At 41.5% G+C, this 144,179-nt stretch overlaps 2 protein-coding genes and 2 non-coding genes across 10 annotated transcripts; 2 read left to right on the forward strand and 2 right to left on the reverse strand.

The window, feature by feature from the left end:
* Positions 1 to 2,823: 2,823 nt before the first annotated feature.
* Positions 2,824 to 44,731, reverse strand: GPALPP1 (GPALPP motifs containing 1). Of its 5 annotated transcripts, none has more exons than XM_059684683.1 (9): positions 44,529 to 44,731; positions 39,368 to 39,500; positions 38,531 to 38,626; positions 34,044 to 34,152; positions 27,760 to 27,891; positions 26,737 to 26,901; positions 22,673 to 22,771; positions 10,452 to 10,670; positions 2,824 to 3,073 (listed from the first exon to the last, which is right to left on the reverse strand). In XM_059684683.1, the coding sequence occupies exons 1-8, from the start codon at positions 44,614 to 44,616 to the stop codon at positions 10,452 to 10,454; spliced, it is 1,041 nt and encodes a 346-aa protein (XP_059540666.1). In that variant the 5' UTR covers positions 44,617 to 44,731; the 3' UTR covers positions 2,824 to 3,073. The 5 variants fall into 5 exon arrangements, with proteins under 5 accessions (XP_059540666.1, XP_059540668.1, XP_059540669.1 ...); XM_059684685.1 differs by lacking the exon at positions 2,824 to 3,073 and adding an exon at positions 3,088 to 3,107; XM_059684686.1 differs by lacking the exon at positions 2,824 to 3,073 and adding an exon at positions 3,213 to 3,234.
* LOC132229044 (small nucleolar RNA SNORA17) lies at positions 37,481 to 37,610 on the reverse strand. The gene has a single exon (XR_009451614.1). It is a non-coding gene; the product is annotated as a small nucleolar RNA SNORA17 (small nucleolar RNA).
* A 54-nt stretch (positions 44,732 to 44,785) lies between the features above and the next one.
* On the forward strand, positions 44,786 to 95,834 carry NUFIP1 (nuclear FMR1 interacting protein 1). Of its 3 annotated transcripts, XM_059684681.1 has the most exons (11): positions 44,786 to 45,245; positions 47,216 to 47,298; positions 48,612 to 48,710; positions 49,840 to 49,902; positions 50,929 to 51,005; positions 60,370 to 60,462; positions 73,102 to 73,295; positions 80,941 to 81,057; positions 81,223 to 81,287; positions 93,430 to 93,656; positions 95,537 to 95,834. In XM_059684681.1, the coding sequence occupies exons 1-11, from the start codon at positions 44,834 to 44,836 to the stop codon at positions 95,541 to 95,543; spliced, it is 1,437 nt and encodes a 478-aa protein (XP_059540664.1). In that variant the 5' UTR covers positions 44,786 to 44,833; the 3' UTR covers positions 95,544 to 95,834. The 3 variants fall into 3 exon arrangements, 2 of the variants coding, with proteins under 2 accessions (XP_059540664.1, XP_059540663.1); XR_009451339.1 differs by lacking the exon at positions 95,537 to 95,834 and having other exon boundaries at positions 81,223 to 81,360; positions 93,430 to 93,562; XM_059684680.1 differs by lacking the exon at positions 81,223 to 81,287 and having other exon boundaries at positions 44,789 to 45,245.
* Positions 95,835 to 123,865: 28,031 nt separating this feature from the next.
* On the forward strand, positions 123,866 to 123,937 carry TRNAE-UUC (transfer RNA glutamic acid (anticodon UUC)). The gene has a single exon. It is a non-coding gene; the product is annotated as a tRNA-Glu (tRNA).
* Positions 123,938 to 144,179: the final 20,242 nt, after the last annotated feature.

Raw genomic sequence — 144,179 nt, forward strand, 5'->3', positions numbered from 1 at the left:
TCATGTGGTATTTTTCCTTTATTGACCGCACAGTCCTCTTTACAAACATCTCTCATGGCTCATTTTGGTTCAGCCAAGCATCTGTTCTGAGGCATCAGCCCAGGTCAAGACACTTCTGGGAGCTGGCTTTCCTTGGCAGAGGGAACCCAGGTGGAATTCTAGTGCCGCCTTGTGGTGGCTAACATTTACAGCTCTACCTCACCCTCTAGGAAAAAGTGTTTTCTACTAGTGTTTAGGAACCAACAACAGACTTTGCCCATCCACCCCTCTCTCCCTTCCTCCCACAAATTTTACTGAGTATCTATAATATTCCATCTAGGCCCTAGAAATGACACTAGTAGAAAAAGATGAGAGATTGCCTTCACAGAGTTCACAATCTGGGTATGGGGAGAGAACAAAACAAGTGAACAGTTCCCACTAGTACGAAGAGTTAACAGAAGGATAGCAGGAGGGGCCACTGGCTGCGGAAGCTGTGGAAGCCACCCCAAGGAATTAATTTTCTGGAAGATAAAACATTTTAAAATTTCAATACACAGCTGTAGCACTCATCTATCCTGGCTGGGGACAGAATGGGGTGTCCTTAGTTTGTCTTGTCTTCAGGGAGGGGGTGAATAGCTAAGTCACCTTTCACTCACAGCATAGACCAGGGTGGGCAACCTTTTTGTGAGTGCGTGCCAAAACCAGCAAAATCTCTGACGCAAAATTCTTCTGCGTGCCAACCCTAATTTTTTGAGAACATGTTACGCCTATTTGATATCTGTTAAGGTGTACGTATGTGAAGAACCTTGAAGAAATAAAATTCATTCGAGCCACAAAAACACAGTATATGATGATGAAAAATACATTTTTTTAATGTATACATGTACACTGATAGTCCGACAGAAAACTTTATGACTCCGTTTGACATTATCAGTGGGACTTTTGCTGCTGCATCACTGATGACAGAGATTTCACATCAGGTTTATATTTCGTGACCTTCAGAGATGTGCACGAGCTACTACTTTCATCTGCCAGGCTACTCCTATTACGAGACTTAGAAATTGCTCTTCCCCTCTCTCGTCAATCCATGTCTATGGTCTTTAAGGTAACTTGTTATGTAAAATTATTTATTCATCTAAGATGCACCTACACTGAATTTATCTGAAAAATAAAAAAGTCGATATTAAGAAGAAAATTGTAAGTGGAAGATTATAAGAGAGGGTTTCGCGTGCCAGCAAAGGTTACTGGCGTGTCATGTTTGGCACGCGTGCCAGGGGTTTCCCACCCCTGGCATCGACCCTTAGAAGGCTCAGATTCGAGCTCCCAACATCAGGATCCAGATATCAGAGTTCACTCTGCGCCAAAGAAGTGCGAGCAACCTGCTCCCAGATGGGCAGCCTTCTCCTCCTTTGTCTCCTTCCCACCCTTAGCACAGGAAGCCCGTCTGTCTGGCCAGGCAATATGTCCATCGGCGAACTCAGGAGAATGCATCGGTCTCTGCATGTGTGGCCCTATACTGGGTCTTCAACACTCCATTTTGGAGCACCTGGAGGTGTTCCTGATGCACAGGGGCTAACTGGGGACTACAGCTCAACGCCCTGGGAGGGCAGAATCGGGAAGCTTGCAGTAGAGAAAGTACTGCTGGGATCCCCTCTGCAACCTGAGCAGGCCCTGTGCCTGCCGCACTGCACTGTCCGCACGCATTCAGGAACCTGTGTCTCCATAGCCTGTGGAGTAGGGGACCACAACTTTGCTAGCTCGGTATCCCTCAACCAGTGTCCTGCACGTCATGGTAACTGGATAAATATTCGTAGAGAGGAGCTAATCAATTTAGTTGCTCTTCTCTAGACCTCTTCTATAATGTCTTTTCTTGAGGCATAGGAACTAAAACAGGAAACAATTTTCTAGGTAGACATACCATAGGTCTGTCCAAACGTAGCACATTTGTTTCTTGTATTTTTTTCTCAAATACTTAAAGTATACCAAATACTTTACTAGCTTATTTATTATTATTTTTGGCTATAGCTACATACTGAGTTGATCTAAATGACTCCTGAATGCTTTTATGTATCACAATTGAGAACTCAAAGCTCATACCCTAATAAGTATAATTTTTTAATGACTAAATTAATGCCATTACTGCCCACACTGAAGCTCAATTGCTTGCAAGGCAGCGCACACAAAGCTCATTTAGCAAGTTTCCTATGAAAGGGAACCTCCCCACCCCCACCTTTTATTCTCTTTAGAGTGATACATTTACAGATTATCTAATTGTCACAAATTGAAGGCCAGCAGGACCATAGCAACATTTGGTTGCTAATTATAAGCATCTATTTATTGAAGAACTACCTCCACTTGACAACACTTTAAAAAATCTATTTTTAACTGCTCCATGTCGGGCTTTTTTGCTGATTGTAGTTTTTTTGTTTTCAAATTTTTTTCTGATCAGAATATATTACCTCTTTTGGTAACAATACCTCCAGTTTCCTTTACAGAACCATTGCAGGGGTCCTCAAACTAGGGCCTGCGGGCCACATGTGGCCCGCCAAAAACATTTATCGGCCCACCAGGTGTTTTTGCCCCTGCTGTGTGCACAGAAATTTGTTCATAGTTTTTTTTAAACTATAGTCCGGTCCTCCAACGGTCTGAGGGACAGTGAACTGGCCCCCTGTTTAAAAAGTTTGAGGACCCCTGCATTATGGCATAGAGACTAGAAACCTGCAGAGCTGACGAATGTAGTGGCCCACCTGTGCCCTTCATAACAATGGTTAACTAGAAGTTGCTAACACCAGGCCCTATCTTGGGCTTGAAGAAACGAAGGCGAATTTGCCTGCTGCAAAAAACAACCATAAACTTGGTAGCTTAAAACACAGAATTTATTTCTCACAGCTCTGAAGGTAAGTCTGAAATCAAGGTGTCAGCAGGGCCGCACTGCCTCTGAAGGCTCTTGGGGAGAATCCTTCTCGCCTCTTCCAGCTGCTGGTGGCTGCAGTTCTCTGGCTTGCGGCAACAGAACTCCAGTCTCTGCCTCCATCTTCACATGACCTTCTTCCTGGTGTGCTTTTACATCTCAAATCTTCCTTTTCTTTCTCTTCTAAGGATACCAATCATTGGATGTAAGGTCCACCCTAAATCAAGGATGATCTCATCTTAAGAGCTATAATTTACTTACATCTGCAAAGACCTTTATTCCAAATAAGGTCACATTCTGAGGTGCCAGGTGGACACGCCTTTTGAAGGCCGCTCCTCCAGACCCTGAGAGGCAGGCTGAGAGACAGAATCCTGATGACATGATTTGGGCATCTAGAGCCGCTTGTACCTGTGCTCTAGCAGCAAGGGAGACTGGGAAATGTTTGCCTTCTATCCTTTGAATCAAAAGGCTCAATGTCCACGCCTGACATGACAGTAATTTGACTTTTTTGATTCTAGAAATCTTAATACGCCATGTTTAAACCAAACCAAGCTTGCTTCTCATATTTTGGAATGCATTAGAATTACCTGGGGAACTTTACAAGAAAAAGTGCGTGGGTCCAAACTCAAACCTAAGATAGAATCAAAATCTGATAATAAGGCTAGGTCATCTATATATTTAGTAAGCTCATAGGGGAGTCTGCTGAACTCCAACGTTTAAAAAACAATGACTTAGAGGTTTTGTTGACTAAATTGGTCCACATCTCTAAACCTAGGTATTACTCAGTTTTGGTAAATGCTGAACTAAAGATGCAGTCCTTCTGGTTGTTGCTATGTGCTCATTGTAAGGGATATGTGACTTTTAAAAAAGCTCTTTATGATTGGTTGGTAAAAGGCAATCTCTGAATACATCTTTTCATGTTATTTTCTTAGGAGCATCATAGTATGATGAGTCAACTAACATCTTAAAAATTGACTGGTGAGATCTAATCTTGTCTTTATTGATAAATGATTTGACTGGCAAACATTTTTAACTCTAAAAACCTCAGTTTTCTAATGACAATTTAATTAACCAGTATACAAGGCTGTTGGGGGGCGGGGTGGGGAGGAAAGACCAACTTAAAAGACCACAAAATATCCAGTTCAAATGAAAACTGAAGAATAGCCACAATTTTTAGATTTATTTTCTGGCCAATATCAAATTAATCATATCTATCTATATATAAAAAGCCAGCGTCTGTAACGACCGGAATGACTGATTACTGGTCGCTATGATGCCCACTGTGGCCAGCGAACTGGCCTGATCAGGGGGTGGGGCCAGCTGGTCAACCTCCTGCGGCCCCCTCGCCGCAGCCAGCCAGCCTCTGATCCGCCTGCCCCTCCCCCAGGCTGGCCCCGTCCAATAGGGGGCAGAGCTGGCTGGCCAACCTCCCACAGCCCCGCCCCCTGGCTGTCCCTGCTCCTGATCACACCCTCCACCCTAATTGGCTGACCAACCACCCATGTCTCCTCCCCCAGGCCACTGGCCCCCAGTTGGCACCCCACGCCATTTGGGGGTGGGGCCAGCTGGCCTACTGCCCACAGCCCCTCCCCATGTCCGGCCCCGCCCCCAATCAGCCCCCAACCCCAATTCGGGGTGGAGCCTACAGGTCAATAGCCTGTGGCCTCTCCCCACAACCAGTCCGGCCCTGATCAGGCCCCAATCGGGGTGGGTCGACTGGCCAACCTCCTGCCATCTCCTCCTCCCAACAGGCCCAGCCCTGATCAGCCCCGATTGGGGCTGGGCTGGCCGGACCCCACCCATGCATGAATTCGTGCACTGGGCCTCTAGTCTGTTATAAAAGAGTAGCAACCTTAGGTTAATAAATTACTTTCTTTAAGTGAGTAGTGTGAATGAGGTATAGCAGTATGTATTCTTAGTTGAGTTCAGCAAAATGTGTTGCTTTCAGCCATTATCTCAAAAGATAAAAACCATCAAAACAGGATTCCAAAATGGCGGAGGATGCTACACTGACACTCTCCCAGTACCAAACTGGAAATACAACTAATACAGAAAAACCACCCTGAAAAATCTGTCGTCACTTCTTCAGTAGTCCCCTTCATAGTTCAGTTTCTAACTCTGACCCTATATAACAAAAAATTAGGACTTAAGAAAAGGGTTAATGCCCACCCCCCACTCCCAATTACAGAAAAACACATGAAAGAATTTAGGAAGTACAGAGAGAAAAAAAGCTCGTAATCAACCGATCTAGTAAACCCGCCAACGGCTAGGTAACCCTATGACATGTACAACAATGGACCTTGGTTATTACCCAGTGCAGCCCCTTGTGCCATGGTGCTTTTCAGAGCATTTGTCTGTCTTGTCTTGTATTTCTAAATAAATAGTTATGCAGTTATATTGGGATAAAGAAAACCTGGCAAGTAAGTTGGGGTGAAATACTTTTTTTCACAGCCCACAGTGACCTGGTTGAACAGAATGATCTTTACAGGATATTCTCTTTACCAATATTGCCTGTTTGAGATAAGCTAATAATAAACAAAACAAAAATAAAAGACCGAAACCTCTCAGATACAGATAAACTTTATTTATACATAAAAATTACACCTCAGGAATTCTTTTCTAAAAAGTCTCTTAATTGTAAAGTTCAAAATGAACAAAATTGAAAGGAGCAGTACATATAGCTTTTTAATTTTGTACACACTCCAGTCACAATTAATTTTTTAAGCTGCAAAAAAATATAGCTCTCCTATAACAGGAAAAGCATGACCTTTTGTAACTGCAGACTAAGATCACATTATGGCATCAAAAGTCAAAGTGAAATAAATTAATATTCTGAAATAGAAGACCAGGCTTTGATGCTACATAGGTATGCCCTCTAACCACTTCCCTCCATGTTCACTCTTTCTCTTAGGAATATAACTCCACAGAAAATTTTTTCACTAACATTATCATAAAAAAAAGTGAAAAGAGAAGTGATAAGGGCTTTTGTAAAATTATCTCCCATGATCATACATATCTGAGTAGTAACATTAACATTATCCACCCTATATAAGAAACAAATAATTTATATAATAATCATTTATCTATTCTGGGGCAGGTAAGCCTCAATACCATGTAAATTTCAACCTCACTTTTCAAAAAAAAAATTAATTCAAAGAATCATTAAATGTTCAAGTGATTAAATGTCCAGTGGCTCCTACATCCAAACAAGATTAAAAACGCTTAGTAAGACATGGCCATTTTTTTTTTTTTACAGCCGGGCTTAATATATTACATTTTACCCAATATAAAAAGGATTTAAGTCTTATTATGGATTTAACCACCATCTCTCATCTTTTGCCCCTCCACCAATTCACCCAATTGTAAAAGCCACCATTTATCAGTAATATGGTTACTCTTTGAAACGTCTACATTTATTTCAGATGACAATTTAGAGAAGTGGACAAAATCATATAATTTCAGGTACAATGAACTTAAATGTCACCTTCAACAGTAAAGAATGTCAAGTAGCTGCTTCACTTTTTAACTTAGTGTTGCTCTTTATCTTCTTCATTTTTAAGTTTCAAAAGAGGTCACAGTTCTCTAAGACTTGGCCAAGAAGTGTAGGACATGGAAAAGTTCTTATTAGAAAATGTCAACAGTCTCAATTTTCTACCAGATGGACAGGAGACTCAATATAATAATGCCATGTACAGCCTGAAGAGGAGATGAAATGACTACCTTTCCATTCTGTGCAAACAGTTACTCTGCTCTTCTAATGTCAGTGTTGCTATACTGGGTTTAGTCTCTCCAGGAGGCAAACGACCTCTGGACTGACATTTTATTAAAACTGGACTCAGGGTGGCATGAAGGGGCACTGGATCTGAGGCAGCAGTGAGGTGGTAGGTCATGGGAAGAAGCAGCTTCTCCCCCTTTTGCGAAGGTCATGGACACTCCAAGGGTGAGAGAACAGATAAATAGTAAATATGTAATATAGAAATGCCTCTATCCCCGTTAGGGTGACAGCAAAGCAAAAATAAGTATCCAAAGATGACATTTTTACTGGAAATACCAGATTTCCCAAAAATATGTTAGGAATTCATAGAAGGATGAGGAAATAGGTACCATTTCTTCCTCTCATTGAGAAAAAAAATCATAAAAAAATTAAATGAAAGCAACGGATGCACTTGCACAAGCTTTGTATTTAGACAATACCACCCACTAAAATGACATCTTAAGTCAAAAAGTAGCTCTGTTCAATTCTGTATAGACAAGAAGCCTTTTCATAAATTTGCTTAGGAGAATAATTCATTTTTCAAAAGAGCTTGAGTAAGCTACAGTTTACACAGAAAATATCACTGGAAAATATTGTACTACTATGATTAAAATAATAATGTGTAGCCTTTTTTGAGTGGTTTACATACTTTTTCAATAAAGCCTAAATGAAGTAGGAATCAGAAGCTTTTCCCATTAAAACCTTGTGCTTTATCAAGAAAAGAACACAGAACTAGCAGAACAGTTAGGACTAATCTATAAAAAAATATAACTTACAGAACTATTTAGAATTTTCTATTTAACACTTAAAGAGGCAGTACTTAAAGCATAGAAATATATAATGCTTCCTTAGGGTGGTTATGATTAGAGTTTCATTTTTTTAAAGGGCTATCTGTGATTGATATAAAAGATCTGTCCCCAATAAATCAGATAAAAATCTGTTAATTATAAATGGGTAACGTGAGATCATCTCAAAGCAGAGTTTGTAGACTTAGAAAGCTTTGATTGAGATCGAAGAGCTGAGTTTTAGACTTCACACTGCTCGTGGTTAATGACATGTCTTTTATATTTTATTTTATTCATTTTAGAAAGATTGAGAAGGGGGGAAGGGAGAAAGGAGGGAGGGAGGAGGGGGAGAGAAAGAGAGAGGAGAGGAGAGGAGAGGAGAGGAGAGGAGAGGAGAGGAGAGGAGAGGAGAGGAGAGGAGAGAAAAGATCAATTAGTTGTTCCATTTGTTGAGGCTTTCATTGGTTGATCCTTCTGTCCTGACCAGGGATCGAACCGAAACCTTGGCATATTGGGACAACACTCTACCCAACTGAGCTACCCAGCCAGGGCCAACGGCATGTCCTGTTCCTCAGATTGCCTCCCCTAGAAATACTTACTAAGTTTAAGAAAATTTTTCCTTAGCACGTGAGATAACACAGATATTCTTCTTTCTGACTTAAAAACAAACACACCAAAACCCCCCAAACAAATAAAAAGCCCAGAGTGCCCAAACAAGCAAACTGTTAACGAAGCAGTCAAACCTCCATATCTTCTATTTTCAAGTAAATGTGTATTCACTGGCTGCAGCTGAAAGGGAATATCCAAACAATTTCAAATTCCTGGATTAACTGTAAGGACCCAGAACACCTGCTCCAGGGCTGGTTAGTGATACCCGATGAAGACGTCCAGGCTATGGTAGAGATTCAGTGGACAGTCCTGAGCAGGTCTGAGAGGATACTTGTGGGCCATCACAAAAATTAGGGCATGGTGGGGAGGATCCCCAGAATAATTAATTGAAGAAAAGCCCATACTTTCTCAGAAGCCAAAGACACACAAAATTCCATTCTACATAAGAAACACCAATTTTATGTTTCCTCTAGACTCTAAAAGGATGCACAGAACAAAGTGAGTTTGTATGGTTTTTAAAGTAATCTCTAATCTTAAGAAACTTAAAATGAAAGAACAAAGGTGGACAGACAATAAAAAGGTATTCTTCAACTTTTCTTCATTGTACAGGGAAATCCCCCTGAAGTAAGAATAAGAAAATTCAGTAAGTTGGAAAATATTTCTAACTTTATTTTCTCTTAAAGCACATGTTAATATCAATGTAGGTTTCATACAATTGAAAAAACCAATGGATGTACTGGAAACAGAAAAGTATTTCCTCCACACTGTAAGTTGTAGTTATTTGGAAATGTGTCACATATTGTTTAAACTGAATCTTCCCCTCTTTTAACATCATGTGTTAACATGTTTAGAAAGACAGACCTTAGTAGTTTGCAGGCTGGACCTTAATTGGATTTGTTTTCTTTGAAATACTTTCCAGTCACTAATAATTTATATAAATCCTTTTTTCTCTTTTTTTTACAGCACAGAAAACAAGATAGTTAACTGACGGTAGGGACAATACTTTATTTTCTTAGTTTGATTTTTGGAAAATCAACTGAAAATAGTTTTGGCCATCTTTTAAAAAAATAAATTAAAAAACCCCCAACAAAAACCGTAAAGGTTTTTAAGGAGCAACATTAGTTTTTATGTAATTTTTAATCACCTTTATGAACTCTTGTCAGTTTGGACTATAAATGAGTGATGTAATGGTTTTGGACCTTACTTTATTGAGATCCTTTAAAAGCAATGAACATTTTTCTAATTGTGATCTTATTTGACATCAAAGATTACTAGCGCCCAGCCAGTGTTGCTCAGTGGTTTGAGCACAGACCTATGAACTAGGAAGTCAGTTTGATTCCTGGTCAGGGCACATGCCTGGGTTGTGAGCTCAATCCCCAGTAGGGGCGTGCAGGAGGCAACCAACCAATGATCCTCTCTCATCATTGATGTTTCTATCTCTCCCTCTCTTTTCCTCCACGAAATCAATAAAGACATGTATTAAAAAAAAATACTACTAATAAACCTTTTTTCATCCTTTATACCAGCGGTTCTCAACCTGTGGGTCGCGACCCCTTTGGGGGTCGAATGACCCTTTCACAGGGGTCGCCTAAGACCATCGGAAAACACATATGTAATTACATATTGTTTTTGTGATCAATCACTATGCTTTAATTATGTTCAATTTGTAACAATGAAAATACATCCTTCATATCAGATATTTACATTACGATTCATAACAGTAGCAAAATTACAGTTATGAAGTAGCAACAAAATAATTTTATGGTTGGGGGTCACCACAACATGAGGAACTGTATTAAAGGGTCGCGGCATTAGGAAGGTTGAGAACCACTGCTTTACACCCTCCTTTCCATTTTTCATAAACTAAACTTTTATTACAGAATTTAAGTAGCAATGCCCTGTTAGTGATTATGAGAACAAGGCTACTTTTCCATGAACATTTATAAGCCCACAAAGGCTGAATTGTTTTAAAAACCATGTTTACTTATACAAAAAGATTTGCAGATTTACAATCTATTATACTATAAAAGGATATAGATTTTTACACATAATTATTTATGCCACATAATTATTTATAAACAAAATTTATTTTTAGCCCTGGCCAGTTTGACTCAGTGGACAGATCGAGGGCCTGCAGACTGAAGGGTCCCAGGTTCGATTCCAGTCAAGGGCATGTAACCTGGTTGTAGGCTTGGTCCCCAGCCCTGGTTGGAGTGCATATGGGAGGCAACTGATTGATGTGTCTCTCTCACATCAATAATCCTCTCTTTCTGTCTCTTCCCCTCCATTCCACTCTCTCTAAAAATCAATAGAAAAATATTCTTGGGTGAGGATTAAAAACATTTTTTTCTTTAAATTTTTAAGAAGCTCAAATTTACTGGTATAAAAATACACTTCACTGAAATATACTTACTTATAAAAACATACTGCCTTTGCCATGTGAAAATCTGGTGTTTAGTTCTCTAGATTTTCTTATTAGGGCTTTTTTCTGAGCTTCATCAAACCGATGCACCTTGAGATCCTTATCACGGTCAAATGGTATTCTTTCTTGAGGCTTATTTTTATCTTCAGCAGCCTTATTCTTCAATTTTTTTTGATGAATGTCCATAAGAGATTCTGATCTTTTCGATTCCTGGAGAAAGTCAGAAGAGTAGAAATAAAAATCTTAGTTTGTATAGATTATTGACAGAATATGAAAGTGAAACAAAACATTCAAGTAGTAATGGTGAACATTAAGAGGGCTGTTTACAAACCCCAACAGGTTTTTCCAAAGCCAAGACAGCATCTATGAAGAAAATATGTAGCAGAGGCTAATTCAATTAAACCAAAATGAAGACATCTACTAACTACATGCCATACACACATAAAGAGCAAGACAGAAAGGAAACAAATGTTTAAATAATAGAAAAGCATTGTGTGATGTATCAAAATTGGAGTCCAAATAAGTACAAGGGCGAGAAAGAAAGAGCAATTATATCCTCACTTGGCAGCCTGGTGAAAGCTTTATGGATGTGCTGGTCCGTGAAACCTACAGGAGTGCCTAGGAAGGGAAGGGCACTGCCAGGCTGAAGCAAAAACAAGGGCGAACCAGAAAAATAACAGTGCGGAGGTGCCGCAATCCAAGGCCCATTCCCTACGCAAGAGAATGTTTGTTCCTTTTAGTTTTGTTCTTTCTCTTACCTCCCTCATGTTCTTCCTTCTTAGGTGGGGCAGGTGTTCACATTTTAAGATATATATAGTGAGATGAGGTCTGAGCAAAGTCAATTGGTTTCACAAGTTAGAGATTTATTACAAATCTTACAGCAGTGATTAAAGTAAAAGACAGAATGGCCTGGATGGAAGAAGCAGAGAGTGGGATGCAGGAATAGATACAAGTAATACAGACTAGAAGCTTTCAAAGTGGGGTACATGTGTCTCTGGGGGCTACACAGAGTGGATTCCATGGGTAGGAAGGCATGGATAATTTTACGGTTATCTACCCATGACTCTCAACTTCTTCTTGCAGGCTTACTTAAAATTAATTTGCCCAATAATGCATCTTGTGAGAATGTCTCCCCTTTTGGTATAGCCTCTTCCCACTTAACAAAGGTGAGGCCTTTCAGAATCTTATTACAGAATACTGTGTAAGAGAGCAAGTCTTTAGGGCATCAAACAAAAAAATCTGAAATACTAGTATGAGTGAAACTTCCTCTAACCAAGGAAGGGCTTTGAGTCCTTTTTGTCTTAAACATATTTCTCTCAGGAGTGTAATATCCTTTTGAAATGGGTGTTTTGGCTCTTATTGGAATGTTCTGAGTTTAGATATACTGAAGAGAAGGGCCATGAAAGATAAGGCACTTTTTGCTTAACACACCATCTCTTCCAGGCCCTGCACTATCAAAGAACGTACTTGAGAGCAAAGATTCACATGAAGACAGCCCAGTGAAAGCAAAATAACAAGGCACTGGTAAGAAATTTTAAAGGTGGCAGCATCTTATTTCATGCAGAAGACAAACTCATGGTACCTACCTACCTACTTTAGAATTCAGAAGTGTTACAGGAATGATCATAAACACATCTATTTGAGTGGAAAAATGAAGTCAGACTTTCTGGCAGAAAGTAAGTCTGACTTGGCTGATTTGACAACCAGAACTGACTTTATCAATTAGGTTATGTGGTAGTTATTTCCTATAAATAAATGAGCCCAATTTGAAGCTATAAGTCTTTAGCAGAATATACAAAAAATGCTGTATTAATAAATATTTAAGTTAGCACTATTTCCATTCTCCCAATCCTTTTTATTCATAAATAAATCTTGGTCAAGTCTTTAGAAACAAATTGATTTGTAATTCAAGTACTTTCCAGTCCTCCCTCCCTCCCTTCCATTTCAGAGAGAAAGGGAAAAAGAGAGAGAGATACATCAATGATGAGAGAGAATCATTGATTGGCTGTCTTCTACATGCCCCACACTGGGGATCGAGCCCCCAACCTGGGCATGTGCCCTGACCTGGAATCGAACTGTGACTTCCTGGTTCATAGGTCAATGCTCAACCACGGAGTTTTTCATTTTTAATAAAATAGGTAAAAAATTCAAATGATGCTAAAAAAAAAAAAAAAAGGCATGGAGAAACAGCTAACAACTTAAGGTCCAAATTCAGAAAACCTGGGTTGCAATGATGGTCCTGCAGTTTTCAACACTGGTGACCTCAGGCAAGTAATTTCAGCCCTCAGTGTCTCAGCTGGAAAATGGCAGTAATCCTATAAGGCAGTCCTAGGGTTACGCTGGACTCGACCTACATCGTTTCGTGGTTACATCACCATCTCCCATTTATTTATATTAAAAAAAAAGTCCCATCATTTCGACGTATGTACATATGTGCTTTATGTTTTTTATTATTTATTTCCCACAAGTAAAGGTCAGGAATTGTTATCTTTTAATTTTTTTTTTACTGTTTCACTTCATTACTGCTGTGTATGTGGTCCATGTGAGTGATGTAGGTGCTTATGTAGATGGGTTCTGACTTACGGCGAAAATCACCTTACGTCGCACCGTAGGAACGGATCTCTGACAAACCCGCGGACCTACTGTATAATAAAAGGTTAATATGCAAATAGACCAAATGGCAGAAGGACCAGTCGCTATGACGTGCACTGACCACCAGGGGGCAGACGCTCAATGCAGGAGCTGTCCCCTGGTGGTCAGTGCGCCCCTGCCACTCAGCCAGAAGCCAGGCTCACAGCTGGCAAGCACAGATGCGGTGGTGGGAGCCTCTCCCGCCTCCACTGCAGGTGGGCAGTAAGGAGTGAGGGGTCCCGGACTGTGACATGGCACCCGCTGGGCTGAGGGGACCGCCCCCCACCCCCCAGTGCACGAGTGTCATGCACCGGGCCTCTAGTAATAATAATGATTTTAAAATACTTGGATGAGAGAGGAGTTAAATCATCTAAAGAATACAAAGGATTTAGTACAGTGTTGGGCACATAAGAATCTCCCAATAAATATTAAGTGCTACACTTACTGAGAATTTACTATATTGTAATCCTCACAATATCTCTGTAAATTAAATGTTATTATTCCCATTATACAGATTTGGAAAGAGAGAATGAGAAAATAAACTAATGGAATCAATGTGAAAAAAAACTGAAGTTGGCCTGGCTGGTGTGGCACAATGGTTGAGCATTGACGTATGAATCAGGAGGTCACAGTTCCATTCTAGGTCAGAGCATTTGCCAGGTTGTGGGCTTGTTCCCCAGTGTGGGGTGTGCAGGAGGCAGCCGATCAATGATTCTCTCTCATCATTGATATCTCTATCTTTCTCTCCCTCTTCCTTCCTCTCTGAAGTCAATAAAAATATATTTTAAAAAATAATAAATAAAGCCCCCCCACCCCCCTAAAAAACCCCAAAACAAATGAATAGCTCTGGCTGACGTGGCTTAGTTACTTGAGCTTTGTCGCATGCATTAAAAGATAGTGGGTTCGATTCCTGGTCATGGTACATACCCAGGCTGTAGGATTGATTCCTGGTTGGGGCATGCAGGAGGCAACCAATCAATGTTTCTCTCTCACTTTGATGGCTCTCTGACTTCAATGTTTTTCTCTCTTTCTCTCTCTCTTCCTCCATCTCTTTCCTTAATAAACAAAACAAAACAAAATAAAAAAGACAAATAAAAAAAACATTTGATGCTGAAACCTGTGTTTTTCTAGTAGTAAGTAACTTTCATCTAAAGACCAGAAACTAACTGGGAAAAAAGTCTTTCATTAAGAGATTAAATTTACATTTTACTTTTTTTACATTTAATAATTATTCATCAAAATTTGCAATATGTTTACATTGTTTTGATTAACTGAAATTATAACTTACTCCAGAAGTAAAAAAGTGCAAACATTTAAAGAGATACAGAAAATTAAAAAAACCCCACAACTTTCAATTTCAATTTATGTGTATATATATTTGTTGCAGTAAAATAGGACTTATTAGATATAATTATAAAGCTAAATTAGGATAAAATTCTGTGGCAGGAGAAAAATAAAATTATGAATTCAAGGAGAAAAAAGGATGAAATAAAATTTCCAACTGTTAGGAATTTTTTTTTTTTTTTTGAATTTCTTGTTTATATATATACTAGGGGCCCGGTGCACGAAATTCGTGCACTGGGTGTGTGTGTGTGTGTGTGTGTGTGGGGGGGGGGGGGAGTGTCCCTCAGCCCAGCCTGCCCCCTCTCACATACTGGGAGCCCTCAGGCGTTGACCCCCATCACCCTCCAATCGCAGGATCAGCCCCTTGTCCAGGCCTGACGCCTCCGCCAGAGGTGTCAGGCTTGGACAGGGGACCCCCATCTCCCCACGATCACTGGCTCTGGCCCCCGCCCAGGCCTGAGGCCTCTGGCCCAGGCTTCATGCCTGGGCAGGGGACCCCCATCTCCCTCTGATCGCTTGCTCCACCCCCCGCCCAAGCCTGACGCCTCTGACCCAGGCTTCAGGCCTGGGCAAGGGGACCATCATATCCCCCCAATCCCCGGCTCCGCCCCCCCTGCCCAGGCCTGATGCCTTGGCCAGAGGAGTTGACCCTCATCACCCTCCGATCACCAATCACCGGATCGGCCCCTTGACCAGGCCTGAGGCCTCTGGCAGAGGTGTCAGGCCTGGGCAGGGGACCCCCAGCTCCCCGCGGTTGCTGGCTCTGCCCCTGCCCAGGTCTAACACCTCTGGCCTAGGTGTCCGGCCCGGGTAGCGGGGACCCGCAGCTGCAGCGGCCCCGCGATCGTGGGCTCCGCTTTAGGCCCAGGCAAGGGACCCCTAGCTCCCGGGACTGCCAGCTTCGACCGTGCCCAGCTCCCATCGCTGGCTCCACCCCTACTTCCTGCTATCACTGGCCAGGGCGGAAAAGGCACCTGATTCTCCGATCATGGCTGGAGGGCAGGGCAAAGGCGGCCCCAGGGCCGCCTTTGCCCTGCCCCCCAGCTCTTAGCTCCCCCCTGGGTTTCCGATCACTGTCAGTGGCAGGGGGCTTCTTCCTGCTTTCCCTTTTGCCTCCCTGCATTGTGCCTACATATGCAAATTAGCCACCATCTTGTTGGCAGTTAACTTGACAATCTTAGTTGGCAGTTAATTTGCATATAGCCCTGATTAGCCAATGAAAAGGGTATCGTCGTACGCCAATTACCATTTTTCTCTTTTATTAGATAGGATTTTAATAGATAATGATAAATATTGAATTGCAATGGTATGTAGATTCCACTTTAAACATTTAATAGAGCAATATAATATGCTATAAATTCATGGTAACTATTGAAACTTAGTTAATGAAAAATTTTAGATGTCAAGTAAAAAGTTTCTTTTAGGAGATACCAAGCAGAAACACCTGAAGACCTGATTAATTGAACAGAAATTAGATTCCTGCCCTGGCCAGTGTGGCTCAGTTGGTTGAGGGTCCTCCTGTGCACTGAAAGGTTACTGGTTTGATTCACAGCCAGGGCACATGTCCAAGTTGCAGACTCCATCCCCAGTGGGGGTGGAGGGGCATGCAGCAGGCAGCTGATTTTTCTTCCACTCTCACATTTATATTTCTCTCTCTCTAAAAAAAAATCAATCAATATATATATATTTTAAAATAAATAGATTCCTGAGCCCCACCATAATAATTTAGTGAATGATAATTGTCAACTGTAGGTCACAGCAACCTGTGCTTTTAAAACCCACCCAGGTTCTTATTCAGGATAACCATCAGATGTGCAACCCACTGTGTAGAGTAGATCATTCTTTCTGGCAGAGAATGACAACATAAAAGAGAAGTGGAGTAGGGTTAATTCTAGGATGGGGAACTATAATGTCGTATAAATATAATTGTATGTAAAAAAATATATTTTATTGATTTTTTACAGAGAAGAAGGGAGAGGGATAGAGAGTTAGAAACATCGATGAGGGACATCAATCAGCTGCTTTCTGCACACCCCCTACAGGGGATGTGCCTGCAACCAAGGTACATGCCCTTGACCGGAATCAAACCTGGGACCCTTGAGTCCGCAAGCCGACGCTCTATCCACTGAGCCAAACCGGTTCGGCTAATTGTATGTAAATGCAAAGAAATTATACTATAAAAATTTGAACTTTCAGCACTATTTCTCCACATTTTCCTCTTTCCCCATTAATGAGAAAATAATAATTCATTAATTATACAACAATGATGGAGGTGTCGATTTAGGCTATCAAGAGTTGGAAGGGGAAGGCCTGAGATATTTTTTAAACAGCTGGAGAAAAGAGAGAACAAAGTTTGGAGGAGATGAGAGAAAAATGAAGTTATAGAGGCCCTACTTTACCTAGAGCAGTGGTTCTCAACCTGTGGGTCGCGGCCCCTTTGGCGGTCGACCGACCCTTTCACAGGGGTCGCCAAAGACCATCCTGCATATCAGATATTTACAGTACGATTCATAACAGTAGCAACATTACAGTGATGAAGTAGCAACGAAAATAATTTTATGGTTGGGTCACAACATGAGGAACTGTATTTAAAGGGCCAGTAGAGCCCCTACTGAGAAACAGGATGCGCAAAACTGTACAAAAGGTAACAAAAAGCCAACAAAAATGGGGAAATAAAGATGGCAGATTTTAATTAACTGATCTACTAGACATTTCCCAACATACGATGTTACAATTTATGATTTTTCGACTTTACGGTGCGAAAGTGATATGCATAATTAATTATGCGAGATATTGAACACTAAATTATAAAACAAGCTTTGTGTTAGATGATTTTGCCCAATTATATGTGAATGTAAGTGTTCAGAGCACGTTTAAGGTATGGTAGGCTAAGCTGTGATGCTTAATAGGTTAGGTATATTAAATGCATTTTTGACTTAATGATATTTTCAACCTATGATGGGTTTATTGTGATGTAACCCCATCGAAAGTCAAGGAGCATCTGCTTTAGTAAATTTAGTAAATTAAGTATCAATGAAGACAGGGAATAGATCAAACCACTGGACTATTATAGCTAATTCAAACAATTCAAGGTCTCAAATTTGTCATATCAATTGTTTCGGGTGTACTGTCTGGGTTAGCATCATCTGTACACTGTGACACACATTGACCAAACTACTGCTAGAATCATAAAAAAACAATGAAAAACACCTAGAAGAGTCAATTCACTAAAAATCACATTGAAAGCCAGTTCATGTAGAGACTAATTTGCTGATTTACCTGATTTAATCATTTAACAAAAATGCATGTTTTGCTCAAGGTCACTAATCATCCGAGAGATGCAAATCAAAACAGCAATGAGGTACCATCTCACACCTGTCAGACTGGCTATCATCAACAAATCAACAAACGACAAGTGCTGGAGAGGATGTGGAGAAAAAGGAACACTTGTGCATGGCTGGTGGGAATGCAGACTGGTGCAGCCACTATGGAAGACAGTATGGAGTTTCCTTAAAAAACTGAAAATGGAACTCCCATTTGACCCTGTGATCCCACTTCTAGGAATATATCCCAAGAAACCAGGAACACCAATCAGAAGGGATATATGCACCCCTATGTTCATAGCAGCACAATTCACCATAGCTAAGATCTGGAAACAGCCTAAGTGCCCATCAGTAGATGAATGGATTAGAAAACTGTGGTACATCTACACGATGGAATACTATGCTGCTGTAAAAAGGAAGGAACTCTTACCATTTGCAACGGCATGGATGGAACTGGAGAGCATTATGCTAAGTGAAATAAGCCAGTCAGTGAAGGAAAAATACCACATGATCTCACTCATTCATGGACAATAGAGACCATTATAAACTTTTGAACAATAATAGATACAGAGGCAGAGCTGCCTCAAACAGATTGTCAAACTGCAGCGGGAAGGCCGGGGAGGGTTGGGGGGCAGGAGGTAGGGGGGTAGGAGATCAACTAAAGGACTTGTATGCATGCATATAAGCATAACCAATGGACATAAGACACTGGGGGATAGGGGAGGCTAGGGGACTGTCTAGGGTGGGGGGATAAAATGGATACATATGTAATAACCTTTGTAATACTTTAAGCAATAAAAAAATAAATAAAAAAAATGCATGTTTTATAAAGCTTTATAAAAGCCAGGGCAATCTGTGTTAAATGGGACAGTGTTATAGTAGCTTTAAAAAATTCATGCTAAGATCCTAGTTTGTTTTTTATTTTGTCTGTTTAATGGTAATATTTTAAATAGTGCTTTGCCGGGGTCCAGCCCCAGCGGGTCCAGGGGTTCCCCAAGGCGTAGACGGAGTCGGCGAAGAAGGAATGACACGGAGACAGCGTTCAGTTGATCAGCAGCCTAGCCAGGATCTCCAGCCAGGATCTCCAGCCAAGTTCTGGTCTGGATCTCCAGAGAGGTTCTGCTTCGGATCTCCAGCCAGGTTCTGTGGCCATGTTCCCTCGCTAGGTTCTCCAGCCAGGTTCTGTCTGAGATCTCCAGCCAGGTTCGGTCACCAGGTTCTAGTCAGGTTCTCTTGCCATATTTCTGTAGTCAGGTTCAGTCCAGGATCTTTTGCCATGTTCTCTCCAGCGAAGTTCTTCTGTCTGTAGGTTCTGTGTAGGTTCTGTCTTCTTGGCTCTCTTCTAAGTTCTGTCTCTTTCTGTCCTGTCTTGTTACATCTGTATTTATACCAGTTGATTCAATCCTATCAATCTCTATTACAAAGGTTAGGGCATTTCTTATCTCCATTCCAGGGAGTAAAGATTATGTAGCTTAAGCATGATTGTTTGTAGTTAAAGTGATTAATTACCCACCTGGCACTTAGTTGAGGGGTTTTATTCCCTCCCTAACTTCAGGGGAAAATCCCTACCTGGGGAAACAACCTTTCTCGGAGAGGAGACCTTGGTTAAAACACATAGTGCCAAGAAGGTGAGCAAACATTTTAAGAACCGTATGCTATATATGCCAGGTCCTTTGAAACAGCAAGGATGGACCGGCTCCCGGCAAATTCCCCCTTTTTTATTTTTTAAAAGCAGGCATTAAAAAGAAAAACCCGAAATGCTCTCTTGTATCCATTTTAAGAGTAGGATTGGCGTTTTCCGCTATTACCTGAGTCCTGATCTATCACCCCAGGGAGAGCTTGCCAATCCTGCACTTTCCCGGGGTGGGAAGGCTGCAGTGGGGTTAAGGATAAGGCTCCTTGGGCCTACCTTCTCCCATGCCTCTACATTTACCTTTCCGGCACCTTTCCTTCCTCAGAAAAGCATGGACATATTTCTTGTATAAAATGTTCCATCTGACTGGGAGTAACATTAACTCCTCTGCTAGCAAGCATATGTGTTAAAAGATCAATACGGAGTCTTTTTTCTTTAGACTCAGTATAGCACATCTTCTTAATGTAAAGATCAATACAGAGTCTTCTTTCTTTGGACTCAGTATGGCACATCTTCTCAATCTAAGTTCTGTACTATCCACCTTCTTACCCTACTTATCCTCTGTAGGGGGGTTTGCAGCACCCTGGTGGAGTCCTATCCGTCCTGAATGTGGGGGTTCTCAATGGGGGGGGGGGGCTTACCTATGGGAATCCTGTTCCAGGGGTTCCCAAAGGTGTGGACAGAGTCAGCGAAGACTATCCACCCTCTTCCTACGGTGGAGTCCTATCTGTCCCAAGTGCGGGGAGCTTACCTAGGGGTCCCTGTTCGGGCGCCATATGCCGGGGTCCAGCCCCAGTGTGTCCAAGGGTCCCCAAAGGCGTAGACGGAGTCGGCGAAGAAGGAATGACATGGAGACAGCGTTCAGTTGATCAGCAGCCTAGCCAGGATCTCCAGCCAGGATCTCCAGCCAAGTTCTGGTCTGGATCTCCAGAGAGGTTCTGCTTCGGATCTCCAGCCAGGTTCTGTGGCCATGTTCCCTCGCTAGGTTCTCCAGCCAGGTTCTGTCTGAGATCTCCAGCCAGGTTCGGTCACCAGGTTCTAGTCAGGTTCTCTTGCCATATTTCTGTAGTCAGGTTCAGTCCAGGATCTTTTGCCATGTTCTCTCCAGCGAAGTTCTTCTGTCTGTAGGTTCTGTCTTCTTGGCTCTCTTCTAAGTTCTGTCTCTTTCTGTCCTGTCTTGTTACATCTGTATTTATACCAGTTGATTCAATCCTATCAATCTCTATTACAAAGGTTAGGGCATTTCTTATCTCCATTCCAGGGAGTAAAGATTATGTAGCTTAAGCATGATTGTTTGTAGTTAAAGTGATTAATTACCCACCTGGCACTTAGTTGAGGGGTTTTATTCCCTCCCTAACTTCGGGGGAAAATCCCTACCTGGGGAAACAACCTTTCTCGGAGAGGAGACCTTGGTTAAAACACATAGTGCCAAGAAGGTGAGCAAACATTTTAAGAACCGTATGCTATATATGCCAGGTCCTTTGAAACAGCAAGGATGGACCGGCTCCCGGCAGTGCTTGATTTATCAAAACTAAGAATTATAAGGTGGTTTAGTCTTAAGACTATTACTATTTTGAACAACACATCTCACAAGTAACCAAAATTTCAGTATGAGATTAAAACCCTAATTTTCTGATGCATTTTAAAGTTAATTGCACACATCACTACATGTACCCTAAGTACTTCACCAATCATTTCATTAGCTAGAGTTCAATATTTGTTTACAAGCTTTTCTTTTAAGGTAAGTTTATACACAATGCAATGCACAAATCTTAAATTACATTTACTAAGTTTTAGAATTTAAACTTCTATCAAGATCTGGAACAATCCCATCATCCCAGAAAGCTCCGTATGCTCCTTTTTACTCAGTCACACATTTTCACTCCAACAACCATTATTGTGATTTTTTTTTTCCCCACCATAGATTCATTTTGCTTGCTCTAGAGCTTCACTTTAATAGAATCATGGAAGATGGACTTGTGTAGGAAGTCATTTTTCACTAAGCACGAGGACTTTGAGATTTAACCACATTGTCATTTATAATTTGTTCCTTTTTTTGTATTTCATTGTATACAGTTTGGTTTTTCTTTCTCTTTGATGGGCACCTGGGATACTCACAAATTTAGCTATTATGAATAACATGTCTATGAATATTCTGTATAAGTCTTTTCTTGAAGCTACTATGAATAATGCATGTTCAAGTCTTCATGTGGACATGTTTTCATCTGTCTTAGATGCCTAGGATGGAGTTGCAGGATCATAAGGTAGGTGTATGCTTAGTTCTATAAAAATGCCCATTTGGAAAAAGGCACGGGTTGTGGATTTTCAGTTATTCTTCTTTTCTAACATATCTCAATATGGCTATAAATTTTGGCCAAAAGTACCACTTTATATTGCATCCCACATATTTGTTTTTTTGTATCATTCAGGTTTAGATATTTTCTAAATTCCATTAATCATGTCTTCTTTGATGCAAAGTTTAAATTTTGAATTTTTCTAATTTCTTGTTGTATAAGACTTTTAAGTTATTTGAATTTTAACTTAAATTCTGTGTGGTCAGAGAAGATGGCTTGAATGATTGTGACTTTCAATTTTCTTGAGACAATGACTTTTGAGTTCATCGGTTTTCATAAATGTTCCATGGCAGTTGAGTTTTTGGTCAGTTTCCAAAAATGTTTCCTGTGTGCTTAAGCTTCACTGTCTACATATGTCCACTAAATCATTCTCATTATATTTTTAATGTTTATGGGACTTTTTGTTAACTAATATCTTAGAAACAGAAGGTAATTTTCCTGAACACCTGAACACCTTCCAGGGGCCAATGGGTTAAGTGACTGACATTTATTCTTTGAGCTGGAACATCATTTTTCTTTCTTCTCTTGACTAAGAGAATGTAACAAAATGATGATATGCCAAATGAATACTGACCATTCAGTTTACAAATTTAGATTGAACCATATTTTAAAAACACCTTTCTCCCATATTTAAATCTTCACATAAAATATTCCAAATCTGCTTATAATTAAAAAATATATGAATTGAGGTTCTCTAAGAGTTAGTAGGGCTCTTACTTCCTGATCACGTGCTACTGAACTCTAGGAATTGAATTTCTTATATATGACTTAAGTAAAAAAATTAACTAAGAATATTCCAAAAAGGATTTTACATAAATATATATACAACAGAGTTCAGACATGTAAAAGAAAAACGAGCAAAAGAAAAAACAAGGAGCATTAAAAGATAGAAAAAAGTTAAAGGGTATATATTTTATTCTGACTTACATTGTATGAGGACACCTGCTCAGCCAATCTCTTTTCCCTTCCTGACAATATATGTTCTTCATCTTTCTTATTGAATGACTTCTTTGCTTCTTTTGTCTCCTGAGGAATGAACACAGATAACACATTACTGAACCATATAATTAAGAGAAGGTAAAAAAGAAATACTACTATTTTCACTCAGATTGAATGATCAGAGACTAAACTAAACCAGGCTTGTTGAACCTCTGTCCATTAGAAATGTTAATATACTCGGTAAGATTTCTATTAGTATTCTAAGATTTTCTTGAAAACAAGAAAAAACACAAAACACCACAACTCTTAGCAACTAACTGGAAGAATCACCTATTTCCTGAACTCAGACATGAGTCTGACAAACAATGATGAAATGTAAAAGATAAAATAAGGCTTAAAAAGAAATCTTGTATTATATTTTCAAAACTTGGAAAATCACTCTTGAGGAAACAAATTAAAAAAATAAAAATAAAAGGTGTACAGACTGGAAAAGAAAAATAAAACCATATTCACAGATGACAAACCGTGTAGGTAGAAAACCCCAAGGAATCAACAGAAAAACTGGAACTAGTAAGCAAGTACAGCAAAGCTGTAGGACACAAGGCCAATATACAAAATACACCAGCAATGAATAACTGGAATTCAAAACTAAGATAATCATTTATCATAGCACACACACAAAAATAAAGTTTGTACTTAGATACATTTCCAACAAATTTTAGTTAGAAAAAAACACACAATTAACAACCATTTTTCAAAGCATACTTTTATACTCTTGCTATTTGCTTATGAAAACTAATGAGGCTCTTATACAATTTTTATCTTATTAATGGACTAAAACAATATTTTATTTAATAAAGTACGTTAAAAACACAGAAATAGTTCAATTCTTACTTTTCCATAAAACATTTCCCAGAAAACATATATTTCAAAGTGTAAATATTCAGAAAAAAATGATGTTACGGTAGATGGATATAAAAACCTGACCATTTAAGAGTTAATAGATATAGTCAAGACTGGGAGGTGAGAATATAACAGATCTTATTTAATTAACTTATGCATCACCCTTACACTTCTGCCTAAGGGGCAATTTTACTTCTTTTAGGTAATGTGAATGTGATAGGGGAGATGTGATAGGGGAGATGGCATGCTGCGGAATCAAATATAAAAAAGTAAGACGAAGTGAAGTGTACTTATTAAAAAGGAAGTTAAAAAAAGGGAAAGGACTAAGATCTGTTACAAAAATAAAAAATTGGTCATGAACTTTACACATGATCAAAAATATCAGGAAACAAATAGCTTTGTGATAATATATAGTTTGTTCCACAAATACATATAATTCTGTGGTACTATCTGCTATAATATAGTACCACATAAAGTTTAAAGGGTATTATATTCCTTTAATAGTCCACTGTAAACATAGAACAACACATCTTCAGCCCTGAAAAGAATGACCAGATCTAAACAACTCAAGTCACTGAGCCTATAATCACTTATGTTCAGATTGTATTGCCTAGTCCAGGGGTGGGCAACCTTTTTGTGAGTGCGTGCCAAAACCAGCAAAATCTCTGACTCAAAATTCTTCTGCGTGCCAACCCTAATTTTTTGAGAACATGTTATGCCTACTTGATATCTGTTAAGGTGTACGTATGTGAAGAACCTTGAAGAAATAATAAAATTCATTCGAGCGACAAAAACACAGTATATGATGATGAAAAATACATTTATTTTTTAATGTATACATGTACACTGATAGTCTGACAGAAAACTTTATGACTCCATTTGATATTATCAGTGGGACTTTTGCTGCTGCATCACTGATGACAGGGATTTTACATCAGGTTTATATTTCGTGACCTTCAGAGATATGCATGAGCTACTACTTTCATCTGCCAGGCTACTCCTATTACGAGACTTAACAAAATTCATCACTGAGAACAAAGATTCACAAGCGTATGTGGATGAAACCAAAACACTGGTCGGATCTAGGAAGGCAGGGAGAGTTAAGGCAGAGGCATAGAAATTGCTCTTCCCCTCTCTCGTCAATCCATGTGTATGGTCTTTAAGATAACTTGTTATGTAAAATTATTTATTTATCTAAGATACACCTACACTGAATTTATCTGAAAAATTAAAAAGTCGATATTAAGAAAAAAACTGTAAATGGAAGATTATAAGAGAGGGTTTCGCGTGCCAGCAAAGGTTACTGGCGTGCCATGTATGGCACGTGTGCCAGGGGTTGCCCACCCCTGGCCTAGTTTCTATTGACTCCATTTTCCTGTGATATTTTCCTCTGAAGACTCCTGCATATCTGGCTATAGGCTAGACACCTATTAATCTACAATGAGGAACAGAAGGACAGAAAAGTGCATAAATAAGTGTAGGCACAAGTAAAAAGTCCGTGTAAGCAAGGGAGTTAATTATATTTTTGGAGATAATCATAAAGGCTAAATTAGAAAAACACCAACATTATTTTTATAAGAGACCAGGTAAGAAAGATTACTGGTAGGTGGGCCTTCCAGCACCAGTCATTTTGGTGTCGCTCACGTCTACACCACATTTTTTGCTGCCTCTTCTGCCCCCATGTGTGTTGGTGCACCTCACCTTTCCATTACAACTCTCAGATTCTCTTTAATCTTCAGGGCAATAGAGAACTTATGATGCTGCCACATATTCAGGGTAGGGTGCTAAAATGTTGAGACTTCAACATATTATCCACATTTTAAGAATAACACCATTTCACAACCAACTTATAATTACACTGTAACACAATTTATAGTTACAGAATGAAAATACGAATCCTCATAAGTCTAGGTACTAATGAACAAGATAAACAGAATGAGGGGAATGAACTAAATGTCAACTGTTTAAGTCAGAACTGATAAAGCTATAATCATAAGGTGCTAATTAGTAGAATATTTAAGATTTGAATGGGGTAGCTTAAGGGCATTAAAACCTTTGGATGAAGTAAATTTAAGGAGGACATTGGTTCAACTCCTAATTTACAATTGAGTATTTCATAATAAGCAGAAAAGATTCAAGAGAAGAAAAATGTAAGATAATAATGTATTTTATGCATACTTTTTTGGGTATATTTTGTAAATTATTTAATGTATTGATAAAAGTGCTTCCTTTTTATTGAGGTATAATTGACATAACATTATATTAGTTTCAGGTGTATAATGTAATGATTCGATATTTGCATATATTGCAAAACGATCGCCACAATAAATCTAGTTAACATCCGTCACTATACAGTTACAATTTTTTTTCCCCTTGTGATGAGAACTTTCAAGATCCAGTCTCCCAGCTACTTTCAAATAGGCAGTACAGTATTATTAACTATCGTCACCATGCTGTACCTTACATCTCCAGAACTTACTCGTTTTATAACTGGAAATTGGCACCTTCGATCCCTTCACCTATTTGTCCGCCCCCTACCTCAAGCAACCACCAATCTGTTCTCTAGATCCATGAGCTTGGCTTTTCTGTTTATTTTGTTGTATTTAGCACTATTAATGCAAGTGTGTGCTTCTTGCCTATCTTGATAGTAACAAGAGTTTTATGCATCATTTATCTAGGTTAATCTGTGACTTTGTTGCCCCCCCCCCCCCCCCCGGCCGCCACCCGCCCCAAGATATTTTAAAAGATACCTTGTAATGGAAATAGTTTGATGCTGTGTAAGGACCAGTTTTAGAGTTTCTAACTCTAAGAACTTGGAGTTAGAAAAGTCTAGAATGGAATTATATACATCACTTACCAGCATTGTAATTCCAGAAACACTGACCTCATAAATAGAGGTTAGTTTCTCCTATAAAATTAAGTCAATAAACTCATGTCTCAGAGTTTTCTAGAGATTTAAATGATACAATTTATTGGGAAACGGTAAGCAAATGGTGTCACTTTCCTTCCTTCCAACTTTCCTTCAAGGGGAAATCTGTATTTTCCCTTTGGAATCATAACTTTTGAAATAGTACCGTTAAATAATTCTGCCTTATGCCTTTTCAAAATAGAGCCAACATGGACAGAAATACATGAACAACCACTTTCACCTTGGCTTTCCTTTCCCTGTCAGCTGGAGTGTCTGTCCACACTGATCGATCTCCAGATTTGGTGTCTGTTCTTCTCTTAAAAGTTCTGGGCCCAAGACCAAAGTCTTTCAATTCCGGAGGAAGCTCAGTCATCCAGGACTCCCTTGTAATTGGTTTAGCTGAATCCTTTAAGAGAAACAAAAAGAACTGATGTTTTTATCATTATTTTACCAATTTTTAAAATCTAATTTATTGTTCTTTTGACCTTGTTATCTTTTGCCATACTCAAATGTTTCAGTAGGCAAATTTGCCAGTCTTTTCCTTTCATAGTTTTGGATTACCCAGCTCCTAAATTTTCTTTATATGTATACATACATACCTGTACATATACAGGGTGGGGCAAAAGTAGAGGGACCGTTTTTTGTATGGAAAATAATACAATACATAATAATACAAGCCCTGACAGGTGGTTAGAGCATTGGCCCATTAACTGAAGGTTGCGAGTTTGATTCCTGGTCAAACACATGTACCTGGGTTGCAGGTTTGATTCAGGGCCTGGTTGGGGTGCTTACAGGAGGCATCCAATTGATGTGTCTCTCTCACATTGATGTTTCTCTCTCTCTCTCTCTCTCTCTCTCTCTCTCTCCCACCCCCCCCTCCCCTTCCCTTCCACTTTCAAAAAATCAATGGGAAAAATATCCTCGGGTGAGGATTAACAACAACAACAGAAGAATAAACTAGCCCTGGCTGGGTGGCTCAACTGGTTGGAGCACTGTCCTGTGCACTGAAAGGGGGTGGGTTCAATCCCCAGCTGGGGAGGCAACTGATTGATGTTTCTCTCACATCGATGTTTTTCTAAATATCAATAAACATATTCTCGAGTGAAGATTAACAAAAAAAAGAATGAACCATGTTTTGCATATTCACCACTGTAAATCTACTTTTGCCCTACCCTGTATATGTATTTTTTAATGTCTATGTTTAACATTTAGATTTTTAATTTAGTTAGCCTGTTTTTCAGAGTAGAGTGTATTTAAAACTTACATCATCTCCTTTAATCAGTTTTTCTTTCATTCTCTGGGCTCTTTTATCAAACTCTGCTGTTACACTATAGTTAAGTGGTCCTTTCGCAGGCATTGGTCCGACAATGTCCTCATCTTCACTGCTATCTGTTTCCTTTTGAAATAAGACATTATCTTTAAACCAAGAGGTTATAGAATGATCCCAAATTACTTAAAATTTAATTGATATAATTACTTAGAGAGAATAAAACAAAAAAGCAAACAATACATTGTCCAACACACTAAACTGAAAATGAGAAGCCAGAATCATAAACCCAAACCCAATCTAGGTTTTAAGTCATTTTGGTATTTTGGATGGGTTAATTTTTAAAAAACAAAAAAGGTGAGTTATTTATTCAGAAATACAATGGAAAATATGTACCCTACTGGTTTATATTTTGTGCTGTAGAGTTAGGCAGACCAAGTCTCAAGGCCTCAATTTGCCTATGACCTCAGGCCTGTAATTTGACATTTCTAGGCTTGTTTTGTCATTCAGATGGGGATTAAAACAGTTTCAACTAATAACTACTCTGTTGCTAAGAGAACACTAATTTTGTTCATCCTCTTTGAAACCATGCTCTTCTCAGGAAACTGGGATCTTCTCTAATTCCTGAGGGAAAATGTTGATAATTCTAAGTCAAACACGTTGGTTTATTTCTCTTGACCACTTGACCAAAGAAATGTGAGAAGCGGTCTACGGGAAACCTTGGAAGGCTTCCCTCCCCAGTACTGAAGGGCCTCGGGTTCAACGCCTGATCAAGGACACATACCTCGGCTGCAGGCTCGATCCCCAGTGCAAGAGGCAACCAGTCAATGTGTCTCTCTTACATTGATATTTCTCTCTCTCTCTCTACCTGTCTCCCCCTCCCTCCCTTACATTCTCTCTAAATATCAGTGGAAAAAATATTCTTGGATGAGGATTAACAACAAAATAAAAAGTAAAAAAGGGATACAGGACAATGGCCATTCCCCTTCTATGTCTGGACATTGCCATCTGCATGTGAATCTTAGTACTCTGGCAGTCTTGATATATAAGGGGCCAGCCTAAGGTAGTGATGGCGAACCTTTTGAGCTCGGTGTGTCAGCGTTTTGAAAAACCCTAACTTAACTCTGGTGCCGTGTCACATATAGAAATTTTTTGATATTTGCAACCATAGTAAAACAAAGATTTATATTTTTGATATTTATTTTATATATTTAAATGCCATTTAACAAAGAAAAATCAACCAAAAAAATGAGTTCGCGTGTCATAGGTTCGCCATCACTGGCCTAAAAGGGGGGTTAACTGCAGATGATAGAGAAGATGGAAAAAAAATCAATGATCTCATTAAGGTGTTGAATTAACAAACCCTGGAATGACCCTACCCCTAGACCTCTTATTATGTATGAAACACATTTTCCTTATTTTGAGAACATAGGTTATATACCAACCTGGAAATTATCAAAACCCATTTGCCAACTACATAAATTAAGACAATTCCATTTTGAGTTGAATTTTCTGTTATTTGCAGCTAAAAGCATTCTAGCTGACATACTATCCCCTAGGATTGTTTTTCGGATTAACTTTAATTCATGCTGTTATGCAAATATAAGTAAATTATGCACATATGAGTTTATATTGTACTTTGCAGTGTCTGGTTTGTGGCAAGGGCTCAACAAATGTTAACCATTATTATTATTATTATGTATGCCTTAATTTGGGGGTATATGTTATGAATAAGAGACTAAGAGAAGCCTCTCTTTGAGGAAATATGAAAACAGAAAAAGGAGGGAAATTCCAATGCAAAGAATTCAGAACCAAGATTATCTTGAACAGGTATGCTATAGTGTCATCTCTAAAACTACTGTGGCCCTCTGCTGTGTAACTGTGTTTACTGCTCTGTATGAATTCTCTCAATGTTACTAGCATCTGTGGATTTCCCTCTCTTTAAGCTCAGCAGTGTATTAATTTTGTTGCAATCTTATTTCCCCCCGGCACTCCTTTGTGATGTGGCTGGGAAAGCCTAGCCTGAACCTGTGAGAGCTCAGCCTTCCATTTGGCTAGAATCCTACCTCTGATAATTTATTCCTATACTTAAGCACCTTGTTAGAAAGGATTCCAATGCTCAGTGTAAATTCTTCATGAGTAGTGAAGGTGGTAATAATACTAATACTAATAGTAATACTAATAATTATTATTATAAATACCCACTGTTCTAATTTGTCCTTACAACAACTCTGTAAGGTAACGACCTGAATGCTACCAATAAGAAAACTAAGCTCAGCCAGGATTCAAAGCTCTTGCCTACCTCTCTCCCTTAACTCTTTCCTCATTCTCTCCACTCTAACCATACTAATTGTTCTTAAATAATTCTTTATTGTTGAAAGTATTACATATGTCCCCTTTTTCTCCCCATTGACCCCCTCCAGGCCCCCTGTTGGTCTCTCCCCCATACTAAATTTTTTAAAACCCTTTCTCCCTCTCCGTACTTTTTTTTGCTTTCAAATAAGCTATCTGTACTCGCTGGACCAATCTTTCCTGTCCTTTTTGCTAAGCTAGTTCCTACTCATCCATCTTCAGTTTAGACATTTTCTCAGAGAAAAAGACTTCCTCATTTCTTCAGATTAGATTTCCCTGTCATGGTGCCACTATATTTTGTCTCACCTTTTGAATCACTCATATTAGGCAGTATCTGTTTACTGTATATATTCCCCCACTACACTAAGCAATGAGAGCAGGGACTGTATCTGACTTATTCATTCAGCAAATACTTTGAATGTCTACTACAGATAAGACAAAAATCTCTGTCCTCAATGGACTCATATTCTCACAAGGAGAAGTTAATAATAAACAAAAAGAAGCAGTAAAGTAAATGGTATCTTAGGTAGTGATAAATACTATGGAGAAAATTAAAGGAGGGAAGGGGATAGAAGTAAAGGGAAAAGGAGTTAGCAATTTTAAATTAGGAGGTCAGAAATAACCTCTTTTAGGTGACAGTCCAGCAAAAAACTGAGGCAAGACAAAGATATCTAGGGAAGACCATTTTGGAGAGACTTAGCAGGTATAAAGGCTCAGGGGTAGATGCCTACCTGTTAATTTGAGAAGGTATGGCAAGGAGCCCAGCGTGGTCAGATCAAAATAGAGAGAAAGTCAAGGAGCTAATGGAGGCCAGATTGTAAAGGGCCCTGTAAGGACTTTGGCTTTATGCAGAGGAAGAAAAATTTATGGTCCTGAGTGTGTGACATGATCTGACTGTTTTACCCAGGCAACTCTAGCTGCTGCACTGAGAAGAGGTAATTGAGGAATAAGGGCTAAAGCATGAAAACCAATAAAAGAGGTGAAATATGATGTTGATTTGGACCAGGGTGGTAACAGAAGTGGCTGGATTCTGAATGACTTTGTAAGTAGGAACAAAATAATTTGTTGACAGATTAATTTCTGTGACTATATGCTTGACACACTGTAAGAGCTCTATAACGTTGCTGAAAGAATGAATAAATGATTCTGAAGTTCATGATCTTAACCACTGCATAGTATTTCCTTTAATAACAACCTCAGTGTAACTGCTGAATACTCAGTAAAGATAAACATACAGGAAGCCACACAGAATAGCAGAGTGAACAGGTGATTTAAAGGCATAAGAACTGGGGCTTTAATAAGAAAAAATGTGCAATCTTGTGTATATTAGCCAATTTTTCTGGTTTTTAGCATCTGTTAGATGTGATCATATCTATTTCATAACATCTATTTCATAACATAGAGAAGATAAAAATAATATTCATATGAGTAACATGCATTAAAAATTATAAAGCACTGTACAAATCACAGCTTGTGTTGAAGATCTGGCTTCCAACAAGAAAACAGTCTTCACTCTTGACTCCAAAATCACTTGATCTATCTTTTCATAAAATTACTTATCCGCCAGTGCCTTTGCTATATACAGGTACCAGAGCTAGGTAGGAGAGAGTTAATTCCAAGGTAAAGATCATTATTTAAAAATTCCTCAGAACTCTTGATCGCTCGGAGAGAACTCTTGATCGCTCGGAGAACCAAGATGGCGGCATAGGTTAACGCCGGAGTTTGCTGCTTTGAACAACTACTTCAAAAGTGAAACTAAAACACAGAACGGACATCGCCCAGAACCACAGGAACGCTGGCTGAGTGGAAGTCCTACAACTAGGAGGAAAGAGAAACGCATACGGACACTCAGAGGAGGCGCAGTGCTGAAGTCAAATTCTGAGGTGCGGAGTGCGCGGAGCGGGCTGGCGGCGGAGGGCGCGGTTGTTGTTTTCAATCGGGAGGGAGTCGCAGACTCTGAGCTCCAGATACAGGCGAGTCTTTAGGGACCCAGGCTCAAACGGGAGAAGCGGACTGTCTGGCTTCGGTCAGAGCGAGTGCAGCTTTCTCTCCGAGCCTTGCAGCGGGTGCTGGGACTCAGAGAGGCAGAGCCCCTGGGGACAGGACTGAGAGCCGCCATAACTGCTCTCTCCGGCCCACCCTGTTGATCCTGTGCGACCCGCCCTGCCCAAGCCCTGCACAGAGGCATTTACCGGATAGCCTCAGGCAAAGGCTAGATTAGCACCTCCCTAGAGGACAGAAGTTCTCTCACTGCTGACACAGCTGATTCTCATAGCCACTTGGCCTGGAGGTCAAACCCTCCCTGGAATTAGCTACAACAATCAAGATTTATCTATAAGACTGCGAACAAAGACCACTAGGGGGTGCACCAAAGAAGCATAACAAAATGCGGAGACAAAGAAACAGGACAAAATTGTCAATGGAAGAAATAGAGTTCAGAACCACACTTTTAAGGTCTCTCAAGAACTGTTTAGAAGCTGCCGATAGACTTAATGAGATCTACACGAAAACTAATAAGACCCTCGATCTTATATTGGGGAACCAACTAGAAATTAAGCACACACGGTCTGAAATAACGAATATTAAACAGACGCCCAACAGCAGACCAGAGGAGCGCAAGAATCAAGTCAATGATTTGAATTGCGAGGAAGCAAAAAACATCCAACGGGAAAAGCAAAATGAAAAAAGAATCCAAAAATGCGAGGATAGTGTAAGGAGCCTCTGGGACAGCTTCAAGCGTACCAACATCAGAATTATAGGGGTGCCAGAAGATGAGAGAGAGCAAGATATTGAAAACCTATTTGAAGAAATAATGACAGAAAACTTCCCCCACCTGGTGAAAGAAATGGACTTACAGGTCCAAGAAGCGCGGAGAACCCCAAACAAAAGGAATCCAAAGAGGACCACACCAAGACACATCATAATTAAAATGCCAAGAGCAAAAGATAAAGAGAGAATCTTAAAAACAGCAAGAGAAAGTAACTCAGTTACCTACAAGGGAATACCCATACGACTGTCAGCTGATTTCTCAACAGAAACTTTGCAGGCCAGAAGGGAGTGGCAAGAAATATTCAAAGTGATGAATACCAAGAAACTACAACCAAGATTACTTTATCCAGCAAAGCTATCATTCAGAATTGAAGGTCAGATAAAGAGCTTCACAGATAAGGAAAAGCTAAAGGAGTTCATCACCACCAAACCAGGATTATATGAAATGCTGAAAGGTATCCTTTAAGAAGAGGAAGAGGAAGAAAAAGGTAAAGATACAAATTATGAACAACAAATATGCATCTATCAACAAGTGAATCTAAGAATCAAGTGAATAAATAATCTGATGAACAGAATGAACTGTTGATTATAATAGAATCAGGGACATAGAAAGGGAATGGACTGACTATTCTTGGGGGGGAAAGGGGTGTGGGAGATGTGGGAAGAGACTGGACAAAAATCGTGCACCTATGGATGAGGACAGTGGGTGGGGAGTGAGGGTGGAGGGTGGGGCGGGAACTGGGAGGAGGGGAGTTATGGGGGGGGGGGGGAAAAAAAGGAACAAATGTAATAATCTGAACAATAAAGATTTAATTAAAAAAAAAAAAAAAAATTCCTCAGCTTTCTCTGTTCTGGGTCAGATCACATTGATTCCTTACATTTTTTCATCATGTTCTATTTTCTAGCACTTTGAAGCTTCCTTTCAAGGATTATCATGAAAATGTAATACCCTTCCAACATTACATATTATTTTTCTAATAGAATCTCAGGTCTTATAATATAATTGATTTATCTACCTATGCTATAATCCTCAATTACTCTGAATATGACTGTCGTACATCACATTTGAGTCAAATAACTGTAGACGTTACTATTATTTAAAAATTATGTAAAGTCTTGAGTTTGTTATAGCTTATCCTTTAAACAAAAATTTTCCAAACCTTATAGTTGAAATATGATGGTTCTTGGTGTCCTGGATCATCTCTGCCTTTGTCACTTTTCTGTGCAGATTTAATAAAACCAGGTGGTAATGCAGGACCTATTATAGGCCTGAAAAATAAAATGTACCTTTATCATTTTCCCCTGACTTTAAAAAGCAGTTGTCAGAATAAAATTCACAAAAATGATAAAAAGTCAGAAAATGAAAAATGTTGATGAGAATTTTATTTAACACTAGAGGCCTGGCGCATGACATTCGTGTACTGGGGGGGTGAGGTGGGGGTCCCTCAGCCCGACCTGCACCTCTCAAATCTGGGAGCCCTCAGGGGAGTCCTCTCCAATCTGGGAGTTTCTGTCTGTCTTTGCAATCATATGAGTGAATTGTCTGAGACCCCAACTCACTTTGGTTTGTTGCTCACAGAATAATAGAGGCATTTTTTTTCTTTGCTTCATTGGTGGAGATTTACTGGAAGTTTTAGGATATCTTCCCTTTAATTTTTCCTAGACACTCTGATTTTACTTGTCTTTCACTTTTGCTTTCCCTCCATCTCCCCCCCCCCCCCCCCCAACAACAGTAACTTGCTCTAGGCTCACTTTGCTCTAGTGTCTAGGCCAGTGATAGCGAACCTTTTGAGCTCCGTGTGTCAGCATTTTGAAAAACCCTAACTTAACTCTGGTGCCGTGTCACATATAGAAATTTTTTGATATTTGCAACCATAGTAAAACAAAGACTTATATTTTTGATATTTATTTTATATATTAAATGCCATTTAACAAAGAAAAATCAACCAAAAAAATGAGTTCGTGTGTCATCTCTGACACGCGTGTCATAGGTTCACCATCACTGGTCTAGGAGATCCGTCTGCCACCAGAACTACGATTCCCAGCATTCCTGGTGCTCCCCGCGCTCTGGGCTTCTGCTTCCAGTCCTGGGGCTGCCACCAAAACTACTATTCCCAGAATTCCTGGTGCTCCCTGTGATCTTGGTTTTCCCTTCCTGCTCTGTCTCTGTCCCATGGCCTCCCACTCTGCCAAGCTCTCACTCTCTGCTCTCCGTCTGGTGGCTTGGGGAGCCAATTTCCCTAAGCCGCTCCACTCTCCACCAGCTGTCACGCTCTGCTCTCTGCCTGGCGCCTGTGTATGCAAATTAACCCACCATCTGTGTTGAGTTAATTTGCATACTCACTCCTGATTGGCTGGTGAGCGTAGCAGAGGGATGATAAATTTACATGTTTCTCTTATATTATATAGGATATTTTTATTTATAATTTAGAATTTTCCCACTTAATAATACTAGAAGCCTGTTGCTGGAATATTCCTGCAAGAATAGGGTTTTGCTCCCATCTCTGCCGCTGCTACCCAGTCCATCTCTGCTGTTCCTACCCCACCCCTCTCTGCCGCTGCTACCCTGCCCATCTCTGCCATTCTTACCCTGCCCTTCTCTGCCGCTGCTCTCCCGCCCATCTCCTCCGCTGCTCTCCCGCCCGTCTCCGCTACCTCGGCTCTGTTACTTGGCTTCCTTCTACGGTGTCTTCAGTCTTCGCTCCCAGCTGGTACATGCAAATTAGCTGCCATCTTTGTTGGCGGTTAATTTGCATATCGCGCTGATTAGCCAATGGGAGGCATAGCGAAGGTACGGTCAATTACCATGTTTGTCTATTATTAGATAGGATAATAGCCTAAGCCAGTGGTCGGCAAACTGTGGCTCAGCAAACCGCGGCTCAGCAAACCGCGGCTCAGCAAACCGCGGCTCATGAGCCACATGTGGCTCTTTGGCCCCTTCAGCGTAGCTCTTCCACAAAATACTGTCTCTTCCACAAAATATCGACTTCTGCGCATGGGCCACGGAGTTTCAATCGCACTGTACATGCGCACCCGCATGTGGTATTTTGTGGAAGAGCCACACTGAAGGGGCCAAAGAGCTGCATGTGGCTCACGAGCCGCGGTTTGCCGACCACGGGCCTAAGTGACTGGCCGACCAGCCAACTGGCTGATCGGCCGGTAGCTGTGACGCGCACTGACCACCAAGGGGCAGCCGCTCAACGCAGGAACTGCCAAGCTGAGATCACTTGGCAGCTGCGGTTGTCGGTTCTCGGGTGACGCACCTGGAACCAGAGAGGAGGAAGCCAATTCCGATTCTGAGGTGCATCACCTGAGAACTGCCCTCTCTCAATCCAGGACCCCTTGGGGGATGTGGAAGAGCCGGTTTTGGCCTGATCCCCACAGGCCAGGCCCAGGGACCCCACTGGTGCACCGGGCCTCTAGTTTTAAATAAAAATGGTAATTAAAAAGAGTTATTGTTATGGACTAAAGCTTATGAGGATGTTTTTCTATTTTGTGCCTTGGTTTTCAGTTTTAATATTCACTGTCCACTGAAAAATACATTAGGGGCATTATAATTATAGTCCAAACTTCTGAAGTATAAACTGAGTTTGAAGGACATGTATAGCACATGCACACAACAGATGTTAGTAACTTAGGTTACACGTATCAAAAATCTAAGCCTTGTCCTCACTAATCTAAAAATGATGTGAAGTGTACAGAAAGGAGTGCACTTGAGAAAAAGGAAAAGGTGCTGTGCTGACCACATTCCAACCAGTGTAACTTTGTTTCCATAAAGTAACTTTGCCAGATATGTCACTCCATTTTCTAGGTGAGCAAAATAATGCTCAAAGGCAACACACACTAGTAAGTGGCAGAGCTGAAGTTTGAACCCTGGACCACTTAATGAAAAGTTCATTTTCTTTTAAACTGTCCTATTGCCACATACTGAGGGAACAGCCATCAGACCAGAAGGGAGAACTGACTAACTTCTGGGTCTTAAAAAGAGAATACTTTGTATAGAGGAAAAATAAAAGACATTTTCTACTCTTGTTCATACTTTCAAGTTTCTTTATCCTTTCTTTCATACCAATGTCTTTTTCCAGAGATGTCACTGAGCCATTATTACGAAGCAAGATGGTGAAATCCTAAGCTGAATTTTCCAGGTTGCACTGTGCTCAATGAGAGCCTCCCAGACAAGCTCCCTGGCAGAGGAAAAACAGTACTGACAATCAGGTCTGGGTTCTGAGCCTAGCCATTTCATAACCTCTTGTCTTGGCTCATAAAACCTCTTTGAGCCAAAAACAATTTTGTATATAAAAAACAGGGAAGTTTGGCACTGTTAGAAAGATCAAATTAGTTATCAAAAGATATAAGGAAGTACTCCATGGATTTTTTTCTGAGTACAATTATTAGCAATTAAGGCTTAATTCTATGGCCTCAGGGAATTTGTAAAGATAAAATTACTGGTATATGAAATCTTAAAATATAGTAAAAGAATATAATCATGATATGTTATGGCTGTATAAAACGTTTCTGCCTACATTATATGCTACCACCTATTTTATTTATTTATTTATTTATTTATTTATTCATTCATTCATTCATTCATTCATTCAGTGTCAGGCCGTCAACCATCCAGGCGCCCACAGCCAGGATGCTGGGCGTAGGCGAGCCTCTCTGTTCTCTGCCACCTAATGACGCAGGCGCGACACGGCAGCCACACCTGCAACGCCTCTAGGGGCAGTCACCTATTTATTTTACACATGTATTTTATTACTGCAAAAATATAATTCTCAAAAAAGATACTGCTATACATCTAATAATTTATTTTCCTAAAAGAAATATTGTATTCTCAGCAAATTTTCTATAACAGGACAGATAAGATATTTTAGGCTTTGAGGGCCACATTTGGGTCTCGGCTGTATATTTGTGTTTGTTTTTTAATGGCTTTTTAAAGATCATTCTTAGCTTGGGGGCCATACAAAAACAGACAGTAGATTGTCTATCCCTGTATTTCTGAAAACAAGGAGCTGACAAATGTGATGATAAACTCTGAATATAATACGTACAAAAGGCTTTTTTTTTTTTAACTTGCTCTTATATTGGTTTATAGTATTATGAATTATAAACAATTTGGTGTGCGATTTCATATTTAGTATTTCAAAATTTTGCAATTCCAAGAAGACAGGAATCAATATTTACTATGAGCTTACTCTGTGCCAGGCACCATATAAGATACACACACGTGTTGTGTATGTATATATACATGTGAAATGAAAAAGTCTGGGTTAGAAGTCAAATACCAGGATTCTAGGCCCCAGGTCTACCACTTACTGTGTGTGCAACCTTACCTGTTTACAAAAAGGGGAAAGAAAGATAATGTTCCACTCAGCCTACCACAAAACACTTGTGTATCAAATAAGAGATGAGGGGGTTCTATAAACTATGAAAGTGTCATAAACATGTAAATAATTATAGAAAATTTTATTGTAATTATTTAAAAGATTACTTAAAAGTTTGTTTAAATAATTATTTGTATTATATGAATTTCAAATGTTATAAAAACATGTAATTAAAAAACAATCACAGAAAACTCTTTAATGAACTACCATGCACCAGTTAAAATATTTAGAAAAGACTGGCCTGAAATATTATGCATTATCACCTTGGAGGAGAATCATCCTGCTTTTTAAATCCAGGAGGAAGGGCTGGTCCAAAAAATCCTTCATCATCATCATCATCTTGATTTCTCCTCTGTTTTCTGGAAACATAGTAGGGTAACTTTATGCATATGTCAAATATTTTTTTCACAAGAATTTTAGTTTTTAACTTCAAATAGTTGTATAAATACTGAAAAAAATTAATCTTACCAAATTAAAAAAAACCCACACACACAAATACCACAGTAAGTCGTCTACTAATCTTTTCCTGGAATTTATTTTTGGCCTAAGAGGGTTAAGAAATTGGTTACTTTTTTACAGCAGTAATATATCAATTTCCTATATTTTCTGTGGTGTTAAAGATTCCACTCACGAAGTTTCAAATAGTAGTCTGTTTGCTAGATGTTTCTGAGCAATAAGTTTATGACTTTAGCTTTTAATCTCATTTAAGGAAAAGTTTTATGCTGCTATTTCTGTTTCATACATTGCATAGGTAATTTTAAAAGAATAAATCCTATGGTTTATTTAGAATATTTAGTCACTTTAATAACACCTTAAAGACAAATTCTATAAGAATTTTATTGAAATTCTAGCTATCTCCACATCTATATAGTAAAATAAAAAAAAATCTCCATATCTATATAGAAAAATTAAAAAATGGGACTACTATTTTAGTACTACTAAAATAAATTTCTTTGTAAAAGGTATAGTTCATGAGGAAATGCCACATGAAATGATCTCTTCCTGTGTTGTATAAATGCAGATGTGCTACCCCCCTTACTAGCTATCTGTTCCAGCCAATGTATACTAGGTTTGAAGCTTGGATTAAGAAAGTGACTGACCTTGCAGGTGGACCAGTGTCATCTTCTTCAGATTCTTGGTTTCCTTCTCCGTACAAAGAATTACTGTCCTCATCGCTGTCTGATGACTCTGAACTACTGCTCTTATAATTAGGGGGTAGAGCTGGTCCTGCAACTAAAGATTTCTCGTGTATGTCATAACTAGCCACAACTGTTCCAATGAAGCCCCAGCTGACATTCTATACTTTCTTTTCTGAATTCATAGCATTGGCTGGCTATCTTTTATTATGGACTTTAATCTTATTTGCTCCTGTTTTTTTGTACAAGAAGAAATAAAAGGCATCCAAATTAGAGAGGAAGAAGTAAAACTGTCATTATTTGCAAGTGACATGATACTGTATATACAGAACCCTAAAGATTCCACCAAAAACTTATTAGAACTGAATTCAGTAAAGTAGAATACAACATAAATATTTAAAAAATCAGTTGTATTTTCGTACACCAATAATAAACTATCAGAAAACAATCCCATTTTCAATTGCTTCAAAAAGAATAAAATACTTGTGAATAAATTAACCAAGGATGTAGAAGACCTGTACTCGAAAAATTATAAGATACTGAAGAAAGAAATGGGAGAAGATACAGATAAGTGGAAGCATACACCATGTTCATGGATAGGTATCCTTACTTCTCAAAGCAATCTATAAATTCAATGAATTCCTATCAAGATATCAATGGTGTATTCCACAGAACTAGAAAAAATACTCCAAAACCTTATATGGAAACACAAAAGACCCCAAATAGCCTCAGCAATCCTGAGAAAGAACAAAGATGGAGGAATCACACTCCCTGATATCAACTATACTACAAAGCCATAGTAATCAAAACAGCATGGTAGTGGCATAAAAACAGACATATAGATAAATGGAACAAAATAGAGCCCAGAAATAAACCCACGTCTTTATAATCAATTAATATTTGACAAAAGAGGCAAAAACATACAATGGGGTAAAGATAGTCTATTCAATAAATGGTGTTGGAAATACTGGACAGATACGTGCAAAAAAATGAAACTAGACCATTTTTTGACACCATACCCAAGAATACATTCGAAATGGCCAACAGATTTAAAACCATAAAAATCCTAGAAGAAAGGATAGGCAGTAAACTCTCGGACATTCCTTGTAGCAATATTTCTTCTGATATATCTCCTCGGGCAAAAAACAAAAGGAAAAATAAGCAAATGGAACTACATCAAACTAAAAAGTTTTGCACAGCAAAGGAAACCATCAACAACATGAAATGACAACCCACTGAAGGGGAGAATATATTCATTGATATATCTGATTAGGACTTAATATCCAAAATTTATAAGGAACTTACTTAGCACCAAAAATCCCCCAAACAATCTAATTAAGAAATGGGCAAAGGCCCTGACCAGTTTGGCTCAGTAGCTAGAGCGTGGGCCTGTGGACTGAAGAGTCCCAGGTTCGATTCCAGTCAAGGGCATGTACCTTGGTTGTAGGCATATCCCCAGTAGGGGGTGTGCAGGAGGCAGCTGATGGATGTTTCTCTCTCCAGGATGTTTCTAACTCTCTATCCCTCTCCCTTCCTCTCTGTAAAAAAGTCAATAAAATATATTTAAAAAAAAGAAAGAAAGAAAGAAATGGGCAAAGAACCAGAATAGACACTTCTCCAAAGAGAACATACAGATGGCCAAAAGGCATATGAAAAGATGCTCAATGTCACTAATCATCAGAGAAATGCAAATTAAAACCACAAAGAGATATCACCTCACACTTATCAAAATGGCTATCGTCAATACATCAACAAACAACAAATGTTAGCAATGATGGGAAGAAAAGGGAACTGTTGCGCACTGTTGATAGGAATGCAGACTGGTGCAGTCACTGTGGAAAGCAGTATGGAGTTACCTCAAAAAATTAAAAATGGCCCTAACTGGTTTGGCTCAGTGGATAGGGCGTCGGCCTGCGGACTGAAGGGTCCCGGGTTCGATTCTGGTCAAGGGCATGTACCTTGGTTGTGGGCACATCCTCAGCGGGAGGTGTGCAGGAGGCAACTGATCGATGTTTCTCTCTCATCAATGTTTCTGGCTCTCTATCCCTCCCCCTTCCTCTCTGTAAAAAAATCAGTAAGATATATTTTTAAGAAAATTAAAAACGGAATTGCCATATGGCCCAGTGATTCCACTTCCGGAAATTTATCCAAAGAAACCCAAAACACTAACTTGAAATAATACTATGTATGCACCCCTATGTTCATTGCAGCATTATTTACAGTAGCCAAGATTTGGAAGCAGTGCAAGTGTCCATCAGAAGATGAGTGCATAAAAAAACCGTGGTACATTTACACAGTGGAATACTACTTGGCCGACAAAAAGAAAATCTTACCCTTTGCAACAGCATGGATAGACCTGGAGAACATTGTGCTAAATGAAATAAGACAGAGAAAGACAGGTACCATATGATTTCACTCAATGTAGAATCTAATAAACAAAATGAACCAAAAGGAAAATAGTGACAGAGTCATAGAGAGCAGGCTGACATCTATGGGGGGTTGGGTGGGGTTTCAGGGTTAGGTGAAGGGATTGACCAAAAAAGAAAAAAAAAGAGAGAAAAATCATGGGCACAGACAACAGTGTAGTGATTGCTGGGGGGAGGTGTAGAAGGGTATAGGGAGCATAAATGGTGATGGGAAGAGACTTGACTTGGGGTGTTGAACACAATGTAGTGTACAGATGATGGGTGGTAGAACTGTGCACCTGAAATCTGTGATATTTAGTTAACCAGTATCACCCCAATAAATTCAATAAAATTTAAATTACATTGAAAACCAGAATATATGAAAATTAAGAACTTATGTTCATCATAATATACTAATGAGAGATCAAAAGCCAACTCAGAATTAGAGAAAATATTTGCAGCACACATCTCTGAAAAAAGATTCATGCTGAAAAATGACTTTTGTCCGGACTATATAAAGAACTCTACAAACCAGTAAGAAAAGGGACAACTCAAAGAAAAAATGAGCAAAAGACCTGACACATATCCAAATGACAAAACAAAAAACAAACAGAACAAAAACAAAAAACCAAACCCATGAAAAGGTGATCAACTTTACTGCCACCAGAAAAATACAAATTAAAGCTCTATGAGATATTGCTACAAATCATCAGATTTAAAAAACAGATAAAAGTATCAGTGAGAATATGGAATGAGGATTCTCATATATGCTGGTGGGAGTGTAAATTGGTACTACTTTGGAAACTGGTAGAACCTACTAAAGATGAATGAATATATGCATATCCAGTGACCCAACAATTATGAGATGAAAAAGGTTGAATGTCGCTACTCTAGGTGGAAACATGGCCTCCGGGTAGTCCAAGAACAAAAATTAGATTGAGAAATGGGAGAGTTAATCTTTTGGTTTTATTCTTTTCCAACTTTAGTGTCAGAACCAGCCTATGAATTAGAGCAAACAGTAAAGGAGATAGATATGCATGGAGGAGTCTGAAAAGCATTTACTTGGCAAATACAAAGCGCTACTATGTTAAGGCCAGAAGACTCTAGTGCAATGGTGGAGACAGATAAGCCAACCAGTTATTTGAAAACAATGTGTTAAATACATGATGTATTTAAGTAGAAGAAAAAAAACCATGAGTAAAGAAGGCATGACAATGCTTGGGAGAGTTTGGGAAAGGCTTCACTGAGGTGACATTTAAGTTGGGCTTTCAAGGATGAGGTAGGAGTTTGTCAGGTATGCCAAATGCAGAGTGAAGCCAGAAGGAGATTAGAGAATTGAGGAACTGCCAGAAACTCTAACTGGTTTGAGCACTGGGCCGTGTGTGAGATGCAATGACAGAAGTAGAAGCAAGGATGGATGGTCAGGCTAGAGAGCACAGTATCTTCTCCAAGAGCTGGAGACACTGTATATCAGAAGGCAGTAAGACACAGAGTCCTGGTTTCAGTCTAAATAGGGCTCTACCACTTACTAGCTATGTGCTCTAGGTAACAGCCTGAGCCTCAGTGTCTCCAACTGTAACATGGGAATGTGTACAAAAAGGGGGGCTCTGTAATAACACTGACAAGGTCACTGTGGGCCACGTGGCAGGTCTGATCACAAATTCCTACTGGGCAGCTCATAGAAGGTAGTCACACTCCAGGCCTATAGCTTCCTTAGCAAAGTCAATCTTCACCCGAAGTGAGCCCTGTCCATTGTTCTTATGCATGTAGGATAACATACCTTTGAAATGAGAGCATAATTTTCTTTTCTAGACCCCGCAAAGGCACAACTGCAGGCACCAGAGCACAGGACCACCAGAGGACACCGGAGCCCTCATTGTTACCTTGTTGCATACCATGTACCATAAATTTTAAGTGACTATCCTGTACACACCAATGTAAAAGTGTTTCTTCACTTTGCTTTTTATTTAATCTTAGAGACTTCCCCGCTTTGCTTCCCACTTCCCTTAATCTACCACCAGTGGATTTCATGTACCTTCCTTAGTTTTTTTCCCTTTGATACTAAATACATAAAAAGAACTGCAAAACTGCCATTCTTCAGAGCATTTTTTCAACCCGTTCAGATCTTTATTCGAGGCCTGTCCACAAAGATTTGGCTTAAATAGCCCGGCCGCTGTGGCTCAGTGGTTGAGCCTCGACCCCATGAACTGGGAGATCACGGGTCAGATCCCTGGGCTCGGTCTCCAGTGGGGGACGTGCAGGAGGCAGCCGATCAATGACCTCTCTCATCATTGATGTTTCTAATCTCTGTATCCCGGTCCCTTCCTCTCTGAAATCAATAAAAATATCGATTTCCACAAAACTTTTCTATAAGCTTGGACACGTTCTTTCCTCGACAGCAAGAACAATCTCTAACTTACACAGTTGCTACGAGGATTAACGGACTGAATGTGTACCGATAGTTTCGCAAAGCGTCCAGCCATTTAACGCTCAGCGGGAACACATCCCTATTATAATAACTACCAGATCGGAACTCGTTTCCGAGCCCCCACGCCTCCTTCCCCCACTGGCACGGCTTGGGAAGCAAAGTCAGCTCGGGTTGCCCACAACCCACTGCCCACTTCCCCGCTCTCCAGGCCTGACTGGCACTCAGACCGCTGGGCGGGCAGGGCAGGGCCGGGGAGGGGGTGGCCTGGCCGGCGGGGCGCGCCGCAGCTTACCGGGGCTGGGGTCCCGCTCCTCGTCCCCCGCGGCCCCGAGGGCCTTGAAGCCGGGCGGCAGTGCCGGCCCGATCAGATCCCTCGCCATGCGCGGTGGCCGGTACCGATCCCGCTGGCAAGTCTATGTACACGGAGTGAAGGTTTCCTCCTAACCAGCCTGCGAGCCTTGGCAGATGCAGGAAGTTTTCCCGGCGCGGACCGATGACGTTTCAGCTTGTGGTTGGCTGAGCCGCGTAACTCGCGATGACGGAAGTGACGTGGAGCCGGCGCCAATTCGCACGCTGGGCTCCCAGACTGAAGGTGGCATGGCTGAGCCGGCGAGCGGGTTCGTGACTCCCGCGGGGTGGTTTTCGGCCCCGGAGCGGATCCCCACGCTGGGGCCTCTGAGCGACCCAGTCCCGCTGCAGCACAAGTGGATGCTCTGGGCCATGTTGCCGCCGCCGCCGCCGCCGTCGTCGCCGCCTCCCGCCGCGGGGTCGGTGCCCGGCTCGGATCCGCAGCCCCCCACGGACACCCGGGCGCTCCCCGAGGCGCCGCCGCGCTTCGACGCCCCGGTTCTTCCCAGGACCCAGACCCTCTTCGACACCCAGTCCCGCCTTGATGCTCAGCCTCAGATCAGCGGCCAGCCTTCTTGGAGTTTCCAGGCTTCGACATCTTGGCACTGGAGACCGCCTCCTAGCAGTTTCCCTCCGCATCAGACGTCCCACCACACCCCGGGTAGGCTGCTGCTCCCCCCGTGCCACCCCCTGCCTTTCCCCTCCTTCTCCCCTTCTCCCCTCTTCAATTTTTCTGCCTTCCCCGCCCCTTCTGATTTTGCGCTGCACTCGTGGGAGTCTGATCACTCATGCCTCACAATTGGTCCGACAGGAATGTTTTCCTTGCCCTTTCATTCAATTGAGCGGTTGGTTATAGAGTTCCAACTATGTATCGGGAACTGGGAATGTGGTAGGAAACATCTGGTGTAGGAAAACAGACAAAATGAAGGTGTGTTTGAAGGCAGTGTGTGCTACGGAGGGAGATAAAGAAAAGACGGATAGGTAGTGCAGTTTTAAATGTCAGTCCTAAGGAAGGTGACATTTGTGAAAAGACATCAAGGAGGCGAAGGATCAGACCGGGGGTACTTCTGGGGGAATAGGGATACAGGTGGGACCAACAGCGACTGCAAAGGCCTTGAGGCAGGAGCTGTACAGATCCGTGTGTCTAAAGAGGTAGAATTGTAGAAAATTGCGGGATAAGGCAGACCTGTGAGGGCTTTGTAGTTGATGGGACTTGGATTTTTACTGTTGTGATATGAATAGTGCAGAGGAATGACATGATTTGATCTATATTTTTAAAGGATTAATGTGACTACCAATAGGAATCGAATAAAAGGGAGGCCAGTTAGGAAGTTATTGCAGTTTTCCAGGTGAGAGAGATTGGGGACTTGGACCAGGGTGGGGCTTAGGGTGGGGCTCTGGAGGTGATTCTAGACATATTTTGAAGGTAGAGTAGGACCAAAACCATTTGCTGTAGGTAAAGAGATACGAATAACTTAATAGTTTTTTTGCCAAACAACTAGAGAGGATGTGGATAGAGCAGATTTGGAGAGCAGACCAGGAGCGAGTTAGAAATATGTGTGTCAAGTAGAGATGTTGAATAGGCTGTTAGCTATTTAGTACTTGCAGGGGAGATTTGTGGCTGGAGTTGTAAATTTAGGTGTCATCAGCATACAGATCATATTTAAAGACATGATATTGTTCACTGTTCTCCAACTCTGCATAAACTTCCTTTTACATTACACCGAATCTAAATCAGTGTTTATTCTGTGCCAAATGCTAGGAATATCAATGTGCCTAAGGCAGTCCTAAATCAGGTGAGATGGTTCATAAATGTAAATGACAATACGGTGTGACTGGTGATAGAGGCATATAAAAGGTGATTTCTGAGTGTTGAGGCTTTGGGAACAGTTTTGGGAACAGCTTGGGAGATGTTTAGGAAGAGATACTTTTAAGGCAAAGGCAAAGAGGTGTCAGTACAAAGAGAGTTCTGAAGATTACAGTGTTCTAGTGTGACTGAGGCAGAGTATGTGGGAGGTATGGGGAAAGAGTGAGAAAATATACCAGGATCTCATGAAGGACTCTAGGAAGCCATGTGCAGATTTTGAGTAGAGTTGTGATGATTGGAGGATTATTTTTTGTGGTGTCAATGTGCAGGGTCTGTTGGTAGAAACTGGCAAACAACTTGGGAGGCTGTTACAGTAATCTGGGTGAAAGATCAGGGCTTCAGAGTTGGGTCATGGCAATAGGGAAGGAAAAGGATTTAGGAGAAAAAGTATTTCACGAGGTTGTTTTCTGGTGTAAAATTGATGTTGAAAGAGCTGTAAAAGGGTTTTTACTGTTTACATTTCTAATGTTTGAAATAACTACATTATTGCACATAATGTTTGAAATAATCTGAATTTTATCAGATTAGCTTGCCCATTGCTTAGATGCCTAAAGCATTTATGGACACTTAATCTTGCCACCATGTATTAATTGGAAAAATGTTTGTTTGATAGACTAGTCTTAATCTTTGATAATTTGTTCAAACTGTTCTTAGAAGGTGCAGTTTACCACTTTTTAACTCAAGTATTTGTGCATGCTACAGTAAATACAATTTTAAATAATTGTTTCACTGCAAACATTTATGGATCTCTTTTTGTTTTTCAGTTAAACATTCTTATTTTCCACAACAATATGATGCAGAGTTTACTGACTTCAACTTCCCTCCCAGTAGAAAACATAAAAAAAAGGTATTTTTAAAAATGTTCTTGAATGTAACACTTTGGTCCCTATGTTACTCTTCCATATCTGTGCTTCTATCATAACTCTCTTAGTGTTTTGCACCCATTATTGACACAGTGGAGCCTTGCTATAATAAGATCTTTAAGGATCTTAGCTTAAGTAAAAATTTCAAGATTTCTCAAATCTTTTTGAGAAGTAAATGAAAAAATTATAGATAAAGGAAACATTGAATTCATTTCATTATAGTGTCAGGAGTATTATTGAGAATTAGGATTATAGATAAATGTAAATGTTATTAAACCTCAATGAAGTAAAACATATAATATATAAATTATATATGAATATTACTAGAAGATTGGTAGGGGTGATGGAATTAAAAATCTTTTGAATGTTTTTTAAGGAGGAACAACTCTTGGTTATGTTCAGAAACCAAGTCTTAAAATGGGCTTGCTTTATTCTGATGTTTACAATCTGGCCTTTCAACTTCTAAAGTATATAAATAATGTTATTAGTTGAATAAGATTCTTTATTTTGGCATGAAAATATGTAGCTAATATTAACAAAATATTGTGAAAAACTATACTATAATTATTAACATCTCAACATGAAATATTTCCTATAGAGTTTCTCATTGTAATTTTTTGTTTTATATTTAAGTATAAAATAGAAAAATTGGTATAAAAAATAACTAATCTTTACCTAAATAATTCTCTTTTCCCCTACTGTAGTTTTAAACATATGATTTTTTTTCTAAAAGATGAAATGCTGTTTTTTTACACTAAATACTTATTTCTAGATCATCTTGATATATGCTCTATTAAGTCTTAATTAGATTACCACTTTGTAAGCTATTCACTTTTTCTTTTCTTATTGATTTCAGAGAGGAAGAGAGAGGGAGAGAGAGATAGAAACATCAATGATGAGAGAGAATCATTGATTGGCTGCCTCCTGCATGCCCCCTACTGAGGATCGAGCCCACAACTGGGCATGTGCCCTTGACCGGAATCAAACCTGGGACCCTTCTATCCATAGGCCGACGCTCTATCCACTGAGCCAAACCAGCTAAGACTATTCACTGTTTATATTAGCTCTACTCAGATTTAAATTTTTTGTTGTGCCTGACTTGTCCTAATATCTTTGCTTAAAAGAAAAGAAAAGAAACAGCATTCTCCCTTTATTAGTAGTATATTCAGGAGTCTCTTCCATATATAAAGGTTATGTGAAAAATCAAAGTATGTATTACTAGAAGGATAGTTCTATTTTTATTACCGATGTAAGATTTTTCATCTAAAGCCTAATGCCTCTTCATTTTCGTTTGCAGAAAAGAAAAGAACCAGTTTTCCACTATTTTTGTGATACCTGTGATCGTGGTTTCAAAAATCAAGAAAAGTATGATAAACACATGTCTGAACATATGAAGGTAGGTGTTTTTGTTTGTTTGTGTTTTTTATTGATTTCAGAGGAAGGGAAAGGGTGAGAGAGATAGAAACATAAATGATGAGAGAATCAACGATTGGCTGCCTCCTGCATGCCCCTCACTGGGGATCAAGCCTGCAGCCCTGTCATGTGGCCGACCAGGAATTGAACTGTGACCTCTTGGTTCATAGGTTGATGCTCAACCGCTGAGCCATGCCAGCTAGGCTATCCTGAAGTAATTTTAACAAAATGGGTATTATTTGGTAGAAATTCTGTGCTTCTCTTCCTTAAAAGCTTATAGTTAATAGAAATGTTTGATGACCTGACAAATTGGGACAGTGACCCTGGGATTTGCAGTTTGAGGGTGAGAGCCCACTGCTTCAGGAAGAGGTAAGAAGGACTGTCTGGCAGCTGTCAGTATGTGCGGGAGCCTCTGCCTTGTAAGAGGGCTGGTTCTCCCCTCCAGTTGCTCTGTGCACCTTTGTAAGGTCTTTTCCTTTTAAGGCTGTCCTTGACCATTGATCACACTCTAATTTGCCCTGGCCCATCACACTCTAAGGATGGTCTGGACCTTATTAAGTACTTAACATTTTTTTTTTAACCAGAATATTTGGGAAGCAAAATTAAAGAGAAAGTTGTTAGTTTGGAAAAGATTCTCTTTGAGGTTATAGAAATGCCCCTCACTTTTAGGAATAAAGTAAATAATACATATTACTGTACTGTATACTTTGAAAATGTCATTTCTTTTTAAAAAATATATTTTTATTGATTTCAGAGAGGAAAGGAGAGAGAGAGAGAGATAGAAACATCAATGATGAGAGAATCATTGATCAGCTGCCTCCTGCACGCCCCCTCCTAGGGATCGAGCCCACAACTTGGGCATGTGCCCTTGACTGGAATCGAACCTGGGATCTTTTAGTCCACAGGCTGACACTATCCATTGAGCCAAACCAGCTAGGGCTGTCATTTCTTTTTAAATAACTCTGTTCTGAAATGATCTTTGTTTTGCTATGAGTGACAACACCATATAGATGGGATAACTATGTAATATGACTAGAAGACGTCTGTATATGTAGTAATGGGTATATTTAAATAGAAAACATTAAATAATCTTTTTTGTTTACTTTTTACAGTGTCCGGAAGTAGATTGCTCTTTTAGTGCACATGAGAAGATTGTCCAATTCCATTGGAGAAATGTAAGTTCTTGTGGTTTTGTGTTTTTTTGATATGTGTTCTTTTCATTTTGTTGATCTGTTATCTTCAATAGCTCTTCATTTTATATAGCCTAATAATAACTAACATTTATGCAGTACTTTGTAAGGCAGTTTTACATCTATTAATCAATTTTATCCTCACAAACAACTATGTAAAGTAGATAAATATTGGCCCCATTTAAGAGATAAAATCATGATTTGTCCAGGTCCTCAGAAACGGATGCTTGCATTTGAGTTTTTTAACTCCAAATTCTATGGTGGTTTTTCTACGCCATGCTTCTTCAAATTCTTTTGTGTATTCATTATTTCTTTAGCTACTTCCCTCAATTTTGGTTGTTAGGTCATTAATTTGGGTCTTTAATGTCAGTTGAAAAGTGGATGCATTTACTTTGTAACCAAAATTATGTTACTCCTTTTTTTCTTATCAATAGCACTTATCCTATATAATAAAACCCTAATATGCAAATTAATTAAACTGTGGAACAACTGGTCGCTATGATGCACACTAACCACCAGGGGGCAGATGCTCAACACAGAAGCTGCCTCCTGGTGGTCAGTGCGCTCCCACAGGGGGAGTACCACTCAGCCAGAAGCCGGGCTCACGGCTGGCGAGTGCAGCAGCAGTGGCAGGAGCCTCTCCTGCCTCTGCAGCAGCGCTAAGGACCCCTTGGGGGATGTCCACCTGCCGGCTTAGGCCTGCTCCCCTAAGCCGACAGGCGGACATCCCCCGAGGGGTCCTGGACTGAGAGAGGGCGCAGGCCAGGCTGAGGGACACCCTCCTATCACCCCTCCACCCCCCCAGTGCATGAATGTTGTACACCAGGCCTCTAGTCTAAATATACAGGTCATTCTTTAAAGGAAAAGTCATAGTAAGGATGGATAAAACCCACTTACTTAGTTTTAAATTTGGGGGTATAGAGTCTCCATTATCCCCCATAATGTTGAGATTTACTAGTAATCAAAAGCATATATAAGCTTCCTGATGTTCAGCAGGCTTTTTCCCCCTAGATGCATGCTCCTGGTATGAAGAAGATCAAGTTAGATACTCCAGAGGAGATTGCAAGATGGAGAGAAGAAAGAAGAAAGTGAGTAAAGAGTTTAGAACTAGTGAAATAACTTTCTTTTACTGTGGCAAGGCTGAGTACTTAAAAATAATGACTTTGCTCAAGCTGCTGCTTCTAGAAAATCGTACCTCCTCTCTCTTTCAAGTTCTGCTCATTGCTTTAGCCCAGCTGAAATCCTGCCACTTTGGGGATAGTTTTCCTCATCTGTCTGCAAGAATATCTTGCCCTTCTTTGAATAAGGTATCTGGTAGCTGCTCTGCCTCTTAGCTTAGACAAGCTATGTTGTGCTCCTGTTGATGAACTTTGCATATGTATCTTTTTAAAAAATGATTTATAGGCCCTAGCTCCGTGGTCGGCAAACTGCGGCTCACGAGCCACATGCGGCTCTTTGGCCCCTTGAGTGTGGCTCTTCCTAAGCCTTGGGGTACCCTAATTAAGTTAATAACAATGTACCTACCTATATAGTTTAAAAAATTTGGCTTAAAAGAAATTTCAGTCGTTGTACTGTTGATATTTGGCTCTGTTGACTAATGAGTTTGCTGACCACTGCCCTAGCTGATTTGGCTCAGTGGATAGAGTGTTAGCCTGTGGACTCGGGGGTCCCGGGTTCGATTCCAGTCAAAGGCATATGCCCGGGTTGCGGGCTCGGTCCCCAGTGGGGGCGCATGCAGGAGGTGGCCAATTGATGATTCTCTCTCTATCTCTCTCTCCCCTCTCCCTTCCTCTCTGAAATCAATAAAAAAACATATTTTTTAAAAATGACTTATAGGCTTTATAAATGTAAGAACTATCTTTTACATGGTTGTTTATACTCCATAGTGCCATAGATATAAGGGATCTTACAAATGTTGATATATATAAATGGAGCTTGGAAATATTTTTATTATGTGTATACTTCTATTTTGCTACATATAAGTAAGTGGTTGGAGAAATCTTGCTGAGACTTTTTGTTGTTGTTAATCTTTACTTGAGGTTATTTTTCCTATTGATTTCTTAGAGAATGGCAGACAGGGAGAGAACGTGAGGGAGGGAGAGAGAGAGAGAGAGACAGAGAGAAACATTGATGTGAGAGAGACACATCTATTGTTTGCCTCTTGCACATACCCCGATTAGGCCAGGGATCAAACCTGCAACCCAGATATGTGCCCTTGACCGGGAATCAAACCCATGATCCTTTGGTGCAAAGGGCGGACACTCTAACCACTGAGCAACATGTTAAATTCATGTTTTAAGCTATACTTTTGTTATTTTTAAAGAAATTGGGCAGAAGAGAGCCCATGAATTCATTTTGTTTGGAAGTATCTTACAGCTCATTTAGACACCATGAGCAAAGCTCGCCCTCCCGAGTTAAAAAAATGTATAGATGAGAATTTATCGTTGAAATCAAATGGTGGCAGACATGTCCAAGGAATATTGTGGGAATTTGATTCCTTTAGGAATCTTGTGATAGATTAATGTGTGGAGATGGCAACAGAACAATACTGGAATGGTGGTAATATGAGAAAACGTTAGCAGTCTTGGAACGTGTATAAAGAATGGCTATATTCACCAGAGAAATCAGCTGCTTCCACACGCTCCCTCTCCACAGCACTTGTTTTATTACAATGCAATGTAAAAATTGAGTCCTGTCCATTTTCACATTGAACTTTGGTTAAACTTTTATATTGGTCAAAAGAAAAAAATAGAAATTGGGCAGAAATGTGTTTATCTGATTAATAATTATGGTTGTAAATTAGTAATATAACTAATACTAATTAAATGGCTGTGGTTTTGAACATTAAATTCTCACTACATTGGACAATCATTGAGACAAATCAAAATGATTGTATTTGAATGCAGTACTTTCTAAAGTAGCTTTCCCCATAGGTCTGTGAACTATGCCCTCTTGTGGTGTTGTGCAACTAGTGCTTTAATGGGAAAAAAATCTACTGTTAGAGAAACTGAGGAATTTTAAGATGCAAACTAGCTTGGGTATCATGTGTTAATATAAAGTCCCTGATAGAAGACTAATTTGATTTTCTAATGTTAGTGAAAAATCTCAGCAAACCTTGCATTTATGTTATTTTGTGAAATCTTTGAATATTTTCTTAACAATAGTTTATCTTGAAAATTAGAGGTAAACATTCAGTATTTGGAAAGGCAAAGATTTTACTATATATGGCCAAAGTCACTGAAAGTAGATAGGTGTAGACTTTTGCCTTGAATACTCTCACTCATGAGATGTAGGATAATTGTACATGATGTGCCCATGAGATTATAGACAACTGGAGCATTTTTAAGTTTAGCCATCTACACTAATAAAAGAGATAAAAGAGAAAAATGGTAATTGGCGTACGACGATACCCTTTTCATTGGCTAATCAGGGCTATATGCAAATTAACTGCCAACTAAGATTGGCAGTTAACTGCCAACAAGATGGCGGTTAATTTGCATATGTAGGCACAATGCAGGGAGGCGAAAGGGAAAGCAGGAAGAAGCCCCCTGCCACTGACAGTGATCGGAAACCCAGGGGGGAGCTAAGAGCTGGGGGGCAGGGCAAAGGCGGCCCTGGGGCCATGATCAGAGAATCAGGTGCCTTTTCCGCCCTGGCCAGTGATAGCAGGAAGTAAGGGTGGAGCCAGCGATGGGAGCTGGACACGGTCGAAGCTGACAGTCCCGGGAGCTAGGGGTCCCTTGCCTGGGCCTAAAGCGGAGTCCACGATCGCGGGGCCGCTGCAGCTGCGGGTCCCCGCTGCCCGGGCCGGACACCTAGGCCAGAGGCGTTAGGCCTGGGCAGGGGTGGAGCCTGCAACCGGGGGAGCTGGGGGTCCCCTGCCCAGGCCTGACACCTCTGCTGGAGGCCTCAGGCCTGGTCAAGGGGCCGATCTGGTGATTGGTGATCGGAGGATGATGAGGGTCAACTCCTCTGGCCGAGGCATCAGGCCTGGGCGGGGGACAGAGCCGAGGATTGGGGGGATATGATGGTCCCCTTGCCCAGGCCTGAAGCCTGGGTCAGAGGCATCAGGCTTGGGCGGGGGGTGGAGCAAGCGATCAGAGGGAGATGGGGGTCCCCTGTCCAAGCCTGACACCTCTGGCGGAGGCGTCAGGCCTGGTCAAGGGGCCGATCAGGCGATCGGATGGTGATGGGGGTCTACGCCTCTGGCCGAGGCATCAGGCCTGGGCAAGGGGCAGAGCTAGCAATCGGAGGGGCCTGGGGGTCCCCTGCCCAGGCCTGACGCCTGGGCCAGAGGCATCAGGCCTGGGCAAGGGGCCGATCCTGCGATTGGAGGGTGATGGGGGTCAACGCCTGAGGGCTCCCAGTATGTGAGAGGGGGCAGGCTGGGCTGAGGGACACCCCCCCCCCCCACACACACACACACACACAACCAGTGCACGAATTTCGTGCACCGGGCCCCTAGTCTATTTATATAAAAGCCTAAGCGACCATCACAACCGAACGGACGACCAAACAGGCTGTGTGAGGTGACCAGGCCGGCAGGAGGGTTAATGAGGGATGACCAAACGACCGAGCAGCAGGCTGCGTGGGGCCACCAGGCCGGCAGGGGGGTTAGTGAGGGGCGACCAAACGACCGAGCAGCAGGCTCCGTGGGGTGACCAGGCCGGCAGGGGGGCAGTTGGGGGCAACCAGGCCAGTGGGGGCGGGGGGGCAGTTGGGGGCGGTCAGGCCGGCAGGCAGAGGCAATTGGGGGTGATCAGGCCGGCAGGGGGGCAGTTAGGGGCGATCAGGTAGGCAGGCAGGTGTGTGGTTAGGTCCAGGATTGTGAGAGGGATGTCCGAGGGGTCCTGGATTGGAGAGGGTGCAGGCTGGGCTGAGGGGACCCTCCTCCCCCCCTCCCCCCGCCTCCCCTTGCACAAATTCCATGCACCAGGCCTTTAGTGTAGGGATAATAATGTCTGGTCAAAGGATACTTGGAGTCTCTGGAAGGCAGGTCATCAATTCATTTTGAAAGGTTTGTAAGAGGTCTAGTTCCTGCCCCCTCCTCTCCATTTATTTTAAGGTATGTTATACATACAGTGAAACTCCCCTCTTGAATGCATAGTTCTGACAAATGTGTATATCTGTATAATCACCACAGTGAAGATAAAGAATAGTATTCTGTCACCCCAAAACATTCCCTTATCGCCTTTGTGGTTGACTTCTCCCCCAACCTTCAGTCCCTGGCTACCACTGATCTGTTTTCTGTTCTTATTTGTATTTTTGCAGAATATTATATAAATGATATCATACTGTCTGTAGCTTTTGAACTCGTCTTTTTCACTTAGCACAGTGCATTTGAGATTCATTTCTGTTGTTGCATATAGCAGTAGGTCATTCCTTTCTATCGCTATTGTTCTGTCCCATATGGGTGTCACATATATGAATATACCACAGTTTGTTTATCCATTTCCCAGTTGAGGAACATTTAGGATGTTTCCAGTATTTGATGATTACGAATAAAGCTTTCACAAACTGATGTTCATATTTTTGTTTAGAGCGTGGGTTTTTATTTGACTTAGGTAAATACTTAGGAGTTGTATTGGTTGGTGATATGATAAGCATGTTTAATTTTATAAGAAACTGCCAAAGCTTTTAGGAGGTGAGGTTTAAAATCAAGATATGCCTAGTTGGGCACGGAAAGCATTCACATTACATAGGATGGCTAGGATGCAGTGGTGCTTGTATCAGTTAAGATTGTGCTCCAATAAATGGAACAGCAATCTTACTACTGTGGCTTAGACAAAGATGTTTATTTTCCCCAAGTAGAAAAAGTCCAGAGCTACTGTTGCTGCTCAGCAGCACCATTAGGCACAGTCTCTTTCTTGTTACTCCTTAGTAGGTGGTTTCATTTTCATGTCCACCAGGAATTTCCACATATCCAAATATTAAGCCCACTTTCTAGGCAGAAAGAAGAGAAAAAGACAAAAGGCACCCATAACCCAGTTTGCCCCTATTTATTAGGAAAACAATAGCTTTGTTTTTAGCTCCAACCAGGAGACTTCCATGTAGCTCTCATTGAAGTAGGTTGCTTGGCCACCTTTAGTGACAGCAAAGTTGATGGAATATTCCCAAACAAAGGAAAGGGGAGAAGAGGGAGTAGCATTTTCCCAAGTGCTTGGTGGGATTGTTGAATTTTAAAACTCTAAGACAGCGGTTCTCAACCTGTGGGTCGTGGCCCTTTTCACAGGGGTCACCTAAGACCATCGGAAAACACATATATAATTAGGTATTGTTTTTGTGATTAATCACAATGCTTTAATTATGTTCAATTTGTAACAATGAAATTGGGAGTCACCACAACATGAAGAACTGTATTAAAGGGTCGCGGCATTAGGAAGGTTGAGAACCACTGCTCTAAGAGCTACTTGAAAGCATCTCTATTCTGAATAAGTGATAGATGAGCAAGTGTTTAGTATGCTTATTGGTGATTCTTTTTGTGTAGGATAGGTGGGGGTAGAGGGGAGAGAGACTAGTTGTAGTTTCTGGAATGTAATCTGAAGGTATCACTATGACAGTGAACAGAGTAACTTGAAAGAAGACTGGGCAGCACCTAGGAGTGACTAAGGAGGTTACAGATTTGTGAAATTATAAAATGCTTAAAGAGAATGAGGATGACAATTTTGGATGAAGTTTACTTATACCTATAATATTGCTTTCTAACAAAGTGTTCTGAAATTGTCTTTTGGTGCTTGCCGAATTCATCTGAAGTTCTTCCATATCTTGTTTTTCCACTTGCTCTTTAACATAGTCAGAAATTATTTATATAAGTGTACTTTATTAGTAAAAAGTATGATAAACATTTCTTTTGGCATATTTGATAGATTTCTCAAAAATACACTAATATTCTCTCCAATAGCAGTTTTTAAAAACCTATTATGAAAATATACTTACTTTTAAAATTTATATTACCCTTAATTTAAAAAAATGTTATTTGAACTAAAAAGAGTACATTTCACATTGATATGGCAGAATAGTCCTTATGTCTTGAATTTTATCTTTCTTGTGAGAGCTACATTCTTTCTGAGGAAGCCATTGTATTTTTTGATAGGCAGGAAAGAAAGACCCTGTTCCACAACTAACCTGCAAAAAAAAGCCAAAAACAAGCCAGTTCTTAATTCCTGACCTATGAAGTAGAAATGCTTTTTTTACTTGGCATTAGAGAAAATGAGTGGTAGAGGTTTATCTCCTAAGCCTCTATTTTAGAAACACTGAGACATGTTTTCCAGCAGATGGGAATCCACTAGGTGGCGTAGTTTTGTGATGTTTATTTCAGCAGTTGCTGTAGGTCAGGAAATCCTTTGAAATTGTGTCCCCAATTATTTCAGAATTCCAACAGAGGGGGCCTGCTCCTAAAGAATGCTACATTTTTTTTGAAGTTCAGAAAGACTTTGAAATAAAAATATAGTTGTAGGGCTTGTGTTGAAGCAGTTGTGAGTCAGTAAGAGTAAAGAGGAATTGTGTTTTTATAGAGAACAGGATTAGAGGAGAAGTCACTAAGTGGGTGGTGATTTGGGGATAAGGAAAAGATTTAGAGCATAATGTAACCAGAATGATGTATGCTAAAATTATGGTTGGCACAATTTTGCCCATTTATTGACTCTAGTGCTTAAGGATTGTCAGTGGAGGTGTAAAGAGAAGGTAAAGAGGTGAGATGAAATGAATCAGGAAGAAGAGAGAAAAAGGGCTTATGGTATCAGGGCCAGTTCCTCTTGGGGTATTGGGGAAAGATGGAAGTACAGGAAGAAAAGAGATTTTAGCAGATAAAAATAGAGAAACCAATTGTGAAAATACCACTTATTCCAGTGTTTATAACTTCGTAATATCCACTCTTTAACAGGAGATATTGGGCTAAGTTTTATCTGTACGTAATTGTGCAGTGTAAGACAGTTTGTGATATTTTTCAACAGAGATTGAATTGGTTAATTCAGCTGTACTTAGGAACCTGCCCTGTGGTTCTAACTTCATCAAAGCTCCAGGCTTATCTTTATTCTTATATCTCAGTATTACGTTGCAGGAGCGGATTTCTGATTGTTGTGTGTGTAACTCTGTCTTATATTTCTGTATTCCTGTTTTGGAATAATTTGCTTTCTAATACCCTTGTTTTCCTTAGTCTTTAGTCTCTAGGTTCTGTGTAAATAAGAATGGTATAAATTTGGGGCCAAGATTTTATTAATTTAAGCACTGAAAAATAGAATCTTATAGCTTTGCAAGGGATATTGAAAGATCCCTTATCTTTAGGAAAGTGATTCTTGAATATGCCAGAAAGAGAAAGTGAGCTTTTTAAAAAGACTTCCACCAAAGGAGTTTCCACAATTTCTTGATGTCTCATATAAGGGATTCATTTCACATCTCACCTAAACCACTTGTTTGTATGAGGAAGCCTCTCCCACTCTAGTCAAGCACTATAACAAACATTTACACTCTTCGTTATTGAGAATCTCTTAAGTAGCATCTGCTTGTGTGTATGTGGTACACTCAAGTACCACATCTTATTGTTTAGCATATGGCCTAACATGTGAAGGGTCTGCAGTACTCAGAAGAAAAATGATGAGGAAACATAAGTAGTATGAATAAGTGAATTTCAGAGATATGAAGGGTGTTGAGTAGCTGTGAGTTGTATGCCTAGACACTGGGGCCTGTGAAAGTTATCACCTCTTTTCTCATTGTTTCTGCTTTTGTAAATTCTCTTTTCAGATTGAAAAAGCTACCATCCTCTCTGTGAGATTGTTTATTGTCGCGTATCTTCCTCTTTTAAAGGCTGCAAATAATTCCAGTTCTTTTCATCTTTCCTCAGAGGTTTTATTTTTTATCCTGCTAATCATCTTTGAGTCCCTTCTGAATCCCTTCCAAGTTTTATTTTTCCTTAACCCTCCTTTTCAGGTTAGAAATACGAAACTGGACACAGTGCCGGGAGTTTCTAACCACTTTGGAGTATCGTGAGAGGAAGATTTCACGCTTGAACATGTGCCAGAGGCCATTTCACATAACCTTAGATTATGTTTGCTTTCCAAAAGTGTCGTCTTATGGTACTGACTGGCTGTCAGATTTTTATCTCCTTATGACCTTGATCTTTTCCTCTTATGTTTATTTATAGCTTGTGTATTCATCATCTTTTATTTATGGAGTTTATTTTTCTTAGCCGAATAGATTGCTTTGCACTGTCCTCATTGAAATTCATTGCCTTTTTTCTGATTAGTTTGCCACTTAATGTCATTTCAATTCTTATCTTCCAACGTGGCCAAACAATAGGCTTCATATTGGCTGTGTTACTCAAGTCAGTGATGCAGGTTTTAACAAAAAATAAATACAAAAGGAGGAGGTAGAAACAATGCCGGAATAAGATTTGTTGATGTTTCTTAAAATTCTCTAATGAGCAGCTTGGCTGAGTGGTAGAGATCTGTTGTGTTCTCCTCCTCCTTTCACCACCAGAGTTTGGTTTCTGCATCTCTACACAGCTGTGCCAAGGAACAAAGAAAGCTTTGTCAGCATTTTATCTTGCACACTGCTGTCAAACTTAATCTTAATCACTGCCTTGTACATATCTCTCCCTGTTCATAACTTGCAGTGGCTCCCCATCTCCACTGAATTAAATACAAACTTCCTAGTCTTCCATTGAAGGCACATTTTGGCCTCAGCCTCTCTATCTGGTCTGATTGCCTGTAACTATGTTTCATGCAGAACCAACCACTTGTCATTTCCTGGATCTCTCTCACACTTTCTGAGGCCTTGGTTAGTCTGCATTGTTTGCTCTGCTTAGAACACTCAAAAGCTTTCCTTTCTGATTTCTGTCAATTAATACCATTTAAGACCAATTTCTTTCATGTTCCTTTCTTTCTGGATTTCTCTAGCTCGATATGATCTTTTCTTCCACCCTCCAATTTTTATATTCTTCAGGGGTAATTACTATATTTTGCCCTTTGTTAAAGCTATTTGTGTGCTTTTCTTATCCTACCTGGTAGACTATCTTTTTTGAGAACAGTCTCTTCTTCATCATGATAACTTTGGATGTTCCTACTATGTATTTGCATAACTGATTACATATTTTTTTCTACAGGTACGTACACACCAAATAGATGAATTGGACCAGTTTGAGCACAATGTGTGATATATTTGATTTAAATTTTAGTGTAAAGCTCCTTACCTACTCACAGACTGGTAACAAAATTTGTGGACTCACAGTTGGTCTACACTTTGAGTAGCATTGTTATAGTCGACTGTTTTCCCCTTAAAAAGGTTCTAGAAGGAGGAATTAAAGGTGTATATAAATTTTATATGAAGGTTTATATAAATTATCATTTATCGTGTTAGTCCTTAAGCCAAGATTGATAAATACAGCAATTGCTTGATAGTGTACTTAAAGTTGTGTTCTAAAAGTCTTTTTATAATATTTTAAACTTTATTTTGTAGAAACTACCCAACTCTGGCCAATATTGAAAGGAAGAAGAAGTTAAAACTTGAAAAGGAAAAGAGAGGTGCAGTATTGACAACAACACAGTATGGGTAAGTTCCTTAAAATTGCTTGCATTCTCACTGCTTATTTTAAACATTTATACTTATAAATAAAAAAAAGAGCGTATACCAAAATCTTAAAATATCTACACTGCTGATTCTAGAATATTTGCTTTTGTACTCTTTTACTTAAAAATTTTTAAAATAGTAATTGCCCTATATTTGTATGGTTTTCAGAAAGATTTATAGTAAGTCTTTTCTGTCTTTGTCTCACAGCTAAACAATTCTCCTTCCCAAAGACAATCCATTTTATCCTTTCACAAATATCCCATATGTATATGTATACAGCACATAGATAATAATCTTTTTTTCTTTTTTCACACTATTCTACATCTTGGTTTTTAGCCAAATAATATACTTGTAGATTGTCCCATATTAATATATAACAGATTTCCTCATTCTTTAAGGATGTGTAGGCAGCGTAAGGATATCCCACAGGGTCGTTTTTTGGTAACTATTGACAGACACTTAAATTCTTACCAATCCTTTACTAATAAAAAGTTGGCATTATTGTTCTATACATACATTTTACACATGTTCAGGTATTTCTGAGGATGGATTCCTAGAAGTGGATTTGCTGAGTTAAAAGATATGTATATTTGTAATATTGATAACTAACTGCCAAATATCTATCATAGAAGCTGTTCTAATTTACTCTTCTACCAGCAATGCATGAGACACCATATTTTCACTATCCCTCACCTTCATAGATTTTTTTTCAGAATTTTTTTCATTTTATTTTTTAGTGAAATATATTTTTCATATAAGTAAAATATACAAATCTTAAATGTACAACTTGATAGATTTGTGTACACACATACACAAACAACTATACACCTAATAATGCATTTAGGCAATTTTGTCATTGTGTGGACATTTTAGAGTGTATTTATGCAAAGTTGAAAGTATAGTATGCCTACTACACACCTAGGCTATATGGTATAGCTTATTACTCCTTGGCTACAAACCTGTACTAAATACCGTAGGCAGTTGTTAACACAATGGTAAGTATTTTATGTCTAAACATAGAAAAGGTACAGGAAAATACTATATAAAAGATAAAAAATGGTATACCTGTATAGGGCACTTATTATGAGTGGAGCTTGCTGGACTAGAAGTTACTCTGTGTGGGTCAGTGAGTGAGTGGTGAGTGAATGAAAGCCTAAGCCATTACTGTATACTTATAATTCTTATGAATTTATAATGTTTATAAAACAATTTATAAAACATGAGATTAAATCAAGCACAAGAGAAAATGATCAGTCAAGAGATGCAGTAAACATGATATGTATAAGGCTCTACTAATGTAACACAGTATACTGTTTTATAGCAAACTTTTTTTATAAATAGAGTGTTCTAAAATAACAAAAAGTATAGTATAGTAAAAAACAAAACAAAAAAAGTGTCATTTTTACCATTCTTTTGTGTGTAATTTCAAAATAACTTTATGAGATTCATTTATATTGTGTGTAGCTATAAATTTTTTATTTTTATGGCTGCGTAAAACTCAATTGTGAGAATATATATCTTCTCACTGTTAGACATTTGGATTGTCTCCAGTTTGGGCTTTATGAATAAAGCTGCTATGAACATTCTTTTACATGTTTTTTGTTGATGTAAGAACTCATTACACACACACACACACACACACACACACACACACACACACACACACATATATATATTAGAGGCCCGGTGCATGAAATTCATGCACTGGGCAAGAGAGGGGGGGTCCCTCAGCCCGGCCTGTGCCCTTTCACAGTCTGGGACCCCTCGGGGGATGTCTGCCTGCTGGCTTAGGCCCAATTCCCCCAGGACCTAAGCTGGCAGTCAGACATCCCTCTCGCAGTCCAGAACTCCTCGCTCCTTAACGCCCGCCTGCTCGCTGCTCCTTACCACTTGGCTCGCTGTTCCTTAGCGCTGCCGCGGAGGCGGGAGAGGCTCCCACCACCACCACTGTGCTTGCCAGTCGTGAGCCTGGTTTCTGGCTGAGTGGCACTCCCCCATGGGAGCGCACTGACCACCAGGGGGCAGCTCCTGAGCGTCTGCCCCCTGGTGGTCAGTGCGCATCATAGCAACCAGTTGTTCGGCCAGTCGTTCCACCGTGTGGTCAATTTGCATATTAGGGTTTTATTATATGGGACTAGAGGCCCAGTGCATGAAATTCATGTAAGATTAAGGCCTTCCTTCCCCCGGCTGCCGGCACTGGCTTCCCTCTGGCACCCGGGATCCGAGCTTCCCTTGGGATGCCGGCAAGCAGCTGGGACCCGGGCTTCCCTCCCAGCCCCGGCTTCGTCTGGAAGGATGTCTGGTCTAATTAGCATAATAAGCTTTTATTATTATAGATAACTATATACCTTATGTGCGCGTATGTGTATTTGTATATCATATATACAACGCACATGTATACATATACTAGGTCATAAGGCATTCATGTATTTAGCTTTAATAGATACAGCCAAATAGTTTTCCAAAATGGTTGTACCAGTTTACACTCCTATTAACTACATCTAATTGCTCTGTATCCTGGTCAGTGCTTGGTACTGTTACACCTTTTTGTGTATTACCATTTCCTCATGACTAATGATATCGCACACTTTCTGATACTCTTATTGGCCATTTTTGTATTCTCTTGTGATACACTATTTCAAGTCTTTATCCAGATTTTAATTGGCTTGCTTTTTTTTTTTAATTAAATCTTTATTGTTCAGATTATTACAGTTGTTCCTCTTTTTCCCCCCCATAGCTCCCCTCCACCCGGTTCCCACCCCATCCTCCGCCCTCACCGCCCCCTACCCCCCACTGTCCTCATCCATAGGTGCACGATTATTGTCCAGTCTCTTCCCGCATCCTCCACACCCCTTTCCCCCCCTAGAATAGTCAGTCCACTCCCTTTCTATGCCCCTGATTCTGTTATAATCACCACTTTATTCTGTTCATCAGATTATTTATTCACTTGATTTTCAGATTCACTTGTTGATAGATGTGTATTTGTTGTTCATAATTTGTATCTTTACCTTTTCTTCTTCTTCCTCTTCTTAAAGGATACCTTTCAGCATTTCATATAATACTGGTTTGGTTGTGATGAACTCCTTTAGCTTTTCCTTATCTGTGAAGCTCTTTATCTGACCTTCAATTCTGAATGATAGCTTTGCTGGATAAAGTAATCTTAGTTGTAGGTTCTTGGCATTCATCGCTTTGAATATTTCTTGCCATTTCCTTCTGGCCTGCAAAGTTTCTGTTGAGAAATCAGCTGACAGTCGTATGGGTACTCCCTTGTAGGTAACTGAGTTTCTTTCTCTTGCTGCTTTTAAGATTCTCTCTTTGTCTTTTGCTCTTGGCATTTTAATTATGATGTGTCTTGGTGTGGTCCTCTTTGGATTCCTTTTGTTTGGGTTCTCTGAGCTTCCTGGACTTATAAGTCTATTTCTTTCACCAGGTGGGGGAAGTTTCCTGTCATTATTTCTTCAAATAGGTTTTCAATATCTTGCTCTCTCTCTTCTTCTGGTACCCCTATAATTTGGATGTTGGTGCGCTTGAAGCTGTCCCAGAGGCTCCTTACACTATCTTCGTATTTTGGGATTCTTTTTTCATTTTGCTTTTCTGGTTGGGTGGTTTTTGCTTCTTCGTATTTCAAATCTTTGACTTGATTCTTGCGATCCTCTAGTCTGCTGTTGGAACTCTGTATAATATTCTTTATTTCAGTCAGTGTATGCTTAATTTCTAGTTGCTCCTTTATCATAATCTCGAGGGTCTCACTAGATTTCTTGAGGGTCTCACTACATTTATCAGCGGTTTCTAAAAGTGTGGTTTTGAACTCTATATCCAGTAGTTTGCTTTCCTCCATTTCTGTCATTTGTGTCCTGTTTCTTTGTCTCCGCATTTTTTATGCTTCCCTGTGTTGGTAGAGTGGCTTTGTGTGCTAGGTGTCCTATAGGGCCCAGTGGCTCAGCCTTCCCAATTACCTGAGGTGGACACTCTTGGTGCACCCCTTTGTGGGCTTTGTACACAATCTTGTTGTAGTCTTGTTGTAGTTAAGCCTTGATTGTTGTAGGTGTCACTGGGAGGAATTGACCTCCAGGCCTATTGGCTGTGAGAATCAGCTGTGTCTATGGTGGGAGAACTTCTGTGCTGAAGACACCCTTATGGAGCAAGACTTGCTTCAGTGGGGCTTTGGTGCTCACTGAGTCTGCCCCTGAGTGTGTCCCTTATGGATCTGAGGAGTTGTAATATGGATGGTCCCACTCTGACCACTGGGTACACTGGCTCTTGGATCTAAGGAGGTGCTAATTTAGCCTCTGCCTGAGGCTACCCAGTAGGAGCTATGAAGAGATTTGCAGATTCCTCTTCCTTGTTTGGGGTTTGGAGGTGCCCAGATGAGGCCCAGCTGTGAAGCAATGCAAGCTGCTGTGGGGCCTTGGGCCTTCTCTTGGAGGGTCTGGGTCTCTTTGACCAGCTCCAGATTGTTAGGTAATTTTCAGATTGCAAAGGGCCAGGCCTTTCATATGCAAAAGCCTCTGACACAGCTTGGGTGGGGCGGGGTCTCAAGGAATCAACAGGGTGGAGCAAGCAGCTATGGCTGATCCTCAGGCCTTCCCTAAGGGGCCCTGCGTCTCAGATTCCCGGTAATCGCTGCAAGCACCTCTGAGAGAAAGCTGCCCTCGAGTTCGGAGTTCTGCCCGCTGCCAGACAGTCCACTTTCTCCCTGTATGAGTCCTGGGTCCCCAGAGACTTCCCAGAACTGTAGTTCAGAGCAGTCAGGTGCTTGTGGCTCCCTCCCGATTCAAAAAGACAGCTGCATCCTCAGTCGCCAGCCCTTGCTGCGTGCGCCTCCGTATCTCTGCATTTTACTTCTGCACCTCCTCTGAGTCTCAGTGTGCTTTTCTCTTTCCTTCTAGTTGTAGAATTTCCAATCAGCCAGCCTTCCTGTAGTTCTGGATGATGTCCGTTTTGTCTTTTAATTGTATTTTTGAATTTGTTGTGGGAGGCAGCAATTTCCGGTGTTTACCTATGCTGCCATCTTGGTTTTTTCCCTAACAGTGCTTTCGTGCTTTTCTTGATTTGTAGGAATTATTTACTTACTAGTAAATACAATCCTTTTTGGAGTAGAATATATGTATTGCCCTGTTATCTCACAGTTTGTGTCTTGCCATTTTGCTCTCTTAATGGGTGTCCTTTAAAAAAAAAGAAATACAGTAGTTGCCCAGCTAACAAGGCTCAGTAGTTGAGCGTCGACCTATGAACCAGGAGGTCACAGTTCGATTCTTGCTCCCCTGGGTTGTGGGCTCGATCCCCAGTATGGGGGCATGCAAGAGGCAGCCAAGCAATGATTCTCTGTCATCGTTGATGTTTCTAATTCTCTCTTCCTCTCCCTTCCTCTCTGAAATCAATAAAAATATATTTTAAAAAATACAGCAGTCAGTTGCTCAGACATCTGGGGATAGCTGTGGTTCAGTTAGACATATCTGCTGATCTTGACAAGGCTCAGTTAAAGGTGGGTGTTGATTAACTGATGGCTGATCTAACCTGGCTGATGACTGGGATGCCTAAATCCAGGGTGGGGGACGTCCTGTCCAAGGCCTGGATGAGGCCCGTGAAATCATTTGGTCTGGCCCTGCCAAGACATTAGGGGTGAGTTAATTAAATGTTTGCCCAAATATAACAGACTAATTTTTAAGTTGATAATTTTGTATGGCCTGTGAATGATGTTAAAATATCCAAATAGCCCTGGCAGAAGAAAGATTGCCCACCCCTGGAATAGTTACCATTAGTTTTACTGTTTAATTCTGTAAAACATTTATAGAACAAATATCATTCTTAGAAAAATCTCCCAGGAACTAGAAAATGAGGAAACACTTTGTAGCTTGTTTAAAGAGGCCAGTATAATCTTGATATCCAAACCTAGTATTACGATAAAGGCAAATCACAAGCAAATATCTTTTAAGTGGAAGCATAAAAATCCTTTAAAAAATGTTAGCAGCCCTAGCTGGTTACCTCAGTGGTTAGAACATTGTCCCATGGACTGAAGGGTCTCAGGTTCCATTCCAGTCAAGGGCATGCACTTCACCTTGGTTGCAGGCTTGATCCTCAGTCCTGGTTGTGGCTTGTGGCATGTGCATGAGGCAACCAATGGATGTGTCTCTCTCACATCTGTGTTTCTCTCTCTCTGTCTCTCCCCCTCCCTTCCATTCTCTCTAAAAAAATCAATGGGAAAAAATATCCTTGGGAGAGGATTAACGACAACAACAAAAAAATGTTAGCAAATCAATCTGGCAATATGAGAAAAGGATATACATCATTGCCAAATGGGATTTATTCCAGGAGCAAGATTAGATTTGGTGTTTGAAAATCAAAAGTTCTTCACTACATTAACAGAATGAGGGAGGAAAATAATGGGATTATCTTAATAAAATAAAAGAAATTTATATAGTTTAACATCTGTTCATGAAAAAGAAACTCTAAACAAACAAGAATAAGAGATAATTTCCTTAGTCTAATAAAGGATGGCTGCAAACAACCTACAGCCAAATCATACTTATTAGTGAAATACTGATCATTTTCCCCCTGAGGTTGGAAACAAGATAAGGATATCCATCTGCTATTCCCACTTTTATTCAGTATTATATTGGAGATCCTAGGCAGTGTAGTAAAGCAGGAAAAAACTGTACATATAAAATTTGAAAAGAAAGAAGTAAAAGTGTCAATTTTTAGAGTTGACATGATTGTATATGTAAAAAAATCCAAACAAATATGCAATTAGAATTAATAAGTGACTTTAGCAAGGGTGCCAAATATATAGAAGTATTTTTAAAAATCAATATATTAGTAAAAATAATATATTCTGTATATTAGCAGTAGAATTTAGAAAATTAAATTTTAAAAGATACTATTTATAGTAGCATCAAAATATATACCTAAGACACTATCTAACAAGAGATTTGCAAAACTTCTATAATGAAAACTATAAAACATTGCCCAGAAAAATTAAAGTCCTAAATAAATGGAGGGGATATATAATGTTCATGGACTGAAAGACTCAATGTGATTATATTAGTTCTCCTTAAATTGCTCCTAATGAAAATCCTAGCAAGTTGGATTTTTTTTTTTTTTTTGCAAGGGTATGGGTGGTAGGATGGTGAAAGAGGGCAGAACTGATAAACTTTAAAATTTATGTGAAAATGCAAAAGTTCTAGAATAGCTGGGAAAGTTAGAGTGATAAAGATAGTGTAGTGTTGGCTAATACCACAATCTCAGATCTATGTATACTGAGATACTATAGTCAGAACAATCACCTGACTATGACAAAGGTACAGTATGATGCAATGGAATATGGATAGTAGTTGTGTGTGTATGTGTATGTGTGTGTGTGTTTTGTTTTTGTTAATCCTCACCTGAGGATATTTTTTCCATTGATTTTTAGAGAGAGTGGAAGAGAGAGAGGAGGTGGCTGGGAGGGGCAGGGCAGGGGTGGAAAGGTGTGTGAGACACATCAGTTGATTGCCTCCTACAGGAGCCCCACCTAGGGCAAACCCTGTGGTGCACAGGCTGACACTCTAACCACTGAGCACACCAGCCAGGGCAAGGAGAGTGTGTTTTAACCTTTTCCTTTTAAACTTTTGTGTCTGTGTATTTAAAAGTGTATTTCTTTATTGACTATATAATTTGGACATTTAAAAAAATCCAGGCTGAAAATGTTTACCTTTTATAGCTAGGGTTTAGTTTATTTACATTTAATGTAATTACTAAAATATTTAGGTTTCAGTCTACCATGGTCCTATTTGTTTTACATTTTTTCCAATTTTTTTGCTTCCTTTCTTTCCTTCTTTTGGATTAGTTGAATAATTGTTAATATTATATTTACTTCTCAATTAGCTTTTTAGTTACAATTACTAGAGGCCCAGTGCATGAAAATTCATTCATTGGAGCGGGGGGTCCCTCAGCCCGGCCTGCCCCCTCTCACAGTCTGGGAGTCCTCAGGGGCAGGAGGTGACCCGGCAATCAGAGGAAGGTGGTGCCCCATCACACCTCTGCTACTGCCACTGCCGGCAGTGCAAGCCTTGGATGGCCCTGGTTACCTGAGCCTCGGACTGCCCTGGGCGGCTGTGTAGCCGTCATCTAAGGCTTGCCTGCGCCTCGGGCCGCCCCGGCGGGGCTGAGGGGACTAGACGCTGCCATCTTGTGGTTGTGGGTGCCGCCACCTTTGAGGGCGGGGCACTCAGTTAGCATATTCCCTCTTTATTAGATAGGATTCCTAATCTCTCCACTTTAAGTGCATCTATGTTTTTATTTTCATTAAATGTTGATTAAATAAACTCTCCTTTTAAATGAGTGTCAAACAATGGTATAATAGAACTAATCCCTCAAAGGTGGGGTGGAATGCAAATACTAAATAACTATTTTTTCAATTAAGTCTTACTGATCTCATCAGTTAAAGGATCATCCTAACTCATTACTTATTAGTGATTACCTTAAAGATGATCATTCAAAAGTGAGCTGTGGTCACGTGCAGGCAGCGTCTCTGATTGGATACAGGGAAGGCATCTGTGAGTGGGAGCCTGAGGAAAGTGGCCTCTCTTCATTATCCTCATGGTAATGGTGGGCTAGAGGCAGCAACATTATTTGTTTTGGCTTTGATGACTCTGTTGAGGTATTAGAACAACATTTCTGGATGGAAATTGGTCCATGGTTCTCTATAAAATTTGGAGCATATATGTGACTGGAGGCCCGGTGCACGAAATTCATGCTCTGGGGCGGGGGTTGTCCCTCAGCCCAGCCTGCACCCTCTCCAATCTGGGACTGCTGGCTCCTAACCATTCGCCTGTCTGCCAGCCTGATCACCCCCTAACCGCTCCCCTGCCAGCCTGATCACCCCCTAACCGCTCCCCTGCCAGCCTGATCGACACCTAACTGCTCCCCTGCCGGCCCGATCGCCCCCAACTGCCCTCCCCTGCGGGCCATCTTGTGACAACATGGGGGCAGCCATCATGTGATGACGTGGGGGTGGCCATCTTGTGATGATGTGAAGGCTTGAGGGTTAATTTGCATATTACCCCTTTATTATATAGGACTAGAGGCCCGGTGCACAAAAATTTGTGCACTGGGGGGGGGGGGGTCCCTCAGCCCGGCCTGTGCCCTCTCGCAGTCTGGGACCCCTCGGGAGATAACGACCTGCTGGCTTAGGCCTGCTCCCGGGTGGCAGAGGGCAGGCCCAATCCCTAGGTGCAGCCCCTGGTCGGGCTCAGAGCAGGGCCGACTGGGGAGTTGGGGCGCCGCCCCCTGTCATGCACAGAGTAGGGCGATTGGGAGGTTGTGATGCCACCCTCAGTCACGCTCAAGGTAGGGCCAATTGGGGGGTTGGGGCACCGCCCACTGTCACACTCAAGGCAGGGTCGATGGAGAGGTTGCGGCACCACCCACTGTCACGCACAGAGTAGGGCCCATCAGGGGGTTGGGGCACTGCCCCCTGTCACTCACAGAGCAGGGCCCATCAGGGGGGTTGGGGCTCTGTACCCTGTCATACACAGAGCAGGGCCCATCAGGGGGTTGGGGCTCTGCCCCCTGTCATGCACAGAGCAGGGCCGATCAGGGGGTTGGGGCGCCGCCACTCTCACACTCAGGTTAGGGCTGATGGGGAGGGTTTGGCTCTACCCCGTCACACACAGAACAGGGACCATTGTGGGGGGGTGGTGGGAGGAGTTGGGGCACCGCACCCTGTCACACACAGAGCCGCAGGGCGATCAGGGGGTTTGAGCGTTGCCCCCTGTCACGCTGATCCCGGTGCCAGGAGGCCTTGCGGCTCTGCTGATCCCGGTGCTGGGAGGCATATTACCCTTTTACTATATAGGGTAGAGGCCTGGTGCACGGGTGGGTGCCGGCTGGTTTGCCCTGAAGGGTGTCCTGGATCAGGGTGGGGGTCTCCACTGGGGTGCCTGGCCAGCCTGGGTGAGGGGATGATAGCTGTTTGCAGCTGGTCACACATCCTTCAGGGTGGGGGTCCCCACTGGGGTGCCTGGCCAGCCTGGTTGAGGGGATGATGGCTGTTTGCAGCTGGTCACACACCCTTCAGGGTGGGGGTCCCCACTGGGGTGCCTGGCCAGTCTGGGTGAGGGGCTGAGGGCTGTTTTCAGGCCGGGGGTGACTGAAGCTCCCAACCGCTCCTTTTTTTCTTTCTTTTTTTTATTCTGGGCCAGCTTTAGCTTTGAGGCTTGGCTCCAACTCTTAGGCCTCCGCTGCTGAAAGTAGGTTTCTGGCCTTTGCTTACAATGTTGCGATCCCGCTGGCTGAAGCCCGGGGGACTAAAGCAGGTTTCTGGGGTTTTGTTTAGCTTCTATATTTGTTACATACTTGCTTAGAGTTGCTCAGAGGCCTGCAGCGGCAGGCTGGGAACGTTGGAGTCCTCCATCACTGAAGCAAGCAAGCCTCATGTTAGTTTCAAGCTGCCTGGCTGCCGGCCACCATCTTGGCTGGCAGTTAATTTGCATATTGCCCTGATTAGCCAATGGGAAGGGTAGTGGTCGTACACCAATTACCATGTTTCTCTTTTATTAGATAGGACGATTTTTTGGAATGAGACTTTGTAAAAATTATGGTGAATCTAAAAGGATTAAGAACTCAAGCATTGCAGAGATATTAAATGAATACGGGAACAGGTGAGCAGGAATTCTTCCCAGGGTTGTGTCTCATGGAATCAAAAAATGAAGCTGAAGTTTGGATCAGAGGAGTTCAAAACAAGGCAGGAGTTTATTGCAAACAAACATAGTCTCCCCAGCATTCTGCTCTTCCCCTTATATCTGCTAAAGGCCTGCTCTTTGTCTATCCGTGCCACTCTCTGATTGGTTTCTGGCCTTTTTGCAACATTTTGTTTTGCACTTGTAAGAAAAACATTTTTGTTTCAAAACACCCTGTTTTTCTGCAAAACATTTTTTGTTTGTTTCAGCTACTCCACGATTCCTCCTTCTACTCCTAACCCTATCTACTAATTCTGCTTTAACTCCTTTCAGTAATAACTACCATTTATTAAGGGCCCAGTATGTTAATTTGTTCTAGAAGCACTTCATGGTAATTCTCTCTACATCTCTATGGTTCCCATTCTACATACAGATGAGGGAGTAAACGGACTCAGGGGTATTAATGTTGTCAAAGACACAATCAGAAGATGGCAAAATTAACCCAAATTTCTAGTTTTTATACTCCTAACTGAGTCTCCATTATTAATGGAGAAATGAATTTTGCCTGATGACAAATTAGGATAAGCATATGTATCTTTGTGAAAACTCAGCCCCACCAAAGGATACCTTATATTACAGTCTACTGGGAATAGACTTGTTTGTTTTTTTGTTAGTCCTCACCCGAGGATATTTTTCTCATTGATTGGGAGGGAGGGAAGCAGGGGGAAGAGAGAGAGAGAGAGATTGGTTGCCTCCTGCACTTGCCCTGCCTGGGAGTCAACCTGCAACCCAGGTACATGCCCTTGACCGGAAATCGAACTCGAGACCCTTTGGTGCCCAAGTGGATGCTCTATCCATTGAGCCACATCAGCCAGGACATAAACCTTTTTTTTTTTTTTTAATGGCCTTTTTTTGCCATGGCCAGTGTGGCTCAGTTGGTTGGGCTTCATCCGTGCACCAAAAGATTACCAGTTTGATTCTCAGGGCACATGCCCAGGTTTCAGGCCGATCCCCCATAGGGGGTGTGCAGGAGGCAGCTAATCAATGCTTTGCTCTCACATTGATGTTTCTCTCTTTCTCTAAAAAATCAATTAAGAAATTAAAAAATAATAAAATGACCTTTTTTTCTCTACACATAGTTTACATTAGAATATGCTGACAGTATTTGTTTTCCTTCTAAGAGGAGTAATTGTAGTGGTTGAGAGGGCACTGAATTTGAGGTAGCTGTGAAATTGTGCTCAGTCTATAAGTTTATCCTCCTGTAAAGTAAATAGTACCTGTCTAGCTAATTTCAAAGAGCTGTCATGAAAATTAAACACGGCAGTATATTTGTAAATGCTTCAGAAACTTTCAGGCTCCTTAAAAATGAGTAGATAAAAGTTAGCACACTTTTTAAAAATTGATTTCAGAGAGGAAGGAAGAGGGAGTGAGAGATAGAAACATCAGAGAGAATCATTGATTGGTGGCCTCCTACATGCTCCACACTAAAGGCATGTGCTCTGACCAGAAATCAAACCATGACCTCTTGGTTCATGGGTCAAAGCTCAACCACTAAGCCATGCCGGCTGGGCAAACTTAATACACTTTATAAGTATGAGAAACACTTTTTTATGTACAATAGGAATGAAAAAAAGCTGCCTGTTAAATTCACCTGCTATTGATTATACAACATAGCCCAATTTCAGAAGTATTAAAATATGGGAAGCAATGTGCATCTTGGAATTGATAAAATATGGTATATTGTGGTGTGTTACTCTTTTAAAGTTCTTCCATGGAGTTCTCTGTGTTTGGAAACCATTGAATTTATCTTATCCTGGTCTCTTTAATGAACTAGGCTACAAGTGATTGATTGACAGATTTCTTTTGCATTCAGTAGACTTTTTCAAATATTTTTTGAAAGGTCAGTGTCTTTTATATTAAAAATAGCATATATCTTTTTTTCTTTTTTCTTTTTTTCCTCCAGTAAGATGAAGGGAATGTCCAGACATTCACAGATGGCAAAGATCAGAAGTTCTGGCAGACATCACAAGTGGGAAAATGACTGTGCCGGACAGAGAGCAGCCATTGGATCAAGCAATTCCTTGGTTGATTCAAAGCCTGAAGGTCCACCCAAGGCAAATGCAGACCCTCTGAGTGTTTTGGTAAATACTGATTCTGGTAAGTTAATCCGGGAAAAGGTGTGTTTGTAAGTATAGGCAATGATGCTGAAGTTGATTCTTGACAGCATTGTTTGTAGAGAGTTTAATGGCAAATATGTAAAAATGTAGAATGATGCTTTTGCTTTTATTTTATTACAGAAATTCCTTGTAAAAAACCTCATTTCAGGACATCTTTTCTGAACTGGGGGTAGATATATGAGGCAGACAAGATGTGGAAGAAAGATAATATATGTTGGATAATTTCCATAGTATGATGTAATCTTGGAACCTTTCTTAAGATTGTCCTGAGTGTTGATGTTGTATATTCAAATTTGCTCAATTATTTGATTTTTTACCACCATAAAGTAGTAATTTCAGTAGAAGTTAGTATTATTTATGCTTCTGATCATTGGGTAAATAATATTAATTCATTATATTTGAGTAATACTACTCTTCCTCGGGCATAGAATATATTTATGTGTTTATTGAATTCCCTCTAGACCTTATGGGGCAAGTTTAATCTTGCTTATAAATTGAAAAATTAAAGGACCAAAATGCTGCTATCCCATGCAGATCTCATTCAACCTGTGAGATTCCATTTTCCCTTCTGAAAAATGAAAATTTATATATAAATATTTCTATTACCTTTCCTTCCAATAGTTTTGGGAGGCTTTATCTAAATTGCATGTGTTTCCTCATTTGCAAAGGAGTATTATTAGTGAGTGGGCTAAGGTTACATTGTAGGTTTGCCAGCAGCCTCTGTTCAGCCTGGAAGATAGTGGTTTCACATGACAGATTATTGAACTTGTTTCCTTATAATAAACCTTTTAGATATGTACTGTTAAGAACTCTGTAATATTGAGTGGTCTTTGTTGTTTTTGTTTTGTTAGCTTTGGTAGATGGATAATTCTGTTTTCTCATTTTATAAAGAAAATTTCTTAATCCTCACCTGAGGATATGTTCATTGATTTTAGGGAGAGAAAAAAGGAGAGAGAAAGAAAGAAACATTGATGTGAGAGAGAAACATTGATCAGCTGCCTGCTATCAACCCCCACTGGGGATCAGAACCCGAAACCTACATATGTGCCCTGACTGGGAATCGCACCCACAGCCTTTTGGTGTATGGGACAGCGTTTCAACAAGCTGAGCAACCCAGCTGGGGCTGTTTTCTCATATGTAAAGAAGTATTTCAGTATGTGCTAATCTGGTGAAATAACAGTGAAAAGATGATTATATATATCTTGCTTTTACTTAAACCTGTAGCTAGGTCTTTAAGAGACACTTTAGATATGAGCAACAGTAATAAAAACCTTTCATCCTCATTTTGTGGGGGAAATTCCATGTAAACTCATGTTATCCTTTACCTCAGATTTTTTCTGGATGTTTACATTTTCTAAATCAGTGTTTAGACAAACTGGTTTTTCAACTTTTCATTACAGGTAGAGCTACAGAAAACCGCATGTGCCATTTTTTTTTTTTCAGATGCCCTAAATATTCTCTCCAATACATCAGCCTTACACTTGTTTGGAGGCAGCTTCCTTCACCTTGGGCCAGAGCCAGTCAAATCCAGTTGTGTGCTAATTATTCAGGGTGCAGCACAGCATTGTGATAATGGTGCTGTTTGTGCTCTCATGTGGCACTTAACACTTCTCAGCATAAAGCTGACTTTCAGAATGGAGATCTCCCAATTCCTTGTATTTTTTTGCCTTTTTTTTTTTCTTGGCTCAGAATCTAATCCAGACATCAGCATTCACATTTTAGATAAGACAACAGTTCTTAATCTTTATAAACCTCATATCATACTTAGAAAATCTTTACCTGAGCCCTCCTTTTTGTAATACTTGGTAGTTTGTCAACTCTCACTAATTGTGCAGATGCTTTAAACGTAGGATTGACAGTGTTTCAAGGGGAAGCATATCATTTGGAGTCTCCCAGTTTATCACTTTTGAGTATGGCCTGTTGTCACTAGATTTTCTTTTAAACGTTTTGGTACCTCATTTGTTTGGACCACATTTATTTTGTTGCTGTTCTTTAAATATACATACAACATGTTTTATGGCTTTCCTGGCCTGCGGTTTTAATAAGTTTTAACTGAGTGCGAAAGAAAGGAGCTGGTCAGTAATGTGTCCTTGAGCATTGCTGACCGAAGCGCCTCAGCAGCCACAAAACAAAAAGGACCCAATTTGTCATTCATTCATTGTGATATAGCTATTATCATAGAACACTGACTAGGACAGCATTCTTTGCACTGACATAAGCTAAATGGGCTTCTGTTGTTTAAAAGGTAGATGTTAATGTAACAAAATAAGCAGGCCTAGCACACCTGCTGTCATGAATGCCCATTGTTAAATATCTGTTTTTGAGTTGGAAACCATAAAACCAAATTTCCATTTTTTAAGGATGATTTTTTTCAATAGATAGCATTTTCTTTACAAGACTTAATTTGAAAATGTTCTTGAGGTTAGAGCATATAACTAACTGTGTTTTGTTCCATAAGGGCAATAGCAAATGGTAGGAGGATGCCCTGCTGGTGTAGCTCAGTAGTTGAGCATCGACCTATGAATCAGGAGGTCACGGTTCCATTCCCAGTCAGGGCACATGCCCAAGTTGTGGGCTCGTTCCCCAGTCGGGGGGCATGCAGAAGGCAGCTGATGGATGATTTTCTTTCATCATTGATGTTTCTATCTCCCCCTCTCCCTTCCTCTCTGAAATCAATAAAATACATTTTTTTAAAAAGAAAAGAAAATGGTAGGAAGAGAGACAAGTAAAGAAATAAATTGTAGAAAGAAGCCAGATATGAAGCTTTTACAACTAGTGTGGAGAGTTGGGCAAGACATTCAGAAGGCAATTTTTTTTTCTGTTTTCATTTTAATAGGGATTTACTGAGATCTTGCTTTTTGCTTGCCTAGCACTATGATTCAGAGAAGTCTCTCTCTCTGCCTTCAAGAAATTCAGTCTAGTAATAGGTTTTAGATTATTGTATTATATTTTTGGTTAGTGGGAATATGATATGTATACATGAGAAGTGAGATTTACCATAAGAAAAGTATCAGTAGTGTTTTAAGAGTAAGAGAAATTATTTGAGCTGGTATTTTATAATCATTTTAAAGTTTAATCATCTTCATTGCTACTGTTTTTATAGTGATGTTTTTAGTTTAGAGAAATGTTTTGGCTGTTTTCATTAAAAAGTGAGTGAAGCCCTCACTGGTTTGGCTCAGTGGATAGAGCATTGGCCTGTGGACTGAAAGGTCCCAGGTTCGATTCCGGTCAAAGACACATGCCTGGGTTGTGGGCTCGCCCACAGTAGGGGTCATGCAGGAGGCAGCCGATCAATGGTTCTTTCTCATCATTGATGTTTCTATCTCTCTTTCCCTCTCCCTTCCTCTCTGAAATCAATAAAAAAAATGTTACATTTAGAAAAAAGTGAGTGAAGCCCTAGCCGGTTTGGCTCAGAGGATAGAGCATCATACTGCGGACCAGAGGGTCCTGGGTTCATTTCCGGTCAAGGGCATGTACCTCAGTTGTAGGCTACTCCTTGGCCCGGGCCCTGGTCGAGGCATGTGCAGGAGGCAGCCAATCGATGTGTTTCTCTCACGTCGATATTTCTCTGTCTTTCCCTCTAAAAATCAATGGAAAGATATCCTTGGGTGAGGATTAAAAATAAAAAAGTGAGTGAAGTTTGTTGAGTGTTATTCTGTCAGCTAGTACAGTGTCTTTGGCATAGTCTTTCCAGAGTAGCTTCTCAAAATGCCTCTTTTAGAACTGGTAGGTGTGTCTGGAGGACTTTGGAAACAGCTTTCTCTTTTGAGATGAAAAGTCACTGTACAGGACGTTTTGATCAAGTCAAAAGGGATAGCAGCCCTTTTCGAAGTGTCATTTTGTGTGGTGGGAATAAAATAGGGAAGTTGTTCATTTGTGTGAATTCCTAACTCTTACCTTTGGGAAGGCAGTCAGGTACCGTGAGCTTCGTGACACTCCTAGTAATCATGAAAACACCAAACACCAAGATTGTGGTTTTACCATAATTAAAGAGACTAATTTTACCAATTAAAGAGACTAGACCAGAGTTTTTTGGAGAAATGATTGAAGTTTGGGAAAGGGAAAATATAAGGTGAGCCTAGAGCAGGGGTGGGCAACCTTTTTGACTCGAGGGCCACAATGGGTTCTTAAACTGGACAGGAGGGCCGGAACAAAAGCATGGATGGAGTGTTTGTGTGAACTAATATAAATTCAAAGTAAACATCATTACATAAAAGGGTACGTACGGTCTTGGTCTTTTTTTTTCTTTTTCGTTTTATTCATTTCAAACAGGCCCCGGCCCGCAGGCTGTAGTTTGCCCACGGCTGGCCTAGAGCATCTAATACAGTGCCAGACAGGAAGAAAGTGCTCAAAAAACATTAGGATGTGGGAATGTCAGAAGGATATAAGGACCAACTGGAAGTGCTCCCAATGGCTAAACTTGTAACAATTTTGAGCCACAGAATAAATTATAATAGATTATAGCCAAAAGAATAAAATAGATATTCATGAGTCTACTGATATAAATAAATATAGGGAGGAGGGACAACTCTTTTTTATAGAAGAATTTCAATAATAATTGTAGAAGGGTTAGGGAGAAATAGAAAGTCACCATTAGAACACCACAGTAATAATTGTTTCAAGCAAGAGCCACTGGTGAATGGTACTTTAAGGTAAAATAGAGTATTTATATAGCCTCAAAATATCTCCCCCAAATATTAGGTAGTGATGTTGAACTGGCAGTTAGATTATTTTGGAGTTTAGGGAAAAATTGAAGGCTGCAGGTATAAATGTATAATTCACCGGCATCTAGATAGTATTTTAAAATTTGAGATAAAATGGAATCATAGGAGGAGGCAAAAAGAAAAACTCACTGAGGATTGGAACCAGTGGCACTTGAAAAATTTGGAAGTTGGTCAATGAGGAGGATTCAGTAGGGAGACTGGGAAAGCAGAGCCAAGAGAAGGGGGTCTGGAAGCCACATGAATAAAATGTTTTTTAAAAAGTAAAACATGACCCCTGGCCAGTGTGGCTCAGTTGGTCAGAGCGTTGTCTCATGCACCGAAGGGTCATGGGTTTGATTCCTGGTCATTGTATATATGGGAGGCAGCAGATCAATGATTCTTTCTCATCATTGATGTTTCTGTCTCTGCCTCTCCATTCCTCTCTGCAATCAATAAAAATGTATTTTAAAAAAAGTAAAACATAATTACTGTCAAATGTTGTCACTAAGTTAAATAAGATGTGAACCGAGAAATGACCTCTAGATTTGTCAACATGGAAGAAGCAGGTTAATTTTGGCAGGAAAAGCTTCACTGGTGTGGAGGGCCTGAAAGACAAATTGGAGTAAATTCTGGAGTGGGTCAGACAGCTGTAGGAAATTTCAGGCCCAGATCATTTCTTGGTGAATTTTATCAAATAGCTGTTTGGAATTTTGCTGTAAAAGGGAGCAGTGAAATGGAGCTGTTAGTGTAAAGAAGACATCTATTAACATTGTTATTGACCAAAGAGACATTTTAATAGGATGGCTTCATTTTTTAAAATTTAATTTATTGAGATGACATTGGTCAACATGATCATATAGGTTTCAGGTATGGGTCTCTATGTTACAAGATCACATATTGCACTGTGTGCCCACCACCCAAAGTCAGATTTTCTCCTGTCATCATATGGTGAAACCACATTTACCACCTCCCCTTTCCCATTGGCAACCACCACACACTGCTGTTTGTGTTCACAAGTTTGTTTTATATCCCACATGAGTGAAATCTTAAGATTCTTAGCTTTTTCTGACTGACCTATTTCACTTAGCATAATGTTCTCAAGGTGCATCCATGTTGTAAATGATGCTATTCCATCCTTTCTTATGGCTGAGTAGTATTCCACTGTGTATGTGAACCACATCTTCTTTATCCACTCCTTTATCGCAAGACACTTCAGTTGTTTCCATGTCTTGGCCACTGTGAATAATGCTGCAGTGAACATAGGGGTGCATATATCATTGCGAATACGTAATTTCCAGTTTTAGATCTATAGGCGATATTCTAACCCTCTAGTTAAGAATTGGAATTTGGAGTCAGATGGCCAGGACTTAAATTTGACCCAGCTGTTGTATACTAGTAATTGTGTTGCCTAAGGGAAAATTATCAGATTCTTTGAATTTGGTTTCACCACCTATAATTAATACTGAAAGTGATACCTCATAAGGATGAAATGTGCTCATGCTTTTAAAGAACAGGTATTGCCCTTTTTGGTATCTCTTTGGGTCTTAGAAGGAAATAATACAGTTTGGCCTGTCATCATTCAAATAATGGGATGAACAATCTCTATACTAATATTGTTGTAGATTGTTCTTAATCCATTGAAAATATATATCTATATTAATTATACTTAGAGAGATAGATAAAAACAATACATATTTCCCTTTCCCTTTATAAATCCAGGAGAAAAGGTGATAAGTTAGCATAAAAATGCCTGGCCGGTGCAGCTCAGTGGTTGAGCGTTCACCTATGAACCAGGTCACCGTTCAATTCCCGGTCAGGGGGGTTGCGGGCTCAATCCCCAGTAGGGAGTGTGCAGGAGGCAGCGAATCAATGTTTCTCCCATCCTCTCTGAAATCAATAAAAAAAAATTATTTTAAAAATTGACAAGCAGTTTTTGGACAGTCTGGTGCTGGGCAGTGTGGATGGGTGGGGGAGAAAGGATTTAACTTCACTAGATTTAACCACTAGAAGGTAGTAGTTCCACATTCACAGAAGAGTATACTCCCATATTCTATTGGCCTGTTTTGCTTTCCCCTAGATTTAGTGAACATTAAATGCTGTCTTGAAACACCTCACATTGGTTGTGGGTTGAGTTAGTTCATTACATAGACAAGTTACTTATTGTCTTCATTCTTCGGTCAGGCTTTATTTTTATTGGTTGTTTTGAATACATTTAATATATTTTTAGAGCTGCCAAAAACAGATGTAATAGGTAGTGTCCTGGGGCTACAGCTAGGCTTGTTGGGCTCTGATCAAACACTTTACCTTTGGCAGGCTTTTGAGTACTTCAGTTCTCATGCGTGGCTTGTTTAGTTCTTAGAAGTTCACATTCCAAATAATAAAAACTTTGGACAGATTAATTTCAGCAAAATTCTTTGATTAGGCTTTTATCTATAGAATGGCATAACTACTATTTCCTTAAAACCAGTCTTAAAAATAACACAGGTAGATATTGTTATATTTTATTCCTAAATCTAATATTCAAAGTCTGATCCTAATCAAGGGAATTTAATACATTTCTGGTCTTTCTACTATCTTAATGAAATTAATTAATAGCATACATAAAGTAAATACAATAAATTAATAGCAAAGACTGTAATTAAATTAATCTAAAGAAGGCCCAAATTCCATAATCTGTGAAATAACAGTTGTGTATAGCTTCCATTTGCCCCTGTGTCTTCTCTTTGGGGCAAGTTACTTCTCTGATCATGAAGATTTAAACCAATGAGAAATTTTTCAGGTCCTTTGAGTTTTGTTCTTCGGGAAGATTTAGGAAAAAATTCTTTTCCTAACATATAAGGGAGTGGGGGCTGTCAGCTTTCTTTTTATTGTGGTAGATATTTCTGGTATACTGTTTTACTCTTGGTTCTTTTTCTGTTTCAGAGTCTGATAAAGAGGAGAAACCACAAAGTACTGTCATACCCAAGGAAGTGACACCAGCCCTGTGCTCATTAATGAACAACTATGGCAGTCTGTCAGGGTCAGAGAGTGAGCCAGAAGGTAAGTTATGGCCTCAGTTGTTGCAATGGGTTTGTTTTATTTTGTTGCTTTTGCCTTTGATATATACTATGCATCAGTAGTGTCCATTCATGTGTATGTATCCGAGGAAATATGTGTCATGCACGTTCCTATTTGATATTTAAATTCCTATTTCATTTGATTCAGAAGTAAAGTTAACATGGGACAAAGGAAACAAATGGGGAAATGTATTGCTGTTCTGGGAGAAAAAGGTAAACATAATGCAGTGAGAGAATGGGAAGAAGAGAGAATATCAACTCATGGTATTGAAGAAAATTCTAAAAGGTATAACAAAGAAAGTTAATTTCTTGTCTCTACTCTCCCTGCACCTTTGGTGGGTAAAAAGAGGTCCTTTATGACAGAGATGATGATAGACTTTCCTAAGTATATATAGGGTATTGTTCTTCATAGAGCAGATTTACATAAATTACCTCACTTTTTTAAAAAAAATATATTTCATTGATTTTTTACAGAGAGGAAGGGAGAGAGATAGAGAGTTAGAAACATCGATGAGAGAGAAACATCGATCAGCTGCCTCCTGCACATCTCCCACTGGGGATGTGCCCGCAACCCAGGTGCATGCCCTTGACCGGAATCGAACCCAGGACCCTTCAGTCCACAGGCCGACACTCTATCCACTGAGTCGAACCGGTTTCGGCAAATTACCTCACTTTTTAACAAAGCAACCCTGTACTTGTGGTTGCATTAGTTTTAAAGGTTGGAGGAAATGAGTCCTTTCAAGAGTCTTTCTGAGAAGTCAATTATGTTTTACCCTTAGAGATGATGATGAGCCAGTTTAATCTCTAGCATCTCTTAAAAGAGCTGTGAGTTGCCTTGGCTAGTGTGGCTCAGTTAATTGAATATCATCCCATGCACCAAGAGGTTGCTCGTTTGATTCCGGGTCATGGCATGTGCCCAGGTTGTGGGCTCAGTCCCCAGTGGGGGGTGTTCAGGTGGCAGCCGATCAGTGATTCTCTCATCAGCGTTTCTGTCTCTCTCTCTTTCTCTCTCTCTCCCTTCCTTCTCTTTAGAATCAACAAAAACATATATATATATATTTTTAAAAAGAGCTGTGAGTAGGCCATTGATCTGTTGCAGTGTCGTTTGCAGTTTTTAACCCAATGTTCCTATCAGTAATTCAGCATATGCTTCATGAATAAGCCTGTGTCCTGCTGTTGTGGAAATCTGACTCTTCATGGTAATTTTATTTAGACTTTACCAACCATGAGAGAATTCATGTGTATGTATCGCAGGCCAAGATGAGTAATCACAATAGGAAATGTACTGGAGATCAGAATATAGAGTCTAACAGTGAATATACAGAATGAAGGGAAGATTTGAATGTAAGTGGATGAGGATGGCAGTACTTTAATGTTGACAAAGCTAGAGATAATCAGTGTTTGTGTAGTTGGAAGATGTTAAAGAAGTAAGAATGGGGTTTTAATATGAAAGATAATGTTTAGATCTATCTTTAATAGGAATTTTTTTTTCTTTTTAAAATGGGTTCTGGCTTACTATGGTAGCTGGTTAAAAGCTACTTGAAGTTTTTGAAATACAAACTACTCTGGCTTTATCAGATAGTTGCCCCTTTTTTTAAAAAAAATCAAAGTAGTATTTATCTCTTTACTCTTGTTTCCAGTGCACTGATATGAAGATGGAGTTATTCTTTAAACACATATTACATTTTCTGCTTATCAGTTGTATTTATGACAGGTGATAGCAAAGAAAGCTATTACCAGATTACAGAATCCAGTAAAAACAAGCTGTGTGAATGCTTTCTTCTCTCTCTCTTAAGATAAAACATTTAATGCTTTTATACTCATGTCTTCATTTTGAGGCTACCACCTTTTTTTAACTAGAAGGAAGAAAAGAAACGAAGGGATCTTTGAGTCCCACCCCTTCATTTCATAGAACCTTAAGCTTAGAACGGATAAGCTTCCAAAGCTAGTGTGAGGCTGAGCAGATGCAAAGCTTAAGTTTAGGGACTTAAACGTGTAAAGAAGCCAGCTATATTGCCTTCCAGTAGAGCCTCTCTCTGTGTGGCATTTGCTGTCTTCTTGCACAGTAAGTCATGACCTTTTTTTTTTTATTATTGGGGTGACATTGGTTAATAAGATCGCATAGGTTCAAGTGAACGTTTTGATAACTACCATACTGTTATCTGTGCCTATGAGCTTCAGTTTTGAAATCATATAGTTCTTAGCTTTTTCTGATGGCCTTATTTTGCTTAGGATAATATTCTCAAGGTCCATCCATGTTGTCGCAAATGGCAGTATTTCATCTTTTCTAATGACTGAGTAATATTCCATAGTGTATATGAACCACATCATCTTTATCCAATCCTTTATCGAAGGACACTTTTGTTGTCTCCATGTCTTGGCCACCATGAACAATGCTGAATGAACATAGGGGTGCATATATCTTTGTGAATAAATGTTTTCGAGTTTTTCGGGTAGATACCCAGAAGAGGAATTCCTGGGTCATATGGTAACTCTATTCTTAATTTTTTGAGGAACAGTCATAGTGGTTCTACCAGTTTACATTCCCACCAGCAGTGAATGAGGGTTCCCTCTTCTCCACAACCTCTCCAACACTTGTTATGAACTGTCTTGGTGATAATAGCCATTCTAACAGGTGTGAAGTGGTATCTCATTGTAGTTTTGATTTGCATTTCCCTAATAATGGAGATGAACATCTTTTCATATATCTGTTGGCTATTGGTGTGTCTTCTTGGGAGAAGTGTCTGCTTTAAGTAGGCTGCCTATTTTTTTTTTTTAATATATTTTATTGATTTTTTACAGAGAGGAAGGGAGAGAGATAGAGAGTTAGAAACATCGATGAGAGAGAAACATCGATCAGCTGCCTCCTGCACATCTCCTACTGGGGATGTGCCCGCAACCAGGTACATGCCCTTGACCGGAATCGAACCCGGGACCCTTCAGTCCACAGGCCGACACTCTATCCACTGAGCCAAACCGGTTTCGGCGAGGCTGCCTATTTTTTAATTGGATTGTTTGTTTGGTGTTGACTTGTATGAGTTCTTTATATACTTTGGATATTAACCTCTTGTCGGAGCTGTTCTTTGCAATACGGTAAACCCTTGATTTTGCGGGCCTTGGTTTAACAGACTTTGGATTTAATGGATAAACTATCCAGTCTCTATGTCACTTGTGAAAATTAACAGCCTATTAATTTTAAAATGCTTTTAACCAAGATTTGCTGAGGATTTGTCATATATGGCCTTTATTATATTGAGTTACTTTCCTTCTATTCCTATTTGATTGAATGTTTTAATCATAAATGGGTGTTGTGTCTTATCAAATGCTTTTTCTGCATCTATTGATAAGGTCATCTGATTTTTATTCATTGTTATGTTAATGTGGTGTATTACATTGATTGATTTGCATATGTTGAACCATCCTTATGCTCCTGGAATGAACCTCAGTTGGTTGTGATGTGTCATTTTTTTATGTATTGTATTTGATTTGCTAGTGTTTGTTTAGGATTTTTACATCTGTATTCATCAATGATACAGGTCTTTAGTTTTCTTGGTTCATGTTATTCTTGCCAGATTTTGGTATCAGGGTTATGTTGGCCTCATAAAAGCTGTTAGGAAGTGTTGCCTGTAATTCAATTTTTTTTGGAAGAGTTTGAGAAGGACAGGTATTAAATCTTCTTTGAATGTTTGGTAGAATTCACTGGTGAGGCCATCTGGTCTTTTTATTTTTTGGGAGGTTTTTGATGGTTGTTTCAATTTCGTCAGTGTTGATCAGTCTATTTAGATTTTGTAATTCTTCATGATTTAGTCTAGGAAGGTTATATATTTCTAGGAACTTACCTTTTTTTTCTAGGTCATTGAATTTAGTGACATATAGTCTTTCATAGTATTCTAGTATGATCCTTTATATATCTGTGATGTCTATGGTAACTTCCCTTTCAATTCTGATTTTGTTTATATGAGTCTTTCCTCTTTTCCTTAGTGATTTTAGCCACAGGGTTGTCAATTTTATTAATCTTTCCAAAGAGCCTGCTCTTTGTTGCATTAATTGTTCTCTATTTCATTCAATTCTGCTCTGATTTTTATTATTCCTCTAACTTTGAGTTGCTTTTGTTCTTCTTTTTCTAGTTCTTTAAGATGTAATGTTTAAGTTGTTTACTTAGGATTTCTCTTGTTTCTTGAGATAGGCCTGTAATGATATAAACTTCCCTCTTAATACTGCTTTCACTGCATCCCAGAAGTTTCGCATTGTCATTCCCATTTGTCTCTGTATATCTTTTAATCTCACCTTTAATTTCTTCACTAGAATTTGTGCAGTGGGATCCCTCAGTCTTGCATGTGGGATTGGGCCAAAACCAGCTCTCCGACATCCCCCAAGGAGTCTCGGATTGCAAGAGGGCGCAGGCCAGGCTGAGGGACCCCACTGGTACACCATTGGGGAGGGCTGGGGAGGGTTGCGGGAGGTTGGCCAGCTGGGGAGGGGTTGTGGGAAGGCTCCAGGGCGTGTCCAGTCCATCTCCCTCAGTCCTGATTCGGCTGGACCCCCGCAGCAAGCTAACCTACCAGTTGGAGCATCTGCCCCCTGGTGGTCAGTGCATGTCATAGCGACTGGTCGACCAGTCGACTGTCTGCCCCCACCCCCACCCCACCCCACCCCCTCCCCCGTGGTCAGTGCACATCATAGCGAGCGGTCAATTATGTCCATTTGATCTAATGTGACATTTAAGGCCAATATTTCTTTTCTTTTTTTAATATATTTTATTGATTTCAGAGAGGAAGGGGAGAGAGAAATAGAAACATCAATGATGAGAGAGAATCATTGATTAGCTGCCTCCTGCATGCCCCACACTGGGGATCGAGCCCACAACCCCCTGTCCAGGAGTCAAACCATGACCTCCTGGTTCATAGGTCAACGCTCAACCACTGAGCTATGCCTGCTCGGCAAGGCTGATATTTCTTTATTGACAGTCTATCTCTATCTTCACAGATTAGATGTGTCTCCTGAAGGCAACATATGGTTGGATTTTGTTTGTTTTTTTACCTAATCTGCTACTCTGTGCCTTTTTATTAGTGAGTTCAGTCAATTTTACTTTTAGGGCAGTTATTGATATGTAACCCTTTTATCCTTTGTTTCCTATGCCCCCATTGGTTCTTTTCCTTTGTATTTCTGTTTGTTGTTTTTGTTTGACGGTATTCCATACTTCTTTCCTCTATTTCCTCTTTTTTTAAGTTATGTGCCTCAGTTTGTTTTGTGTGTGTGTGTTTACCATTAGGTTTATGAAAAAGAAATGTCCATATATACAGTAGTCCTTTTTCTTTTGAATGCATCTGATCTCCATCCCCTGAAAATTCTGACCTTTTCCCCATCCCTTTTTATGCTTTTGTTATCACAAATTATCTCTGTTTATGCTGTAAGTTTGTTAACGATCTTCCTTGTAGTTTTGCCTATTCTTATAGGTAACAAAGGCTGCTATTTATTAATAGATGTGTTTGATTTTGTGTAAATTCATTTTGACTAACTGTCCAAAATGCCCTGCCTTACGGAAACGCCCTTGCTAAACATTTCTAAGCTATAAGAATTATTTTATGTAGTTTGAATTCAGCTTTATTAAGCCATCAGGTCACTAGCAAATTTCTAACTTTCAGTATTAATTCTGGCTATAGAATAGGGTACTGAGACATAGGGACTTTGGAATAAATAAAGGAAATAAAGTGGGCCTTCTCTGAGCCATGAAATAGCATTTAGAAGGCTGCTTATTTAAGTGGATTCTAGATGAAGAGAGCTGTCTGATTTTCACAGATATTAACAATTGTATCTTTTTTTTTAAAGATACATACCCTCATAAAAAATTAAAGAGCTGTACAGAATGATATGCTGTCTGTATCAAAATGAGGAGCATAGAGGAGTGCTTATGAAGTCACTCTGTGACCCACCCAGCATACCATAGGCACTCCCTAAGCACTTACAATGATACATAGTGGTTTTTTTCATCTTTATTGTTGAGAGTATTACAGATGCCCCCCTTATTTTTCCCCCATTGGCTTCCTCCATCTGACTTTTGTCCTACCCCAGGCCTTCACCACATTATTGTCTGTGTATCTTTATAGCTAAGATCTGTTTCAATTTAGGGATTGACATAAAAATGTATAGTAGATCTTAAACATAAGTAATGTTTTCCTGGAAAGAGTTTTAAACAAGGAAAGACTCCATCAAGAAAGATAGAAGTAAAAGGTGAGGCTATGCTTTACCCTGCACATAGGAAAGAAAATGTCAATGAATACTATTTTCTACTTTTTTTTCCCAATATATTTTTTTATTGGTTTCAGAGAGGAAGGGAGAGGGAGAGAGAGATAGAAACATCAGTGTTTAGAGAGAGTCATTTTTTGGCTGCATCCTGCCCGCCCCCCCCCCCCCTCCCCCCAGGGATTAAGCCCACAACCCAGGCATGTGACCTCCTTATTCATAGGTTGACGCTCAACCACTGAGCCCCGCAGGTCAGGTAATGAGTAGTATCTTCAAATGGGTTAGTTTGATATCTGTTCTGAGTGGGTTTTTGTTGTTGTTGTTTTCCTCTTTTAGTTATTTGTTTTATTTTGCCATATTAGAAATTAAGTGCAGATTTACAACTCCCCAAAATTATTGTTTCTTCAAATTGTGTTGACTATGACTGGGGATCTTTAAATTGACAACTCATTCAAAAGGCTGTAAACCAAAAAGAGTGATTTAGGTTTGAAAAAACCCAATGGCTATATTTTAAATTTATTTGGATTGATAAATATTATCTTCTACTAGAGGCTCGGTGCACGAAATTCATGCGGGGGGTGGGGAGGGTGGTCCTTCAGCCCAGCCTGTACATCTCGCAATCTGGGACACCTCGGGGGATGTCCAACTGCCAGCTCAGGCCCAATCCCGCAGGAATCCCTGCAGGATCGGGCATAAACTGGCAGTTGGACATCCCTCTCACAATCCGGGACTGCTGGCTCCTAACCGCTCACCTGCCTGCCTGCCTGATTGCCCCTAACCATTCTGCCTGCCTGCCTGATCGCCTCTAACTGTTCGCCTGCCTGCCTGATCACCCCTAACTGCCTCTGTCTGCCTGCCTCATTGCCCCTAACCACTCTGCCTGCCTGCCTGATCATCCCTAACTGCTCGGCTGCCTGCCTCATTGCCCCTAACTGCCTCTGCCTTGGCTCCCGCCACGGTGACTTTGTCCAGAAGGTTGTTTGGCTGTCTGGTCTAATTAGCATATTACACTTTTATCATTATAGATATATATAAAAAGCTAAGTGACCGACCGTTTGTCCTACTGGTACATCTGACACGCACTGGCAATTTGAAAATAAACGTTGACTCACGCATGTGTGATACATATAAAGCTTTCGGTGCCAATCGCACAGGTGTTTTGATCTGTCATTGCTGATCGTGTATTTAGTGGTTTCAGTCATGAATTCGATTTTCCCATTGAATTTCTTAATAGTACTCCTTCTGGAATGCCATGTCATAAACTAAAATTGAAAGTAGGTGCAATCATCATGCTACTGAGAAATCCTAATAGTAAATAGGGTCTTCATAATGGTCCTAGATTTATTATCAAAAGATTGTGACCTAACATAATTGAAGCTGAAGTATTTAACAGGATCTGTGGAAGGAGAGGTTGTTCTGATTCCAAGAATTGATTTTTTTCCATCTGACACTGGCCTCCCTTTTAAATTAATTCAAAGACAGTTTCCCGTGATGCCAGCATTTGCGATGACTATTAATAAATCACAAGGACAAACTCTAGACAGAGTAAGAATATTCCTACCTGAACCCGTTTTTGGACATGGTCAGTTATATGTTGCTTTCTCTTGAGTTCGAAGAGCATGTGATGTTAAAGTTGTAAATACTTCATCACAAGGGAAATTAGTCAAGCACTCTGAAAGTGTTTTTACTCCTAATGTGGTTTACAGGGAAATATTAGAATAAATTCAATCAATTTATTAGTCATTGTTTTTATATCATGTTTTTGTTCTTATATCATGTTAAAATATTAAAATATTTCTTCTAATTAATGTCCTTTCAATGTTCACGAATCCGTGCACCGGCCACTAGTATTAAAATATTGCCCTTGCCAGTTTTGCTCAGTGGAAAGAGCATCAGCCTGCAGAACAAAGGGTCCTGGGTTCGATTCCGGTCATGGGCATGTACCTTTGTTGCAGGCTCCTCCCCGACCTGGGACCTGGTCAGGGCTCATGCAGGAGGCAATCAATCAATGTGCTTCTCTCACATAGATGTTTCTCTCTGTCTTTCCCTTTCTCTTCCATTCCTCTAAAAATCAGTGGAAAAAATAGCCTTGGGTGAGGATTAACAAAAACAAACAAACAATAAATAAAGGTGATTAAATGTTTTAAAAAAATGACACTAAGCTGGGAAATGTGGATCTTGAGAAAAATATAAATGGTTCCAATTTCTCATTCTTTAACAGCAAATTGACAATATAGCTCTGATTCATTTGACTTCTGTACTCCTGGATTGGGAGAGCAGCACTTGAAAGGGCAAGGAATAATAGAAAGTAATGCCCTCGTTTTTCTTTTGCCTTTATTATTCCCATAATTTTGAACTCTGTGAACCACTTTGAATTCTTAGCTCCATTCTTTTATGTTTATATTTGTCTTTTTCCCCCTTCATCACTTTGAGGCACATCAAAACTACTATCATCATGACAAATTATTTTATAGTGCTTACTCTGTATCAGGCCCTATTTTATGTGCTTTACTCATTTAATTATTTCCATATCCTTATGAAGAACATGCCATTGTTTATGAGGAAATTTAGGAAGAGTTAAGTAACTTGACCCAAAATCACATAGTAAGTGCTAGTTTTGTGACATTTCCCTGCATGTATATTGACACTCTGTTATTAGCTGTTACTGTTCCATGTTCTTTTTTTTTGTTTTGTTCCATGTTCTTGATACATTTATTTCTTTATCATTATGAACTGTCCCTCTTTATCCCAGGTGACAGTCTGTCCCTGTTCTGAATTCTCCTTTGACTGATATTGATATAGTTTTCTTATGATTGGTATATACTTGTTATCTTCTATGCTTTTACTTTTAACCTGTGACTTTTATGGGCAGTCCTCACTTTGCACTGTTCTTTGGTAACTGAGATTTAATCTCAGTTCAAATTGTGTAAAGCAAGGATTTAAAGGTTTTTTTTTTTTTTTTAATTAAATCTTTATTGTTCAGATTATTACATTTGTTCCTTTTTTTTCCCCCCCATAACTCCCCTCCTCCCAGTTCCCGCCCCACCCTCCGCCCTCACTCCCCACCCACTGTCCTCATCCATAGGTGCACGATTTTTGTCCAGTCTCTTCCCACATCTCCCACACCCCTTTCCCCCCCAAGAATAGTCAGTCCATTCCCTTTCTATGTCCCTGATTCTATTATAATCAACAGTTCATTCTGTTCATCAGATTATTTATTCACTTGATTCTTAGATTCACTTGTTGATAGATGCATATTTGTTGTTCATAATTTGTATCTTTACCTTTTTCTTCCTCTTCCTCTTCTTAAAGGATACCTTTCAGCATTTCATATAATCCTGGTTTGGTGGTGATGAACTCCTTTAGCTTTTCCTTATCTGTGAAGCTCTTTATCTGACCTTCAATTCTGAATGATAGCTTTGCTGGATAAAGTAATCTTGGTTGTAGGTTCTTGGTATTCATCACTTTGAATATTTCTTGCCACTCCCTTCTGGCCTGCAAAGTTTCTGTTGAGAAATCAGCTGACAGTCGTATGGGTATTCCCTTGTAGGTAACTGAGTTTCTTTCTCTTGCTGTTTTTAAGATTCTCTCTTTATCTTTTGCTCTTGGCATTTTAATTATGATGTGTCTTGGTGTGGTCCTCTTTGGATTCCTTTTGTTTGGGGTTCTCCGAGCTTCTTGGATCTGTAAGTCCATTTCTTTCACCAGGTGGGGGAAGTTTTCTGTCATTATTTCTTCAAATAGGTTTTCAATATCTTGCTCTCTCTCATCTTCTGGCACCCCTATAATTCTGATGTTGGTACGCTTGAAGCTGTCCCAGAGGCTCCTTACACTATCCTCGCATTTTTGGATTCTTTTTTCATTTTGCTTTTCCGGTTGGATGTTTTTTGCTTCCTCGCATTTCAAATCATTGACTTGATTCTTGCGCTCCTCTGATCTGCTGTCGGGCGTCTGTATAATATTCGTTATTTCAGTCTGTGTGTGCTTAATTTCTAGTTGGTTCCCCAATATAAGATCGAGGGTCTTATTAGTTTTCGTGTAGATCTCATTAAGTTTATCGGCAGCTTCTAAACAGTTCTTGAGAGACCTTAAAAGTGTGGTTCTGAACTCTATTTCTTCCATTGACAATTTTGTCCTGTTTCTTTGTCTCTGCATTTTGTTATGCTTCCTTGGTGCACCCCCTAGTGGTCTTTGTTCGCAGTCTTATAGATAAATCTTGATTGTTGTAGCTAATTCCAGGGAGGGTTTGACCTCCAGGCCAAGTGGCTATGAGAATCAGCTGTGTCAGCAGTGAGAGAACTTCTGTCCTCTAGGGAGGTGCTAATCTAGCCTTTGCCTGAGGCTATCCGGCAAATGCCTGTGTGCAGGGCTTGGGCGGGGCGGGTCGCACAGGATCAACAGGGTGGGCCGGAGAGAGAAGTTATGGTGGCTCTCAGTCCTGTCCCCAGGGGCTCTGCCTCTCTGAGTCCCAGCACCCGCTGCAAAGCTCGGAGAGAAAGCTGCACTCCTCTGACCGAAGCCAGTCCCGCTTCTCCCGTTTGAGTCTGGGTCGCTAAAGACTCGCCCGGATCTGGTGCTCAGAGTCTGCGACTCCCTCCCGATTGAAAACAACAACCGCGCCCTCCGCCGCCAGCCCGCTCCGCGCACTCCGCACCTCAGAATTTGACTTCAGCACTGCGCCTCCTCTGAGTGTCCGTATGCGTTTCTCTTTCCTCCTAGTTGTAGGACTTCCACTCAGCCAGCGTTCCTGTGGTTCTGGGTGATGTCCCTTCCGTTTTTTGGTTTCACTTTTGAAGTAGTTGTTCAAAGCAGCAAACTCCGGCGTTAACCTATGCCGCCATCTTGGTTCTCCGGATTTAAAGGTTTTTGTTTGTTTGTTTTTTTGTAGACATCATGTAGTTCTTTTTCCCCCCCTCTCAGTCTGATCTTAACCTTTTAACTACAGTGTTAAAACTATTTACATATATTGTAATAGTTGATATGGTTTGTTTATTTTTGTCTCATCTCACAGGTCTTTTGTTTGTTTTGTTGTTGCTGTTGTTAATCCTCACCCGAGGATATTCCTCCATTGATTTTTTTAGAGAGAGTGGAAGGGAAGGGAAGGGACAGAGAGAGAAACATTGATTGGTTGCCTCCCACACATGCCCCCATCAGGGCTGGGGATTGAGCCTGCAACCAAGGCATGTGACCTTGATCAGAATTAAACCCAGGATCCTTCAGTCCACAGGCCCATGCTCTATCCACTGAGCCAAACCAGCTAGGGCTGTTTCACCTGTTTTCTTTTCTTTTCCTGCCTTTAGATTAATTCTATATTTTTAGGCCAGTGCAAATGTTGGTTTATTAGATATATTCCTTTGTTTTCTTTAATAAGAGTTGGTCTAGAGTTTATAATATGCAACTTTAACTTATCACAGTTTACTTTCAGATGATGTTATAGCATTTCACATATAATTTAAGAAATTTGTAGCAATACTAGAGGCCTGGTGCATGAACTTGTGCACGGGTGGGGTCCAGCTGGTCCTTGCTGATTGGGCCGGCTGGTGGGAGGGGCCGTGGGCAGTTGGCCGGCCGGCCTTGCCCGCTGGTTGAACTCCTGGTCAAGGGGGCAATTTGCATATTAGCCTTTTATTATATAGAATATTTACACTTTTCTCTTCCCTTCTTTTGTGTTATTGTTATCATAGATTTTATCTCTACAGATGTTATAAACCCCACCTACATTGTTACTATTTTTGCTTTATATTATCATTATATTTAAAAAGAATTTTCAAACAAGAAAACAATGTATTTTGTATTTATTCACACGTATTGACTGTTTCTGGCACTCTTCATTCTTCATTTGTGTAGATCCAACTTTCAATCTTGTATTATTTCTTTCATAGGGATCACTTTCTTTAATTCTTTGTGGTAATCTCCTCAAGTCTTGGCAGTTATAATTCCCAATTTTTAAAAAGTATTATAATACATAGTAAATGCCTAGTTCTAATTAATAATTAGGCAGTATTGTGGCTGGGAGAAGTTATTATGGTTTTTGTTGTTGTTGTTGTTGTTACCTTTCAGAAGGATAACCTGTGTTTTTGTTTTTAATCTGTGTGGTTTTTATCGCATTTAGAAACTCCCATTAAGACCGAAGCAGATGTTCTGGCGGAAGACCAGGTTCTTCATAGTGATACTCCTAAGGGACCAAATCAAGATGTTAAACCAACTGTTAGAAATTCCTCAGAAGCCAGAAGCCAAAAGAAAAGTTTCAAAAAGACAAACCCTAAGAGGAAGAAAGATTGCCACAATTATCATGCTTTATTTGAACCAAGAACACATCATCCATATCTCCTGGAAATGGTAAATGATTTTTCTTTTTTCCCCCTCTTTATTTCCCCCCATCACCATTTATCCCTGCTATGGGTCTTCCATCTCCACCCACCCCTAGACCCCCCACATTCACTACACTGTGGCTCATGTCCGTGAGTTATTTCTCTCTCTCTCTCTCTCTCTCGTTTTTGGTTAATCCTCACTCGAGGATATTTTCCCATTTATTTTTAGAGAGAGTGGAAGGGAGGGGGAGAGACAGAGAGAGAGAAACATAGATATGTGAGAGAGAGATGTCATTTGGTTGCCTCCTACACGCACCCACCCGGGTCGAGGATTGAGCCTGTAACCGAGGTATGTACCCCTGACCAGAATCGAACCCACGACCCTCCAGTCTGCAGGCTGACACTCTATCTACTGAGCCAAACCAGCTAGGGCTCTTTCTTTTCCCCAGCCCCATTCCCCCTCCCCCCTTTTTATTTGCTTAATCCTACAATTTTCAAAACTGCTTAAAATAAAAGAATCTAGGTTTAACTGATTGGTTACAAAATGTGTATTGAGGTATACTGACACATAGTTTTCACTGAAAGCACAGCTAAATACACTGGCAGACTGAAAGGAGAAAAGGTTTTTTTGTTTTGTTTTGTTTTGTTTTAATCTTCACCCAAGGATATTTTTCCATTGATTTGAGTGAAAGAAAGAAAGAGAGGGAGAAAGAAAGAAACAAACAAACATTGATGTGAGAAAGAAACATCTATTGGTTGCCTCCTATAGGCACCCTGATCTGGAATCCAACCCACAACCTAGGCTTGTGCCCTAAGTGGGAATTGAACTTGCAACCTTATGCTGTACGAGATGATGTTCCAACCAACTGAGCCACTCAGCCAGGGTGAGAAAAGGAAACATTTGTGCATGATTGGCTTTATTCTCAGTGTGGTATGCTAAAAAAATCTATTGTCTTTTTTCAAATTATAAAGAGGAAGCAATACATCTTTTGATTCTAAGTAATGGACATGAAACTATTCAAAGATCCAAGGCTTTCATGTATAAGAGTGATAGAAATAGAAATATTCCTAAATTTTTTAATGGAGTTATAAAACTGTTGACATTCTGTGAAAATTCTGTTTGGTTTTGCCTTGTCAGATAAGTGCTTGTGCTGTAGCTAAAGTGTTCTGTGGCTACACTCCATGAGGGTTACTGTAGACACAGTTGCTTCTGATTAAATGGCTCTGAAATGAGCACTCTGTTTTGTAAATTTCAGTGCTATGTAAAGTAAATTGTATTTTAAAATGTTTGCCTAATAGGAGCAAATTAAATCATTTTTCCACTGAAAGTTCCTTATGTGAGGTTTTCAAACTACATTAAGGACATCAGAAAATAAGTTGAGGTCACTTTTATCTTTTTGACAAATTACATATGACTCCTTGGTTATGTACTTATTCTAAATACCAGGGATTTTTAGCTTTCTTTTAATTACAATAAGCACAAAAATGGGAAGTTATAAAAGTCCAGGAATATTGGGATTTTTAACTATTAGATTAGTATTATTACTATCTTTACTATATCTACTTACCAATTTGTATACTGTTTATAGATTTGAGTTTGGTAGGATCCTGTTTAATATGATTTTTATATTAAAGAATTGCAGGCTTTTAAACCTATTTTTTTGTCCTTTGTCAGATACTCCTAGGGAAGAACCCAAATGTTAACATTTATGCTGTTTAAAAAGCTAGATAGTCTTGGTATAAATTAAGAGGAAATGTTCTTTCATTCTTTTTTAGCAAATAATTAGTAAGTATAATGTACATCTTTATTCTGTGTTTTCATATGGGGAAGGCACACATAATACTTTAGATTATATTTCTTGGATATATTTTACTTACTAGCTAATCTCTGTATTTATTGTTTTTTAGCTTTTAGCTCCAGACATTCGACATGAAAGAAATGTGATTTTGCAGTGTGTTCGGTACATCATCAAAAAAGACTTTTTTGGACTTAATAATAATTCTATGAAAACTGAAGATGTATAGGTGTCTGATGTTTCAGCACTCATAATTGAAGCATTTAAAATAGTGCCATGTTCAAGTTAGTGGAGGAAAACTTCTTTTTAAACTGGATTAGTCATTGAATTGTAAGCTTCATATGATACTGTGTTGGATTTTTGATTCTTTTCTTTGAATCTGTGTAAATAAATACACAACTGATTTTTAATATAGTGTCTTCTGTATTGTTATTGAACATAACTGCTGGCAGAATTATCTTTATTTGTATATATTGTATGTATTGCTGTCATGAATGAAAATCTGCTCTTGGACCAGTTAAGAATTGAGGATATTGGTGTAGTAGTAAAGAATAAAGCTTTAAAAATGCTAATTCATCTGGGCAAAGCTGTATGTTAGAGAGAGAGATAGTTATTTTGTTTTTAATGCAGGAGAGAAGTATCATTCTTTAACTGTAGGAGGAGGAATATTTTTAAAATAAACCAGGTTAAATTAATGTAATAGAAAGTCTTGAGATTTAAATTTTTAGTTTATTTCAAAGAACATTTTGAAATTCACCTATTGCTACTACTTAAGTAGCTCAAATATTGAATGTTTGAAATAGTAATATTGATATGGCCTCTGTGTATATTTAGATTCAGTTAAAGTGCTTGTTTTGGTATGGTTCAGAATTGGACCTTTTTAAATTTCCTCATGAAAAAGTATGTTAAGTATAATACTTGAAGAGGTTCAAATAGTTTCTTATAGCAGAAACAGTTTATGAAATAGTTACCTCAGTTTTAGGTTTAGTTAAAATTTACCCTATGAAGATAGTTTATTGAATATTTTTAAAATGTTTTAAATAAAAGTTCCTGAGATCTTTTTGTTCTCTATAATACAGAGACTTTGATTTTATGTTCTAGTCACCTGTGCTTGCTAGAGTTAGAGCTCTACCCTTTTGACAAATAGCTAAGGGGAGCTAGGTTTTTAAAAATTAGTCTGTTTTTGGAGGAGAAACCAAGATGGCGGCGTAGGTTAACGCAGGAGATCGCTGCCTCGAACAACCACTTCAGAGATATAACTAAAGGACAGAACGGACATCATCCAAAACCACAGGAAGGCTGGCTGAGTGGAAATTCTACAACTAGGAGGAAAGAGAATATCATACCCAGACTCAGAGGAGCCGCAGTGCTGAAGTGAAATACTCAGGTGCGGAGTGCGCGCGCGGAGCGGGCTGGTGGCGGAGGGCGCGGTTGTTGTTTTCAATCGGGAGGGAGTTTCAGACTCTGAGCTCCAGATCTGGGCGAGTCTCTGGGGAGCAAGACTCAAACGGGAGAAGCGGGACTGTCTGGCTTCGGTCGGAACTCGAAGGCAGCTTTCTCTCCGAGGTTTGCAGCCATTGCTGGGACTCTGAGAGGCAGAGCCCCTGGGGAAGGAACTGAGAGCAGCCATAACTGCTCGCTCTGGCCCTCCCTGTAGATCCCTGGGGACCCGCCCCGCCCAAGCCCTGCGCAGAACCATTTGCCGGATAGCCTCAGGCAAAGGCTAGATTAGCACTGCCCTAGAGATCCAGCACAGAAGCCCTCCCACTGCAGACCCAGCGGACTCTCATAGCCAGTTAGCCTGGAGGTCAACTCACCCCCGGTATTGCCGACATCAATCAAGGCTTAAAGGCAACAAGACTGCACACAAAGACCACTAGGGGGTGTACCAAGAAAGCATAAAAAATGCGGAGACAAAGAAACAGGACAAAACTGTCAATGGAGGATATTGAGTTCAGAACCACACTTTTAAGGTCTCTTAAGAACTGTCTAGAAGCTGCCGATAAACTTAGTAAGGCCCTCGAAAAGACTGGTGAGACCGCCGATAAATGTTGTGAGATCCTCAAGAAATCTAATGAGACCCTCGATGTTATATTGGGGAACCAACTAGAAATTAAGCATACACGGACTGAAATAACGAATATTATACAGACTCCCGACAGCAGACCAGAGGAGCACAAGAATCAAGTCAATGATTTGAAATGCGAGGAAGCAAAAAACACCCAATGGGAAAAGCAAAATGAAAAAAGAATCCAAAAATGCGAGAATAGTGTAAGGAGCCTCTGGGACAGCTTCAAGCGTACCAACATCAGAATTATAGGGGTGCCAGAAGATGAGAGAGAGCAAGATATTGAAAACCTATTTGAAGAAATAATGACAGAAAACTTCCCCCACCTGGTGAAAGAAATGGACTTACAGGTCCAAGAAGCGCGGAGAACCCCAAACAAAAGGAATCCAAAGAGGACCACACCAAGACACATCATCATTAAAATGCCAAGAGCAAAAGACAAAGAGAGAATCTTAAAAGCAGCAAGAGAAAGAAACCCAGTTACCTACAAGGGAATACCCATACGACTGTCAGCTGATTTCTCAACAGAAACTTTGCAGGCCAGAAGGGAATGGCAAGAAATATTCAAAGTGATGAATACCAAGAACCTACAACCACGATTACTTTATCCAGCAAAGCTATCATTCAGAATTGAAGGTCAGATAAAGAGCTTCACAGATAACGAAAAGCTAAAGGAGTTCATCACCACCAAACCAGGATTATATGAAATGCTGAAAGGTATCCTTTAAGAAGAGGAAGAGGAAGAAAAAGGTAAAGATACAAATTATGAACAACAAATATGCATCTATCAACAAGTGAATCTAAGAATCAAGTGAATAAATAATCTGATGAACAGAATGAACTGGTGATTATAATAGAATCAGGAACATAGAAAGGGAATGGACTGACTATTCTTGGGGGGGGAAAGGGGTGTGGTAGATTCGGGAAGAGACTGGACAAAAATCGTGCACCTATGGATGAGGACAGTGGGTGGGGAGTGAGGGCGGAGGGTGGGGCGGGAACTGAGAGGAGGGGAGTTATGGGGGGGGGGGGAAAGAGGAACAAATGTAATAATCTGAACAATAAAGATTAAAAAAAAAAATTAGTCTGTTTTTATAGCTGAAAAATTAATTTTACCTGACATTGTAATTATCGAAGTCCATGGGCCTTGCTTGCAAGAAGGAAGGCAGGAAAGCTGATAACAGCTCTCAGCCCTCTTGTTGCTCCTCTAAGTCTTAAGATCCTGCCTGAATCGTGGAACACCTGTCGTGTGGCACCGTGGCATCGTAGACCTGAGGTTAAAATTCATGTGTAGATCAGTTTCCCAACCTTGTAACCACCACCCAGATTTTTTTATTCTGTTTCTCCAGTGAGCCCCATATTTTGGAAAGTATCTGTCCAATACATTAATTCAGTTAATATAATACTGTTGAATGTTTACCTGTGCCACCACTGTGCACAGATTAAACATATAAAAATGAATAAAGCCTTGCCTGACTTTAGGAATTCAGTTTAACTTTTATATTATTCAAAGATGTTATTCCTAACCCAATTCACCTCGTTAGGATGAAGTAACCAATATTATAAATTGAGCTGATATTCTAAAATATGAGTCAGTCTGCAGTTTATCGCTAGTTAGCATGCAAATTCCATGGGCCTTGAATACATAAATGACTTCAGCCTCCTAGGCTACTGTCGTGGACCGCCGTATCTCCAGAGATATTAACTAACAATCATTGCTGTGTGACAGGGGGCGGGGCCCCAACCTCCCTATCCACCCTGCTCTGTGCCTGATAGGGGGGAGCTCCCCCCCCCCCACGGGCCCTGCTCTGTGTGTGACGGGGTAGAGCCATAACCTCCCCATCAGCCCTGCCCTGAGTGTGAGAGTGGCGGCACCCCAACCCCCTGATCTGCCCTGCTCTGTGGGTGATAGAGGGCAGCACCCCAACCCCCTGATGGGCCCTGCTCTGTGCGTGACAGGGTACAGAGCCCCAACCCCCCTGATGGGCCCTGCTCTGTGTGTGACAGGGGGTTGCTCCACAACCTCCCCATCGACCCTGCCTTGAGTGTGACAGGGGGCGGCGCCCCAACTCCCCAATCAGCCCTGCTCTGAGCCCGACCAGGGGCTGCACCTAGGGATTGGGCCTGCCCTCTGCCACCCGGGAGCAGGCCTAAGCCAGCAGGTCGTTATCTCCCGAGGGGTCCTAGACTGCGAGAGGGCACAGGCCAGGCTGAGGGACCCCCCCTCCCCCCCCCCCCCCGAGTGCACAAATTTTTGTGCACCGGGCCTCTAGTACTCATATAAATTGTTCTGCAATTTTTTTCACTTAACAATGTCATAAATATTTGTACATGTGTGTATATAAATATATTTGTATGTATGCATGTTTGTATACATATGCTTTCACTTTTTAAATCATTCCCTTATGGGAAAATTCATTTCCAATTCTTCTCTAATGTTAATGACACTCACTACAGTGAACACTGCTCTGTGTGTGTCTGTGTCCATGTATGTGTGCACCAATGGAAAGAGTCTTAGGTTCAAAGGTCAAATGGCCTTTAAAAGGCTATATCAAATTACATTCTTATTTAAAATGTTTTAAAGGAAGGAGGTCAAGATGGCAGTGTATGTAAATAAAGGATTGGCCTCCTCCCATAGCCACATCAAAATTACAGTTAAACTACAGAACAACCATCATTCAGAACTGCCTGATATCTAGCTGAATGGAAGTCCTACAACTAAAGAATTAAAGGAGAAGCCACAATGAAACTGGTAGGAAGGACGGAGGCATAGACCTTGCTGGTCTAACACCCACGTATGGCATTTTTTTTAAATCAGGAGGGATATCTTGGCTGCTGATATCACCCATGAGGAGCACTGGGATGTAGACCCACACCAGACCCCTCAGCCCAGGGTTCCATGCCAGAAAGAGAAGTCCCCATAACTTTGGGCTATAAAAACCAGCGGGGATTGTGGCCAGGGGGATTGAGGGATATGGAAGGTTGCTGAAGTCCCAGGCAGTTCCTCTTAAAGGGCCGGCACATGGACTTACTCAGATTTACTCCCTCTTTCTCCAGTGCTGGAGCAGCAGCTTGAAAGGATCCAGGTACATATGGGGAGGAACTAAATTGTCTGGTATCAGGGCAAGAACTGGGGGCACCTTTCTCCCAGACAAAGCTGCTGGCAGAGGTCATTGTTCCTTTGCTGAGACCTCCCTGCCACAGAGCCACGGGCAGTCGCCATATCTGAGTCTCTATCAACCTAGCCCACACTGTTCACCCCACCTTGGTGATTCCCTGAGACCTGACCCACCCAATTTGCAGTCCCACCCAAGCTGGTTGCAGTGGCTTTTCCATATGAATGGCCTGTCCTGGCTCAGGCTTCAAACTTTCCTAATATCTCTCAAACAAGTAGCAGCTGGCTTCAGCATGCCCCATACCTCTCAATAAGTGTCCCCAGGCCTGGCACTAGCAGCAGCCTGCCTTGGTTCACAGTTTGGCCTCTCTTGGGCATCTCCAAGCCCAATACAAGTAGAAGCCATTTGCAAATTGCTCTGTACCTTGTGCCAGGTGGCCCCAGGCAGGGCACAGGCAGTAGCTGACTTTGCACCTCCCAGGAGGCCCCAGAGCCAGTGCACTCAGTGGTCAGCTTCAGACCCCCCCATGCCAGATTACAACCCTACAACATCCATAAGTGACACACTCAAGGGGTGGACTTGGTGAGCACCAAAGCTCCACTGAAGAAAGTCCTGCCACATAGAGGCATTTCCTCCATAGCAGCTCTTTTACTGTAGATGCAGCTGATCCTCACAGCCAATTGGCCTGGGGGTCAATCCCTCCGAGTGATGCCAATAGCAACCAAGGTTCAAACACAACAGGGGCGCACCTAGAGTGCTCAGCTCAGGTGACCGGGGAGGCTGAACCACTGGGCCCTGAAGGACACCTACTACACAAGGCTACTCTACCAATTCCAGGAGACATAGCAGCTCTACCCAATACATAGAAACAAACCCAAGGAAGCAGCCAAAATGTGGAGACAAACATGTCACAAATGAAAAAAAAACCAGAAGAAATCTCCAGATAAAGAACTAAATGAAATGGAAGCAAGCAAACTACTAGACACAGAGTTCAAAGCAATGGTTATAAGGGTGCTCAAGGAACTTAGTGAGAACTTAAGGAACTTAGAACTTCAAGGAACTTAGTGAGAACATCAAAGACATAAAAAAGGACCAGTCAGAAATAAAGGATACACTAACTGAAATGAAGAATAATTTGCAGGGAGAAATAGTAGAGTAAAGGATGCTGAGAATCAAATCAGCAATTTGGAATATGAGGAAGCAAAAGTCATCCAATCAGAAGAGCAAAAAGAAAACAGGATTCAAAAATATGAAGATAGTATAAGGAGCCTCTGAGACAACTTCAAGTGTATCAACATTCACATCATGGGGGTGCTGGAAGAGAGGGAGCAAGATATTGAAAACCTATTTGAAAAAATAATGACAGAAAACTTTCCTTACCTGGTGAAAGAAATAGACATACAAGTCCAGGAAACACAGGAAGTCCCAAACAAGATGAACCTAAAGAGGCCCACACCAAAACACATCATAATTAAAATGCCAAAGGTGAAAGACAAAGAGAGAATCTTAAAAGCAGCAAGAGAAAAGCAGTTAGTTACCTGCAAGGGAGCGCCAAATGACTGTCAGCTGATTTCTGAACAGAAACTTTGCAGGCCAGAAGGGAGTGGCAAGAAATATTCAAAGTGATGAAAAGCAAGGATCTACAACCAAGATTACTCAATAATTTAGAAAAGCAATAATTTAGAATTGAAGGTCAAAGAGCTTCGCAGACAAGAAAAAGCTAAAGGAGTTAATCACCACAGACCAGTATTACATGAAATGTTAAAGGGTCTGCTTTAAGAAGAAGACAGAGAAAAAATATGAACAATGAAATAGCAATAAATACATATCTAAACAATTGGATCTAAAAGTAAAAGTCAACGGACAAGGAATCTAATGAACAAAATAAACACATGAATAAAATAGAATCAGAGGCATGGAAACATGGAACAGATTGACCAATCTCAGAGGGAAGGGGGAGGGGGGCAGGAAGAGATTAACCCAAAACTTACATGCATATATGCATTACCCATGGACACAGTATTACAGGTGCCCCCGCCTCCATATAATAGTGTAGTGAAGGCCTGGGGTGGGGTAGGATCTGGGTAGAAAAGGGTAATGGGGGGGGGGCGGGTGTAGAAAGAGGAGGGACATCTGTAATACTCTTACCAATAAAGATTTTTTAAAATAAAATTTAAAAATAGTGTTTAACAAACTGTATTGAGGCTAGAAATAAGGAAAGTGGATTATTTCAAGCCCTTTCAATGTCACCTTAGAGCAGTGGTTCTCAAAAGTGTGGTTCAGGAATCTATGAGAAATTGAAACTATTTCATAATTCCAAGACAATTATTTGCCCTTTTCACTTTTCTTTCTTTTATGAATGTATAGTGGTTTTCCAAAGGCTTGATGTGTAATGCTGTCATTACTTTGACAGCTTATGGGAAGTGTGCTTGGCTGTTGTGTTTTCTAGAATTTTCTAAGGTGGTAGGTTGAGGATATAGAAATATGAGTTTTTAGAGGTTAACTCAAGTTGTTCTCAGTACTTTTGCTGTACTCTTACAAGCTATCTTTGGTTATCCCAGCTATAGACTATGTATAACTTCTCTAATTGTCATCAAGAAGTTATATTTGAAATCCCAATGATTTGTAAGACTTTAATGCCACTGAGCTCACAAATTTTTTAAAATATGTTTTTATTGAGTTTAGAGAGAGAGGAAGGGAGAGGGATAATGAGAGAGATACATCATCAATTGGCTGCCTCCTGCATGCCTCCTACTGGGGATTGAACCCACCACCTGGGCATGTGGCCTGAGCAGGAATCAAACCAGTCACCTCTTGGTTCATGGATCGACACTCAACCACTGAGCCACACCAGTCAGGCTCACTAAGTTTTTTGTATTAGAAAATAGAGATTTGAAAAAATGTTATTCATGTTAATATATAAATGGTTTTATTTTTAAATAAATTAATGTTTAAATTTTATTTTAATTTTTAATGCTGTGAATATTAAAGGATGTAACCCATGTAAACAAAAGCTTTTGGAGCTCCTTAATTTTTAAGAGTGTGAAGGAGTCCTGAAACCAAAGTGTTTGGGAAACCACTGTACGAGAGCATTGTCTAACAAACTATCTAATGGCTAACTGACACTTTTTGTTTGTAATTGATTGGGGCCCAGACTCTGCAAAGCTAGATGTTAATTTATACAATATTGATAAGCTGTAAATGATTTTTATTTGGTAGAGTGACATATTTTTCTCTAGGAGAAAGGAGGTTACAGTTGTTTAGCCTTGTAGGATATTAACCATTTTAGCATCTGACTGTGTAATCTTATTCCAACATTCTTTTCTGGTATCTTTTTTGTCATTTTTAGGGGTCTCTTGTTAATAAGTTAAATAAATATTTTGACCTGTGCTTACTGTGTTATGTTTCCAACTTTTTGAAAATTATTCTTTGACAAGTACATGAGAATTTATTTTTACCCATGCTCTTTACCAATGCATTACAAATGTTCTTACTGGTTTTGCTGATGCATAAGTAAAAGTAAGCATTTCCTCAAAGTTCAACTGGGGCTCACTATTCAGGTGCCTGAGGAGGATGTGAGAGGATAAGAAGAACTAGGCTTCACTTTCCAGACCCCACACAACATTGGTTAGGGCAGTTGCCAGTCAGAGCCCCCAGTCCAGAGCAGTAGTAGAGGGATCCCTAGGTTTGGACCTTTCAAATGTAACCTGGTTATATTGAGATGACATTATTGAGAGACAAGAATATCTGAAAATAGCAAATACGGTAATTTTGTCCTCTGTCAGGTGAAAGAACGGCCTTTTCCCTGACACCAGTGAGACTAATTTTTTGTGGTGTTTTTTGTGTCTGTACGAATTGTCTATTCTAATCCTTTCTTTATTTTCCTATTTGCTTGTCTTCCTTCTAGGTTTTGTGCTCTATAAAAGGGTCTCTCCATTATTATTATGCAATTTTACAGTTAGTAGTTTCTTTTTAATATGTTCAGGAGCAGAGTTATATAATTAAGGCTCTTTTCCATTTTCCTAAAACTATTGAAATTGCTTCCTTGTCTTATTGGAATGGTAGCAGAAGTCACTTCAGAAATTCTGATTTTACATAATCAAAGATTGCTGTCCGGAACTGCTAAACTGTCTTAAGATAACCAATAATAGGGGTCTTTTTAAAAAAATGTTACAAGGACCACTCATTTTTTTGTCCCTTCTCACTGGGACTGTGGCCTTTGAGGGACATAAGTCATATATCCTTATCTTGCTTTACCTATAGTAGACCGGTCAATATTATTTAGAGATAAGCTGCATAAATCCCAGGGTGGGAAAAATTCTAAAGTGGAAAAATTCTTGAAAATGCTGTTGTTTGAAGATGAACCTAGGATAATAGCTATTCTTTCAGCTCTGGAAATATTTCCTGTTTTTTTGTTTTTAGACATAATATTGTCTTAATTCCTCCCATATTTATTTGTATGTCTACTTAAAACAATGCTGAATCACTATGATAGAAAATAGATTTCCTTGCAAAAGCAGGAAAAAGAAAAATTCTGATTTAGATGTATATTGTTATAACAAGGCTTCTTGCTTTTCTTTTGGATATTTTGAAATTTGGGGACATTTTCAAGAACAGGTATATAGAGTGCAACTAAAATATCAAGGTTTGATTTTGATCTCATAGAGTTTTTTGGTGGACACGATGATATGAGACTGAGATAAAGAGACTTTCACAAAAAAAATCAAATCTGTGAAAGACAATGTTTTAAAATTGAAGAGCTGAGAAGAAAGAAGATATCAATCAAATTATGTATTGATTCTGGCTTGTAGAGCCTGTCGTACTTATTACTCTTAATTACCTGGCAAGAAAAATTGGTATTTGAAAATTGATTGCTCATTGTGTCGGACACTGTATTACACTGATGTAGACCAGTGGCTCCCAAATGAGGCTGATCATCTGAATATAGGTTCCTACACTGAGATTCTTATTTTTGTAGATTTTTGGGTGTAGCACAGGAATATTTTTAACAAGTTCCACCAGACATTTTGGGAACCACTGGTGTAGTCCCTTGTATGAGCAGTAGAAACCCTAGCGCTTGTTAAAATACAGACTACCAGGCTCCATCTCCCACCTTTCTCACCGTAGGTCTTGGGTGGGGCCTGAGAACTTGCAGCTCATTCCCAGGAGATGCTGCTGCTGGGGCCCAGGGACCACAGTGAGTGCCACTGACACAGACCATCCCCAAGACTCCACAGACCCAGACGCGCCGCCCTCAACGAAGAAACAACAAACTGAATTCCATGACAAGGTCTTCAGCTTCTGTGGCTCAAGCCTTTGTACTTCTTTGTCCTGTTCTACTTTGTGGCTTTCCTCCTTTGGAGTGAGCATGAATGGATGGACCTCTGTCCCCATGGAACGTTTTGAGTGGAAAGAAGACCATAGTTGCTGCCGAGGGTGGCTTGGTAGCATATGAAAATGGCTGAGCAGTGTGGGATGTAGGCTAACATCCCCATTCTTTGACCCTGGTTTTATTGTGACCTGGGGCAAGTTGCCTACTCTTTCTGTGCTCTAGCCATGGAGCTCCAGCCGTGGTTCCTTGCCACGCTTCCTCCTGCCAAGAGGCCTTGCTGGTCTCATGCCTGGAAAGCTCTCCCGCTTTCCCTAATGCCTCGTTATTGCTTGCTTACACTTGGGTCACTATCCATCATCACTTCCTCGGGAAAGGCTTGCCTGACTCCCTAACTAGGTCAGGTCCCCTTTTATGCACAGTCAGCACCATGTACCTGCCTTCTCAGCATTGTCACAGTTGCAGTTTTATATTTACGCGTGTGATCATTTAATTTGTCTCTCTCCACTAGACTGTATGCTCTTGGATTTACAGTGTAAAGAAACCTTATCATTTCACGTTTTCTATTGTGCTCCAGCCACAAGCGCAGTGCGGGGCACATAGTAAGAAGAGGTGGCGGTGAATAGGATCACATTACAGAGTGGGAAGGGAGGGGCAGGGGCGGCATTCCCAACTTGGACTTTCATCAGTCAGAGTCCAATCTGGAGACAGAAACCACACACATATTTTAACAGGGAACTTAATATAGAAGACTGTTAGCTAGGAATTAGGGAAGAGAAAAGGCAAAGAGGGTACTCAAGTGTCAGAGAGGTTAGAATGATAGGAAACAGCAATCACACCTAAGGCTGGGGGAACAAAATAGGAGGCTGGGGGTTTTGAAACTTAGAAGCTTGGAGCAGGGCTGGCTCGGCTGATCCTGGTTCCTCAGGAACTTAATGGGGAGACGGGGAGCTGGCATTCAGACCTTTAATGGGGAGATGCTGGCCAGTTAGCACTGGCGTCTCTGAGCGGGCAGGGGAGGTGGTGATCAGTTGCATCTGGAAGCGGTGGAAGCAATTGCTGCTGCTATCATGAAGTGTTGTGTGGCCATGGTGACACTCTTGGGAACAGAAAGCAAACAGCCTCCCAGTCTCCTTCTAGTGCCCGCTGTTGGCAGAGCCAAACAGGGACCAGCTGGCGAAGGGAACATGCTGAGGATAGAAATAACCAGTTTAGGATTTTTAAAAGCCTGTTTGACTCGAGTTTAGAAAGTGGGAGGAGGAAATAATTCATTACCTGGGGAGCAGTTGGGTAGTTGTCTGAGTCTCCAACATTAACTTGAACTTTAGTTTCTTTCTTTAGGTCAGGGAAAGGAGCAGCCATGGCAGCTGACTTGGAGTCATGTGTTTATGGGCAATTACCTGGCCTATTTTGTGGGGTATGCTGGATGGATGCAGGAAGAAACAGGTTCATAAGATCCAGGGAGAGAGACCCATTGGCAACTTTATTAGATTGCATACACTTTTATGGGCTTCTCATAGAGCTTGTGAAAATTCCTATGATTTTGTCCCACACCCTGATAATGACTGATATCTTTTAAGAGATACACCACCACAGATATTTGATTATATCTCACCCGTAATTTCTGGTTCACATGACTTCACTGTATATGAGCTGATTTGTAAAGCATGATGCCGAGGAGAAGTAGTATTTTTTATTTGTATCCTTTCTGATCTTTGGCTGAGGTCCAGGGAGGTGATGGGTCTCTGTACCAAGGGAGGATTTCAGAGGAGAGATAGAACAGAGAGCAAAAGCTCAGAGCTTACAAAATTAACAGAGAAGTTTTATACATCTGAGATTTGGTGTTTACAAATAATGGCCCTCCTGACCATTCCTTTGGAAGCCAGAATTTGGACCGAGAAAAATTGGACAAATATCTTAGTGGAGAGCACTAGTCCAGGTATTGCTGCTGTCTTAAAACAGCAGTGACTGACTTTGACATATAAGTATTTGAAAGTTTTATAGTGAACATTGTTCAAAATCCATTTGTTTTATTTATTTTATTATTTTATTTTATTTTGCAGAGATATTGTTGAGGGGCTCCTGGGCACAGACTCATCTTTCTCCCCCACATGGAACTGTCCTCACTAATGAGTTTGGGATTCACCCTGAGATTCCAGGTGTCTCAAGCCTGTGTACCTTTTGGTAGTTCTTTGAAGGAAGGTGGGCATTTTTTCGTTTTAGGTAGTTGGTGTTTGGGTCGTATTGATAAGGACAGCACATAGACCTGGACATTTTGGAGCTGATTCTAGTAGTGGAGCCAGAGGTCAAAAAGGAAAAGAAAACTGGGAAATTTAAAATTTGAAGGTAAGAGTATAGTTTGGACAAATTGTTGCTGGAATGGGAACCGAGGGTCTGCCTAGGGCCAACCAGTAGTGTGTGGGTTCTTGACTTTGTGCAGAAAAACGTTCACCATAGGAGTGCAGGTGGATTTCAGAGGACGTTTATTAAAGCTGGGGACAGTGGAACAAGAGAGGGCTGGGAAATAAGCCGTGGCTGGGCTGCTTTGGCTCGCTAAGAAGCCAGAGGAAAGGGGACCTCGGGACAGGCTCAGGGTTTTGCCCGGAATGGACTGCCACTTCCCGCTGCTGCCCCATTAGAGACCCTCAGAGTTTAGGAGATGCGTGCCTGTGGGCGAAGAAGGGGCAGAGCCGGGGAGGAGGGGAGGGCACGGCCTTGGGAAGAAGAGCTCACTAAAATCCATTTATTTTCATTGAATGGAACCTCGTTACAGCCTGGAACTGGAAATTGGATGAAAGCTCATGCCACATTAGGCTTTCATGGTGGGTAATAAGGTCCGAGGTGTTTCAGACATCATCTAAATCTAGGCGAGGGACGCTGCCTTTATTACATGTACCCAGTTTATTTTGTGGTTCTGATTGTGAAACTGAAAGGCCTGTTTTGTTCTAAATATTGCCATGTGGCTTTTAGTTTAATAGTTATCATAAGCAAACACTAATTAAATCAGTATATGGATAAGATATGTATATATAATAATTTTATTGCTGCTCAAACAAAGCTTGGAAACTTACTTTCCAAACAGTGGGCATACCCATTTTCAAAATGCTTTTACTGTGTTTCTAAATTTAAAAAGATCCAGGCTGGTGTGGCTCAGTGGTTGCGCAGTGACCTATGAACCAGGAGGTCATGGTTCCTGGACAGGGCACATGCCTGGGTTGCAGGCTCGATCCCCAGTAGGGAACATGCAGGAGGTAGCCAATTGATGATTCTCTCATCACTGATGTTTCTATCTCTCTCTCCCTTTCCCTTCCTCTCTGAAATCAATACAAAAATATATATTAAAAACAAACAAACAAATAAATACAAAGAGGGCCTGAGGTGAGAAAGATACCACCTGAGGTTAAACAGGTCAGCTGAAACTCTTCTAACTGGGTGACTGGACTTGCTCTCCACTGGGCTAATGTAGCTGGAGTTATCAATCATCAGAACCATGTTCTGAGAAGATTAAAAATGGTGGCAGAGTAGGAGGATCTGCATGGACATGCTCCCAGGAACAATCTGGAATTATAGCTGAAATAGGGAAAGGCTTCCTGAATAATCAATGGAAAACTCACAGGAAAGAACCCTGATACCCAAGGACAGAAGGTGGAGACCCCACAGAGACTGGTAGAAGGGGCAGAGGTGCAAAAGGGCTGGCCAGGCACCCACAGATGGCAACTGAAATCCCGGAGAGATATCTCAGCTGTGTGTGGAAGTGGTGGGGGAGGGGAGGAGGTGCCACTGAGAACTCTGGGATCTGATCCCGAAGCTGGGCTCCCCAGCAGAGAGCACCAAACTGTGGAAGATACCCATATAACATCTAGCTGTGAAAAGCAGCGGGGTGCTGTCTGCCAGGGAGTGGAGCTGAAAGTTCAGGAACCCTCTTAAAGGGCCAATGCACAAAAATTCCCGGTGGAGCCATCTACCTAGTGCTCTGGCAGAGGGAGGGTGAAGTGGACTGGAACTGTGAGAGCAGAACCCAGGATTGGGGACTTAGGGGACAGAGCTCAGAAGGCAGACACCCCAAGTTTCCTGGGCTGAGTCATTCCCTCACACAGTGGAGGACATCTTTCCCACACAGTCATTTGCCTTACCTGGGAGGAAGATAGTTGACACACTCTATTGGAAAACACCTTGCCCTGAGGCCACTTAAGAGATTAAAAGTAACAATTAGTTTCCAGGTAACAATTAGTTTTCCACCCTGTTGAAAAAAAACTCTCACTACACCTGAGGATGACTGCCTGGGGGTGATTCAAGTCAGAATCCTATTATCTGTAGGCAGAGGTGGTCTCTGGAGGCTTTGAGTTTTTGCCTGATCCAATTAGTCAGAAACAGTCTTTAACACTCTTCTGCACTAGAGATTGAGAGGCATAGAGGATCTACCTAATACATAATTGCTGGGGTCCAGCCCCAGCAGGTCCAGGGATCCCCAAAGGTGTGGACGGAGTTGTGAAGAAGGAATGACATGGAGGCAGCGTTCAGGTGATCATCATAGCCAGGTTCTCTAGCCAAGTTCTGGTCAGGATCTCCAGGGAAGTTCTGGTTAGGATCTCCAGCCAGGTTCTGTGTCCATGTTCTCTTGCTAGGTTCCCCAGCCAGGTTCTCCAGGTTCTCCAGCCAGGTTCTGTAGCCATGTTCCCTCGCTAGGTTCTCCAGCCAGGTTCAGTCACCAGGTTCTAGTCAGGTTCTCTTGCCATGTTCTATCCAGGTTCTGTAGCCAGGTTCTGTCTCTAGGTTCTTCAGCCAGTTTCTGTTCAGGATCTTTTGCCATGTTCTCTCCAGCAAAGTTCTTCTGTCTCTAGGTTCTGTGTAGGTTCTGTGTCTAGGTTCTGTGTCCTGTTGTCTTGTTACATCTGTATTTATACCAGTTGATTCCAATCCTATCAATCTCTATTCCAAAGATTAGGGCATTTCTTATCTCCATTCCAGGGAGTAAAGATTATGTAGCTTAAGCATGATTGTTCGTAGTTAAAGTGATTAATTACCCACCTGGCACTTAGTTAAGGGGTTTTATTCCCTCCCTAACTTCGGGGGAAAATCCCTACCTGGGGAAACAACCTTTCTCAGAGAGGAGACCTTGGTTAAAACACATAGAAATGGAAGCTACTCTCAGCCAAGTCTGAGGACTCTGAGTAAATCAGCAAAAGAAACTTTCATTTACCAGAAACTCACTTATTTCGTCAAATCGAAAGACTTACTTACAGGAGCCTGGAAGGGACCTGATGTACTTTTAACCTGGGGGAGAGGAGATGCTTGTATATTTCCACAGGACGCAGACTCACCTGTGTGGATTCCAGACCATCTAATCCAGCTGTGGGCAAACTACGGCCCGCGGGCCGGATCCGGCCCGTTTGAAATGAATAAAACTATTGAAAAAAAAAAAGACCGTACCCTTTTATGTAATGATGTTTACTTTGAATTTATATTAGTTCACACAAACACTCCATCCATGCTTTTGTTCTGGCCCTCCGGTCCAGTTTAAGAACCCATTGTGGCCCTCGAGTCAAAAAGTTTGCCCACCCCTAATCCAACTTTATGTCACACCACCCTCCATCTCCGCCTCATCCTCCTCTTCCCCGGTATTATCCATATCGGCCGACCAAGAGGGCACAGCTGACTCCTCCCCAGACACTGACACCACCATCAAGCACAGCCCTGATGGACCCTTTGATGCAGCCCTTCAACTCGCTGACACTTCAGGAAGCCCGTCGCCAGTGACTCCGCCCACTAGCCAGACCAACAAAGACAATCAAACCAACAACTTGAGGACAGCTGAAATCCCTTGACTGAAGAGGCCGGCAACCTTCTACAGGAACGGGGCTCCTTGTGCGCTCCACCCACTATGTTTATAGCTATGCTCACTGCCATTGCTTGCCAGTCTTCTTCTGAGTCTTAAACGGCCCAATCTGAGAGGTGGCCACTGATTTGCATGCGCTATCATTTAAAAAATAAAAAAGGGGGAATTTGCTGGAAGCTGGTCCATCCTTGCTGCTTGACACAGTCGCTGCAGGAAAGAAACATCTGCACAGCATATGTTTCAAGGGACCTGGCGTATATGGCATACTGTTCTTAATATGTTTGCTCCCCTTAGCGCTGTGTGTTTTAACCAAGGTCACCTCTCTGAGAAAGGTTGTTTCCCCAGGTAGGGATTTTTCCCTGAAGTTAGGGAGGGGATAAAATCCCTTAACTAAGTGCCAGGCGGGTAGTTAATCATTTTAACTACAAACAATCACGCTTAAGCTACATAATCTTTACTCCCTGGAATGGAGATAAGAAACGCCCTAACCTTTGGAATAGAGATTGATAGGATTGGAATCAACTGGTATAAATACAGATGTAACAAGACAACAGGACACAGAGCCTAGAGACAGAACCTAGCAAGAGAACATGGCAAAAGATCCTGGACAGAACCTGGCTGGAGAACCTAGCGAGGGAACATGGCTACAGAACCTGGCTGGAGAACCTGGAGAACCTGGCTGGGGAACCTAGCAAGAGAACATGGACACAGAACCTGGCTGGAGATCCTAACCAGAACTTCGCTGGAGATCCAGACCAGAACTTGGCTGGAGATCCTGGCTAGGCTGCTGATCAACTGAACGCTGTCTCTGTGTCATTCCTTCTTCGCCGACTCCGTCCACACCTTTGGGGACCCCTGGACCTGCTGGGGTTGGACCCCAGCACATAATCATAAACCCAAACAGACAACCAAAATGAGGAGACAAAGAAACGACCCCCAAATGAAATAACTAGCGAATTCTCCAGAAGAAATACATGAAGCAGAGATAAGAAATTTACCTGAAACAGAGTTCAGAGTAATGGTGTAAAAATGCTCAACAGTATGAAAAAAGATATAGTAACTATGAAAAAAGAACAGTCTGAGATAAAGAATGACATAACACAAATAACACATTGGAAGGAATACATAGCAGATTAGGTGAAGCTGAGGATAGAATCACTGAATTAAAAGACAGAGTTGAAGATATCACTCAATTAGAGAACCAAAAAGAAAAAACAATGTAAAAACAGGAAGACAGCTTAAGGGAGCTGTAGGACAAGGTGAAATGTAACAATATTAGAATAGCAGGTGTGCCTGAAGAGGCAGAAAGGGAGAATGGAATAAAGAAGGTGTTTGAAGAAATAATGGTAGAAAACTTCCCTAATCTGGTAAAGAAAAAAGTCACACAAGTTCAGGGCCTCCTGAACAGACAAGAAGAACCCAAATAGACCCACGCCCAGACACATCATAATTAAAAATGCCAAAAATTAAAGACAAAGAGAGAATCTCAAAGGCAGCAAGAGGAAAGAAAACTGTTGCCTACAACAGAGTTCCCATAAGGCTGATACCTGATTTCTCATAAAAAAAAACTCTACAGGCCAGAAGGGAATGGCATGAAGTATTCAAGGCAATGGAAAGCAAGGATCTGAGACCAAGATTACTATGTCCAGAAAGGCTATTATTCAAAATAGACAGTCAAATAAAGAGTTTCCCATACAAAAAAAAAGGCTAAAGGAGTTTATCACCACCAAGCCAGCGATACAAGAAATGCTAAAGGAATTGCTGTAAGGGATTGCTGAGAAGAAGAAACAGAGAGAGAAACCTAGCCAAACAGAATTAAAATGGCTATAAAGAAGTACCTCTCAATAAAAACCCTAAATGTAAATGGATTAAATGCTCCAATCAAAAGGTGTAGGGGAGCTGAATGGATACCAAAACATGACCCAACTATAAGCTGTCTACAAGAGACCCACCTCAAAACAAGACACACACAGGATGAAAGTGAAGGGATAGAAAAAAATTTTCCATGAAAATGGAAAAGAAAAAAAAGCTGGAGTAGCAATATTTATATCTGACAAAATAGACTTTAAAAGCATCATGCTAAGTGAAATAAGCCAGTCTGAGAAAGATAAATATAATATGATCTCACTCATTTCTGGAATTTATTGAACAACATAAACTGATGAACAAAAATAGAGCCAGAGGGGGAAATATATTCTAGAACATAATAGAAGTAATCCTGTTATTTGCAGATTTTTAATATTTCCTACAACTTTTGTGATATCATACTATGTTAGTACAGTTTTGGGAATATTATACTTAAAATCCTTTTATTCTTGAAATATTAATGTTTATTGCGTGTAATATTATTATATGTATAAGATCATTTTTCTTGAATAATTGGTGTTTATTGCATGTAACATTATATTTAAAATCATTTTTCTTGAGATATTAATATTTATTGCATGTAACATTACTTAAAGTCATTTTTCTTGATATATTAAGGTTTATTGCATGTAACATTAAAAATGTGTAAATATTTTGCTTCACTGTAAATAGAAAGCACTTTTTAAACTGTAAAATAAATGCTTGCTGCTAATATTGACACTCTGCCACATTAAAAAAATAATAAACAAATAATCTATATATGTAAAGGCCTAAGCAACTGAACAACCAAGCAACCGAACGACCAAACGACTGAATGACCAGTCAACTGGTCACTATGATGCACACTGACCACCAGGGGGCAGATGCTGAATGCAGGAGCTGCCCCCTGGTGGTCAATGTGCTCCCACAGCAGGAGCACTGCTCAGCTGTCCACTGGGTGCCAGATGCCACTGGGCTCACAGCTGGCAAGCGCAGCTGCAGTGGTGGTGGTGGCAGGTGCAGTGGGGCCGGGATGAGTGGGAGTGGTGCAGCACCTGGCCCTGGGACCAGGCTCCTACCCGGCCGCCTGCCTCTTCGCACTACTATATCCCCTAAGGGTTCCGGGTTTGCAAGAGGGCGCAGGCCAGTCTGAGGGACCCCACCAGTGCACAAATCAGTGCACCAGGCCTCTAGTAAATAAATAAAAAGAACCACGTTCTGAACACTTCTCTGGGTGTGGCTCTATCGCAGGCCCTGGACATTCTTGAAACTGGACACAGTCACGGCTATTTGTTAATGCCAAATAGTAAGTAGGTGTGCTGTAAATAAATAAATGACATAAAACGCGGCAGAAAGAGAAGGGGGACTGGAGCATCTGGGAGGCCTGTCATCAGAGGTCACACAGGGGTGATTTCAAAGCGATTTTGAGCGCAAAGGAGAGCGCTTGCTCAAGTAGACAAGGGAGGAGGGACGTTTCAGGAAGAACAAAGGCAAGAGTCTGCCTTGCTGGGCCTCCGGTGAGGGGCCAGTCAGGCAAGCAGAAAGAAGGAGAAAGGAGAAGCTGGATTGTGTGTGTTGGTCTGAAGAGGAGCTCTGAAACTCTGGGAGACTGCTAACCTCTTGGGAATGAGAGACTGAGTATACAAACGGGCCATGGCCAGACCATACATAAACACAGAATTCTGACCCACAGCCTGCAGCGAGCTGCCCAGGAAACCCAACTATGACCTACAATAAACTACCCTGCTGGAAGTCAGGCTTGTAGGAAGTCAAAGAGCTATCTCTAGTGACAGTACAGGAAGATAAACAATAACTTCTATAACAATCTCCCCCAAATGGCCAGGATTTGATGTATAAGTCACAACTTCCCTATTTTGTCCCAATTTCCAACTTGGGACCAACCAGAGAAAAACAAATATTCATCCTCAACCAATCATCTAGGACCTCCTGCTTCTAGTTAGCCCCCTAAGGTCTCCCCATGCCAGCAGCCTCCACTCAGGGCACACCTGAAGATTTCCCCTTTCCACCAGAAAGCTTTCCCCTTCCCCTGCCTGCTTTCCCACGCTTCTGCCAAAATGCAAGTGACAGTGGCTGGCTCCCTTGCTCTAGCAAGCTCGGAACAAATAGCTTTTGCTTTTCTCCTTTGGTTGGTCTTCATTATTTCCACAGGGATATTGCTGCTGCCAGTTCTGATTCCTTTGCTGCATAGCTTCCCCCTTGAATTTCTGTCTCTGCTTTAACAAGCATTGTTTGTTCTTTGCTCGGCACTTTGCCCAGGGACATATCAGAAAAAGAGATTAACAGCAATGCCCATGGGTGTCTGTTTTTTGAGGGTCACTAGGAAATGTGTTTCCTTTTAGGTAGAGTGGAAAGAACATCTACTTCAATAGAACAGGCAATGAGAGAGAACACTGTTTTGATGTAGTCTGAATAGCTTTTTATTATTTTTCATTGTTTAAGGTATTACAAATAATAATACATATGTCTCCTTTTTCCCCCCCATTGACCTCCCCCCCACCCCAGTCTCCCCTACTCCCTGGCACTTGCCCTCACCCTTCCCACCCCTCTTCCCCCCAGTGTCTTAATTTTAAGGGGATATTGCTAAGTATATTCAGCTCCTCCTGGATCATAATCAGTGGTCGACTTACCCTGTACTCAGTATTGCACTCTAGTCCTCTTTTTAAACATTTTATATTCTTGAGAGTGAACTCCAAATAAAGATATTATTGTTTGAGAGTGTCTAATAGTTTGGGATAACTATTTGGAGGGGGTGGTTATCATGTAGGACCTAGTAGATCATAGTCAGGATGTGACCTTTATTCTGAGTAATATGGGAAGCCATTGGAGGATTTTGAAGAGAAAAGTGACAGGATCTGATTTTTCCTCTTAGATATACTTTTATTGATTTCGGAGAGAAAGGGAGAGGGAGAGAGAGATAGAAGCATCAATGATGAGAGAGGACCATTGATTGATTGTGGGGATTGAACCCACAACCCAGGCATGTGCCCTTGACTGGAATCAAACCCAGGACCTTTCAGTCCATAGGCTGATGCTCTATCCACTGAGCCACACCAGCTAGGGCAGATCTGATTTGTTTTAAAAGAATCCCTCTAGCTGTAGCACTGAGAATAGGCTGCTGAGGTGGGGGGAGGGCTTGTAGGCAAAAGCAGGAGTGAGATGATTTCAGAAATCCAGATAAGAGGTGATGGTCACTTGGGCAAGAGGATTAGGGAGAAGTGATCAAATTCTGGATATATTTTCATGATAGAGTCAATAGGATTTCCTCAGTTATTGGATGTAGAACAAGCATGTCAAACTCAAAGGCTAACAGGGGCCAAATAAACAAGGTTTAAGTTTATGTGGGCCACAAAAAAACAAAAGCTTCAATTTTCATAGAAACGTAGGTTTATTTTGATAGAGACATGCTGAATACAAAGGGCTGAAACAAATGAGTAATTATTAACATAAAATAATAGAACATTTTAATAAAAATTAATGTTTCTTTCTTTAACATTAACTTATCAGACACTGAATAACTGCACAAATTAATAAACATAACACAAATAAGCCTATTTTTCTTGTTCTCCAAAAGCGACATATTTCCTGTTGCGCACACCAAACAAGTCAGCCCAAGACTAATGATGTGGCAATCGGCTGCTAAAATATTCGCTGCTAGTATTAGTGGAGAGAAATGGTGCTCCTGAGTGTAAGGTGCGTAAGGGAAATGAATGCAACACGATTATAGTAATCAGTCATTAGTGAATGTTGTAGTTTATTATTAATAATTATGTATAACAGGATATTGTAAAAATTAAGTTACATGACAACTACCCCCTCCAATTAATTATCCCAAACTATTAGACACTCTCAAACAATAATTTTTATTAAAATGTTTCTTACATACTGTTACATTGGCTGGGCCGCAAAAATATTCGGTGTGGGCTGCATGTGGCCCACAGGCTGCGAGTTTGACATGCTTGATGTAGAATGAGAGGAAATGAAATCACAGTTGATTCCAGAATTTGTGGCTGAAGCAACTGGGAGAATGGAGCTGCTATTAATGGAAATGGGGAAGACTCCAGAAGGTTCTGGTTTAGGAGAATGAGGGTGGTGGACTCTCAAGAGGTCCGTTTTAAACACGTTAAGTTTGAGATGCTCTTTAGTCATCCACGTGCAGATGGCAGGGAGGTTGTGGCAAGTAGGTTGTAGCTACATTCAGAATGTCTTATGCCTTATGAATCTTTCTTCCTGGTTTGTTGATTGCCTCAATCAACCAACCAACCAACCAACCAACCAACCAACCAACCAACCAGTAAACAATAATAAAGAACTTTCTGAGTAGAGGTTAGGAGGGAAAGTTATGAGATTTCTAGCCCTAGACTGGAGAGGAAAAACATTTATGTATTTTTGGATACTGATGAAGGAGGCAATATTTTTGAAAATTGGTAGATAAGGAAAAAGGGACCAAGGGTGTCTTCTCTGTGTCAGTATCTCTGAAGACTTAGTCATGAACTGTTTATTTTCATTGGTTTAAGAAAAGTCTATAACATCCTCACTCTCCCCTGAGGATGTCATCAGGCCTCAGAATGTATGTTGTCATTGTTGCTAAAGACATTATCATTTTTATTGTCAAAACAGTCCCCTGTTTTAAGCAACATCTATAACAGTAGAGCCAGTTTAATATTAATAGTTTGAATTCCAGACAGACAAAATGCCTGGGTTTGAATCCTGCTTCTATTATCAATAAGTTGTAATACTTTAGCAAATTATTTAACCTTCCTGTTTTTCAGTTTTCTGATCTGTAAAATAGGAATCATATTAGTACCTATCTCATTAGGCCATTGTGAGGATAAGTTATTAATATATTAAAGTGTTCAGAATTTTCTGGCTCACAGTGAATCTTATATGTGATGGCTATTATTTTTAGGCCAAGCACTGTCACATATATATACTGGGTGCCATGATCAACATTGAATTTGACATAATTCCTTATTGATTGTGAATCTATTGGTGATAATTGAGACATTATCTCACAGGGGAAAAAGAAAGTAAGTTTAGAAAGCTCACTGAACTCAGAACTGCTGGTGGGAAGTCTGAAAATGAACCAGAAATTATTTAACCTCCCACACAAGGTCCAACTTGATTTCCACCTAGCACTTAAATAGCAAACTAATTGAGGGTCACAGAGGGCCTTAATTTAAATATTTCAGCAACTGCCACGTGGAACAGGAAATATAAGCTGGGCACATTGTTTAGATGCCAGGCCTTGGAGTCTCTGGACACACACAACTCCAGAAAAACAAGAAAAGCTTGTCTCGGGCCCAGGGCTGAGCCCTGTAGGAGCAGATAGGGATGAGTGTGAGATGATCTGCCAAAGTGCTTCCTGCCTTAGGTGATCAGAGCAGAGGAAAGGAAGGTTGGGCGGGGGAGGGGGGGGGATAGGGAGGGGGGGGGCGGGGGGGGGGAGGGGGGAGGGGCGCGCAGGGGGGGGGGGGGAAAGAGAGTGTCTGTGAGGGGGGGAAGCACATCAGGAGACAATGTGGTTTCGTTATATATTACTAGAGGCCTGGTGCACTGGTTGGGTTCCTCGGCCTGGCCTGTGGGATCAGGCGGAAATCGGCTCTCTGACATCCCCCAAGGGGTCCTGGATTGTGAGAGGCTGCAGGCCAGGCCAAGGGACCCCACGGGTGCGTGATCAGGGCCAGGGAGGGGCCGAGGGAGGGCTCCACGGTGTGTCCAGCTCTTCTCGCCCAATCCCAATCGGCCGGACCAGCAGCAAGCTAACTTACCTGTTGGAGCATCTGTCCCCTGGTGGTTAGTGCACATCATAGCGACTGGTTGAATAGTCAGACACTTAGCATATTAGGCTTTTATTATATAGGATAGCTGCTCAGATATTGAAATTATGGCTCACTGAGACTCTCAGTTAGTTACTTTGCCATTAAGGTGCCAAGTGGAAACCAAGACTATTCCGCTGGGATTGATTGATTGATTACTGAATGAATGAATGAATGAGTCAAGTAAGTCACCAGTCAAACATTTACTGAGTACTGCTGATGTGTCAGGAAAGATACCGCACTTTGGAGATATTTTTTACCTGGCTGAGGAATGTTTTCTTCTTGTTATTTGCTGACTTAAGGGAAAAAGTAACTTGTATAGGAGGGTCCCCAAAGAAATGAAGACATTTTAGGAGATTGATGCATTCGGTAAATACTTATGTGTGCCAAGCACTGTGCTAGATGCTTGAATACAACAAAATAAGACCTGGACTCTGCCATCAGGAGTTTACAGGAGAGAGAGGCTGGGGAATTCATGTAGCCCAATGATTGATGGGCGGCCCATAAAACTTACTCCAGTTTTGGGAGTTCAGGGGTATTTGCCCTGAGTCACAGGATGAGTAGGAGTTGCTAGACTTGGGGGAGAGGTGGAGGACAGAGTTATATAATCTAAACAAGCCCCGAGGAAGCTCTGTCATCCCAGTGGCCTCCTGCGCTCAGATCCAACTTTAGAAACGAAGCCTAATGTTAGGCCATGAAGATTAAGTTACCCCAACAGGGGCAGGTGCTGTTACCCAAACGAGCTTTGAGGTTAACTTTGTGCCATAGACTGGGTCTCTGCTGGCCAGAGCTCTCCTTGGGAGAGTGGAATTTAATGGGTGCTTATTTTTGATGCCCTTATAAAGGGTGATTCCTGAGCTCCCTGAAATGGAAACCATCTAGCTCCTAGATGACTGGCAGGCAAGGCCCTGAATCACACCCACCACTTGGGCTAATGTAGATGCCAGGCAAGTACAATATGCCTGGGGCTTCACTCCAGCATCAAATGGTGGATGGAATGGGACAGCTGCCCAGCGACTCGGCCTTGGATGCATGGGAAAGGAATAGCTGCTCCTTGTGTCAACAAAGAGGCTTCTTTGTGTGTGCGCACGAACTAAAGAAATGCAGCTCACTTATTGGTCTGGCTAAACTTCAACAATCTGTGTGTTTTTTTTCCCGCCTCCTAGGAACATTTTGTTCATGCTGCCGGTTAAAAGGGGGCAGCTTTCACACAGAAGTACAGCAGGAAGTATTTACGTTAGATAAAAGGAAGGACTACTTGGCAGAATGATTGAGTGCAGGACTGGGTTCCCAAGGGGATTATGGAATCTGATTTTTATTCATGGAGTTCTTATTAAATAACTTAATAAGGTGGCAAGGCATAAACCCCCATCACATTTTTAAAAGGCCTGTGCTTTGGGATTCAGAGGAAGTGGGAGTGACCTGTGACCAGGGGGACTGATCTGGCATTGGGGTTTGGATCAGATATAGAGAGAAGAGTGGGGAGGACAGTACAGAAAGAGGTGGAACAAAGGGGTCAGAGCAGGAAGCACGAGGGACAAGAGGGCCAGAAAAAGTGGGGTGATTTGGAATGTGGTCTCTGAGAGGAGTGATAGTAGCAGGTTATGTGAGGACTGGATTATGGAAAGCCTGGAAGGCTTGCCCAAGGTGGTAGATTTTACTCAACAGGCAACCAGAAACGTTTTTGGGTTGTTTTTTTTTCCATGTTTTTGAGCAGAAATGAGAAATAATAGAAATGGTGCTTCAGGGATCATGGTCTTTCAGAGATCGAAGGGAACTTACTGTCATGTAGTTCAGTGTTTCTCAAACTCTAATGGCGTCAGAATAATTTTTGAGGGGAAGTGCTTGTTTAAATTCGGACTCCCAGGCCCTGTTCCCAGACGTTCTCATTTGCAGTATCTGCAATTAAACTAAGTGAATCTGCAGTTAAACAAAGCCATTGCTGATTCTGGCACCACTGGTGTGAGACCCAAACTGGGGGAAGGCTGCTGGCCTTCTGGAAGGCACTGTCCCAGGGGTCGAAGCAGGGGAGCCTCTGAGGAACCCACTGGGAAAAAGAGTCAGCCCTAAAGTATGTCCAGGCCCAGAAAACAGGCAGCTGGCTTTTGACAGTAGCAGTCCACAAGAATCTTTGGTTTCCCTTTCTCTACACTCCAATCTTGGAGGTCCTGGGAGCCTCGAAGGGAGAAAATGGGAAGAAATGAGAAGCAAGCAGATCACACCCTCTTTCCTGGAAAGCAGACCCTGGCTATGTTGTGCTGATAAATATTTAACCAGGTCATCACTATTTTTTAACCAGCCCACCAACTCTCCAAGGTAAAAAAGCCTTATCTTGGAGCATTTGCCTATTTCTGTGGTGTAAATACTCCCAGCATGGCCACCTCAGGCTACCAATGTGATGCCACTGACCACAGAGTTGGGAAGAGAAGCCCACAATTGTGAGCCAGTAGGAGCCCCATCCTCCTCGCCATTGCTGCTCGCCTGAAGTCATGCCCGAGCTGGGGTGGTAGAAAAGAACTAGAATAAAGATCGAGTTGTTGAAGTGTATATTGTTCTTGACTGTGCTTTATTATTTAAAGTGACCATAGGGCTTCCTGTTATGGTTCAAGTTTTCATCCAGTGGCAAGGGAAAAAGTGAACAACTTTCAGCTTGGGAATAATAAGAGACAAAAGTAAAGTTGCATTTTGGCAATATCCTAATGATGGTGTCTATCTGGTGTATGTATCACACGGACAACTTTTATCTCTAAAATTGTTACGATGCTTTAAAAAACCAAATGATCAAAACTGAAAGGTACATGTGAAATCTCAACCCCCAAATTGAGAACCACAGATGTAGGGTATTGTATAGTTGATGTTTGTTTTGGAAAGTTTTCCAAAACAGATGTCCCCCAAAGGAAGGCACTTGTCTCAATGATTAAAAAACAAACTGTTCAAAGATGCTAAGAGAGCATAGGAAGAACCACCAAGAGATGCGGATAAGACAGTTATACTGAGGGAAGGCAGGGGAGGACGGGAGTCGGGGTAGGGGCAAGTGATCAACCAAAGGGCTTGTATGCATGCAGATAAGCACAACTAATGGACACAGACGGGGGGGGGGGGGGGGTGGCAGGGCATGTACTGTGGGGCAGAAGCGGCAGGGAGAGGTCAAGGGGGGGAGGAGGAGACATAGTGTAATACTTTCAACAATAAAGAATTTAAATTAAAAAAGACAGTTATACTGACTTAAACCTCACAGATATACTGTTTTAAATGAACAAACATATTTGCATGTGTCTAATACCCCACAGCAGGTTCATCATCAGTGGGACCTAGTTTTTCTTCAGAGCTTCATTGTTTCAATGATGTGGGTCCTGTTCATTCCCTGTTAGGGAGCCTCGTCCATGTTAATAAATGCAAGAATAGAACGAACAGAATGGTCTCTCAGGGCTCATCTCCCCTCTCCTCTCGCCGACACAAGCCTTAGGGAGCCTCAGTTAGGGAGAAAGCGAAGACCTAAGTCCCTTTGACAGGTGGGGAGGGAGGAGGGAGACACGAGAACCAGCATCAGCGTCTGAAAGGGCTCCGAAGTGCCCGCCGCGAGTCCAGACAACTTGTGCGCGGCGCCAGCCGCGGCGAGGACACCGCAGCACCGGCTCCTGGTGCACTTCCCTCGCCCGCACGGCAAGCTGCAGCCGCACCAACTCTCCCAACGCAGCGCCGCTGCCGAGGAGCCGGGCTGGGGAACCGCAAGGACCCCGTCCCTCGGGACGGCTGCGGCCGGGACTCTGTCCCGGGTTGAGCCGCCTTTACAACCAGCACCGCCTCCGCCCACGACACGAAGCCGCCGGCGGCCGTTGGGTCGACAGAACCCGGAACGCCGCGGGCGGGCAGGCGGCCCTCGCCCCTGTTCCTGGAAGGATTGACCTGACGGGGACGGGCTGTACGGACGCCGTGGAACCCGCGGCCCAGCCGCTGCGGGGCCCCGGCCCCGGGGGTTTCCCAGGTGCGGGGCGCACGGGGGTGGCTCGGCGAGGGCCGCCGGGGAGCTGAGCTGGTGCTCGGGCGGCCGCGCTGCCGGGACCGCCGTCGGGGACAGGAGCGCCAGCCACCTTCTGGCCTCCGCGGCGGCGGTTTCAGGACCTCACACAGCTCTTGTTTCTTATTAATGAGTCTGAAATCTAAACACCAGTCCTTCTGTACTTGGAAACACCACATCGGTGTATATTTGGAGTCTGGATGGAGCAGGAAGGGATTGAAGGGCCCTCGGTAAAGAGCGAAGGGCTACAACGCGAGCCGGCAGGGGTTAACCCGGCGCAGGTTTCCCGCAGGCGCAGAAGCAGCGCTGACACCCGGGACCTGCGCGGCGAGGCGGCCGGAAGCGGTTGCGAGAGACTCAATTTGCCTCAGCTGGGCCTCGCCTTCGTCGTCTCCCACATGGTCTAGCGGTTAGGATTCCTGGTTTTCACCCAGGCGGCCCGGGTTCGACTCCCGGTGTGGGAACGCCAAGTTCTTTTCTTAATTTTTTATTCTATTATTACTAAAGCGCCAATTTAGGCGTAATAAGGCAAAGACTGGTCTTATTAGAAAACGCTCTAACCATTTCGGAGCAGCCCCGCGGGGGATGGGGGAGGGGTCGAGGCGGAGGGAGCTGAAAGGGTCTCTGTCTACCTCTGGAGTGGACGTGACGGTAAAGCAGAGGGAAAGGTAATAACTCTAAACAGTGTGAAGATAGTTCCTGAAATAAGGAATTAAATATGAGGTGAAAAAACGGGAAACAGCCAGTCCCGTGCTAAAATATATGTTCCAATTGTTTTTTTCTACCATAATTTTCCCTTTTACTGTGGATTTGGAGCAAATGATCAAAAAGTGCTCTTCTTTGAAAGTTGCCTACAGCTATTCCTTTGAGAAGGACAGCAAGATTTCCAGAAAAACAAACAAACAAACAAAAATTGTTAAGTGCAGAGTAGTTCGGTGTACAAGCTGTGTGTTTGCTATTCAAAGAGCTCACACACTAAGCCAGTTAATTGGGGAGGGGGTGGGGGGAGAAAAAAGAAAATTGGGTATTACAAATATTGAGGAGTTGCAAGAATTCATGATCTACTCAATTAGTATTAGAAAGCTTAGTACTGATGTGACGAGTCAGTTTCAAACTGTTACCCAAATAAGTGCCTCTGCTATAATCGTTTATCTTGCTTACTCTCCAAACAGTTGCCATTAGGAAGAACCTCAAGGTGTTTGGAAGCCACACTTCATTCCCACTGGTGGTGCACTCTGCAGGTTCCTCAGGTTCTTCCTAGGTTGCCATTAACACCGAGAAATGACTGTGAAAAAGACTTGATGTCCTATAACTTTGTTTGAAATTTGCTATATTTTTAAGTCCTTTGGGATTTTAAGGGACACAAAACAAATATCATCCTTCATGAGATAAATACTAGGCTAAATATATGCTCATTTAAAATTCCTAATTAAGAGCTTGGAGGAGAAATGGATCATCAGCTGGTAATTTGTATTTATCCAATCAAGTAGGACAGAACTGATAGGAAAATAAAAAGCCCAACCATCATAATACTAGGTAATATTTAGAGAGCACATCCTATGAACCAGGCTAAATGCTTTATACACCTTTTTTTCAATTTAATCTTTATTTTGTTATGAGCTAATATTATTATGACAGTATTAACCAGTGGCCTAGTAGGAAACTGATGACACATTTTTAATAGAGAGTTTAACAAAGGGACAATTGAGGGTTTAGTTAGTGTTTAGGGAAGCAGCAATAATGCAATCCTCAGGGCTTGTGGGCCTCAGCGGGCAGAGAGGGTAGCTGATGACTAGGGCTGCTACCCAGGAGCTGTGTTTTTTGTTATTGTTTTAAAACTTGCTTTTGCTTTCATATGGCAGGTGAGTTTCATTCAAATGAAGGCTGTCAAATCTATTCATCCTATTAATCATTCATTTTCATAAAATAGATTTTTGGCTTCATGGATTTGACAAAAGCTTTCTTTGGGTACCTATGATATGTAAGAGACTCAGAGCATAGTAGATGCTTCTACAGACATGTATCTAATAAAAACTTTACCTCCATGGGGAGATGACTGTATGAGTTATACCTGGTATTTTCACAGTCTTGCTTTTTTCAAAACAGTTTGCCATAATTTTCATTAATTATCCTCATAATCAGTTTTTAGATGCTTGGACTATTTGAGCGGCAAAGGCCCTTAACAGTCATTTAATAGAGCCCCTCGTGAAGCATTGGGTCTGGGATTTTATTCCTCCGAGTGCCTGGCATTGGACTTTAGATAGCATCCACCAAAAAATGGAATCTCCCCGTGATGTCCTAGCCAGATACCACTCCCTCAAAATCCTGGCTTCAGGATTGGGTAGAGAGAAGATACATTTTTAAAATTCTGTTGTATCTTACTTTTGGTTAGTGTTCACAGAACAATTTTTCTTTTTGAGGTTGTGAGGTTTATTTTATTTTATTTTTTATTCACCATATAAACATTTCTTGAAAGGGATGATCTTAACTTATTTGGGATATTTGAAATAGCCATATGTTCTCAATATGTTTCCTTTTCTGCTTACGGTCATAAACTCTGAGGGATTCTGCATTAAAATCACCTTATACCCATACACATATGTATTTATAGTTATATATATTTGTATGTTCCCTCTGAGGCATATGCTTTATCCAAAAAAATACCCTAAATAATTGCAACCTTAAAACTTCACATCAATACAGGACAGGGAAGGCAAATATGAATTTTAGGTCACTCATATTGTAAAGCTCAAGAACTTGGAAAAACACTGAATACTTGGAAAATTACTGGAACAAATCATCAAAAAAATCAATTTGCAAACACCTAGAAGACCACAGGGTACTGGGTAATCATCCCACATAGCTTTGTGAAAAACAAAGCTGATCAGATGAATCTAATTTCCTTTTGTCACAGTGACAGGCATGGTGGATGTGGAGAGCAGTCAAGATAATCTGTCCTGATTTAAGAAAGCTTGGGATTTTCTACTTTGTCGTGTACTCTCGAAGAAATCGAAGGAGAAGAAAACATAGATAAGGTTATTACCCTCTGGCAGTAACACATTTAAACCTGAAATTCAGGGCTCAGCTTCACCCAGATAGGCAACTTACACTCTGTCTGTGCAAAAATGACCTCATCCTCCTCCCCAAGTCTCTTTTGCCTGGATTCCTTGTTTTTGTAAGTATCACTCAGGTTCTGTTTGCACAAATTACTTCATCTCTCTGCTCCTCAGTTTCCTTAACTCTAAAATGGGAGTAATAATAGGACGTATGTCATAAGGCGGTTAAGATTAGAGGAGATAAATGCGTATAAAGTGTTTGGCCCAGTTTGGGGCCAATGAATGCTGGGGGCCACCACCAGACCCTCACCATCATTACCATGTTTAGTTCCTCTTTTTAATGGGCTTCTAATCACAGTGTTAAATCTGATCGTTTCTCCCTCTTCTGTGGCCCCCACATATGTCCTTCTTTTTCTTTTTTCTTGCATTTATTGGGGTGACATTGGTTAGTAAAATTATGTAGGTTTCAGGTGTACAATTCTATAATACACCATATGTATATTGTATTGTGTGTTCACCACCCCAAGTCAAGTCTCCTTCCACTTAGATGCCCTGTGCTGGGTCAGATGGTGTTGTTCCTGGGACTGCTGCAATAGGCACCAAGCTAGCTTCTCTGTCCCCCATCTTTTCCATGTCACATTCTGCTGCCTCACACAGCTTGGAGCCGAGCATGCTGCGCCCCTGCACCTAAACCTACAGGACTTGGGCCTGCCATGCGCTTCAAACCTACCTTTGCAGCCGAATTCTTACCTCTTTCCTCCATGAACCCCAGAGTCCAATTAATTTCTCATTGTGTCCTGTATTTGGCCTTTTCTCCACTGAAATTCTCTTATGCCCTTTCTCTAAGTATCTGCATCTTATCTCCATGATTTAAAGCTTAATTTAAATGTTACATCCTTCATGTTACACCCTTACCTCTCCTGCCAGTGGGAACCTCTTCTGATTCTCCTGAGCATCTGTGAACTTCTCTTCTGACACAAACTCCTCTCTAACCTCAGGTCTTAGCTTAGATGTGATTTCCTCTGAAAGTCTCTCCTGCCCCACTGACAGTGGGCGAGATGCAATGTTTCTCCCTCATTGAATTTACCACACTGCCATGGCCCCACTAGATTGTGCACCCCAGGGCCAGTGCCCTGCGCACAGTAAATAGGTAAATAGTATGAGCCAGACAAGGACTGTACTGTCCCGAGGAACGCCTTAGCTTCCAAGTTATAGAAAACCACAGGAACCAGTTCAGGACCAAGAGAGAATCATTGGCTTAGAGAACCAAGCTGCGGGAAGTGGAGTGGCACGGCTGGCCTCAGAGACAACCTATTCGCACCTGTTATGGGCCAGCTGTTTCCGCGTGGCAGGGGATCTGGGTACCGCCAGCTCCAGGTTCATTCCTCACAGCTTCCCCAGCTGAGCGGGAAGGCCCTTCTTAGTTTCTGTTGGAAAGTGCTGGGAGGAATTTACCTCATCTGGGTCCTGTGCTCTCTTATCATTATGATTGGCAGCCCTTGGTAGAACCACAGGGTGGAAAGGAAGGAGGAACAGGGATTAAAATTGAGCCCAAGAAATGAAATTGCAGTGATGGTTGCACAATTTTGTGAATATACTAAAACCCCTCGAAGTGTAAAAGGCTAAATTTTATGGTATATGAATTATCCCTCAATAAAGAAATGATGAAAAAAATTAAGCCAGAGATAAAGTCTTACTGGAAAAATGAGTATTTTTTATATTCCTTTTGTTTGAGTTATTCATTTATTACACAAGCATTTATAGTGTGCTTACGATGTGCCAGCACTGATCTAGATTTACACTTTAGTTGGGGAAGCACACACACACACACAAACACATAAGTAAGGTAAGAAGTTTGAATTTCATTCTAAATGTGACAGAAAATCTCGGGAGATTTAAGCACGGAGAGAATTCCACCCCCACGAGGAGCCCCTGGATTGGAGGGGCTTTGAGAGTCCTCTGGTCTCGTCCCCGGCACCAACCACACTTTCCTAGGAAGATGAGAATATTTTCGCGGATCTCTTGAGATGCCTTCCATAACTACATTTTCAGAATTTGGAAACTTTGTCATAAAATAAAGTTTCCTTGTGAACTAACCTAGATTTCATTATACTTTACTTTCAGCCCATTTGCCAGAGTTAGCCAAATTGCAAAGTTAGACTGCCCTCACTTCACCACCTGCAAGTTTATTTTTTGTTTGTTTGTTTTGGGGGGTGTTCCCCATCCACCCTCAGATTGGAGGATGAATGCTAGGAGAACCGACAGAACTCACTGAAAGGATACAAGTTAGAATCAGCCAGAGGAAGAGCTACCCAAGGCGGAGACTGGGAGGATTCCAAATACCAAACTTCTATTGTCCTTTCTCCCCGTGGAGTCATGCTACGTTACCCTCCCAGTAGTGATGTGTGACAATATGCATGGAATATTGCCAACCAGAGAAGCTCATTTTAGGTTTTATTGGGTCTTCATTATGTAGGCATGATTGATGGAGTGATTGATTGATTGCCCATGTGGTTGAACTCAGTCTCAGAGACTTCATCCGAAGTCATATGGTTCATCTTTCTGGCAGGGCCTGCTAACACTTTAAAACTATCAGGTGTGGCCAGCCCCTACCCTAAAAAAAGATAGTCCTATCAGGTACGACATAGCTTACTTCCCAGGATCCAGGGGCAAAAATCAGATCTCTCTTTGGGAAGCTCATAATCTTGAGTACGGGCCATTTTTCCTAGTTTTCTTCTCAAAGGACTTGGAGGAGACAGGATAGGTTACTGCCACAAGCTCTTTGCCAAAACATAGGTAAGTGTTCAGGGCAGTGGCTTGTACTGGCTCAGGCTTCTCTGCCTCCCCCGCCCCCCCGGCGCCCCCCCCCCCCCCCCCCCCCGTCCCCCGCCAGGCTTTCTAAGAAGAAGTTCCAGAAAGAGGGGTGAAGAGTGGCTGTGGGGAGCAGCAGGTCCTCTCTGAGGCCCACCCTCTTTGGCTGGCTGCCTCACATCCCCACCTTCTGATCTTAAAATGGAAACAGTGGGCCCTTGGGGTATGCCTGATGCTGGGGGTTTCTGCCTCATCTGAACAGCAGGTTAGTTTGAGGGGTGTCACCTGCACTAGGATTTCCATTGGAAGCTCAAAAGTTAGGGAATGGCAGAAGATGGATGCCTGTCAGGATTTAGCCCAGAACTTGCAGCATTTGACAGTGGACCTGGGGAATTCACCATTTTATCAGGGACCCCCACCCCCACCCAGTGGGTTTTAGTTACTTTGACCTAACATCTGCAGCAGTCTGGTTGCATCACCTTTTACCCTGACTGTTTTTGTATAAACTTAGCAAGTTCATTTGCCAGAGGCAGCAATCTGAACCATTTCTATCTTGCCTGGCTATCCAGTGCTGTTTTCTATTCTAAGCTCTAATGTAGGAATTGGTGGTGGTGGTGGTGGTGGTGGTGGTTGTGAGGTCACGTAGAGGAAGGCAGGAGATTTTATAAGCATCAGATGTGTTCATTGAGTAAGGTGGAAACCGTGAAGCTGACAGAATCAGAAGCTGCAGTAATTTTCCATAACCTGTGCTCATTAAGGTCCTGATTGGGGTTAATGGATTCAAAGGAGGCGAAGAGAACAATGCACTAAGGGAAGTGAAGTAGGAATAATCAGAATTTGGCAACAGCTCAGCGGTGGGGTGTTTGGGGAAGGGATGATTTGTTGACAACCCCAAGATGACAAGTATCCCCAGAGAGACAGAGAAGTGGGGCAGAGAGAATGAGATTTGTCTCCTCTGACAAATTTGAGGCACTGTTGGGACATCTAAATGGAGCAGCCTAAGACACAGGAAATCCAGGCTGGAACACCTGTGAAAGCAGACACCTATGAGGGCAGTTGTCATTTTCAAGCAAATAGGAGGCTTAGGGGTTTTGTCCCTGAACACTGCCTGGCTGTTTCAAACAGTGGGTGAGGGGCAGAAAGGAGAGTGATGAGCGTGTGATGGGAAGGTAAGAGAGGTTCTGTCACGTACCTGGCCCACAGTGACAGAAGCAAACTTTGTATGTAAACCTCTAGACCTGCAGTGACAGACATCTCAATAGCAACATCATAGGTTATGATAGATTTGATATTTATGATGATAATTTTCTGGCAGATGGTAGCAAAGTGTCTGGAGGTAGGTGTGACTTTTTCTGATTTGTTCAAAGTTACTATATAGGCTAGCAGAGGCTCTGGGGTGCTTGTTAGGCTATTTTTAAAGTAAGTCTTAGTTAATAACGTCTGCAAATTTTCCAGTCCCTTCTGATCTTGCTATATTATGTGAAGAATCAGGCATTTTAATGTTGGCACCCAACTTCTTTTTTTTCCTAAATATATTTTTGTTGATTTCAGAGAAGAAGGAAGAGATAGAAACATCAATGATGAGAGAGAATCATTGATCAGCTGCCTCCTGCATACCCCCACACTGGGGATTGAGCCCGCAACACATGACCCGGGCATGTGCCTTAGACCGGAATTGAACCTGGGGTCCTTCAGTCCACCGGTTGAAGCTCTATCCACTGAGCTAAACCAGCTAAGGCGTCACCCACCTTCTTGCATATGCTTTGTGTGTGATTGTGGGACACACTGGAAAGGTGAGTTGGTACAAATTTCAGGGAAAACCGTTCGGTGTATGTTGCATATCAAGAGCTACACATGTGTTTCTTTTATCTGGTAATTTTACTTTTAGAAATCTACATCAAGGAAAGAGTCAGAGAAAGGTAAAAATATAGATTTATGAACAAATGTTTTTCCTTAAAGCATCATCTATCATTAAAAATAATTGAAATGGAAAAAAGATCCTGCAATAGGAGAATGATTGAACAAATGGTACATCCACATGATGGAATATTGTACAGTAGTATTATATACAACGAAGGTTATTTACCAGTAAACACAGAAAAAAAGCAGTATCACAAATTTTAAATATAGTTTGAGTCCAACTTTGTATTATAGAAGGAAACATACACATACATAAAAACAGGAAGGAAATACACCAAGAAGTTAATAGTGGCTATATCTGGGTGGTAGAATTACAAGTGATTTTATTTTTTCCCTTACACTTATTGCAATTTTCTATATTTTTTGAAATGAGTATGTAATTGCTTTCATAATCAGCAACTTATTTCCCTGAAATAAATTCATATAACTAACTTGGGAGTCTGTGTTGAGTATGTTGAGAAAGTGTATATGAAATGTTCTATAGTAGTGTGCTCTCAGCTACCCCTCCCACCCCCACCTCCAGCACAAGTGTATTTTGGAGCTGTCTAACCTTCTGTGGGCCTTTATTTGCTGCTGTCTCCATTTAAACTTGGGTTTCTGGGCTGACCCCTGCAGTGGATGGGAGAGAGCAATGAAGAGACAGGCTTCAGGCCCATTGTATCAGCCTTCCTGCTCTCACCCAGGGTGATGTGGGCAGTCTATTTTTTTATCCGAAAACATAACCTGAATGCCTTGGGGCTTGCATAGGAAATGCCATTTTAGCTATATAGGAAAAACAAAACAAAACCCCCCAAAACTAAGAGCTTTTTTCCTAGTGGTTAGAGACTGTTTAAGTGCACAGCGTAGATCCTGTAAGGTCTTACTCGTCCGGTAACTTTATCTGTCAGAGCACTGCCTTGTCTTACTGCTCTTTTGCAAATGAAGATCAAAGTGCTTTTGTTTTTTTAAAAATATTTCAAATGGAGTTTTGATCCACTACTCTTTAGCTGGTGTAAAAGGCCCTGGGGAGATTTGTCAAAACGAATTTCTATATAGAGAATCACAATAATTTGAAATTCTTATTTGAAGGTTAGCAGAAACAACTAGTATTTTCACAACCGGAAAAGAGGCCAGTGTCAGATATGACAAAATAATAAAAGGGAAAACAAAATTCATTCCATGTTAGATTCAATAGTGATAAAAACAAAATGAATGAAAACGTTAGATATTTAGAGAGTGCTTAACCTTTTAAACACAATCTTCTGAGGACTTGATATAAATGTATCTATATACATACATCTATATTATAAAAAATTCAATTTCCAAGAAAGTTAGACCCCCAAGATTTCATAAATTTCCAGTTTACTACTCAATTACTCTTTTTTTTTTTTTTCCCCAGGTTGTGTGCCCCAAAGAGACCTATAGGGAGGGGGACATAGCAAGTAAGACTGTAGTTTTTCCTCTCAGGTAAATGAAAACATTTAAATGTTTCTAGTGAGTCTATAATTATTTCAAAAAATGAAAATTAAAAGAAGCTAAGTGAGAATGATAAACATAAGGAACCTAAGGACTATGTAGATCAAATATATTGACTACAACAGTTTACCACCACCGCGGCATAAAGGTAAAGTTGGATGCTGGCGAATGCAGGGGGTTGGATTGGGGTAGGGAGTAGAGAGGATGTAGAGAGACTAGAAGAGAAAACCTAGGCTTCTACTCTTCTGCCTCCAGAGAGAAGAAGCAACAGTTGTGTTTCCTTGAATATGTTGGGGGAGGGCTGTGGGGGGAAGGGACAGTGCTAGTTAGCTGTGTGGGCTTTTTTGTTGTTTAGTTGTGGATGACTAGGTGTAAATGTGTGCTCCCGGCATTGCAGTTGGATTCCACTGTGGACACCCGAAAGGTCCTTGGTTCCTTTCCTCACCGCTGACTTCTTGCCTGTTCCACCCAGTGCTGAGTTGGGTCAAACAAGTTCAACAATTCTTGGGAATGTTCTGAGGGATCAAGTGTGCAGCCAATGTAAGATTCTTTTTTAGGCTCGTGCACAGATTCATTCTCCAACTTCTGCTTGGGCCACAAGCCACTGGCAAGCAAAATGATCTCAGTGACCAGGTACTCAGCAGAAGGCATTGCACGTGGGGCAGTGTTACTTTACTGGTTATGTTCCTGGATGCTGAAGCTCGACCCAACCCCCTCTGGCGAGATTTCCAAGGAGCAGAAAATTTTAAACCACCAGCAGGTCTGGTCAGAGAACCTTGGCTCCTTTCACGAGCCTTTTTTGAGCACAAAAGCTGGTTCCATGCAGTAAGTGGTTGCCCAGCGCACAGCTCTGAATGGAGCCCTTTGCAAATTCTTTTCAATTCGCCTCATAAGCTGAGCTCATGCTCCTTTTCTGGCAAGGACACTGTGGAAAATTCCCTGAACATAGAGAGCTGGCTCCATTTCCTAGCAATTCTACGAAGTTCTCTCTCGGTGATGGTAAAATTGGAGCAGCTTAAACCTCTCCAAGGCATCTAAAACAAAGAGCACTCTGGGCACCGGTGACAAGAAACAGCCCCACTTTTCAGCATGAAGCTTGTAGAATTTAGACTCAGTCTGACGTGGAAGGTTTGATTACAGTGACTGTTTCAACTTGGGGCCTGCTGAGACATTAGCAGTCCCCGGATATTTCGAAGTTCTTGGCAAAGCTTTTCTAGACTGTGTAATCTATTTTGTCATCTGTAATCATGTGCAAACATCTACTAACTTTATCTCTCTATATATAAGGAGCCAGGGGCCGTCACATCCGAAACAACCTAATGGAGACCGAACAGACTGAGTGGGGCGACAGGCCAGCAGGGGGGTTAATGAGGGACGACCAAATGACTGAGCAGCAGGCTGCGTCAGGCAACCAGGCCAGCAGGGGGGTGGGCAGTGAGGGGCGACCAGGCTGGCAGAGGGGGGCAGTGAGGGGTGACCAGGCCCGTGGGGGGGGCAGTTGGGGGCAACCAGGTGGGCAGGGAGGGCAGTGACCAGGCTGGCAGAGGGGGGCAGTGAGGGGTGACCAGGCCCACGGGGGGGGGCAGTTGGGGGCAACCAGGTGGGCAGGGAGGGCAGTAAGGGGCAACCAGGATGGTGGGGGAGGCAGTTAGGGGTGACCAGTCTGGCAGAGGGGGCTGTTGGGGGCAACCAGGCCGGCAGGGGGGCCAGTTAGGGGTGATCAGGCTGGCAGGCAGGTGAGCAGTTAGGAGCCAGCGATCCTGGATTGTGAGAGGGATGTCCCACTGCAGTCGGACATCCCCCGAGGGGTCTCAGATTGGAGAGGGTTCAGGCTGGGCTAAGGGGAATCCCTCCCACCCCCCATGCACAAATTTCATGCACCGGGCCTCTAGTAGAGAAATAAAACTGAAGGAGAATCTATATAGCCCGGGGGCATGGCTTCATCTGCCACACACAACTTGGGATTGATTTTGCCGAAGTGTGATCTTGGGGGAAATTCTGCATTTTCTTCAAATACCAGTTCTTTATCTAAAAAAGCAACACGGAAATGCAATGTCTGCATTTTAAGGTGAATGTGAGAATGACTGAATGCACTATCAAGCAAGGTGCCTAATAGGCACATCAAGATTCTTACCTTTCTCTCCTTCTGCTCCCCATCCTCTTTTCCTATCTCTGGAGCTGCGATTTTCAAACTAGTTTAATTGCTGGAACTTAAAAATTTTCAAATAAATGTGTATACAGAAGCCAGACATAGAAAACAGATAAAAAACACAAAGCTGGCAGAAAGAACATGCCGGGTTTGCTCCCTCTCTTCTTTGGAAGATAGAAGCTTCCTGCAATTTGAGCGCTATTTGATGGCCTTGTTCATTTGCTGGGAGACCCTGGGGAATACGGGCACATTCTCACATCGATTGGACTGCTGGCCCCTGTGCTGCTTCCCTGCCCCCTCCCATATCCCGGCAGCTGAAATCTTCCCATGCAGGACTCCGGTGGGCTTGGGGTTTAAATAAAAGCACTTTGGGCCAGAGCCCTTTTCATTCTGGTGTTTTTCTGAAGAACTCACGTTCTGGAGGGAGGGCAGGGTGAGCTGCCCGAAAGCTCTTGGTTGTCCTCAGTCAGCAGTTTGATGAGAACTACGTGAGTTCTTGTCTTATGCTCACGTGTCAGAAAGTGGGGAGGAGCTCGGTGTATGCAATCGTTTCCTCAGGTTTGTCTGCTTAGCAGATTTGTTAAAAAATTGATTTTAGAGAAAGAGGAAGGCAGAGGGAGAGAGAGAAACATCGATCAGTTGTCTCCTGTACATGCCCCAAGCAGGCAATCAAACCCACGACCTACGTATGTGCCCTGACTGGGAATTGAACCCATGACCACGATGATGTTCCAACCAACTGAGGAACACCACCCAGGGCTGTTTACCAGATTTTTATTGGCACATGGGAAAGACTGATGGAATGAGGCATCCTGGTACAAGCAGGGGTCAAAGGGTAAATTACAAAACTCTTGGCTGTGAACTGGGCTCTACCAGGGCCTGCTTGCTCTTGCTGTGCGTTCCTTTCCTTGTGGAGGTGGCCTCAGCATGAGGCTGTTCCTGTGGGTGGCCTCGGATGCTACGCAGCCAGGCAGGGAAACTCGGCATAGCCACAAGGGCTCCAGCAGGTGCACCCCCACCCCACCCCACGTGACTTGACCTATCCCTCTGTTTGGGCTCTGGTCCAATGCTTTTATTTAGACTCCAAGCCCACCAGAGCCCTATCCTTGTCTCCTCCTCATGTTGTCCCATGATTTCCTTTCCTGCAGGACCTCGCAGAACCTTGGAAATAGTGGTACATCCCTCCCCCCGGGGAGGAGGGACATCCCAGTGCTGGGAAAGGGCTTCTCCCCTTTGTGTGATCACAGATTGCTGGGTCTGAGGATGAGGACAGCCTGGACTCCTGCCCTGAGCTGGGAGCTGGAATGTACAGTAGTGCTTTCAGATCTGAGTCATCAGTAAACAGAGCTATTATGCTCTGTGTCTGATGTGTTCTCTCTTCTGCTGGGCTGCCTGTGGTTACCATGGATATGGCTTTGTCTTTCGAGGTCTATAACCAAGGACGATTTAAGTAAATCCTCATGGGTCAGTATTTCCCCCAAACAAAACAAAACAAAACAAAACAAAACAAAACAAAACAAAACAAAACAAAACAAAGAAAGAAAGGGGGGTGGGTGGAAAGGGCACACTTTCTTAAGCAATTCCAAGAAACCCTTAAACCGTTCTGTAATCATTACCAAAATAACAGCAGAAACTTCAGGCTTTAGTTGCCAGAACCTAAAGGGATACACATTTTTTAAAAAATACTAAAAATTAGAAAGATGAAGTCCACTAAGGGCTCTGATTGTGGAGGATAAAATTATGGTATTTCCAGTTGAGTGTTTTAGACAATATAGTTATCTGTGTGTTTTTTTGTTGTTGTTGTTTGTTTGTTTGTGGGTGGTTTTTTTTGTTGTTGTTTTTTGTTTGCCAGTGCTTATTTTTCCAGAATGTTCTTGATTTGCCATTCCTAAGATGTGTCATATTCCAGCATATAAATGAACCTGTGCTTCAAGCAAACAGCGGTTGTCTCTACCTGACACGGGGGATTCAGTGACATTTGGTAATGACGATGGAAGTGGGTAGATTGATTTAAGAAGGCTAAAAAAAGAAAGAAGACTCGGTCCTGTGCAGTAACCGAAGGGCTCTGGCGTCTTTGTTTGAAATACATGCACATGCTCCTGTGATTTCTCATAAGTTACTCTGGGGAAAGGTCCTGCCACCTGGGAAAGCGGTGCCAGAGACTGAGGCGGGTGGGTCGGGGGGGGGGGGGGAGCTGGGGTGCAGCTACAGCCCCTCCATGCTTTGGTGCTCTGTTTAAGGGCTGCATACTTCTCAATGGGATCCCTTTGTGCATATTTCTTTGTGTGTTCCAGGGATCACACTGGCCTGGCCAGGGAAGCAAGACGAGGATCCTCGCTGAGGCGCCCATAAGGTGGAAAGAGCTGCTTCCATAGCAGTGTGCACACTGGCATCTCCATGCTGCCCCCACCTCTCACGGCGACAGCCCGCCTGCTTCCCTGTTCCTTGCCACTGGCAGCAAGATGCTTCCACTGAAGAAGCAGCATCTGTGCTGCAATTACCCAGTGACCTCTTTCCCTGAAGTGGGGGAAAAGGATGTCAATTTCCTTTCCGTGAGCTTGCTTTCACCTGTTTGTACATATAGTCCTGATCAATCCACAGCCTTTCCTTGCTCACCTTCCTCAGGGTGTCTCCCTAGTCCCAGCCTATGATGTTAACCGCTGGAACTTTCTGAGAGGAGGATTACGGCACTCGTGCAAAGCCCGCTGCCATTGTTACAGACAGACAGGGCAACAGCGCTGCTGGCCCATTGCCACCAGGGTGAGTGGTGGCCTGCCTGGATGAAGAAGAGAAGCTCACATTTCAGTTGCCTCTGGAAGGTCCTGGAGAAATGGCCTGTCTCCCACACCAGGTGTGAGCAGGTGCCCAGCTTGCCCCATCCTGCCATGAACTGCTTGTGAGACGGACGTGTTCTGTGGCAGTGCACCAGCGAACAGAGACCCCGATTCTTGGTTTGATAAGGCCTGTTGGTGTGGGGAGAGTCTGGGAAGCCTAAGAAAGCTTTGGGGTGTGAGGAGGAGTCTCCAGGTAAATAGCCACTAGGTTCTCTGAGTCAGCATATCAGACCCTCCAGGAAATTCTGACCCCCAGGGCTTCCATATAGTTCCTTCAGGGCCATCACCAACTGGGATAGATTTTATGGAAAAGCTAAGGGCTACACTAATCCTCACTTGACATTAGGCTGAGTGACACAATTTGGATCTGGATTAAAACCGGTTTTCTGATTTTCCAAGTTGGTAAAATGGAATAGGGGGCTGCCTGGGGTTTGGATTGAGGAGGACTCTGAAAGGACCTGGAAAGCTTGCAAAGCTTTAAGTGCTGTCCTATCTGTACCAAGACACAAGGAAGAAAAGGGAGAGGCAGCTAGAGAGACCTCCATGGCAGTGAGGGAAAACGGCTAGAGCTCCGACTTTAAATGAGCACAGATAAAAGATGGAAGGAGGGACACTAGTGAAGGGTATCACAAAAGAATAGCAGGAATCTGTATATTAGTGTCAGGAAAAGCTGAAGTCCAGAATATGCAAAGACTTGTGAAATAGCAGCTGACACGAGAATAATGCTCTTCAGTTTGCAAAGCATTTTCATGTAAATGATCATATGAATGCTCACAGTAGTCCTGGGGAAGGGGGGGCAGTTACTGTCCTCAGAGGGTGTGGGGGCTTCTCAGAGGCAAAGCTGGGATTTAGGCCCAGACCATCTCAGGCTAGATGCTGGTTCTCGCCACACCCCACATCACTTTCTGTTACATTCCTCAGAAGTATATTTAAATTCAAATATACTTGGGGCAAGGCCATGCCTAGGGAGATGGTGGAACGTAGGCAGGTGAGAGAAAAAAACTACTTGCTCCTATATTTTCTTTCTTTTAAAAAAATAAATTTTATTAATTTTACAGAGAGGAAGGGAGAGGGATAGAGAGTTAGAAACATTAATGAGAGAGAAACACCAACCGGCTGTCTCCTGCATGCCCCCCACTGAGGATGAGCCCACAACCAAGGTACATGCCCTTGACCAGAATTGAACCTGAGACCTTTCAGTCTGATGCTCTATCCACTGAGCCAAACTGGTTAGGGCGCTCCTATATTTTCTTCAATGCATCATGAAGCAAAACAATCTTCAAATTTCTCAAGATGAATGGGGACTTCATCAAGAAGAGCTGAGTTCTCCAAGATCAGACCTGGACATTTGTAACCGGACAGCCAAGGGGTCCTGGCTGCCTGTCGCTACTTGAGCCAATTAAGCAGAGACAAGGTTGAATCATATATGAGCATTTATTTATCCCAATAATGCCAGCATTATGGGAGAGCAGGAGGTCATCCACAAAAATCTGCTCTGCACCCCACCATAAACCAGCTGCTTATATTGGGTAGAAGGACAAGATTACGTGGGAAAGTAGGCATTACAGTTATGGGAAAGTGGGCATGGGATAATCATTACAGGTTACAAGTCATGTGGGCTGGGGCAAGTCAAAGAGAGCGGGTGCCTCGGACCAGATTACAGGTAATAGGGGCTGGGGGTTGTAAAGAGCAAGTGCCTCCAGGACTAGGTGCCACGAGTTGTAAATCTTTCCATAATGATAGGCAGTTCTCGGAAGGAGGATGGTCTGCATTCCAACGTTAGCTCCCATGTCCCAGGGCGTATATTTCACAGTGAGGTTAGAATGTGCTTTCTCTAATCAGAACAGAATCTTCATGGTTGACAGAGCATGATTAATATTTTTTATATTTGTAGCTGGTCCCTAATATTCTACTCCTGCCCTTAACCTATTGAGATGGCCATTTCCAAAGGGACCTGAATTTCTCCTGCATGACACTCCAGAAATGTCTTGCTCATTATCTATGTTCCCCACTAGACTTAGCTTCTTGAAGGCAGAGACCATGGCCATCTGTCCAACATGGTATCTCCACTGACTGTCCAGGAAATAAATAATTACCTGAACATAAACTATTACATCGCTCAGTGGGAATTACTATGAAATGGCGGAGAATGGGAGGTATGCCACAGACAGAGGCAGAAGTTATGGTGATTTACGAAGAAAGAGAAAAGGTGGATCTTAGAGTCTACTTACCAATGAGCCGACATTAGTCTCTAAGGTATTTATGTTCATTTTGAAGATAAAACTGAGGCCCCAAACATATGAAGTGAATCTCATGAGCCATCTCCAGTCATCCCAGAGAGCTGATCAGAACCTTTGTCTTGGGTCACTCAAGACACAGATGGGGCCATTTGGGCTGCAATGTCATAAAAGCAGATAAAAAAGGTGTTTAAAGGCAAGAATCTTCTCTTTTAGGTCTAGCCCCTGCTTTTAAAATGGATTGTTCCACTTAGTATTGAGCCTTAATATAAAAAGAAGTTTTACCTTCTGCTTATGCTAGAAGGTTCATATTTCAGAGAAGATGGAAGAATATACATTTAACACCAAAATTTAGTAATGCTATGAATTGTCAATACTTATTACCATCATTATCATAATTAGCACACATATAAGCATAAACACAGGCAGAATGCTCTCTAAAGGACATTGAGACATTGAGGGACTGGGCACGACTGAACCAGATTTTCAGTTTTCTTAAGCTTCTCTCGGGAAGAACAGTAGTTAAGGGTAGGTTTTTCATTTCCTCTTTTCATGACCTTCAGACCTTTGCAACTCCATGTGTGAACTTTTGAGGGGCTGGAAGGAGCATGAGCTTACCCCTCTCATGTCCTCCTTCTCGCTCACTTTACTGCAACAAGGGTGTTCCCTTTGCCCCTTAACACACCCAGGCGTTCCCATCCCAGGGCATTGGCACCTGCTCTTCCCTCTTCTGGAACTCTCTTCTAGGTCATTATCCCATGCCTGGGTTGGTGTCATTCAGCTCTCAGCTCAATCAGAATTTCCTGGGAAGGGTCTGCCTGACCCATTCCCCAATGTATTTTCTTTCTTTCTTTTGTTAATCCTCACCTGAGGATATTTTTCCATTGACTTTTTAGGAAGAGTGGAAGAGAGAGGGAAAGACAAAGAGAAACATCGATGTGAGAGAAACACATCTATTGGTTGCCTCCTGCACAAGCCCTGGCCAGGAACTGGGCCAGGGAAGAACCTGGAACCAAGGTGCGTGCCTTTGACTGGAATTGAACCTGGGACCTTTTGTTCCACAGGCTGATGTTCTATCCACTGAGCCAAACTGGCTAGGGCCTCTGATGTATTTTCCATAGCATTTTCATCACAATATGAAATTGTTTAAATTTTCTTCCTGTTCTCTTTCTCCTCCTTTTTCTCCCTTTCTGCCGGAGGCAAATTCCAGCAGGTCATAATTATGCAGGAAGTTCATCAGAAGGCTGATGGATCTTGGGCTTCAGCAGGGCTGAAAATCCACATATTACCTGCTGCTGGAATAGCCGAAGGCATTTCTCCTAACCCCATGGTCAGCAAACTGCGGCTTGCGAGCCACATGCGGCTCTTTGGCCCCTTGAGTGTGGCTCTTCCACAAAATACCACATGCGGGCGCGCACGTACAGTGTGATTGAAACTTCGTGGCCCATGCACAGAAGTCAGTATTTTGTGGAAGAGCTGGTATTTTGTGGAAGAGCCACACTTAAGGGGCCAAAGAGCTGCATGTGGCTCACGAGCCGCGGTTTGCCGAGCCGCAGTTTGGCGACCACTGCCCTAACCTGATAATCTTTTCCTGTTTACCAAATTTTACCTGTTTTATGCCTGTTTGCATTCCTAAAGGGCCAATGTATTTTCCAGTGAATAAAAAGCTCTGGGTCCAGACATTCAGAAAGCCCACTTCACTAGAAAGTGGAGCCTTCCCTGGCTCCCCCAACATGCCTTCCAAATTTATTTTTCTTGTCTAGTTTATTCATTTATGAGCAGCCCCTTTTCCAGATTCCTTGAACCCTTGCAGCTGCGGAAAGACCCCAGCACCTTTCTTTTTTCCTTGTCTGTGTCTCCAACTGAAATGGGAGCTCCATGAAGCAGGGATCTCATCTCTCTTGCTCACTGATGTATCCTCAGTGCCTAGGATGGTATCTGAGCAGGTGCTCCAAATACACTTGTTGCATAAATAAACTGACTTGCCCCACCTTTCTTGGCTGCTTCCGTTTAGAACACTTAGGGACACTATAATCATCTATTTTCAACAAATGGTGGATGATGGAAGGTAAATGGAGACCATTTGAAAGCACTCTGATATCAGTAAAGAGTATTAGTGTGTGAGGGGTCTCTGATAACCTGAAAACAATCCACAGCAACAGGCTCAGATCACAAGCTCTGGAGGCATCTCGGGCGGGAGGAACTGTGCTTCTGTCTTGGTGCAGTAAATGAAACCTCAGGGGAAGCTGAGAAAAGAGAATGGGGCAAGTTCCACCTGGGAATGTAAAAAACTTGCTGGCAGAAGACAAGCCCGCTCAGGGTCTCTCAAGATATCCTTTATTCAGATCATGCTGTGCCACCTGATCAGTACCCATGGGCAAGATCAAGGTTGGAAGGAGCTAAGAGAAGGCCAAGGCTAGCAAGCAAAGGAGCTTGGGTGGCAGAGGAGGCCGAGGAAAACATGTCCCAGGAGGTACTAGCTCAACTCTGGCATTTCTGCTGATTTTATTGAACAAAGTGGACGCTTTAGTTTGGCAAAATGGTGTTGGTACTGCTGACTTCCTTAGTGGGGAAAGCAGGAAAGGAGGGAGCTAGCAGGTCATCTTTTAGAACAAGGCCCCAAATAAAAGTTAATCGAGCAAGGTAGAAAGTTTCCTCTCTCATGGAAACCTCTGAGTCTAAGCAATTCAGGGCTGCACAGCAATTATAATGCCTTTAATCCAATTGCCTTTTCCTGGTTCTGCCATCTCTGGACCTTGCCCTCATCTACACGGTGGGCACTGCCTCATCCATATTTAAGCCAGAAAAGAAAAAGCAAGGGAAGGCACTTACTTTTCAAGCTCACCATCTGGAAGCTGCACACATACTTCCATTCACATCCCATTGGCCAGAACTTAGTCCCATGGCCTACCTCAGTGCAAAGGTGTCTGAGAAATGTGGCCTGAACTGGGTGGCCATGTCCCAACTAAAACTTCTCCAACAGTGAAAGAAGAGGAAAAGGGGTATACGGAGATAGTTAGCATTTCTGCCACCGGCGACTGGAGGAACTTATGGTGAAATGCTTTGTAAATACAGTGATGGTCCTTTGTAACTGCCCCTGGGGAGAAAAACCAAGAGAGAATTGAGAGGCTCTCTGCCAGGTCTTTGCATAGGTTTTGTAAAATTTACCCCTAGAAGGAGTATAAAGCCCAGTGATAATAAACAAGGCATATTAGTGGAGTAAAATTGAAGTGTAGCAATTTTGAAATGTATATCAGAATGTAGCACCTACCCAGTTATTAACCTAACCAGTGAGAATGCTGTTTTCACCATCAATCATTTAGAATGAAGTATAAAGTAGGTCTGCTGTGGAGACTGGAATGTAAGCTCTATAGATAGTAAATTTGTCACAGGCACTTCTTCACCCAGTGCATAATTATTAGTTACCAACTGCATCGTGCTGTACAGAGGGGGCAGGGCTGCTCTGCTCTTGAGCATAAGGGAGACATACCTTAAGAATTCAATAATCGCCGAAACCGGTTTGGCTCAGTGGATAGAGCGTCGGCCTGCGGACTGAAAGGTCCCAGGTTCGATTCTGGTCAAGGGCATGTACCTTGGTTGCGGGCACATCCCCAGTAGGAGGTGTGCAGGAGGCAGCTGATCGATGTTTCTCTCTCATTGATGTTTCTAACTCTCTATCCCTCTCCCTTCCTCTCTGTAAAAAATCAATAAAATATATATTTAAAAAAAAAAGAATTCAATAATCACCCTAGCTGGTTTGACTAGCTGGTTTGACTCAGTGGATAGAGCATTGGCCTGTGGACTGAAGGGTCCCAGGTTGGATTCTAGCCAAGGGCACATACCTGGGTTGCGGGCTCGATCCCTAGTGGGGAGCATGCAGGAGGCAGCCGATCAATGATTCTCTCTCATCATTGATGTTTCTATCTCTCTCTCCCTCTTCCTTCCTCTCTGAAATCAATAAATATATTAAAAAAAATTCAATAACCAAACACCTGCATATAAGTTGAGGTATTCATTCATTTATTTACTGAACATCTATTTTGAGTCAGACTCATGGTACTGTGAAGGGGCTGGGGACATAGTGTCGCATAAGCTAAACAAGCCTCCTGCCCTCAGAGTGCTGTATATTCTAATGTGAGAAGGAAAAAAAGGCAGAAATAAGCAAACCTGTGAACAGACAGTTTACTACACAGTGGTTAACACCATGAAGGAACCAAATAGAGCGATGACAGAGAATTTTGGGA

This window comes from Myotis daubentonii, chromosome 2 (assembly GCF_963259705.1).
Source record: "Myotis daubentonii chromosome 2, mMyoDau2.1, whole genome shotgun sequence".
In the NCBI taxonomy this organism is placed as follows: Eukaryota; Metazoa; Chordata; class Mammalia; order Chiroptera; family Vespertilionidae; genus Myotis; species Myotis daubentonii.

Coding starts and splice junctions, on each gene's coding strand:
- NUFIP1 (XM_059684680.1), top strand. CDS start 44,834: ATGGCTGAGCCGGCGAGCGGGTTCGTGACTCCCGCGGGGTGGTTTTCG. Junction 45,246..47,215: donor GACGTCCCACCACACCCCGG/GTAGGCTGCTGC, acceptor TTTGTTTTTCAG/TTAAACATTCTTATTTTCCA. Junction 47,299..48,611: donor GTAGAAAACATAAAAAAAAG/GTATTTTTAAAA, acceptor TTTCGTTTGCAG/AAAAGAAAAGAACCAGTTTT.
- GPALPP1 (XM_059684683.1), bottom strand. CDS start 44,616: ATGGCGAGGGATCTGATCGGGCCGGCACTGCCGCCCGGCTTCAAGGCC. Junction 38,627..39,367: donor GACACTGGTCCACCTGCAAG/GTCAGTCACTTT, acceptor CTATGTTTCCAG/AAAACAGAGGAGAAATCAAG. Junction 10,671..22,672: donor AGCAGGTGTCCTCATACAAT/GTAAGTCAGAAT, acceptor GACTTTCTCCAG/GAATCGAAAAGATCAGAATC.